We start from the raw sequence: 121896 nt of genomic DNA, 5'->3' as shown, positions 1-121896 counted from the left end.
GGTTACCTAATCGTTAATTACCAACACTAAACAAATAAAGGACTAGAATAGAGTCATACATACATTTGCATGCTGATTGTGGTCTAGCCAGCCTGACAATACTCCCTCAACCTCTTTCAATAAACTATGGCACTGTCAGGCATCCTGAAGGGGCAAAGTACAAGACAATATTTATGTTTGGCAGGGCCAGGCAATCACAGTAGTAGTACCCTCCATCCATCAGCATCTAGACTGCTCATCACTTCTACCCACAGTCAGGGTGAACTTTCCAGGGCCAACCGCTGCTGTTCTGCTCCGCACCCGAGGCAGCAGACGCTGTGGAGATGGACGTCTGGTGCTCTCGACATCTCATTTATTCAATAATTGATGTATTTGTAGCTGCTGAGAGATGTGCGATGTGAGATCTTTGTGTGGTCAAAGAAGTTTACCAAACGTTAGTTGCCACCAGAGAGTGGTGGAAATTAACTAAGTACATTAACTCAAGTACTAAGTACAATTTTGGGTATTTGGTTCTTTACTTGAATATTTCCATTCACTCCTACGTGATACTTCTACTCCACTAGATCTTAGGGGAAGTATTGTACTTTTTACTCCACTACATTTATTTGACAGTAACTGTAACTGTAAACTTAACTGTAACTGTCACTAAAGAGTAGTGTCTGGTGAGGGGATCTCAAAACCCAAAGTAGTTAGATTATGCAATATTTCACCAGAAGATTAGAGAAAAGTTCAGAATATGACTAACAATTTGTGCAGCCAAGCTGTTTGTGATCCTTTGGAGGGGCCCATACCCTAGGTTGGGAACCACTGGACTAAACAACCAAACTGTATGTAAAGTAGTTTACCTACCTGCTAAAACCTAACCTAGCCAAGCTAACCTAAAGCTAAACTAAACCTAAAGCCTAGCCTCACAATGCTTATGTTCCCTAAAGTCAGTCTTGGTGATCAAAACTTGCTACACATACTGGAAGGGCAAAGCCTGGTCAACAGTGTAACAACTACAGTTGATTGCCTGTGCATGTTGGTCACCATGCTCATAATCACAGAAAGCTTTGCAGTGCTTCTTCGCTGGACAAATGCAGCTAATGTTAGCCACCAACGTAAATTCACATATTGATGTAAAACCACGTCTTGCAGTGTATTTCATAAATAAAATCGACATATTACACACCTGTTTAGGAGGAAGAGGCCAATTCAGGATCGGTTTTGAATCCCTTCAAATCCTGCAGTTTTGACTTGTGTTTTCACCTATGCTCTATCAATGACCCTTTTAGCTTTTTTTTGTTCTTTGGTAAATTCTTCTTCTAGCTGCGAAACTTTCCTATATTTACGATATAGAAATAGCCAATCTTCTTGCTGATGGTCTCGTTTGCTTATGTGGGTCGAATAGAGGCATCAGCACTAAATAACACTGTTTCATAACCAGTTAAATACTCCCTGAAGTTGCTTTAAGTACATTTTGCTGATAACTTAAGTAGGTTTTTAAATGAATGAAGGGTTTATACTTTTACATCGTTGTGTTGGTATTTAGTTGAGTAAAAGATCTGAGTACTTCTCCCACCACTGTCACCAGATAATCAGCTGAGGACAGGTGCAGTTCCTTTTGGAAAAAAATAACCTCAAGCAGTTTTCTAGAGTTGACATAATGAGGAATAATAATGGGAACAGTTACTATATACTGTAATGAGAAAGGCAGTAGGGAGACCACTTATCAACAGAAGGACCAGCAAGCTTTATCCCTGCTGAAGTGTCCTTGAACACGACGCCAAATCCCTACCTGTTTTACAGCTGAAACTCCTTGTGAAGGGAGAAAGTGAAAAGAAAATTTCCCCACAATAAAGGATCACATTACATTACAGGGAGGGATAGCTGATGAAGGAGAAGCATGAGGGAAATGTCTTCATCATCAATCCACGTTTCACCACGGTGCTGAAAATACTTGTGCCATTACGGCTGAGAACAGAGCGGAACATTTGCAGACAAAAGGAGGCATGGATAGATAGACAAGGAGGAGGAAGAGATTATCTTACATTTATTATGGTGGAGCTTATTAAAAGGGGGACGTCATTATTTTTATCTGGAGAGTTGAGTGAGAGGGACCTATTCTTAGCTTTTACCCCAATGGCTCGACAAGATAGATCTACAGTTTTATGTGAGCCTGTTTTAGAACCCCAAACCGACCCTGCCAAACTACTGCTTCATCAAACACACACATACGAAATATGTCCTATTTATATTATCATTGGATTGTCAGGTGAATATACGTTTATGGCAGTTATGAAAAAAGAAATAAAAAGAGTTGCAGACCTTTTATTCGTCATTTCACATATTTAGTACCCCAGGCGGCAGAGGGGAATGCTGACGCCACAGAATATAAACTAAGTAAATAAATAAATTTCCCCAAGGGCAACTTTCTCCTCAATATTTTTTATTTGCTTTCTGAGGTTCGACGTATGTGGTCTGGGTTATTATTCCCTGGAGTGGGATGAATAATGTCAGCAATATTCAGCTTTCATATCTGGGAAGATCATAACAAGAGAGCAGACACTAGTCAGGGGATGGGAGAAAGCATTCCTCCATAGAGTTTGTCAACAACAACTCCTCTCCTTGTGGAAGATAATGTGATGACACTGAAACTATAATTATGCAAAATAAAAACTTCACTTTAGGATTTAAATGACAAGAACCAGCTGATATAAGAAAGGTCAGACTTAACTAAACTCATAAACACAGAAACAAGACTAAGAGTCTACAGCTTCGTGAGGCTGCACAGTGGCGCTTTGAGCTAAATGCTAACTTCAGCATGCTAACCAAACCATTGTCCTAACATGCTCACAATGACAATTGTAACATGTTGATGCTAAGCAGGATGCTAAACATAAAGTGAGGCTGAGGCTGATGGGAATGTCATTAGTTTTTCAGGTATTATTGATCATAATTGTCATTGACTCATATATTGGTCATAAACCAAAGTATTGTAACAGTTTGAATTTTTGGCCACCAAAGTTATTACAAATCATCCTGAGGGGAAAATGAATGTATGTGCGAAATTTAATGATAATCCATCCGACAGTTGTTGAGACATTTCACTTAAAACCACAAATGTCAACCTCATGTTGCCCCAAGAGAAAAAGTCAGGGGATCACCAAAGTCATTACGATACCTCCTCAGGGCACCATGAATATCTGCACAAAATTTCATGGCAATCCATCCAACAGTTGATTTCAGTCTGGTCCAAAGTGGTGGACCGACCCGCTGACCGCCATCCCCCTGAGCCATGCTGCTAGCATGGCTAAAAATGCTGAAGATTGGAGTGCCAATCAAAGGCTGTGGTTCCAGCGTTCCAGCAAGGTGAACAGACTGTTTTCAGAGAGTGATTGCCGGTGGGTCTGCCGGCCCAGCTGACCCTCACCTTGTCCAGTAGTGTACACGCCTCTCATACACACGTGCCAAATTTAGCAAGCCCCCCTCTACACAGCTGAAATTACACCAGCCCTCAAACACATAGATTGTGATTCTCATTCAACCCACAAGCCCTTTCTCTGTCTTTCCAATAATGATTTGGGTGTTGAAATTGAAGCCTGAAAGTGCAAACAAAAACTAATGAAGGTTTCTATTTTTGCTCACAACAGAAAATGAGAACAACCCAGTCCAAACTGTTTTAAATACGTCATTGTACTTTAACATTCAGTCTTGAGCGACTCTTATTTACTGTCAGCCATTTCCATATTAGTCGGTAATAACCTTGCCTGTGTGAGAGAGGGATGGGAATGAGCACCAGGCACATTACCATCGTCTGCATCATGTATCAGATGTCCTCTGCTGCGGAGAGGGGGCTGAAAGATAGAGCATAAGAGGAGATTGACTAAAGGAACAAATCCACTTAAAGGCAGATGCAGACATCGGAGAGCTTGAGGGGGTCGGAGCTCTCAGAGTGCAGAGTGAGGGGCTCATGTAACTATCAGGATGGGGGGGAAGGTGGCAAGAAGAGTTTTTTTTGTCCGATAAAGGTGAACATGAGACCCTCCAAAGGGGTCTGCATGGGAGAATTTGAAATGCAGGTTGATGGATAGGTGGTGAAAGGGAGGTCAATAGGACTGCTATGTGTAATATAAAAATAAATTATGATCACAAACAACAATAACAGCAACCCTAAACTGCTACATTTGTGAAAAGCTCAAAGGGGAACAGTTTCAGTATGACAGCATTGCTTGCCTTTTGGTTTTGGTTTCGGGTTGTCTTTTGGGTTGAGTGTGGTCGGAGCTTGATCTTTGCTCCAACACTCAGAAAGGCAAGTTAGAAACACAAACCAAAAGACAAGCAAAGTGACACTCCCCCAGTTTTACACATCAAGATCAGTTTACTAGACATGAGGAGTACCTGTGAAAGTACCTGTGAAAACAGTTGTATAATGTCGACTGATGCTCTAGAGGAGCTTTGTCAAGTCTGAGAGAGTAACCCGAGTGATGTCATCAGGGATATTATGGCTACACATTTTTGCCGGAAAGCCTGTGTTAGAAACTGGGAGCGCAGAGTTTGAAACATGTGGGCTTTTACCAGGCAAAGAGGGTCTGATAGAAAACCAAAACTTTGAGTTACATTGTGGGAAACTCCATCGTTTATGGAGTTTGACCCAAGTTAGGGACTAAAAGTCAAAATATCTCCGCCTCTGATTTTGCATGGCTCTGTGGTCGGTCGGTCAGTCCACCACTTTGATCCAGACTGAAATTTCTCATAACTATTAGTTGGTCTTTTCTTTCACTGTACCATTCCAGCGACACCTTCGCATTGAAGGTCGGAGTTCATCGTTATGGTTACAGCTGTGTGTATAATTCATGCAGTTGTAACGTTGATGACCGCGGCTTGCAGGAGACACTTTGAGTCAGGCCAACTCAGCTGTTAGTAACTCTGTCGGTCTGTGTTACAGATATTGACGCAGGCCTTGTTACAGAATACACACACGACAGCTTTTTGTTTGCGGTCTGGCCAATTTTGATTGCATTATGTATAGCAGGACATCTGATAAGCCTGAGATCACAGCCACTGGACATGGCCTCAAATGGCACTGGACAGTCAAATAGGGAACCTGTGATCTGATACCGGGGATGTCTGCAGGCTTATTCGTGCTGGCTGTGTCTCTCTTTCTTATGCTCCTTTTGCCTCCCTGCCTCACAATATGCAGTTTACTAGTGCTTTTCCTTTTGGACATGAGCTCACATTTTCTCCCTGAGCTCCTGACTGAAGCACACATGGCTTAGCTTACAAAAAAAGGAAGAACAAACAAACACAGAAAATAAACTCATGAATGAACAGTTTGTATGACTGAAGAGTGTAAAGACAAATACAACAATTGGAACCTGAGCTAATTGATAATATACTACTGTAGTAAAAAGAAAAAAACGTGGCCTTTTAAATAGTCTTTCATCAGTGTTTTTAGAGAGGAATATGACCAGATTTTAACATTCACATACTCTAGCTTTATTATCTCTAGGATCACTATGACATATGTTATAACACGCTCTACATTAGGAGATGTTAAGCTACATTAGCAGACATCACCTATTGTGTGCTGTATCACTTTATGTAAGCAATGTTATCTACGGCTCTACATTTGCAGATTACAAGCTGCATCAGTGACTCTTCCACTGTAAGAAGACATTATCAGACATGTCATGTTCACATTATGTTAATATACAATAGCTCATTAGAGGGCAAACTGTACAAAAAGGGACGTGCTCAGGATTTCATCAGAGGGATTTGACTGGAGTTACTATATCAAGTTCATTGGAATTAAAAAATGAATTGTGAGTGGCTACAGACTGTACATCAGCATGACTCAGTCAGCCGATCTATACCAAAGAAAGGATTTTGTAATAGAAAATACATGTTGGAGTTACTCTGACTGTATAGTATAGCATCCTGAAGTATGTTATTATTATTATTTTGTATAGTTTATATAGCTTTGTTTGGTCAAAAATACAAACATGAACATGGAGTGGTTTAACATTCATTCAAGCCAGCTAATCTTAGGTCATAGAAAATTGATTTTGAAGATACAGGTTTCTATTTGTCTCTTAGAAAATAAATCAACAACTATTTAGATAATTGATTAATCGTTCATTTTTCAAGCAAACATTGACAACGTTCGATAGTTCCAGGTTCTGAAATGTGTCTTACATTATAGTTAATTGATTATTTTGGAGTTTTGACCTGTTGGTTGAACAAAACGAGACACTTGATGTTGTCACCTTGGGCTCTAGGATATTGTGATGGGCATGTTTCACTGTTTTCTAATAATCCACAGATTAACAGATGACAAAAATAATTGTTAGCGGCATCCCTAATCTCAGTTTTCACTAGATGCCTTGGGTTTCAACAAAGACTTAATGACAGAGGACTGAAGGAATCCCTGTGATATTGTCTTTTTCTTTTGACTCAAGTTGACAGTTTCGTTCCAGCAGTTCATGAATGCCTTTACTTTATTTGGTCCTGGACCTGCGGTGATGATCAGCAGGAACCTGCCCGTGGGGCCTTTTGAGTTCCCCCGTTACGCGACTCCTCAGCTGATTTCACCAGCTGCCTCTCCAGTGAGCTTTTTGTCTTGACCTTGACTTTCTGTAAGCATGCATGTCCACATCTGTCAGATTGGCTGCCCTCCAGATACTGGTGATGTCTAACTGGCAGATGCCCCAGGAGTTCCAGCTGTGATCGAAATTTTATTGTCTTTGCTCAACAGGAGCTGTCCCTCATCTCTGAAAACTAATGATCCTCTACAGCAGAGCTCACGGTGATCGGACCCCTTATTGTCTAACTGTTCAGGTGGCCTTCCTCATCCACCAGTTACATAGAAGGTTACTGACTGATTACAAGTTGAGAGAGGGGGAAAAAACAAAAAAACAAAACGCTTTAATAGGACTCATGAAGACTCTTAAGTTGAAGGTATAAAGGTCTTGGAGGACATGAGGTGGGAACTGTAGGTTCAAGAGTCAGAGCTACATCTCGCTTTCCAGCCATCCAAGCATGAAATTGAATTTGTCAGTGGATAACTGCTGCCACCTAAAGGTCAGATGGCTACCTATATGTGTGCGTGTAGTAGATGAGGGTGTTTGCAGATTTTATAGAATGATTAACTTGCTACAGTGTAAACCATTTCTCGACCACAATCATGACAAACGCACACATTTACTTCAGTTTCATTTAGAGGAGTACATGCAACCTGGAAGCACCTGGTGGAGAAGTTGCTTCACACTGCAGGACTACCACTGAAGCATGAAATTGAAATTATTGATGGATACATTCTGACACCAAGAGGTCAGAGAGCCACTAGCAACTGCATGTCTACCTGTGGCCATTTGGAAGCTGCATACTCACATGTCCCGTCTAAAACTGTATATCAGTATAAAGGTACCTGCACACACACACACCCACCCACCCACCCACCCACCCACCCACCCACACACACACACACACACACACACACACACACACACACACACACACACACACACACACACACACACACACACACACACACACACACACACACACACACACACACACACACACACACACACACACACACACACACACACACAGTGCTTATAAACAGTAATATATACATTTCTTAATACATACAAAAGAGCACAAAACATTTCACAGATTTTAATCAGTTTAATCACATTGTAAAGTTTTCCGCTGTGTGTGTATAAGCGACACTACCCTCGTAGACAGTCCTCCATAGCTTGCAGCTCCTGTAGTTCATCACAGCGAGGGCCACAGTGAAGGCAGAGGAGTCGTCTGACCTTGGGGATGACAGAGAGGGCCGGGCCTCTGGCACCACTGGGAGAAGGACAGGAGGAAGACACAGAGCTGTTATTTCTACTAATAATGTCAAAATAAGAATAGTAGGACGTATGAGTACAGTTAGTACTAGTTGTACAGTTGCACACTTAACATCAGACAAAAAGCACGCCCTGAAAATGTCATTGTCTGTACCAGTTACTCACCCGTTGAAGTGTAGCTGAGCTAATTTGAAGAGTTGTCGACCCAATTCAATGCTGTTTTCTCCGTACTGGGAGCCAATAGCTACAGCGCTTCGCTCCAGATGGGAGGCTGCGTTGTTCCAGTCACCTACAGGAACAGCAGAAAAGAAACAAACGAGTAAGAGGACTGAACAATCATGACTAAGCAGAGCTAAAGGTCAGAATGAGTTATTTGACACCCCAGGGTTATTTGGTTTCTTGGCTTCAGCTACATATCTGAAATTAAACATGAGACTACTTAGCATTTCAGCTGAATATCACAACATGTGGCCAATCATCACTGTGCCTGTTCAGTAGCTGCTACTCTTCTATTGAATATCAAGTGTCAGGACATTTATTTCTGACCTAAAAATAAGCCTTCCATGGCCACAGTGTTGCTAGGGCCAATCATGTTTACATTTCTTATGTCTGCTGAAAAGCACATAAAGTTAATGCTGTTGCTTGATACTGTTTGTATATATGTGTGTGTTAGAGTATATGCCTGTTACTGAGAAACCACTTAACCCTTTGATGATTTTTTTTTTTTTAATTTTGAGTTGTGATATCTTGTTGAAAAATAATGGCTGATGCTGACTAAGCCTAATAGAATAATAGTCAGTAGAGAAGTCCAAAAATATAAATATATATATAAAAGTGCAGCTTTACCAATTGGTTGAAACTTCCATTAATGGTAGAAGTGGTATTGCTAACAATTTTAGTTTTTTTTTTATTTATTTATTTTTTATAAAAGGACAATATTGCCATGGAACACAAAGTTCTTATGTGGAATTAAAACAGGGCTTTTATTTCACTTCAGCGGAGACAAATCTATGCTGATTGATGGACATCCCTACTGTTTGGTAGAGATCCAGTTTTACCATTAATGGAAATGTGACACCTTTGGGTGGGGTTGTTAGCGAGGACCATTAACCCAGTTTTCATGAACAGAGCACAAACATGACCCGTCCAACTCTTCTAGTGAAGGTAACAGACGACACTCAGAACACCACATGAAACAGTAGAGGTGTATTAACCACATACCTAATATGCAAATACTCATTCGTTATCATTCTCACCCATTGTAGCACAGGCTCTGGCCGTGGCATCTGCCAGCTCCCCCTGTAGTGGGTGTGTCTCTGCAAGGATCAGTCCAGGCTGACACTGGGTCCTTCTCAACAGTCTCAGAGCCTCATCTGAAGAAGGGCCCGAGCAGAAAGATAACATGGAGATGTAACAAAGACCTTCTGAACAAATGACAGTGATACATTACTGTATCTGCATACTGTATCACAACCACCTGGCCTCTCTCTCTCCATGAGGTCCACAGCCTTCTCCAGGTCGACCCTGATCTCCTGCAGCCCGCGGCTCACTTCAGATGAAGACATATGATGACCACAGGATGACTGCGAACATATGAATCCTGTTCCTCTGTCCTCACTGCTTTTCTGAAAATCATATGAAGTGTCTCAAACCTCAAAGATGGAACTGTCAACAGTAGTGCTGTAAATCTTGAAAGACAAACTCATCAATAAGTAAAAATTAATCATGTACAAAAAAAAATCCACCTACTTTGAGAGATCCTTTACACTTCCCACACAGCAGTCCAGACTCGTGTGGACTGCCTCCCGACAACTGCTGTCTGCCCTCTGCACCCTCGTCCTCCTCCTGCTGCTGCAGGGTGCAGGCCTCACACTGACACAGGAAATAGTACTGTTCCTGCAGGAGACGCTGGCGTTCTTGGGTCGCCATCCTACTGCTGTGAGGACCTGAGGGAGGAAGGATAGGGGCTGATGATAGCACAACATCACAAGTTACAAAGGCACAAGATGAAAACTAACAACACAGAAAACTGGAAGCAATGACACACTTATTTCAGTAGAGAGTGCTTTAAATGCTGCATGAGGGCTGTGTGACAGATACAATGAAACACACTTTTAACCAGACACTCCAAAAAGTGATGATGTTTTAGTGATGACTATTGGTGCTGTCAGAGCATATTTACATGCGGAAATATGAAAATATAAACAAAGGTTCTCAGTTCATTTCACTAAAGCAGATCATACAATTTAGAAACTTTACTGGGATGCAGCCTTTAACATAAGGAAAAGATTACATTTAAGCTAGTATTACAAAATACCAAATAATACAGTCTCATATTATCAATATGATAGAGATACATTGGACATATTTTCTTACCATAGCAGTGCAGGATCTCTTGTCCTGGAGTGATAACTTTGGCTGCTCTGACAGTTGCAGTGACCCCGCGGGCTGGGCTTCTGTCCTCAGCTACACTCTCTGCAGACAGATCTGAAACCAGTTCAGAACCATCTGAACTGGTTCCAGTGCTGAACACCAGGCTGGTGTTGGGACAGCAGGAGTGATTCAGAAGACTAAGAGTTGGGAATATTGCCGTAGCAATGCGGATTTCCCGGCTGGATTGCACTGGCGAGTTTGCTGCTCCTGTGAGATGCAAGGACCGTAAAATAAAAAGGTCATTGTGCGACTCAGACACGTTCATGCAATTACTGAAAAAGCAATAATTCTTCTTTAGTGGATTTTACCACAGTTTAAGAGTGGATACAATTACAGTAGAGCTGAATCAATAAGTCAATCACCAGAAAATGAATCAACAACAATTTAAATCGCAGCATGTGCCTCAGAACTGCAACAATTTAGATTTTGCTTTTTAAGCAAAAATGCCCAAAATTCAGTGGTTCTAACTTCTCAAATGTCGTGACGTTGCAAAGTCATAACACTGCATGTCTTCCTCTGAAAATATTTGTTTGAGGGTTTTGAGGACCAACAGAAATTACTTTTATGCCTGTGTCATGCATATTTTTTTCCTACTGATTCACTGAAGCTCTGCATTGATGCAACACTGAGGATTAAGAGGTTAACACAGTTAGGATTCTTTTATTGTGACAAAACTTGAGGCAAGGTGATAACACTCGTGAAATCTGTGTGAGAGTCACCTGTATCTTGCAGCATGAGGATTGCCTGGGCGTTAAACCTCAGCTGCAGGATGTGCCTCAGAACTGCACTTCCCAGCAGCCAAAGCTCCGAGCTCCAACCTGCGATACCTCCCCCCTCCTCATCTGGCGATTGGTTGTTTGCCCCTGAGGGTCTGTTGAGATCCCAAGATGCAGGTGGCGGTCCGGCCTTGCTGAGCTTTAGATAGAGTGTTGCTGCGGTAACCGCACACAGGAAACGCAGCCCAGGGCTGTGGCGATTCAGGTGGTGCAGTAGGTGAAATACGCTCAGGTAAGAGTCTCCGTAGTATGAAGTAAAAGGATCGGGTGAATGACACAGACTGGAATCGCTGGACTCTCTGTTTAGACAGCTTGGGTCCGACTTAATGTGCTTGTCTTTGATTGGATCCCTGGCAATTTGGATGTTTTTTAACCCCGCCTTTAGTGTTACCCTCAGAGCGAGCTGTGACATCACACCCATCACCATCAGATCTGCTCCCAGCGGGCACTCCCAGCAATGATGTTCTTCCCAGGCGTCTCGCTGGCAGGAAATTGAACAGTATTGGCCGTAACTGCACCCCTCGCACGGCACAGGACACAGTGTTTCAGTCAAACACCTGTGACAGCGCCTGTGCTCCATTCCAAACAACAGTCCTTTCTCCGTCTCCTGCCTTCGTCCCTTCCTTTTCACCTCCTCCATCCCTGGTATAAGGACACAGCAGTATGGCCTGTCATTAAGGATCTCCTCCCCAGCTGCTATTCTCTCTGCAGCCACCAGGTGTCGACCTTTCTCCAGGCTGAAGCCAACAGACGTCTGACAACAAATCCGACGCGTGAGAGGTCCAATGGATGCATTTTTTACTCTGTCTGGACCTTCATAATTCTTTGAGGTGGGGTTGTGATGATCCTCTTTTACCTTTTGACCTACAGACAGGTGCTTGAGGCACTGTGTGCGACGGTCCACTAGTTTGTGTAAAAGATGAGAGGGATAGCCGTTCTTCAGAGCTCTGTCAATGTCATCAAGGGATTCCTGAAGAAAAAAAGTAACAGCAGAGTGTGAGCCACAACAAAAATACAAGATTGTGAGCAAAAAATAAAGCTTACTGACATTTTAATAACTTATTGTAGTCAGTATTTTAGCTTTAAGATGTTGAGTCGAGGACTGAGCACGGATGTAAACCTAAACCAGGAGATCCTGACCTGAGAAGGCTGAGAAAAGAATAATAAAGCCATTTCTGTAGGACAATAAACAGTGATTCTTTAACAAGTCCTAAGCTTCACTGACATTTTTAAAAATTAGTAACTGCAGGAGATGATGTTGAACAAAGGATGTGAAGTAGTCAAACTCTTGTTCTGGGTTGTAGGCAGACTGATGTTGTCCCAAAGACAGACTCAAACCACACAGGTTTCTTATGCTTTGGGTAACAAAGTAAGCAGGTTACAAGCTGTTACAACACTAGACTCAGCTGGTGCTTCAAAACCCATACCCAAGTTTTGAGAGTGAGCAATGGTCTTTGTGGCAGAAGTAGCGACAAGAGCTTAATTAAATGAGGTCTATTTAAACTTGAATAACTGATTATCGTGCACATTTCAGATTTCATCCGTAGAGTAATTTAGCCCTACACAAATACTAACAACAGCACCGAATTAGAAATAAATTAGCGAAACAAAGTTGAGTCAAATGTCCGATCAATTAAATGAGGCGTTATAAAAGATGAGCCCCTGGTTCCAGAGGTACATCTATAATGATCTCAGTGATTTGTCATGGGATCCTAGAAAATGTTTCTTCAGTGAAAATGGGCTAAATGCTAGGGATACATGTCCTCTGGATGAAGGCCTGACCACATGTCTGCAGACAGATTGGTGTCTGTCACCCAGTCATATATTACCAAGGTGGCCTGGTGAAGAATGCACTTTACTGTCAATGATGCATGTGAAAAGGTTGAATTTAATGATACAGCAGTTTTTCCATAAATCCTGCAGTGTCATCAAATCATCTGATACTGGTCTAATCAGCATGTGAGAGTACTGTTTGCATAAAATTAAAAAATGATGATAATTTTTCCCTGCAGGATTCTTGCAGTCAAGTGCTGTTCGAACTGATCACACAATGACAACGCAGTCTGCTAAACATCTACAGGCCCATTTTCAGTCCACAAATGAGAAGCAGAACTGGTTTAAACAGGTTTTAATGATGCCACAAGTACAACACTGACTCATTATTTAATTGCTGAAGATGGCGCCAACTCACCTGGTAGCGCTGCAGATGGTAAAGCGCAGCAGAGCGGTTGGCATAGCACAGAGACAGCTGCTCCGAACTTTGGGGAGCAAAACATGTGCCCTGTCATGACAAGAGACAAAGAAGCTGGATGTTGATGCATAATAATTAGGTCTGGGAGGGATGCCATGTTTAAATCATACAGCTTTATAATCTCAAAATATCAAACTTTTTATATTTACAGTGAATTTGATTTCTAACCAGTTTACGGAGATATTATTATATTTTTACAACTTTCATACATCTTTATCTGAGGAATACTGTTACTTTTGTGGTGCATCATAACTAATTTAAATATCATGTTCAGCAATCTTCTACTGATCCCATAACTAAAGAAAAATCTACTAAACAGTAAACACCAACCTAATGAGACAAAAAAAAAAAAAGATAAATTCATTCATAATCAAAAGCATTTTGAATGGAATGGTGGACTTTAACATAATCCAGTGTTTGACTGTCGTGGGTTGAAGTTTCTATTTGCTGGCTCACAGGGAGCATTATTTTCCCTACCTGTGAGTAGTGCAGAGCGGCTGCAGTGTAGTCTCTGTTCTTGAAGCTAGAGTTGCCCTTCTCCCTGCATTTGGCTGCTTGCTCTGTGTCCTTCTGTACAGAGTATCCTGCAGAGATTGACTGCACGAAGTCCAGATCATCTTGGCTATAAAACAGAAACCATTATATATTACAGAGAAACTTTCTCTATGATCAACAACTAAATCAGCGCCACTGTGTTCAACATGTACTCCAGCAGAGAGAAAGTTGGGGTTTATTGTTTATGGACCAGTTCCATGGAAACTTATGTTCACTTTGGCCCAGTCAATATAGTCTTTGCAGCAGTGAGACATGAGAAGAAAATGGGTTCAAGTGGTCCAATTAAAAACAAGGATATGTCCTCTAATGGTTGATCAAAACATTACATTTTAAACAGCTCATGACCCATTTATTTAGATAATAAACGGTGGTCTCAGATTGATCAGATAGAGGCTGGAAACCCACAAGCACTAAACTACAGAAGTAAGCTAAGTCAGCTAAGTCAGCTACTCACGTTGTCAGAGTTAGGCTATATTTAAAAACATCATCTATTTCAAGCAGGGATGTAAAATGTTCCTTTAGCTCGGGGTCGAGTCCAGTCCATTTCTGTGCGACATGATCTTGCCACTGGGGACACGGAAGATCCATCATGAACTACAACGGTACCACATGAGCACTGGAGGACAGTTTGGGGTTTGTTTAGAGTCCGCCTCACGCCAGCTCGCAGCAGTCAGACAACAATTGTTAAACTAGCATGGGTCTAAAGAAAGTTTCAACCAAAACCTTCACAATAAAATGCGTTCTGTCTAAATCTATTGCTGAATAAGGAAAATCAGAGGAATTTTATACTAATGCAACCCATTTAAACCCATTAAAGCCCATATACATAAGTCTAGGGTGGTGTAAGTTCTAAGTGGATCATTCTGATACTCGTGCAAGTGCTGGCTGGACTCCTTTATTTTGAAGGCAGAAATGTGTTACTTCCGGTGTTTGTGTTGCATGACGTAACTTTTTTGCAGATACGAAAATATCGTTTGCCTCACTTCTCTCGCGATAAATACATTTAAGTTAGTGACGCCTGAGAACAGCTAGTCTGCTGGCTTTGTGAACCCCTGTACCCAGGAGACATGAGTGTGAAACTCACCCAGGGGGCAGTTGAAGTAAGCATAAATATTAATATAACTGAATATCTGTTTATTATTTGTCTTGAGGCTGATATTTCGCAAAGTAGCACTACTAGCTGCAGCTGCTAGCACTCTGAGCTAACGAGATGTAGTGTCCCAGCTGCGTCAACAGTAGCATAAACAGTTCAAATTGCTGTTAGTAAAAAAAACAAGCTCAATTGTAAGTTTCTGTGTTTATGTGGTGAGAGGTAATGCAGGTTGGCCTTATGTATTCAAATATGAACGCAGAGCAAAGCATTAGTTATGTGGTGAGACTAAAAATCTTACCATTTGGCTAATTCTTATATAAAATATGTGGGGTCCAGAGAGTTGATGTCCCGTTCTGTTTCATCACAAATAACCTTAACGTTACCTTACCTGCTGGGGGCGGTACAAAATAATTGTCACTTCATTAATCTCCAATTAATGTTAGACTGTAACTTTGCATTAGCAGCATGGTAATGTGATGGGACAGGATGGGGACAGGCAGTAGATAATAACAAATCCATGTGTGTTATTGTCTAGGCCCTGTTCAATGGCTCAGAGGTGCACAATCCAGTGCTGCAGCTGCTGGTAAGTGAATTTAAGGAGTCCACTTGACCAACCTATTGTATTTCTACCAAGTGTGCGACATGGATACAATCCTCCATCACAGTATGTGTGACTTCTCAACGTTTGTGGATGTGGTCTTTTTATATCAGGGCTTCTGGTGGCCTGGTAGTTAAAACCCATACCATATACTGTTACCATTGTTGCCTGTCATTCCCCTCTCTCCCCCCCAATCTTCTGTCTTTATTTGTGCCATCACTATCAAATAAATAAAAGGCAAAATGACAAAAAAGAAAATGAAATATTAGTCTTAGAATTAAAATTAATGTGTGCTCATGTGGTGAAAGATGATTATATGAATGTTATTATTATTGTTAATGTTACATTATTATTTTCCGGTTGAATGAATTCTATTACAATGTCCTGTCCAGTTACTGTCCAGTATCATGATGATCATGAGACTTTAAACTTTTTTTGTTTTGCTTTTTAAAGTTCTTCCTTCCCTGTTTGTTTGTCAGAACATCCGTCAGATCAATAATAGCTCTGGTCCAACCAGGTTCCGGCTCATGATGAGTGACGGTCAGCACTCTTTGTCTTGTGAGTATCTTGCAGTAGCCAGAAAACTCTCAGACTCTGGGTTGGGTTTGCCAAGGTATACATTGGTAATATCATGAATTATAAAGTACAAATGTGGTGCTAAGAAAATTTGCAGCTCTGAATAAAATCAAGTACCAGTGATAGATACATCTGTTGAATCATTTTTGATGTGCATGAATATATGTGTATGTAGCCTTCCTGCTGGCCACACAGTTAAACAATCTGCCAGAAGACAACCTCCTGGTACCAAACTGTGTGTGTAAGGTGACGAAGACCATCACCAACACATTGTCAGATGGCAGGTATGTGCTTTTTACATTTTTGTTTCCTTCCTTCCTTCCTTCCTTCCTTCCTTCCTTCCTTCCTTTCTTCCTTCCTCCCTCTCCCTTCTTTTTATTTGTTTCTTGCTTGTAATCTCCTTTGCCCTTATTTTCACTTTTTCCCAGGCGTGTGGTGATAGTGATGGACATGGAGATATTGCAGTCTGCCGAGGAAATTGGAGGGAAGATTGGAAATCCCACTCCATACAATACAGATGGTATGGTTCTTTTTAAAATGCGCAAGCATCAAGTTAGAAACAATAATAAACAGCTTCTGCAGATCCCTTATGGTGTTTGCTCAACTTGCAGACAAGACACCATCTCCACAGAAGTCTGCCTCAAGTACCTCTGTCCCAGCATCCCCTTCATTTGCTGCAGTGCCTGGACCCTCATATAGAAACAACAGCAGTGAGTGTCATGTCAAAGATTTTGCATATGATTTCATGCTTCTGTTTATATAATTATCTTGTCCTCTCAGTCATTACACATAAATGATGTGGCAATTATTAATGCTATGATAATCATACTTCCTTTTATCAGTTTTTGTCAACCAGGACAAATCCAACAGAATCTCTGAAATATTCTCGCTTGTTGGTCCTTGTTTATCACTTGTCACTCACATGGCAGAAGTAGCTTTTCGTGTTGTTGACTTCTCATTCTCAGCAGCAGTAAATAAAGACAAATCTGATTAGTGGTGAGCAGTATCATATTCTGCAGCAAAGCGGTGATGCATTCTGAGCATTTTCTATCTGAGTTTTCCCAACTGGAGCACAAGGAGCAGCAAGCCTCCACTTGTCTTATGAACATTTTCTACAGCCAACAAATTGGATGACTTTAACTTGTATCTCTCAAGCACATGCTTATTAATTATTGCACTGACGTTCTAGATATAGCAAGAATATACAACAGCTAAACATTTGCGCTCCATGTACAAGTGAGCAGAAAGAGGCTGATGCAGAGTTTGGTATCAGTCTCTGGTCTGTGTTTTTTAAATCAGTAGCACACAGGCAGTATTGACACTTGTACCCACAGTAGTACACAGGCAGTATTGACACTTGTACCCAGGCCACTGCATGCAAGGCGGAGATGTCTGAATATATCATTTTTAAACACAACACAACAAAACAATGCGCCTAGAGGCCGTCAAGCTTCCTGTGCATGGATATTACATGTCATATAGATTAATACTACTTATTTGCTGAGCAGATTACAGCAATCAAATACCTCACGAATATAAACAAGTCCTAATTTGTTCATTAAGCAAAGTTAGACTTACTGAGCATTAGCGCTTTGCTCAACCTGAATACAGTTTTGTCGACTAGAAGTCACAGAATGTATTATTTATTCTGCAGTCATGCAGAAGGAAGTCTTGAAATGAAGTGCTTATAGAGGACCAAACCATGTTTCTGAATAATAATATGAAGTCAGGGAAGCGAGTAGGGATCTCAAGTAAGAACTAATTGAACATCATTTTGTAAAATGTTAGCTTCTCTGTTAGATGATAAATTATTATCTTTACTTTAAACAACCCTCTGCTTCTCAGGGTTCATTCTTTAGTCCCAGATCTCAGCATAACTGTTTTGTTGATTGTTTACACCAGTCATTATGAGGTGTACTGTAGTAAAAATTGAATGGTAGTTTCCCAATAACAGGACATTTTAGGAGTTGGTTAGGTTGTTGTGAGTTATTTTACGCTCGTCTCACCAACAGAGGGAGCCATGTACCTTTTGAGGGAAGGGTGCTGATGAATGATTTGCAGTCCTCTCACTGTTTTTTCTCCTTAATACCGTTGTTCTGAAGCCATAATTTGGGACCAGCAGAGTCTTTGTTGTTCAGTTTCCAATCTCATTTACCATACCACACTTAAACCAGCACTATGGACTGAAAAGTAAATCCTGGTTTTCATAACCTTTTGATATTCATAGCACTTCAGTGTTCAAAGGCTGTGTCTGGGCGTGGGTAAAGAACTAGATGAAACAGGATCATAAGGCACAGGGTGGTTTTCAACCAGTTGAAGGTAGCCACAGGAAGTGCCAAATTAATGGAAGACTGCAGTTCCTTCAGTTTAAGTGCCCTATTTTCATATCACATTGTCCACTTTGATCATATTTACTGCTCAGCTATCAGAGCAGGAAACTATCTAGTTGCCCACTGGCCACAGTGGCTGACGGAGTCCATAACTCTCACCTTTACTACCAACCAGATTTTTATAACAGAATAGGACCTCCCAATGATGGTTGGTTTTCTGCCAAAATGGCTGGTGCTGTGTATCATGCCTAAAGTAGCCTGTGTTTTATTGGATCTTCTTTTATTAGCTTAGCCTTTGTTTCACTCAGTTGCTTTATTCCTCCAACTGCTCTCAGCAACGACATTGATTTTGTTATGTGGCAGAAACATACCCAATAGTCCTCCTCAGTGGAGGATGTAGGCATGTGGGTGGATAATGAGTGCTTGGTATATATTGTGTGTTTGTGCATGTGTCGGTGTGTGTCTGTATGTGTGTGTTGTGACTGAGGGATCTTGTGTGGGCTGATGGCTCCTCCAGTTCATGGCTTCATGAATATTGTGTTGTGGACTGAATCCCCTTGTAGCGATGCACAGACGGAGGGAGAGAGAGAGAGAAAGTCAACTAATTTGAGTCAGCAAAGATGAGGCTCTGCATTAAGTAGTTCATCTTCTCCTTCCTCGTTGTATACTTTGAATCATGTTACCTCAGAGAGCCCGCCAGATACAGAAAACCTGCTGCTCTATTTAATTGTTCTGTTGATGAAATGGTTCTGCATTCCTCTTCAGAGCCAAAAAAAGCTTTATAAAAGTCAGCGTACTTTCTCCTACTAAATGTGGCTAAGTGTTTGATTACTTTTCAATATTTTGTAAATTGCATTTTCAGTACGTCGATAAACTTGTGTGCATTCACAAGATTGCTAAATGCCACAAATGAAGTGTTTCCAATGAGCTGTATGCGATGCAATGACTAGGGAGGCTGCTGTTTTATTTGAGGGTCTTGGTTCAAGCCTCTGTGAAGACTTCACAGTCCTTAAGCGACACACTGAATTCCTTTGTGCTTCCATTTGGCTAAGGTGGCTCCTTTCTTCCCTCACATGCGTCTCTTCCTCGTGTCTTAGCTTCTCCCAGCATGGATGAGAGACGGAAAGAAGAAGGAATTGTATTTACCAAACAGGACATTCTCGCTCACTCTAGCATCATTTTCACGAGACAGCTACGACTCATGATGCACAACAGAAATAAGTGAATTAGAGTTTTAAACAAATCACTTGATGCCTGATGACTGCTGCTCCTGTAGCGATTTTAGATCTATTGCTGCGTGAGAGCATGATTGAAATGACACAAATGGAAAAACAACTTATTATTGAAAGAATAGAACAGACAAGAGGGAGCACTAAATTAAAATCAATAATTTTTCCTTCCCATTTAGGCTCAGGCTGGATAGGACTAATAATAACCGCAACAGTGCAGCTGCTGTTTAGGACCAACATTTTTCCTGAATAAGCCAAGATACACTTGGAGAAGAAAAGTCTTTGGCTGGTGAAGAAAATGCAGTTTTTTTTAATGATTATTTCATGATTTACATTAAAAACACATCCGATATTTTCATTTGCTCACTCTACAGTATTGCAATCATGCAATGATATTAATATTACAATATTTCTGCTGTCTACATCAGTCCGTTCCTTTACTTTCCCATCAGATCAGCTGACCAATCCCTGAACAGATTCCGATTGAAACGGTGTTGCTGTCCGGTAAAAGACTTCCACATAGGATACCTGTGTATCTGTGTTCCTCTCTCCTCGCTCCTTGTCTTCTCAGAGGTGTATTTAAGGATTAGAACATCCTTGATGATGGCAGACCTTGATCAATTTCCAGGTCACGGGCCAGAGGACGGAGGAGCGAGGACGAGAGGAAGTATAATTAGCTGAATGGAAAGCAAACCCTATCAGCTCCAGGCATTCTGTTCTGTAGTGAACCCTGACCTCTGAGATCCTGAGTGGGAGGATGTGGTCAGAGTGCACTTTTCCTCTGGTGTCAGCAGAGTTTGAAGAGACCTTTTCAAATGTTTTAGGCCATTAATATTGTTTGATCATGCCCTGTAAGAAATCAGTCCCAAGTGACATACTGATCTCTTAATAAAAAACTCCATCAACATTTGAGTCATAATACTAATATTCTGAAAAAAGCAGTAGCTGTAGAGTCAAAGGTCATGACACAGTAGTCACAGGCGATTCTGTGTTACCATTTAAATATTCATCAGCAGCTATCCTTGAAATAGACTACCTTCAAACTGCTTCGCAGATGATATTTAAATTCCAAAAAGAGATCTACACTTGCTGAAGTGCAGTTAAAAAAAAAAATTCATTATTCATCACTAACCATTCTCTGCAGGTTTCCTTTGTCCTCACAACTCTTTCCCTCTCTTTCATAAACACACACACACACACACACACACACTTTTACACACTCGCTTTCTCATTCATTTTCTCTATTTACTGCTTTTTTTTGTCTATATATTTCTCTCTTCCTACGGTATCCTCACCACCAGGCCCTCCTCACAAACAGGGGCTGGTGAATACGTTACTGGCATACATATTAGGACTTTGTACTGATCTTAATCACAAAAAATGAGGAGCCTTGATGAACCTCCTTGCCCCTCTTTTTGCTCTGTTCTTCACCCCATCCCCACCTATCATATCCCCTTCTCTTCTTTTGCTATGAGCTCCTTTCCTCTACCACTCCATCCGGATAGCGTGTGTATGAATATTGATGTTAATTACCCCTCGCCTGAAAATAGCTGTTCAATCTGTGATTTCTCCAAAGAATTTGCTCATGACACACACACACACACACACACACACACACACACACACACACACACACACACACACACACACACACACGTCTGTGTGTGTAGAGGAGGGTATCATAGAGGTGAGTGTTTGTTGTGCTCCTGAACATAAGCTTAAATCAGGGGAGTGGTCTCTGTGGAATTGCGTCTTTTTATCCCTGACAATTCTTCCCTCAAATGCTGATACTCAATGTGGCAGATCATTCATGCCAAAATGAGGCATAAAATATATTTTGACAACAGCCAACTATCGAGCCTGAATCACTGCTGATGGGGCTGATGCTACTTTATTGTGGGAGGTGAGCTAACACCTTGTGATTCTGTGGGCTGGTCCAGCCTGTTCAAGTTTGCTGGCATTGTCATTTGTAAAAATAAAACATAAAAGCTGAACAGTTGTTTTACGGGAACTTCTTTAGTAGTTGTGCTGTTTTATTTGTATGTGAGATTTTATATTAGGTCTAAGCTGAGTAAGTACATACCTAACTATGGCAGAAATAATATCAACATGGTAATTCAATTCAACATAGGACAGCATACCATGTTATTAAAAGATTCTCAGCTTGATTAATTACACATTAGGCTTCAGGCGATGATCTAATAATATATGACAAATTCAGCCTTTAGTGGCCAGAGTACATATATAATTTTCTGTTATTTCCTATATTATATAATCATGTTTCCTTTTAAAATAAGCATAATACCCACTGAACTCAATGGCCATGATGCATGAATGTGGTTTAAGACTAGTATCTACAGATTTAAATTTTGTGTCTTGGCCACAAGACTGATATTTTGATTACTAATCCTAATTATTTTGTTTCCTATGACTGAAAGGCACAAGTGCAGTAATTATGAAATTAATAATTGATTGGCAGTCTTACCCAAGAACAAAAACACAGTTTCATTCATTGGCACAAACTGATGTTAACAGGGAATTGAGTAACTCTACAGAGATATCCGTGGGGAGAGTTTCACTTTCTCAGGCATTTTATCATTTTGGCAGCTGATGATCAGATAACTCGACCACCATGTTTTATAATATTTTGTCAGGTTGTTAAATTAAGTTTCTGCTGCCTAATGGCAAACTGATGGTTGCTGTACCAGTTATATATATCAGTATCCGTGAATGAATTTGTCTACATCAACTGCTGTTATTGGTAACTTTGCCATGTACTTACTGAGGTAATAAGTACCCTACAATGCAAGGAACTTTGGAATTCTATTTATGTCATAAATGTGTAGAAATAGACCTAATTCATCCAAACGTTAATTTAAAAGGGAACACATCAAAGTCTGTTTACAGGTCTTGAGGAGGACTATTGCATAGTTGTTTAAAGCCTTTTGTGACTTAAAACTTAAGTACTATATTAAATATTTGGTACACTGACCAGTACTCACACGCGACGCCAACATGTTGACAGTGCTTGTTTTGCTCGACCAACAGTCCAAAACCCCAAAATATTCAATTTACAATGAAATAAAACTGAGAAAAGCAGCAAATGTTTGGTGTTTTATCTTGTTAATTCGGAGTGCTCCTATAAGTATCTCACTTTGTTTCCCAGCAGCCCCTTCTCCTCCCCCAGGCCGTGGAAGAGGTTTTGTGGAAAAGTCGCCCATGAAGGCGTCGCCCATGAAGGCTTCACCCATGAAGGCTTCTCCCATGAAATTTTCACCCATGAAGGCTTCACCCATGAAGGCTTCTCCCATGAAATTTTCACCCATGAAGGCTTCACCCATGAAGGCTTCACCCATGAAGGCTTCTCCCATGAAATTTTCACCCATGAAGGCCACCAACACTTCTCCAGGTTCTTCAACAAAAGTGATTTCTATTGCTCACCTCAACCCCTACCAAAGCAAGTAAGTTCACGTGCGTGTGCTCATGTTTGCATGTGACTGCTTTCATGTATAGTATCTGTAAAAGAATTTTGACTTAAACTCTGTAGTGGATAGTTATAAAGCACTGAACCTGACTTACATGGATTTCCTCCCAAATTCCAGGCAAACTCTGTGCTGTATTCGTTTATGATTTCACTTTATGATTTTTTTCCCCCCTCTGCTCATTCATCAGTTAAACTATTTCCTCTCATCTCATGCTGCCATTTCTGAGTAGCACTTTGGGGCATGTTTGGAAATCTGTATAGCGGTGTATGTGTTTGTGCATGTGTGAGCATTCATTTTTTTCTCCATCAATGCGTGTAGCTATGTGGATTGGTGCCTGTGCATGTTAGCCAGCCCATCTGCATGGAAATGAAATGAAATGAGCGATATTGCCTCCGAAATGGACACTTTAATGGCAGGTACTGCTGGGTCTTTATGGTCCGCTGCTGAGGTTTTGATTCTGTTATTTGGCCTGGTGGGGATTTGGCCAGCCTCGTTTTTTCCCCCTCTTCCTTCCCTCTCACAATTTCTTTACCTCCTTCAGGGCTCCATTTTACTGCTGTTTTTTCGCTTCTTGCTTCTTATCGTTTAATTTGGCTTAAGTCTCTGTCTCTGACCTTAAAGTTGGCCACAAAAAGACAAGAGAACAGTATAGCAAGATGTAGTTGTCCAGATTGGAGTAAAGGTACCCTGTCAACTCTCTCTCCATGTTTGGGCTCTGATAACGTAGCCCTGTTTGAAATTGCAAGCTGTAAAGATAACTGTGCCTCTAGGTGTTGTAATAAACTGATGACTGTTCTAACTTTGAAGTTGGGGAGTACCTACAGTGAGTAAAACAGATGACTTCAGCAGCTGTTCTTCTATATATGGTTGCGTGAAATGAAAAGTGTGTGTGACACAAAGTGTTACATACAGTAGATTATATAGGGATGCTGTGTATGTGCACATGGTCTTTTATGGCCATTTGCATGGCTTTCTCATCCCCTTCTGCTGGTGTTAAGTAATAGCATCTAGAGCAGAATATAATTGGCTTTTGGCTGCCATAAACCTTGGTGTAGCAGTCTTATCCATACTGAGCAGGGAATGGGGTTCACTCTGGGCCAGCAGCTGCTCTCATGATAGGGGATTTAATTGCAGGCAAAGTTATGGTATGAATATCCTCCACTGCACAATTATCAACGCAGTCAAAAAGCTCACTGCTGCATAAACTGCCGAGCTTGGCTGGCTGTTGTTAAAAACAGAACAAGAAGCACATTTTAAATGCATCCAGGAGTTGGCAGATGTACAACACCTAGTTCACTCTTTGAAAAGAAAGTAGCTGGATGTTTTTTTTTTTCTTTCATGGAACTTTAAAAAGACTCAAAAGACACATCAAATTTCCTTGGGAATTGTTCTTTCGTGCAGTTGTGTTTCACGTTGGTGAGTGATGTAAGCTGAGTTGGGATGCTCATTAACAAAAAAGGAAGCTTTTTAAAGTGTCTCTGCAGCATTCCTTTGCTGTTTGTGCTGACCTTTTAGACTGCAGCTCCTTCAGTTAAGTTTCACATAAGTGTGTTGGTCAAAGAAAACTTTCTTGTAACTGTTTTTTTCAACAAAAGATAAAATACGTGTTCTGTATGCATTCACGTAAAATACATCTGTTGATGGAAATAGAATATGAAGAAATGATGGAAGGCATTCATGTAACTTTTTCATGTAAAACATTTGCAAAGTTTAGATTTTAAGATTTTAATGTTTAAGGCCACTATGCTGAAAGTAAATGGATGTTTTTCCCCAAAAATTTTAGCATAAGGTGTGATGAAATTAGTTTTGTTGACATATGTATATTTTGTAAATGGTGATTCATTATTACAAGTGTCTACTCTGTGTGTTTCCCTAGGTGGACTATCAGAGCCCGAGTCACCAACAAGTCCAGTATCCGCACCTGGAGTAACTCTAGAGGAGAGGGCAAGCTCTTCTCCTTTGAGATAGTGGATGAGAGTGTGAGTAGAGGAGTGGAGAGGCCTGAATATCTGTCTGTTATGTGCATGCATTGTCAACATATGTCACACATGGCTGTTTTTTCCCCCTGTTTCATCCGTGAAACGAAATGTTGTTTAATGAAAATGTGCTGGTCACCAGGGAGAAATCAAGATCACAGCCTTCAACAACGAAGTGGACAAGTTTTTCTCTCTAGTGGAGCAAGGCAAGGTGAGCAGATCCCACTCACCCATATCCATCCTCACTTGAAGTGATAAGAGCTTCTTGGAAACTTCACTTAAAATGAAAACTTTTGTACTTACAGCTTATTATGCTGCAAGGAAATGTTTGTGCTCATGTTCCTTTCAAAAGGAGCTTCTAAACTCAGTCACCATTTCATTTCTTTAATTAAGTTGACTGAAGACCCATTTTGATAACAGTAAGACATTATCTGAAGGCTATTAAAAATCAGAAACTACTTGCAGAGTAAGCCTCAGTCTCAGGTATCCATTTTGTGTGCACATAGTGCCTCAAACAAATGTATCATTGGTAAAATAGTTCCTAATAAACCCTTCTGCAAAATCCTCTCATGCATGCAGGACTTCTGGCCAATGAACGAGCTGGAGGTAAGTATTAGAGGATTTTGTGTAAGGGATTTATTAAGCCATATTTTACTGAAATATACAGTATATGTTTGAGAAATATTGAGCATTTGGGTGAATATATGAGGCTGAGAGTGTAAGAGTGTGAGAAAACTTGTCAAATGGTTGTCATTGTATCAGAAATGGCTGCCAGTCTTACAGGTTGTGTTCTCCATGGAGGATGCTTTTATAAAGTTTCTCTTCTTGCATAAGTAATTGATACACAGATTATCATTTTTAGTCTAGCGTCATACAACACTCATATGGTATATGTATGTTGAGAGAGATATGGGTCATTGTAATCACTCCTCTCCACATGGGGAGAAAAAATCCACAGTCTTTTTTCTGTGCTTGCTTTCTGAAGAGTTGGCCTATTAAAGTCAAGGTATCTTCTTCCTGGTAGTCACGTGTAGGTTTATGGATAGTGTTGTGTATCCACCAGGATGTGTCCCTCAGCCGTGGCGTAGTAAGGAGACACTGTGTTGATACACTGAATATTCTATTGAGATTGACTTAAAAAAATCCGAACGTATCTGTCCAGGTTTTCTTACATTTATCATTAAGAATAAACTGGACTTCAAACAGTCAAACACTATTACATATGAATCTTTTTGCCAAACCAGTTGATTTTAAAGAGTCTTGGAGTTAGCATTGGTTAATAGGATCATCTTTCAACCAGAGGGCCCTGATTTAAGACCTTGTGTCAGCAAGCATCTGCTTTACTGTCCTTTAGTAAGAAATGTAATGCCTACAAGCTCCAGCTCCTGTTGCATAACTGACACTAACCTCTGACCTTGCTGGAGGGCTACAAATCAAACTAACTTTTATGCAAGAATTAAAGTATATACAGTAGGATCCATTCAAGATTTAATTCATATTTAAGAATTACTTATTAATACTTGAGGACACGGAGTAAGTGCTGCCCTCAAATGACACTTATGAGTTCACATTTTCCACATGGGAAGTCAAGTACTTTTTTTGCATTCAAGTGGTTAAACTAATAAAACACCATTAATGGACAATGATGAAAGTAAAATGATGGGGTGTCAGATGGGGTATACAGATGCATGATTGCAGACAGCGAGAGATAAACATGCTTTTCCTAGAAATAGAGAGTCAGCGCCAGTCTCAGGGACCAGCTGAAAGGATAATCAACATGCTATTGACAATGCAAGAGAGAAACTTGGTCTTATTTGTGCGTGTTGTTTGTGCTGAAATGGTTGGTACTCAGTCTGAACACCCAGAACATGCCCTTTACATGTTCCCGTATGCCTGTGCAATTACAGACAGGTAGAACACATGTTAAATCTCTTGCTCAACTCAGTCTGGCCCACAGAGCTTAATAACTCAATTAACCCCGGCCATCATTTTGCTAGTCACACTGGCTCAGGTATCAGCCACTGGCAGTGACTCCCAACACAGCCCCAGATCCAATTTGTGCCCTCTGCCCTCCAAAGATAAATAAAGGAATGAATCTGTCTTCCCTTCGTGATCTGAGTATTGACAGAACAGTGAGTGGGTGTGACTGGCTCTGAGCGGCCAGAATGCTTATCACATTAGTTTCATGCTCCTATCTCGGTGTGGGGTAAATCAGAGAGAGACGGAGGACGGAAAGGAAAGAGAGTAAGCCAGAGAGACAAACTCAGAGGCAGAGAGAGGGAGAGTAAATGAAGAAGTGTGCTTTGCATATTGAGTTTAAATTGTGCTGTTTAGCAGACTCGCTCTCAGCTGCTTCTTATTTTCTGGTGAATTAGAGAAGCGATGGGGCTGATATGACACCACATCTTAGTTGGACCTGAAGGTTTTTCCGTTCCTATTAAGAGGTTTTGGTGTAACAGAAGCTGTATTGTAATAATAATTTCCCTTGCAGGATCAATAAAGTGGTCGCCCAATTCGATCAGACATAGTTGCTTCAAATTCACGGGAAATGTCTGATTAGGTCTAATTTTATAATGCTAGTGCACCTTGCTTGCCCATTCTCTGTAGGCATACTACATCTCCAAGGCTACGCTGAAGGCGGCCAACAAACAGTACACCACACTGAAGAACGACTACGAGATGACCCTCCACGCTCATTCATCCATTGTGCCATGTGATGACAGTCAGGACATTCCTGCAGTGCACTGTGACTTTGTTCCCATCGCAGAGCTGGAGAACAAAGACAAGGACGCCATCATTGGTAAGAAAAGAAGTTAGGCTGTATTTGTCGATTTCTACCATTTAACCGATAAGAGAACAACTTAGCAGTGAGTAAGCAGGTAGGGCTTTAGTGCCAAGCCTCACAATGCCAGACTACGTATCACAAGCCCTGTTTTTGCAATCAAGACTTGAAAATATTGATAATCAACTTATCCAGATACATATGTGTCAAACTAATCAGCATTCTGTGGTGAGACAACCACTAAAACAAAGGGTTAAAGATAGAAAATGAAGTGTGATTCGGTAACTGTGTATTTGTTTTGCTCCAAATTCATTCAGATATTGAATTTTGTGAGTAATTAAGGAGACATTTTACTACATTCCTGAATGGCTGCCATGTACAGAACGTCTATTTTGAAAATCAGAAGCGAAGACCAAATAAGAAGAAAAAGGAAAGGGATTCTGTGCACCTATACTCATAGAATCTGGAGTTACGGTACGTAACTAACGTTTGTGCCTATTCATCTTGAAAGAGCAACGGCCATCATATGCGCACAGATGGTACAGAGACGGTACAATACCTGATATTCACCATGTGGAAATGAAACCAGAAAACAACATAAAACCTGCTGCTGTGGGAAGTAAAGACGATGTTTACGCACTGTAACAGTCCGGCAGAGAGCAGAGTAGGAGAGTAAACAGCTCTCCATGCGCCGAGAGGCAAGAGACAAAGCGCACAGTTAAAGCACCACAAATAACAATCACTCTGACAAAACAGAGTGAGTCATAGAAAAATGAGAGACATCCCGCAGATAGAAACGAATGAAAGAGCAGGGGGAGTTAATAGATAATTACAATAGTTAGAATTAGAATTAGAATAAGTTCTCTTTCAAATCAAACATCTTAAAATATGAGTGGAAAGTTTTGATCTTAAAACAGCATTTATTTTAATTTTTATGTTTATTCATTTTAACATTTTTTGACTAGCTGAACCATGTGATGTGATATTCTACTTCTCTTAAGAACAAATATTACTGGGACCACAACAGAAAATTGCAGATGAACGTTTAATATCCAGGAATTCACATTAGAGACTCTACCACTGACTATCTGTGTAACAATTTGACAGCAATATAGCACATAGACCATACACGGTCCAGCCATACGCAAGGTTTCGACCTAATCCTGTGTTATTTTAGTTAATTTCAATATCTTATTTAAACTCCAAATTAACTCCCATATATATGTTATGTTAGTTACTGCCAGTATCAGAGTATTTGGATTATCAGCTGGATCATCTCATCAGTCAACCAAGGCAATTACAAGTTAAAGATATAGATGGCAAAAAACTGGACTGATAGACAAGCACCTGCCAGTCAGTCATGTACCAGGTGTCCTGGAAGAATACATTATGACAGGGTCAGAGGGAAGGTTAATTCAGGCATACAGTAAATAGGAGCGATAAAAAGAGGATAATGCTCATTCCACTGTTTTTATGAAGGTTAGCTGTGGTGCCTGCCCTCTATGCCTGACAGGAATGTCTTATCTCTGCGACAGGTAAATTGGGATGGTCCAAGAGTAGATTGGGGTTGAAATTAGTGATTCAACAGTGTGCTCTTGGCAGTCTGCTCAGTATTACTGAGATGGTAGTTTTTACAGTGATGTCTTTGTTTTTTTTGTTTTAAAAACTGCTCTTGGTCTGTGTGCAAGTTTAAGGGTGAGGACGTAACATTGCATGTTACTTTTAAGGCTCACGTTAATCAATTGTTTTTGTTACTAATGAAGAGGTCTGGGTATACCCAGAGTGTGACACCAAAACAACATTTTTTTTTAAATAACTTTCCGGATATACAAACATGTTTTTCTATAAAACCCTTTGTTTCATTTAACAGAGGCTAAAGTCAAAAGTTAAATTATATCTAACTGCTAGAACCCATACAAGAACTTAAACTTTAATAAGATAGTTTTAAATTGGCACACATTTTGATTTAAATCTGGAACTCAGAGAATAAATAAACAAGATTACAAATCTGACCAGACATCCATTTTGGTGCTTGACAGTTTTTGATACTCACCAAACCCATCAGCATCGGGTGGTTGTGGTCTCTTGTACTGTGATTTCGCATTGCACAACAATGCAGTGCTGTACTGCATAGGGTCAGCAGAGCATACAGCAACTGCTGGATGGCAGCACAAGCAGGGCTATTATTTCTTTTAAGAGTTGGACACGCTATATTAGAGAACAAATTATTAGTCATACAGAAGTGTAAACAACATACTGTAACCCACTGAGTGGAAATTTCACGTAGCTTTACACTCAGAGCAGTACTATTGCATGATTACATTAGTGTAAACTGTGAGCATTGCAAGCCAGCACAGCAACATAATACACAGTTTAGAGATACACTGAGCAGTTTGGTTGTGTTTATGTTGGTCGTAGAGGGGCAACGTTACATGTCCTGTGTGTCATCTGTTGTCTCTCCATTCACTCCCTCTCCACTCCCTCTCTCCCTGCTCCGTTGTTAAATAGGGGATTATAACATGGTAATGAGAACTGTCAGCCTGTTCCTGTGGTGATAATGGAGTTCAGAGGTGGATGACATCGTCTCAATCATAATGGAATTAAGAGGGGCTGAGAGAGCACAGACAGAGAGCAAAGGAGGAACGGGGGAGGAGGGGGGAAGAGGGAGAGTTTAGAAAAAAGGTTAGCAGAGGTAGCAGACAGAAGGATGAAGTTCAGACAATGACTGGTTTGAAAAATCTATAATACTGTCCAGTCATTTTATTTTCCGCATGCGCTCCAGTTCTGACACCATGAGATGATTGACAGAAACTTAACCATCATTGTTAAACCATTTAAAGGAGCCCTGTGGAGTTTTTGGCCACATGTAGTGCTATGGAGCAATGTTTTTACGAATGGGTTTTGTTTGTATCGTGCACACACACACACGAGAATACACAACGCAATATACATATATGCCGCCTGTTTCACGCTATTCCACTGACTGACAGTAACTCGCAAAGAAACTTTGCAATGCACCAACAAAGACGAGGAGGACGAAGACTGCGATCTTGAAAACATGAATGTAAACAATGCAAAATTTAAGAAATTCAAAAATCGCTTTGCAAATGTTTGATTAGTGAGAAAATAAACTCAACACATTTGTCAGGTCCCAAGGATACACACAGTGTGTTTTGGTGAGTAACACTGAATGTAAACATAACTTTGTTTGTTTACAGGAAAACTCCAGAGGGCACTTTAAGTTATTCATTAAGTTAAAATGACAAACCTCTGCTGCTTACAGCTTCTTAAACATGGCTGCTTTTTGTTTCATAAGAAAGAAATGGGTTGTAAGACTAATTTATCAGAAAATAGAGGCACTTTTAAATCATAAATGCTCATCACGTGATGACAATTTACCATTGTCGTTTACATTTTATAGACTGAAGGATCAATTCATTGAATGTAAATTGTACACAGTCTATCTAACCCTATGTAATTGCATTGCAATGCATTAATCCTGTCTTTTTACACTATTTCTTGATTTCATCTTTATTTGTTTCCTTTGTTTTCTGTAACCTTGTGACAATCCTATTTGTTGTACAATAAGCGCTTTAGAAATTGATTTGACTTATTAATTGTTATGATTTAGTGTTTAACATTAGACATGGTAGGCCAGGCTCTTCACCTTCTTAGAGCTCAGAAGCGACTGCTCTTCAGTGCAGTAATCCTAAATGAAGTTTTTAGGCCTTGAGCATGACAGGAAACATGAATGAGGAATGAGTGTGTTTGTTGTGATTTGGAGTGTGGGCCTGGGTGTTAGCCAGCCTGTTATGACATTTATGTCTTTCTGCTGTGACTTGGCAATATCAGAGGGGTGTCAACTCTCTGTAGTGTTGCGTCTTTACTGCTTATGATGTGTTACCACTTCATATTATGTAGAGTATATCCAGGAGGCATTTTTACACTTTACACCATGTAGAGACATTTCAAAAGCCTCTCTTCACATAATGCACTAGTGCTTCCTTTTTCTTGCCTCATTGTGAGCATATTGTGTACCTGCATTCATGAGCTTTCTATACATGGAGATGTAAAATATCTCCCTCTGCCTGTAGATGTAATTGGAGTGTGTAAGAGTGCGGAGGATGTATCCCGTATCACCACTAAGACCGGCAGAGAAGTCTCCAAGAGGGCCCTCAACCTACTAGACTCAACTGGCAAAGTGGTGACAGTCACATTGTGGGGAGAGGAGGTAATAACTATAATCTCTCTCTCTCTCTCTCTCTCTCTCTCTCTCTCTCTCTCTCTCTCCCTCTCCCTCTCTCTCTCTACTTGTCTCTCTCTGTGTCAAGGGATGGATTTGCGGTTGCTACATGTAGCGCAGGCTGTAATTAATAATGTGTTTATGAAGGTGCCCATCCGTGTATGTGTGTATGCGTAACATGTCTCTGTGTGTGCTCTTGCATACAGAATCGTTTGATTGGGTTTTCTGGGCTGTAAAATTTGGATTGGTCAAATCATTCCTGTGACCTTCAGTAGTGTTTTGGACCAGAGTCCCTGATTTGAGACGGAAGGCTAAATAACTCTCGAATGTGCATGAAATGGCACTATTCTTCTCTAAGCTCATTCAATCTGCAAGAGCTAATCCCTCCTCTTTGCCAAAATCCAAAAATGACTTTCAAATTAACTTGTAGGTTGTCCAATTATAAAAGCAAGCTATACCACATATTACTTTCTGGTCTCTCCAGGCTGCACACTGAACATATGAGAAACAATAGCACAACTGCTTTTGCCGTCTCTTGTTCTCCATCCTTCTCTCCTCAATTACTGTCTTTAACAGTTTTTCCTCTCTTCAGGCGGAGAAGTTTGACGGCTCGGGGCAGCCTGTGGTCGCAATCAAAGGAGCTCGCCTGTCTGATTTCGGGGGCAGATCTCTCTCTGCTTTGTTCAGCTCAACAGTCATGGTCAACCCAGACATACCGGAGGCCTTTAGACTGAGGGGCTGGTGAGTCACACTGGTGTGCACGCATACACTTGTTCCACACATTGTGGTCATGCCTGGTATGTACAGCGTGTACAGACATCCAATCACTTTATCACAAGCACCACACAAGACTTGGTGTAAACAGAAAATCACTCTGCAAATGGAGAAAACCGACCCTCTTGTTGCTATAATGCTTATATATGTAAAACAACCTATGACAAATACTCAACACAGGGCACACACACACACACACACACACACACACACACAGATGACATGTGTCAGGAGACTGGTGGCATGTGCCTCCTCAGTCGCAGTGGGATTCTAGACAGGATGTAGACAGGATTGGATGGAGGGAATAAGAAAAGCAGAACACAGATATTTCTAGATTCCAGCTCTCAAGTGATACTGTACGTGCACAGAAAGATGGGGACATGGTGAGCCGCATCAAACTGGATTCTTATTAGCAGTTCCTGTAGAGGGATTTTAAATTACGACTCATTCACTCATTAAGGCTGTTCCCAAGTCTGGCCATGGCTGAAATATAAATGCATGTGTACATATCAGTGCTTCAGTGTTCATATGATTGCCTGTGTGTTACACTGAAAGCTATTCTTAGGCAGAAAATTGCGTCAAACAGTGTGCTCACAGCTTCAAAGTGTGAATACAGTAAATAAAGGGGTGTGTTTTGTTAGTACCTGTGGGCATTATTCTGTTCACTCTTTCAGTCGTTAATGTCTGGTTTATAAATTTGGCTAATTGCTCCATGAACAATAGGTTTGGCCATTTTTGTGTGTGCGTTGCATTAGTTATCACAGTTACGTGTGTGTGTGTGTGTGTGTGTGTGTGTGTGTGTGTGTGTGTGTGTGTGTGTGTGTGTGTGTGTGTGTTAGAGAGGGAGAGGGAGAGAGAGGAGGGGTAGGCTGCATTGCTCCAGCTTTAATCTTGGTCTTATTAGTCTCTGGTCAATACACCATCTCATCCTGACATTCAAAGGGCTAAATAACTAAAAAACGGCGCCTCCTCCTTCCTTTCATTACTCCTTCCATTCTTCTCTAATCCCTGGCTTTTCCCCCTGATCTCTGCTGCTGTTTGGTCCTCTCTGCAGTTTACATGCTGACAGCGGTGAACGAATGACAATGAATGTTATTCAAGGAGCAGACACACGCTGTTTTCCACTCCTTTTTAACATTTAGGTCTGCGCTTTACAAAGACAAAGAGTGTCTGTCTGACTCGAGTTCCTGTGGCGATGTGGTGCTTTGTGGGATTGTTTTGACCAGGCTTGCTTGCATAATTGAGGGAAACTGATGAATTTGGATGATGCCTTGATTAGATTGCTTTGCTCGACTAGAATGCAGAGCAGGAGTCACATTGATGCATTAAGATTTTAAAGGGAATATTAAAAAGGTAGATAAATGATGAGATTGAGCGGGTGGACGAAGAGAGACAGACAAGTTTTCTTTCTTTTTTCCGCAGTGGAGAAACAGTGCATATGGGCAGAAATGTATGCAAATATGAAAAGCTGAAAGCATTCGTCCATGATAGACAGCCATATTTCAGATAAAATAGATTGCAGGATACAGATGCAGTGGTTGTAAATCAGTTAAGGGAGTAAGGGAGTAATTCACTCATGACTGAAGATGGTTTCTTTAGATAATAGCAGATACAGTGCAATGTGTTAGACAGTGCAGTATGTCCTTCACAGGAAAAGTCTATGACACATGTTCATACATGTAAACAAACAAACACACGTGCACTTGCTTCTTCTGGATATTTTTACTGATCACTAATATTAGTGGTATATCTTGTGTCGTTTAATCACATCAGTATTCAGGGATCATTTCTCAAGCACACTCTGTTTGTGACTCTAATTTGACTCAACAAACCCTCCAAATCCATCCATCCATTTTCTTCCGCCTATCCGGGACCAGGTCATGGCTCACTACTCTAAATAATGCATGTTATATTTCATATGTAAGTGTGTTTGTTTTGGTGTACAAGCGTGTTTGCGCATACATTTATTTGCACATATGTGCATGTGTGTTTTTAATGTCCACACTATAGGTATGACCGGGCAGGCTATGCGCTCGACAGCCAATCCCTGACAGAGACAAGGTCAGTGGGCAGCGGAGCAAGGATGAACTGGAAAACACTGAGCGACATTAAGAATGAACAGATGGGACACGGAGAGAAGGTGCAGTGCATACATCTATATATACATACAGTACATAAAGCCTCACACGACCACGTAGCAGGACATTCATCTAAAAAAGAGCTCAGTATCAAACGCACTGACATTCAAAAGAGAATATGAGAAATATAAATCAGTGACAGAAATCTAAAAACTTTAGATTACTTATTTATTATTTATGTTTTTATTATATATGACTATTTATTAATGGAGTTGGAACTCATACTTTATTAATACACTATGAATGGACTTAGTCTTCAAAAAACAGGCTAAAAAAACTAAGGTGTTATGTCTTCATTACACTGAATGTGTTGCATTTACAGTATTTTTGTTTGGTTGCAGATTGATTTAGACACTTGCACGATTCAGCGCTAAAGAACCACTATGAGAACCACAAACAACTGTGACACTATTTTATTTAAATTGTTTTTATATGGCTGTGCAACTTTTGTTTAGATTTTTGAGTTTTCGATTGGTTCACTCGCTCACATTCGAGTCACAGAACGGGATGTACAGTAGATCATGAAGCCACGTGCCAAGTGCAAAAGTCTAAATCTTATTTGTGTTGCAGTTTTAGTTGGGTCTCTGAGCTGGTTCTTTATGAAAACTTTGGCTGGGAGCAGATTTGATTTGTGAGTCAGAAAATCCTTCTCTCACTCGGGCAGCCAGCTACTGTTTGAAGAAGAATGAAAGAAACCGTAGATGACGTAACATCAGCAGAGCTACAGAACAACAGAGTTTGATAGCAGAACATCTTTAGGTGTTGTAAGACAAGCAGAGTAAACTCCAGGTTTTGGTGTCAGAATCAAAGAGTTAGAGCTTCACTGTTTTGCACCAAAGTTGCGCAGTCACACGGAGACAAATCCATCACGTTGACGGACTTTGACGTCAAGAGCGCGACTCTTGGATTTTCTTGATTTCTTGCACTTACCTGCTCTTACTACCTACTCTATCACTATGGCTTCTCTAGCTACACATGCAGTGTAACCCACAGCTGACAGAATTCAACTGTCAAAAGGCATTTGGGAATATTTAGGAAATTCCAAAGTAGAAATTGCATCAGGCACACAGTTAAATGGTGTTGCTTTTTTTTGTTTAGCCATATAGAGATTACACTAAATGCCTCTCATTTAAAACTATCAGAAGATTTTCTGTGAACAGACATGGATTTAGTGATTTTTAAAACTGACCGCTTCTTAGTCTCATTTGAATGTAAGCGTTAAGACAAACACAAATCCACAATCAGTCTTCTATTCATTGTAAATAGAGCAGCTCTAGGCTCTGCCTTGCCATGACTTCATGGATTAGAGTCATGGTTCTCTTGTTTTAGCTGTGGGAGGGAGATAGTGATGCTCACATACCAGCAGTACTGATTGAACCACCGTATGCTGTTGGAGGAGCATGTAAGAACTCTGAAATTGAACCGTGTGCCATTTTAAGAAGTATCATCACACAGAATTATCATGCTTTCGCCTAAAAGTGGCGTGCATGCAAGTGGTATGTGCCACTCATAAACTTTCTGTCGAATTAATTAGGTTTATCTCAGACTAGTCTCCCTAACATTTAATGAGAAGCCACTTAAGAGTAGCTTCAAGATCAATTTTGTTTCTAATAAAAATTTCTAATTATGCGTTGGAGGTGGAGGAAGCCTATAGGGCATAACATTATCAGAAGGACAGTAGCGCGGACAGAGAACTTGGGAGGGTGAGAGATGGGTAGAAAAGCCACTATATGCCACTTACAAACCTGCGTAGAAGGATGGAAGTGAACGAGGCCACAGGAAGTACAAATCTAGCTGCAAGCGGCAATGATCGGGGTCCAAGAGGATTGCGACCATTTGGATGCTTGATGAAGAAGGGATTTGAACTCTTACCCTTTGCATTAAAAGGCAACCACCTGAACCACTCAACTACTGAGCAAATCAGATTACAAGCATGAAAAAGCATGAATAAATTATGAATTGAATGATGTTTACTTGGATTGAATATATACTTTTGTATGATTTCACATATATTTGAGATTTGTCACGTCACAGGAGATTGGGAATTTGAGTTTGGAAATTGACCTTATAGTACACGGTAGGCCAGGAAGCCAAACCAACCTCACAAGCAGAAGACAGAGGAAGGGACGTGACAAAACTTAAAACAGTTTAACTGATGGGGATACCTAACAGTGGATGCAGCTCTATAGGACGTACGCCTGATTTATTGTGATTCTTTGAAGTCTGAAATGTCTAGAAAGTAATGAACATCGAGTCATGACCCTAGATCGTGCAAACCAAATTCCATATGAATCCATGTAGCCAATTACAAGACATAAACATTTTGCATTTGTGGCGCCCCCCAGTAGCAAAGCATCCGAACACATGCACCAAGTTTGGTTACAATCTCTTAAGCCACTATTTATGAGCATTTATGTAAAATTGAACTTAAAGACACAGGTCTAAAAATGTATAATTTCAAAACAGATTGACATATCAAAATTTCCTTGATAATTTTAGATCAGCGAAGTCCGTAGATGATCCTGACAAAGTTTCGGGATAATAGGCCCCAACAGTTTCTGAAGAGTTGTCGAAAATAGGATTTTGAGAAAATTGAGAAAGTCGCGAACTTTGACATTTTTAGAGCAGAGGACTGCTGGAGCAAAGATGCAGATGAATTGAGAGATTAAAATGACGAAAGAATTTTGACTCTGAGCCAAGCTGTTTTCAAGATAATTCGCGTTAGCTAAACTCGATTTTTACAGTGCCACCTTGAGGTCAATTAGAGTCATTTTATGTGCCTGAGTAGTGGGTGGAATCTGCAACCCACCTGCCAATTTTGGTGACTTTTGATCTCACGGTTTTTGCTGCACTAACACTTTTAGCGGCGAAAAATAAGAAACAAGAGAACAAAAACAAAAGGGCTCCAGTAGCTTTGCTGCTGCTTGGACCCCTTTGAAGGGGTTAAGAGTGTCGTGACGATGAGAGAGAAAAGTGACAACGGGTATTGAGAAAAGGATACAGGTAGGAACGGTTAACTGGCAGATGTGGGGAAAGGAGTTGAAAGGTGAGAATGTGTAAATAATTCAAGCTCAGGTGTTTCTTTTTTCCCCCCGTATTCTCTTTGTCTTCTCCTCTTTTCTTTCTCTGCCCTGTGTACCCCCGACCGTTTCTGTAATTGAACGGCTTTAAGGAGGTTGTCTATCACATACTCTGAGGCTGCAGCTTTGGTAATAATAATGGAGTCCAAATCATTAGCTTATAGTTTGAAGGAATCTAATTTGACATTCTACCTGTTTGCCTCCATGTATGTGCGTGACTGTGACTGTGTGTGTGTGTGTGTGTGTGTGTGTGTGTGTGTGTGTGTGTGTGTGTGTGTGTGTGTGTGTGTGTGTGTGTGTGTGTGTGTGTGTGTGTGGTTGTGGATGGATGTAAGTGTACAAGCCATTTCTAATTAATGTAGCAATGTGTGTTGGGGTTTTGGGACAAGCATTAAAGTTGGCATGTGCAGCCACGTCAATTATGTGAAGTAGATTTTCACTTGGTTGCCCTTCCACATACAAATTTTAATTGCATTTAGGTGCCAGAAGGTGACACAGGGATTTGGTGTGATAAGAATGAAAACTATTTTCAGAATATCGGGGGTGTGTATGTGTTTATGTGTGCATGTGTATGAATCTTTAGGTAAGTGTGCGCACATATCTTTGTGCTCATGTGTCTGTGAGTGTTTTTTTGTGTGCAGCGTTAGTCATGCTGCTCTTCTAGGTTCTCCTCAGTGTGCTTAAGGTTAAGACTTTGCCCCAAGGCTTCTGTGTACACGCAGGAATTCAGAGCGAGAGGGAAAAAAACACAGAAGGAGAAGGGGAGAGATGATGACAAATGCAGCGGGATTTATTTGGAGTGGTCTAGTTGTGATGGATACGCTATGGTCTAGATCCTGCTGACCTCTATACTCACATTCTCAGTAGTTGGTGGCATCCGCCAACATCACGAGCCCTCGACAAGCCCCCAAAGTCCTTTTCTCTTCCTGCCACGTCCACCCTCCTACCACCTTCCCCACACATCGCCTTCCCACCTCTCCCGCCTTCCAGCGCACCAATCTGCAAAATGTGATGAGGCAGGCATGCAGGCGGAAACATGGGAGTGATGAGGGGGAGAGGGCTGTTGCTAACGGGAGGAATTCTCCTAATTAAAAAAACTTCCTTAGTAAGTGTTTCGGAGGGGTTCTTGCTGTGTGGCATGGGTACCGGGTAGATGGATGGGTGGACAGATTATGAAGCTGTGAGTCAGTGTTGGCTAGCGGGAAGAAAGTGTCAGAGAGCTCTAAGTCTGACTGACAGTATCTGCAGAGGTCGTGGGGACACAGGACAGCATCAGCCATCTCACAAGGGATGCAGAGAACACAATGGCCTTTTCACATTCAATGCTCTTACTGAACACTTTACAGAAAGTGTGGGTTGTATAACGAAGGAACAGCATTGCTCAGCCAGTGTGTGTGAATTTGGCCAGCGTCCTAGAGAGACTCTTTGATAGACTCATTTAGGCCAACATTAGTAATGAGTCTGGCCCAGCTCTAGCTTGTAGTTGTTGTTTAGAATGCATTTTAAAGCATTTCATTTTAAATTCTGGCTGTAATTCGAACATCTTGTTTCAGGCCTGTTCTCCTGGTCGAAGAAATACCCTCTGGTGAAGCTAAGAAAAAGGATTTTTCCTTGGTTTCTTACATGCGCATATATATCATATTTATTGCTCTGTGCTTGCACACGTGTTTTGTTATATCCATGTGTGTATGTGTGTGTTTGCATGCAGGCGTCTACACGTGTATACTTCCCAATGAGACACAGTTCATCTGCTGTGTGAATTCTTTATATTTATATTTATGGAAATCGAATGCTGTGCTTCTCCACAGGATGAGAGAATAGTCTTTTTCCCCCCCTAGAATTTGCATTTCTTTCCTTTTTAGCTGTTGATTTTAGCAGTGTGAGTTCTCCCGCTTAAGGTGCTAATATCTGTTTAAATTACCGCAACATTGCTGCATTTTAAATTGATTCTGTTTGACTGTGTTCACTTTTAATTTAAATTCATAACTGAAAGAAGTTTAGCTCGTTGTATCTGTACGGCAGATGTGTAAGTTTGGGTCTTTGCATATAACCTTGCATGTTAGTCGTGTGTGTGTGCTGGTGTGTGTGTATATTAGCACAATTTATGTATTAGAGAGGGAGAAAGAGAGATTCGTCTCATCTCGCATCTATTATGCATTGAATTCTCAAACTCCCTCTGCTCTCTTTCTAAACTGTTCCAAGATTGTTTGGAAGTCAAATAGAGATGTGTAAACAGCGTACATCTACCAGCTGGACTGACTTGTTGGCAACAGTTTTACCAGTTTTGCCAAGTTTGATCTGAGTTTATTTTCATTTTATTTAATGTTTCTCTTTTCACCCTAAGCAGCTTATTCTCATTCTTCAAACTGATGAAGGATGTCCTGCCTGCACTAGAAGGAGCACTTTTGCTCCTCCTCGTCGCTTACATTTTTTTTCCCCTCACGTCAGTGTGATGGGCTTTTTATTTTCATGACATTTGCCGTGTGCAGCAAAGTTATGATTTGAAAATACCAATAACAAGAATACAAGAAAAGGCCAAAAGATTACTCATACCATTTGGATGAGAACAGAGCATCCACCGGGGATTATTCCCAGGAGTGGATGTTTCTTTCTAATGTTGCTCTTTTTGACTGTATCCCCGAGCTGTTTATGAGACTGATATCACAACATTGTCATGAACTATTCCTGCACACTTTCTGTACTGATGGTAGCATTATCTTGTTCACAGTACGTATCACCTGAAGCTACAGGGTGTTCATGAATGAATGAGCATGGCCCATACAGTTGTTACGATGCATCTCCGTATGTGGTTGACGACACACTCTGTCGACCTTGTTTTGGTTGGAACTGGGATTCATTAGACCAGACAAGGTTTTTCAGTTATCTCCAGTTTTTTTTACTAATGTTTCTTAGCCCACCGGAAACATTTTTTACTGTATGGTGGGCAGGGGAACCACCCTTAGAGGTAATCTGCTGTTGTACCCCAACAGGAAAGCATTGTGCGCTCTGAAATTGGTCGTCGTACACAACCACTGTTTTGTGATTTTGACTCTTGTGCTGCGGACTTGTGATTACTCATTGTGATCTTATGGCCTGAGCCACCTGGCGTCTTGTTCATCTACCAAGTTGCAGCCTCCTACATAACAAGTGCTTTGATGATGTGTCTCGCTGTACCCCTTTTAAGATTGCTGCTTTTGATAAACTTAGCGATCATCTTTGCGATGCTTGTTCTCCTGGCACACATTTGTTTATATCCGTGTACAGATAGAAAGAGACGATCCGGTTCTTCTGTAAGGGCAGTATTTCTTTTTTGAAATTGAGCCAAAGACGGTATTTTATTTTATTTATTTTTAATAGGAGAATACGTTTTTTAAATGTGCCTTGTTCTAAGCAGAGTTTCAGTGTAAACGGTAAAAGGGCTCTGTCTTCATAAATATTTCTTAAGCTAAGTTCATAATTATCTGTTGTGATAAGTGGATAGTCACATGTGCATCTGGCTGTGTTATTTATAGTGTATAAGTCAGGTGGCCTCACACATACAGCCTGAAATGAGAAGCCGTTTTATGTCTGTACAGTGGCTTGAAGCCTTCATGCAATTTTTTTTTTTCATATTGGAAATGTAACTGAAAAAGTCTTGATAACCCACTTTTACTCAAGTCTGAGACTCCAAAAAAAGAATCAGATGGGTATGGTCTGAAATTTTAATGAAACAAGGCAACTATAATGCTGTCACAAGGACAGCTACAGTTATCTTCCTACTACAAGCGACCACCAACACATTTAAAGGAGAAAGCTGGCAGTTAAACAGGGAGACTAGATGATCCGTAACACTGGCACCTGGACTCTTCCTCTGTCATCACGTCCTTCCTCCTATGGCTGTTGTCCTGTATTCTGTCAATTTACACTGCAGTACAAACGTTTTCTATAATTAAATTATAGTGTTTAAGTTTTTTCCAGTATGTAACTAGATTTCTCCTCAGCACAATATTGTGTAAGGGGGGGCAGCACCTGCAAATTAACTGCAGCCTCTTACACGTTCAAATTGCAGCAGTTCTGATGTGATTTGTTAGTTTTTATTGATTTCACAGTTTTTATATTCCTATAATTAGATTTCGTCCTCTCCCATTTTTGTTCTCTCTTCTCAGGCGGACTATTTCAGCTGCGTGGCAACTGTGCTGTACACTCGTAAGGAGAATTGTCTGTACCAGGCCTGTCCATCTGCAGACTGCAACAAGAAGGTCAACGACCAACAGAACGGACTGTACCGCTGTGAGAAGTGTAACAGAGAGTTCCCCAACTTCAAATACAGACTCCTACTTTCTGTAAGTGCATACTTTGCACATCAGTAATGCTTGTTTGTCATACATGCAGTGCCACTGACTTTGAGGAATACTGTAACTTCAGTGATCGCACATACACACACTCAAATATACACACATGAATAATCTCTCGCCCCTTCATCATCTCTGTCTGTCTGACTCTCAGGCCAACTTAGCAGACTTCGGGGATAACCAGTGGGTGACATGCTTCCAGGAGACAGCTGAGGTCCTGTTAGGTCACAGTGCCGAAACACTGGGACAGCTCAGAGACACAGTGAGACACACTCACACACACTCACGTACAAACGCATAAACACGTATATACTACCACACACAGTTGTCCTCAAACTAGTTTGTTAACAAAATTTACATATTTCCAGGAGGACTTTAACAGACTACTTCCTGGAAACCACTGGCCCTGACTTTGTATTTACCTTGTTTTGTGTGTGTTTTTGTGTGTGTGTTCCTGAGGACGAGGCTGCATTTGATGAAGTCTTTCAGAAAGCCAACTTCACGACTCACATCTTTAAAAACAGAGTCAAGCTGGAGACGTACAACGTAAGTAGCTATGAACGGGAGCACAATGGAATTTGATACAATGCAATGCAATTTAGTTTCCCAGGAAGAAAAGAGCAGAATATAATGACATACGATGGCGCTCGTCATTGTCCTGCAGGCTGAGAGAATATTTTCAGTGATCTCTGCCTTGCGGGAATACTCGACCCTGATTGGGTAGTGCATGTCTGTTACAAACAGCTGTCTTATCGCTGTTCTGAACAAATACACCAGCAGGCATTTTTATTTCTCTCATACACTAATAATGGTTCTGGAAAAAATGGGCTTTCAAAATAACCAGGGTTGCAAATAAGAGGCATTGTTGTAAAAACAGTAAATGGTCTCATTTAGGGTCAATTTCACAATCTCGCCAAAAAGTATTAACCAGCTACAGCATATAGACCTAAGCTGCGGTTGTGTGTGTATTAAAGCAGTGTCTTTCATATGACAGTGACCACATTTCAGTTATGACATTGTAATTGGAAATTGCCGCATTTAAGATTTGTCAACCACACAGGATTCTGTTTTTGTCAGATCAATGTAGCACTTCTTCTGTCAAGTTTTCCGGTGACAAAATATTGTGGTTACAACATGATGAGATGGCAAAGCTTGCAGAGTTTACACATTTAGTATTTTGATTGGCACAAAGTATTTGCTAATCAGCAGCAGCCTTTAGGATGAGCTGGTTGCAGGCTTTCCAAATAGTGAATAGCACAGAGGCGTACAAGGAACTTGCTTGATTTAAAAACTTCACGGTGAATACTACAGAGAAAAAGTATACATTCACTGTTTTACATTAAGCAAGCTCTGTGAATATGTAACAACCAGACTCATCATCAGTTATTATCTTCCACTGAACTGCGGTGCTGAGCACATAAAGCCACAAAACAAGATGCGCAAAATGCAATATAATCATAACACAATGTCAGTCACACAACATAAATCCAAAATCATTTCAATTAGTATCACAGTGACAAGGGAGTTGTTATGTAGCTAGTGCACTTTGGATAACAGAAAACAAATACAGCTGTGAATTCATTTCTCTTAATTAGGCACTAATTAGTATTTAGCTTTTGTCTGTCTAAGCCTAATTAGCTTAATTATTCAGAGGCTAATTTGCTACTGGGGGCACATACCAAGAGTCTGAGTGGAATGATTGAGATGTAGGACGAGTTCTGAACAGTCCTGACCTCAAGGAAACACTCTGCAGAGTTCATAAGCCATTCTTCATAGTCTGGAAAATAATGTAAAAATGTTGATGAGGAATTACACAAAGTCAATGGAAGTATTGCCATTAAGTCTTCATTCACACGGATGCATAGTTCCTGTACCTGCAGTCGAAGTTAACATACTGTGATACTCCCCTTATGAAGTGAAATGAGCTTGGCTGTCAGTTCACAGCAAATGTCAGCATGCCACTGCTACTTACCACCACTAGCAGATGCCGAAGGCTGCAAATTTTATTATAGACCACAATACAGAAGTGTTGGTTAGACCAAACAACATGCTGATGATTTTGCTTTTATTATTATTTATTATTACAGTAGTGGAGCTCAAAATACAGTTTGTCCTCCTGAGAGTCATGGGGTCATTTAAAACTAATGGTTCATCACCTGGTGCACAAATGTTCCACAGCTAATTTCATGGCAAGCTGGACATAAAGTGCGAGACAGACTGACTGACAGTCATCAGCCCACATGTCAAAAAATGGAAATGTAAAATAGAAAATACGTCACCAACGGCTGAGCAGCTTTTTCACGTTCAAAACAACTAACTGAGTGATCACTTCGTTCCCTAAGCATGACTGCAGGTTAGAAATATGACGAGCTTTACACTACCTACACCAGATCAGTTTAACATAACAACCCATTAATGAATTACATAACACGGCACAAAGCACTTGACATTAAAGCGTGTATTGTGCAATGCAGTGAGACACATGCATTCATTTAGCGATGTTACACCACACCCAAATCTACAGCTATAATGGTAAAAATGTAATGTGTTCTAGTTGTCTAAGTAATTTAACAATAATAAAGATAAATGACTTCAGTTAACATTTAAGTTGGAAAAACTTGTGAAAGAAGTGTTGATGACATTTCTCAAGACCGCCATACAGTTAATCAAAACCATGGCTGTAAGTTTCCTGCACCTTTTTTGTTTGTATTGTAGGAAGGTGCGAGAATTGATCCAACTGGAACCATGTAAAATTCAGTATTCCACAAAGTCGAGATAATGAGCTCTGAGCAGATACATACGCTACACAAGGCTTATCAATGCATTTTCAGTGAGTTTATTTTCAGTGGGTGTCAGTTAAAGTTTACTGTTTTTGTTTCAAAGCTCATGATTCAAAAAGACGAGCGCAGAAACGGAGAGAGTCTGTGATTCTCTTGTTCAGTGCGTCTTTCTACCTCAGCCTCAGTTCTTACCCATAGACTTCTGACTGTGACACAAGACAAAAAGATCAGACATCTACTGCAGTGTGTTCATAAAAATAGAACAATGTAATGAAATGTCAGAGCTTAACAAGACTAACGACGTTACAAAATGCGTGCTTTGTCATTTACCAGGACACAGAGAAAGAACAACAGTGCTGAGGATCATATTTAAAGTTAGGGTATAAACGTCTCTTGCATACAAACTCAAGTTTGTATTAATTTAGGGCAGAGCAGGGATGATAAACTACCGATTCTTAGACTTAACAAGCACAATGCATTAAAATCCCCAAAAGTTTTCTCCAACTTCAATCCAACTTTGAATATTAAACCGCAACTGTTACAGAGTTGGTGATTTCAGTGGTGCAGCAGTTTTTGCTGCTTCTTGAGATTTCCAGACTTAATTTTTAAAAACTTGACTGTCTGTGTTGGACTACGTGTTGGACTACAGTTTGAAAGAATTGTTAAAAGTTAAAGTAATCATCATTTTCACGTGTAAGTAACATAAGTGTCTTTCTACTCTATTACTGATGATTCAAGAGATAAGACTTTATTGATTAACAGAAGAAATTCATGTTACAGCAAAACAAGTTTTATAGAGGTAAGAAACAGAGAATTATGTAGATAAATAAAAACAAAACAAAAAAAAGAAATTAGATTTGAGAGCTTTATACACTACATTACAATAGTTATAGGCCATATACATGATTTATCCCACAGATATTGGATTCAGTATGAAATATCCCTACATCATACAAAATATGACATACATCAGTTTTATATTTAATATGTAGTATATATGTTAATATATGATTGAATATATACATTTATAGATATTGTATATAATATATATGTAGGACATACCATCTGTCTGTAATTGGAAGGCAAAAATGTTCAAAGTTTTTACAAACAGCCAGACTTGCTGTGAAAAGAGATGGATAATTGTTTAGATATGGACAAATATTTTCAGTCTCTCCTGGAAGAACTTCAAGTGTTGTACACATGAAAAAAGACCAATGGTGTCTTTTCTCACCTCCGCACCTTTCAGACTGTTGGACATTTTCACGTTTGATAAACACCAGATGTTCCGTTTAGACAGAATACAGTAGGTCGTTACTATAACATGATAGCAACAGTCAAGTGATCTCTGAAAGCACAAAGGACACCACAGCAATTACCACTAATTACCAGTAATGAAAAATAATAATGTCCACTTGATGAGAGCTGCTGACGTTTCTCATGTATTATGGAAACATCTGGTTTGTACCTAAAACAGATAAATGTTCAAATAATCTGAGGAGGATGTAGAGAAAATTGTAGACTGGTTTATAAAAAATATTTAAATAAAATTCCATCTTAAATGTCTGTCATGTTTCATTAAGGCGGAGCCCCACAGAGGCAGGAGAGTGTGCAGTGAATCAGACACTTGTGCTGCAGACTCCAGTGTAGTAGAGGCCCATCTCACTCTGCCACAGGTGGAGTTAATGGAATTCAGATGATGGTGGAGATCAGATTTGGCCTGCAGGATTAGATTTACTGAGCACCGATGAGTGCATTTTGCACATAAACATCTAATTTGCATTTGTTTAAACAACAATCCAAGACAGTTGATGGGCGTAGAATCTGGGAAAGTGTGTGTGATTTCCAACCAATAACTAGATGCAATATATTCTGTCTTGGTGAGTCTTTGAATCTATTCCAGGCTGAATGGTTGTCTTAGTTATGCATGTAGAGGTATATATTGTGTGTTTGTGTGTGTGTGGTCTGCAGGACAGCGTCGAACGCGTGTGTGCATATATCTATGCTTGTGTGTGAGTGCATCTGTCTGTCTGAAGTGAATTAATTGATTTTGTCTCAATGAATACATTAGTGTCAGAGGGGACCTGTTTTTCCTGCCTTATGTTAACAGACAGGCCATTGAGAGCCACACACACACACTTACCACTCTCACTTTGCATCATCAGCAAACCACACTCTTAGCAGGCCTTGTCAATATCACATTCAGGTGTTTTCTCTGTCCCATGTGAAAAGGGGTTGAGAAGATCCTCATATGGCTGAAGGTGAACTCTTCCTGTGTAGATGATGCACAGAAATATTCCAAGAAGCTGCCATTCAAAGCCTAATGAATATGATCGGTATATATTCAGACTAAGTATTTCTGTTACTTCCTTCTCTAACATGTAACCGACAATGAGCACTTGAAGGGGTGGGTGAATAAAGTAACAAAGACACGTAACAGTACAGGAGTCCTGCAGTATAGTGTTGATGAAGCTCATTGTGTTTGGTTTCTACTGAGACAGGAGTGTTACTTCAACTTGACAGGAGGTAGTTTGAAGTGCTGTTAAGAAAACAGGGCTGCTTTATTTTAATCAGTGCTGTTTCTGTAATTTATCTTCCATTTGTAACGTCAAGTTTAGCTTTGGTGACAACTTTTAAATTTGATAACATGAATAGAAAATGATTACGATTTAAAATAAGAGTTTACAGCCATGTTAGCGCCTCTGTGAGCGACATGCTCAAATGTCAGCATGCTAAAGTGCTCACAATAACAATGCTAACATGCTAATGTTTAAAAGGTCAAATGTTTCCATGATCAACAGCTTGGTTTAGTGTGCTAGCTGACAGTTATTTGTTAGCACTAAACACAAATTCATTGCAGCACAGGCTCATGGGAATGTCATTAGTTTTATATAACTGACCTGATGATGGTGCTAGATGAAAAGTGACCCACAAAGTAATCACAATTCATCCTGAGCGGAACATGAGTGTAAGAGATTTCGTGGCAATCCATCCAATAGTTGTCGAGACATTTCTTTCAAAACCACAAATGTGAACCTCATCGTGGCGCCAGAGGAAAACTCAGGGGATCATCAAAGTCAGCTGAGAACCTTGAACGTCCGTACGAACATTTTGTTGCCATCCATCTAGTAGAGATGTGAAAACTTTGACCTGATGATGGTGCCATAGGAATAGTTAAAGGATCAGTAGGATTCATCCTCTGGGGACCAAGTACTTGCAGCTTCATTATTCAAATTTATCAGCGGGGATCCTCCGTTTTATGTAAGTTTATTCTCCAGCATTCTTACAGTATCTCATTAATTCTCTGTGAGGTTGTGGCATCGGTAAGAGAGGTGTGTGTTGTCGGCTGCATGTGTTTGAAGGTGTGTCAACATGTTTTGTCAGTTTGCCAGCATCCAGAAGGTGTGTTGTTTAGTTCTCTCAGGGAAGAGTCGCACCTCACCCCACCATCTGAAACTGAGTTAGAGAGCTGGGGTGAATGTTGGACCACTGAGTAATTGTTTTCTCCAGAAGTGATTGGAATATTAGTCAACGCGCACTTAATTAATAAGCCGTCTTTCTCACAGTACCCCGTCCTTTTGGAAGACCAGTATTTTCAAATAAGTTGTCACCTTTTGTCAAGTGGAAGCTTTGTCTGAACAGCCCCCCATATTGTTTAATTTGCCTGCTATCCTCAGGTAGATGCAAATTGAAAATACTAATAGAAGTGTTGAATCGCATATGAAATAATGAGCCAATGTTAAATGCTCGATGCTGGTTATGCTGGCTGAATTGCTAATTGATTAATGAATTGTCTCTGGATTAATCCTTCTTATAGTGACTGTGATTATAATGGAAATGGGTTTTTGGCTTTGTGTCCACTTCTGCAGTATTTGATAATATTTAATGTGAAATATATCTCGCTGATAGTGGCTGCTACCACAAATTGTTGAGACTGAATGACACTGAGTTGTGTGGCCGTAGCTTTCTTATGCGTATATTACATAAGATTATAGTCTTATAGAAGGCATTATAGTTGTACTTTTTGTCTTTAAAATTCCAACAGTAATGTATAATAAGTCAAACTAGAACACATTTTACCACTTTTTGTCTTGTTGATTTAAGAGAAGATAAATGACATCCTGCTTTTGTTGACTTTTCACATTGTTTGCCCCACAATTTCAATGTGTTCACAGTTCCCTGTTGTATTGCTGCAAGTCTCTGGTCTGTATTTCTGATATTCCAGTCTCTACTCATCATCTGTAACCACATCATTTGTATAAAGTGAGCAAACAGTACTGCGAGATTTCTACATTTCATTGTTTATTTATTATCCGTTTCTAATTACATGAAATTAGGCAACGTTTCTATTAACAACATTTTCTGTTACATTCTCCAACATTTCAAAACAGAAGAACTAAGCAATGCAAATAAAAATAGTAAAAACCCTGTGAAATATGACGTTATGCCCGAGCTAACGAGATGATGGCTCACACTTGCCGGTGAATTTTCCAGGTGTGCAGTCAAAAATAGCGACCGTCAGAGCAAGTGATAGAAGGATTTGTCACTGCAAAAATAGCTCCAAGAAAGGCTGATACAGTCTGAGATTACCAAAAGAACAGAAATTAGGCTGTACGGTAAAACTCTACACAGGTTTTGGGGGATGGATATACGTCGTTGTGCTATAATGCAGTCACATCATATCTATTTGAGCTGACTTTCTCATGCCTGGTATAAATGACAAACAAGACAAGGACTTGCCTGTCAGTGGAGTCAGGCCTATGGGTTTCAGTCTCTCCTCGCATAAGACTACACCAGAACCAGCTTCCACCATTAGCCAACAGGCAGATTTGGGATGTGTTTGCTTCAGTAAACACAATCTATTGTAACACTTGTTACTTCTTGAATGATCGTAGAGGCTAGAAACGTCTCTTTATCAGATGTTGCTGCACTTAACTCTAGATTTTTCTTCCCTCCTCAGGATGAGAGTCGAGTGAAAGTAACCGTAATGGAAGTCCAACCAGTGGACCACAGGGAATACAGCAGGAGACTCCTCAGTGACATCCGCAAATTGGCCAGCTGAACTTGGTCCCAGTCATCCAAACGGCTGCCTGGTCTCTGACTGGTGTCCGACTTTTTCCACCAGCGAGATAACAGCATATCTGACCGAGGCAGCAGAGGGGCGGCCAGTGATTCATCTGACTAAATGGCAGCCAAACAAAAGACTGATATTTAGTTGTTCACTGCCTTCAACAGGCCAATTATGACACACTGGGAATGTGATAGAAATGACTTTTTTAATTTAATGACATTTTAACAAAGAGGTTTGACTGTTTCATTACATACAATTGTGTTTTAGACCTATGTACATTTTTTATGTATGTTATGACATACTAAGATCACAGCGCTTTCTCTTTTTAAACAAGTGATTCATCTCTTTGGTTCGTTAAGAGTTAGATGAGTCAGATTTATTTAATTGTTATTTAGTGTTGGCATTTAAATGTAGACTGTACTCACAGTTTCTACTGCTTGTTAGAATTATTCTTTTGAGTTAAAAAAAAAGTCAAATAAGAAAAGAGTGATTAAAAGACTATAAAGATAAAAACAAGAAGAACTGAAAAAATGTGATATGATAATAAATCATTCTAAGCCATATTGTCCCCACTGGTGTCCCATCAGACCTTCATATTTTGTAAAAGAAGACTTATTTTAATACCACATATAATGCAGATTAACCCTGCAGAAACCCTGTTTAAGAATCATACACATTTCACTGATAAATGAGGCATTTTACTGCTCTTAGATGCACCACACATAGCTGTTTTACATTGCATTTGGAAATCACTTTCAAATTAAGTGTGTGTATCAACATTTCAAAGTATTTTATGTTCCCTGTGAGTATACATTCAGACATGGGGAAGCAAGGACGGTGCTTCAGTGGACTGCCTCTCTACTAAGGTGTGGCTCAAGGGCATGACACTGATTTATGTTGGCAGCCAGCCGCCTGCTCCCCTCACTCCAAGCACCATCAGTACCATCTCCTGCCTGCTGCCTGCCACGCTGTGTGTGGAGGTTTGGGAGATTAAAACACGCACACACTGATCTTTCCATCCCAGTGTCACCTTTACCTTAACTTCTCTTATTATCTCCGCCTTCCCTTTTCTCTTTTGTTCAGAGTGTTCTTAGGCCGCAGCCTCTAATCATCTCTTTTTAATGTCAACACAATCCGACTTAATGCATGAAACGTAGAGGCCTAACATGTACTCATGCAGGCTGCATTTAAAACCCAAAGTGAAAAGTTTAAAAGGAATTATGTGAATGATTAAAGGTTGCCTTTGATTCGTGTGTCACTGATATACAAAGGAAATGGTGCCACACAATTCAAACCACTAACAACTTTTGAGGTTTGCTTCACTCTGAAAGCCTGCCAGTTTTTTAATTTGCTGGCATAAGCAGGTGCAGCGAGTGTAACTCAGTGTTCTGTACAGCAAACCTAAAAGGGAGTGAGTGAGATCAGAAAGTCATTTCTAACTTAAAGCCTTGCTGGTGATTGAGACTTAAGATGGAGACACGTCGGTCTGCAGCCCCAAGGCATTATGGGACAGAGGAGGACGTAGTGAAGAGATTAAGAGAAATACATTTTTTGTATTATCCTTAGAGAACTTTATCTGAATGTGACGTGCTAAGCAGTAGCGCACTGAGTTGCTGGTAAGGTTGTCATATCTTCTTTCTGGGAATGTGGGACCTTCAGTCTGGTGAATATGCAGTTCGTCTCTATCTGCAGAATGTGTGTGAGGCTACAAGGACGGCAAATGGAAATGAGCTGCAGTTATCACGGAGGTCGTAGCCCTGATCACAGTCTATCTGACCGCAGTCTTATCTCAAAACACACTGTAGTTCAGTCAAGCCCGTGTGTGTGTGTGTGTGTGTGTGTGTGTGTGTGTGTGTGTGTGTGTGAGAGAGAGAGAGAGAGAGAGAGACCAACAATCCTGAGAACACCAAGACCTGAAACCATCAGTTTACTCGGCATATTGTGTGGCACTCAAGTAGCATTTGCTTACAATATAAAAGACACTTAAAGGGCCTGCACACCCACACAGGTGTTTTCAGTCACTGGCTGATTAGACCTTCAGTCAGGTGGAAGTTGGGTGGAGCTAAACTGGGAATAACATGATGTCACCAAACTCTATGACCCAATAACAACGATAATGGTGTAAATTGTCCCGCCACAACAGGTGCAACAAAACTAACAGGAGAATGAGGTGTCAATCAAGCACTGTCTGTACACGCCCACACACTCTTAATCAGGCAGCACAGGTGAAAACACCTGCTGTATCGGCAGACTGTGGCCTCAATTTATACTCGCCATCCCACTTGTGGACGTCATGCACCTGAAGCTGTTTGATAACTGCCAAAAATGCCCAAAGAGGAATAATTTTAGCAGTTTAGCGAGCTGGCTAATAACTGCCCATAAACAAACACATGGATGAATTGTATTTATGAATTACCAGCGAGATGAGACGTTTCTTCTTTCTTGCCGGTCCCGCACCCATGCAGATATGTGCTCCCTCATCTACACAGATCATGAGGTGGTTGAACTGATAAAAGATCAGAAAAACAGCTCCTGTGTATGTGTTAAAACCACAGGACCCGTCTCCTCGTCGTTTAAATAAAACAGGGAGAACGACGGCAACTTTCAGCATACCTTCAGTTGCTGTTAACACGGGACGGACACTGTACTCCACACACTGCTTCAGGTATTGATTATAGCCGCTTTAGGAAGACAAAACATACACACACTGAAGTGGATTAACAAAGTATAGAAATAAAAGGGGGGAATACAAAAAAATGTTTTGTAAAATTCAAGTTATCTATAGTTGTCTATAGTGAGAAACTAAAGGCTGCAGTATGACACAACAAAAGTAATGAGAGTAAATGAAGTTGAAGGGATTGTTTCTTTGTTTGAACCAAAAATAAAAGGCTGCAAACTTCAAATATCATGCGCTTGTTTTTATATCTGAAAAGACTCAAACAAATATGTGAACATAAAAGTGCTCCAGGGGGTCAGATTCAAGTTTTGTGGAAGAAGGAAAAAAAACTGTTCAGCCAGCACACAGCATCCCATCAACTATCTACATGTTGTGCTTTGATGTGCATAATTTAAGAGATTCTTGTTTAATCCACAACATGCATCCACTGGCAGGAGGAAGAAATTGAGTTTTCCCCAAAGCTCGGCGAGCTCGTGGGTTTGCCAACTTCATCTCTGCTGGTCTTATGGAACATTTTGATCGACAGTCTGACTGCCTTCACAGTGTTATCAAGGACACTTCACTCTCACAAGGGTATTTATAGGCTCTGTTTTCTGTGCGGTGCATGAATATATGATCTCCTAGTTAAAAAGGGCTCCAGAGGCAGTGGCGCAGGTATTCTCCTGTTTTACATGTTCACAGCTCGGAGCTGTAGTTGCAGATTTCTCGCTCTAACTCTTAACTCTCCTCTCTTGCAGGAGGCCATTCTTTCTTTTGTTCAGCACTCCCGTCTTGCTTCCTTCCACTCTTTACATAAATTACCCAATCCCCCTTCAACGCCCTACTCATTCCATTATTCTCCTCATCTGTCTTTTCCTGTCCTCCTACAGTATCTGTTGTTATTTCATATTGTTTCCACCGGCATCATCATCATTTCTTTCTGAGCTCCTCATCGATTTCTTTCTCCACTCTGCGCTGCCTCTCATCTTCTCCTGCCTTTGTTTCTCTCCTACCCACCACCAGTTAAATAAACCTTCCCTATTGCCCTCTCTCTCTTCATCATAAACATATTTGGCCTGAGGGCATTTATGTACATTTTTTTCTGCTCCACTTGGAAAGCCAGAGGCCACGCTGACACCAAGGCCGGCGTGCACTATGCACGCTCTGTGCCTGTACTCAGGCATGGTTACTCTTCAGAGATGATTTTAAATTGCCCATGATGGATCGTAACTTAAATGGTGAAATTATTGGATTCAGTAATGACATATAATGTTTTAGCCGCACTTTAGCGGTCTGTCTTAGTGGTAGGTACAGTATAACTGGCAGATTCAATGGACATTGGCATGTTTATATATGTGTTGGGGCATTACATTAAATGTCACAGTGGCACAAAGCTTACACTGACACCATTAGATACATCAAGCATTATTATTTGTAAATGCATAATAGGCTGAATACCTACCACAGATATTAATCTATCAGGTTTTATTTGATGTTGATTTATGTGTTCAATTGTTGTATCTTTCTGATGACATTTTGTTTGTGGCCCATTCATCTCAGTGTGTGAATTTGGGGTTAGATATTCATATTATGTTAGATATCACCAGTCTGTCGTGACCAATGAGCTACAGGAGTTATTTTCTAATGAAGCTTTTAGTGATCACACCTGATCATCCCGCAGCTCTGATCCACTTGTGTACAAAATGAAAATTCTTACTATGTTTTGAGTTTGCACCCAAAAAATGGAAAAAACAATATTATTGAAGATCCCCTCCAGACATGTTTTGAGATGTAAATGCGCTGCTTTGAATAATAATTTGAGTCTGAATTTATGTTTTTTCCACTAAAAATCTTACTTTAACTTTTTTTCAAAACATTTACTCTGTCTCCCTGGTTGAAAAAAATCCAGAATTTATGAATACGCAAATATTGTTCTCTTCAAAAATGCTGGACACAAGATGTCTCCTACTTCAGCAACTTGCACGACAGATGAATGCGGAAGCAGCCTTCTCGTGTCAAACTCTGCACATAGATCATTCTGCACAGTGAAGGTCAAACATCCAAGTGACAATAAGCAAGACACATTTTTGAGTGGAGGGGGACTTTGAAAATGTCAACATACACATTAAGATCTTTAGATTTCTTTCTCAGGGGGTGGTAGGTTTTGGATACTATCCTCCCAAATGCAATCCAGACAGCTTCTCAGGGCTTATTAAAGTGACATAAAAATGGATGGTGGTGCTTTATGAGACTGTCCTCCCATGAAAAACTAGAGCATCAGCAAATCCCCAAAGATGATAAGTTTACATTCAAGTGACACAGCCCTCTAGCGGCCGACTCTTTTCTGTCAGCAGAAGGACATGGTTGGGGTGGATGGATGGGTCAACAAAATGTCAGTGTGATTTCTTTTAACGAAGGCTGTATTTGAACCCACCTACTACACGAGCAGTACGTACTGATTCGGCCAAAATGTAGCATGTAGTCTGCAGTATGCAAACAAAAGCAAAATATGCAGTATGCAAAATACCTGGATGTCGTACTGATTCAGAAAAAAAATCTCGAGTACCAGTATCGGACCAGTCTACCTCGCATACCGTGTCCCACAATGCAAAGCGCTGGCGGTGGTTTGCCATTAACGTTACATAAACTTTCACTTATTTCACCTCAGCAGTCTACCAAAATCTGTTCCTGAACAAATTTGAGGTGAGAAATAAGCAACCCAGTTACTGAATCTTCACTCATATTAGATCTACAAGGCCTCATTTAAAAGCTAACCAAACCTTAACCATGAGGGCATGGACCAACAACTGATTTTGTTGTTTCATTTGTGCTTTTTACCTGCACAGTCCCTCACAGAGGCACAGTTACATGGTAAAATACAATCAAGCCTCAGAGATAGGATGAGAACTTGTTGCACTTATGATGTAGGTGAAGAGAGCAGGAGAATCATACATTCAACTGAAACAGAATGACAAAAATGTGTGAATAGCCGGCATTACTCAAAACACTGTATTATATTTTGGTCTTTTGTGGCTACTGTCGACGGACAAATTGGTGTCTCTGGGCTCTGTTCTACAGAATCAGTGGTGCAGAGTGCTGCGCTCACGCTGTGGCAGCTGACTTTTGGACATTTCCTTGCTGGAGGCATGTGGCACAATTGAAGTAGAGTTGGAAACAGGGTGTGATTATGAGAAATATATTATCAGGATGTGGTATGGGCTCGCGTCAGTCATCATCAATCAAATCAGCCTTTTTTTCCCCTTCTTCTGTCTTGTCTGAAGGATTGGTCTCTGCTTCATGGAGCTCAGTCTGTGATACAGAGATCAGCTGGGAATGGATTCACTACAAAAGATTCTCTCAAGAGGAAACTGATGTCCTTGTGTGGGAACTGCAGGACTGCTGTGATTGAATATGTGGCACCTTAAATTAAATTAGCTCAGATAATGCATTAATAACAATAGTTATCCAACGTAAGAAACCGTTAAAGGATATTTGGGAAAACAGAATTAGTGGCTAAAGTTCTGTTTTTTCTTTTTGAGGGGGTCAAGTGTTTTTTGTCAATCATTTGAGTTTCAGTTCTCAAATACCAAAGATCCCCTCCAGTTATATTTTAAAACAAATAAAATATGTTGAATAACAATTAGTTTGATACGATTGTTTGGTTTTTAAGTTTAATAAACTACTTTTATTATTATTAAAAGCAGCTCTATCTCTTTCCATTCATTGAAAACTTTAAATGCTGGATGCAAAATGTCTCCTACTTCACTGAAAAGTCCATTCTCAGTGTGTATTGGACCACGATAGGCATCCAAACTAGCTCTGACATCGCAAAATCATCTCATAGGTACACTGAACTGACATTTAAGGTGAGCACAGAGAAACTTTCACCCTTCAGCAAATGCGTGTGAAAACAGTCTTCTAGGGGATGTTTCTGATAAAGGATTTGAATGGATACAGCAGATTCAACACTGGATTCAATAAAATGCTAATCAACGCCAATCCTGACGTAGCTTTAGAGTAACTTTAGAGTTTAGAACTCTCTGGCTGAAAGTTTCAAGTCTGTTGGTCTGGGTGTGGTTAGAAATGTGCTCTTTGTCCGTCCAGAGACTTGAAGAATCTATGCAAAGGAGCATTAAAGCTGTTCTAGTGGTTATATGTTGTTCTTTCTTCTTTGACCTTAAATTCATCACCCATCGATATGTCCGTGCATTCATTACTTCAACAACAAAATCGGCACAGAACAAAGCCTCTGGTGTGTGGCTGGTGGGTGGCATAAGCACAAATACCTGTAATACTTGACATCCAAATTGCACTGTCTCTCATGATTGCTACTGCCACGGCTATTCATCCACCTCTCCCCGCTTAAGGTACAGTCAAGTTCCCAGTAATTGGACAAGATATCAGTAGGTGGGAAAACAACCCTTGAACAAAATGTCACTTTACTGGCACAAAGTACAAGCTGGCTTTTCTTTGATGGATGTTTCCCTCTGTAATTGTTGAACATTTACATGAAGGAATGGCAAGTCTGCAAAGACGCTGATCTGGACCTTAAACAAACTGCACCTGAGCTAAGCTAAATGACCGTGCTGTGCATTGATGTACAATTCAGTAACACACTGCTTGTTGTTGCAACAAACAAAAAGATATACATTTTTCCAACGAAAAAGAGCACTATCCATCAAACTGATTTATATAAGAGTATGGTTAGGGTCATACTTTTGACAAGCTTTGAAGTGTCATATTAAAAATTACATAAACAATTTGACAACATTCATCTTTTTCCAGAAACCGTGTCTCTGTTACTCGGGATAATCCACAGCACACATTGTCAACAGTTAGAGACTACTTCTTCTCCAGAAAGTAGTTCCTGTGAAAACTGATTATTCATGGTAATAGTAATAATAGTAATAATAACGTTTATTTAATCAGATAATCCCATTGAGACTGAGATCTCATTTTCAAGTGAGACGTGAGGAAACTGGAGGTACCAGTGTCATTTCTCACCTGTCCACCAGGCTCCCTCAGTGCTTTCCCACCTCTGCCCACCTGTTGCTGATTCCCTCATTAGCCCTTGTTGACCTGCTGCCTGCCTCACCAGCTGCACCTCATTTCACCATTAGTGTCTCTGTATATGTATATAGCTGACATTTTGCCTGCTGGCTTTTGTCAGATTGTCCAGGCTGCCTTGTCTGTTTTTTCTTTTTTTTTTTTAGCCACCCACCCACCACAACCTTACTTAGCTGTTTTCTGCATGTATATTTCTACTCTATGGTTTGTTATTGATTTTGAAGTACTCAGTCTCCAATCTGGTTTCTGCATTTGGGTCCTCCGAGCAAAAGAAACTGTCCACAAAGTCCAAACTTTTATTAAAACCCCAGTATCCTCAACGTGGTGGGAGCATGACAACCGTGCTAGATTTTTTGTATTTGTATGTTCATTAATTCCTCATACTGTACTCATCCAGAGGCTCAGTGTTTTCCAGTCTACGTGATGCTGTCTGTCTGTGCAGTTGTAGTTTCTTCAGGATGAGCCGGTAGATAACTGTCTTAAGCCTCTATCTTCCTAACCTCTAATCTGATCTCAGAGAGATCACAGTGATAACTCGCCCTTGTTCGATTTGCTTATCTGCAGGATTAGATACACCTGCCGGGATGGTTGTACTTTTCCATTACCAGGTAGAGCGAGGAAGAGAGGTGTGGGCTTTTACAATGGAGTCTGCACAGATGGCTGTGATTTAGCTGTGACGTTGCCTTGCATGTTGACTTTTAAACTCCTTCAGGCCTCACTTGGTGGTAAAATGCATGCAAAACAAAATGAAATATGTAGTCTTTATTTATCTGCCATTTCTGTCTTTCATTAATTATAACTTTATTAAAGCTGCTCTAATCAATATTTTCATACTAACAATGGCTCAAATGATGATTGGCTCATCTACAGCAATGTTAATTAATATGCGCTATCCCTATTAAACCAATAAATAAAATAAATAAAAGAACCCCCAATGTTCCCTCAGTTTCCCTCAGCTCTTGGGAGCATTTTAGTGTTTTTCAGCTCATTGTTTTGGTTTTATGGCACGCAACTTTACTTGGTTCAGTCGCACTGCTCTCAGCGTTGTCAGCTGTTTTCAGCGAAAAAGCTCTGATAACCGCAGACAGACGATCCAAATAGTGGAGCATTTAGCAGCTGAAGAGCCAGCTATTTCCCTCAGGAGTTAGTGGAGACTGAATAGAGCTAAAAATGAGAGTGAATATTCGCCAGGAACTTTATTTTTCTTGAGGGAAATTGTTGTGCAGCAGTACAAAGTAGGAAAGAGTGCAAATAAAATATCAATAAAAAAGGTGCAAATCCAAAATATACTCATGCCAAAAATATAAACAAGTTAACGGTAAGGATCGTTGTTGGTGAGTACAATTCAAGTCAGGAACAAAGGATCATACAAAATAGAAACCATACACAACAACAACAGCACACAAGCGAAAGCAACATTCCCTAAGAATCCCCCCAAAACAACAAGGAGAAGAAAAAACAGTAATGACAAGCAAACAGGAGGATTATATTAACACTATATTAAATATTTAATAGGTTAAATCATTGCGACCATCAGAGCAGCCTAAAGCCATTTGTTCATATTCAAAATAATAAATACTGAGGCGTCGCCTTGTGTCGTGTTTTAGAGATTTAAAACGATTTATAAACAAACAACTTACCCTTTTGAGTGTGAAAGTTCTTTTTGCCTTTTTGAATTTCTCTTCATCTCTTCAACTCTTCATCAGCGGATGGAGTTTGCAATCGTGAAATGCCACTGAAAGCTTATGATTATGGTGCAGTATTTGCTGATTCTGATTTAAATTAAACAAATCAGCTATATTAGATGGAAGATTGTCTGAAAAGAATCTAATTCAAAAACCAGAACACCGTCTTCACATCCACATACTGTGCATGCAGACATCTCAGTGCACTGTGTTTGTTGGGTGCTTCAGGAGTGGAGGGTGCTACATGGTGACGACAACGATGGTGATTGTATATACAGCTTATGCATAATTCTCATTATGCTAGCATGTGTTTTGTAATGATTTGTTTAGGACTTACATTATCATGCTCTGGAATCAGAGTCAGCAGATGTGGTGATGTTTCTGTCTGCTGCGTTGCTCGCTCCTCTCCATGTTTCCAGCTGAGAGCTAAGTGGAGACACGTCTAATTACCCAGTTTACACCACAAACGTAATTGCACCCCTATGGGAAGTTACATGTTGAGTGTGCAGTACGTACTGAATGTGAGGAAGTGGGCTGGAGGGTGTGTGTGTGGATTTATCACAGGTGCATCAGTGAAGTGTTGTTAGCAGGATCTTCTTCAAGCTTACAGGGCAGGTTAACATTTAATTAAGCATTCAAACACCTTTTAAATTTACCGTTCAAGCAGGATTAATAATAAAAGAGACATTTGAAAAGGTGAACATAATAGAACATGTCCGTCTTGCTATTGAGATTTCAATACCTGGTATCTGACTTAGAATAAAACAATGCGGCTGGAAGCTCATAAATCTCTCTCCCAGAGGGACGTGGCTAATCACAGACGCACCACACGTCTGAAGCGCCATTATTTAGCCAGATTATCAGTGCAGGAGGTAGCGAGCAACAATGCTGCAGACCACATTCCTAAACACACAACCCCGGGAGGTGGTGATTGCTGAACATCTTGCAACCTTGTATTAAATTAGATTTTAAAGAAAAAAAAAGGAGAGAGCTTATATTAAATGGGGGATTGGAGAGTAGAGGCTGTCAGAGTGGAGTTAATGTGTAAAAAATGATCTTTCCTTCCTCCCGCTGTTATATCAACCTGCTCAAAGACATTCTTACACTCACATGTAGTATTGGAGCTCATATATTTGATCCCACACACACACAAAGCCATCCGCTAATCGATCACACTCTCAAAATGCAATTATTGCAGCTCAGTTATACAGTTTTTTTTTGTTTGTTTTTTAATCATCATAGCCTCAAGTCTCCTTTTTGCCTGTTGAAGTGAAGGAAGAGATGACAAACAATAACAGCCCCATCAAAAACTCTATATTGCACATATGGAGTCAAATCGGTCTTTTGTGTTTGAGGGTGCTGAACTGCAGCCGCACCTTTTAAGTCACATTAGAGAGGAGAAGAGAAGAGAGCAATATTTAATTGTCTCTGTAGGGAAATTTGCCTTGGACTCCATGTTGCTACATCCTTTCAGTTACAGCACTCATGTGACAGACGGAACCAACATATTATTAAAAAACTGTTTACGCCAACATATTGCACAACCCAGCACAATGAAGACAGATATCGTGTGTCCTGTCACACAACAAATGTCTCTTCCTTTCTGCACTACCTGCTTCTTTTCTTTGTGCCCTATAAATTGATGTTTGCCCTTCCATCCTGCTGACTGTCTCAGTATTGTTGGAAAATGGAAAAAGCAACTTTGCTGGAGTACACACTTGAGCATCCTTTTAGGAAGTAATTTTACCAAGTGGCCACCACATATGGCTGAGTGTAAAGGCACTTTAAAGGTAAAGGCTGAGGTACAGGGCAGACATCTCTCACCACTAACAGAGTTGTTGACCAACATTTTTATGAGCAGTTCGCCCCCACATTATTTGTATCTCACCACTAAAAGAGGAGAAGACTGCAAGTGGAATGTATCAAAATGCAAGTTTAAAAACATGTTTCGTAAGGTTTGAAATGCATTCGACATATAAGGATACTAATAATGCATTTGGTGAAATACATACATGTTGAAAACCACAGGGCACTTTTTAGTTTTTACTCCAAAAACCACATGTTTAGGGGGCAATTTCACTTCTGTATGTCAATTGTTTTTAATCACATTGAAGTTGAATGCTTAATGACGGGTATGTTTTGTGTGATACTTTGCTTGATTGACTGACATCTCAGGCCATCACGGTCATCCATGGACTCTCCAACTACATTTCAATATGACATTGGCAACACTAACAGACACTTATGTTATGTGCTTACACAAATATCCCTATTTATTACTGGTGACAGATTATACGGAATATTTCCCATGATAAGTTTTCAGGATAAATCTTTCATGTTGGCTAGTATCTTGTGGGCTTGATCCTAAACTCTTTGAAATGTCTGTAGCCTATAAAGTAGATTACACCTACATAATCCTCATTTAATGCACGTGTAGTGATAGTGTGTTGATTCATTGTCATAGTACAATTAAACAATAAGCTGATTAAGCCCTGTGACTGGCTAATGGTCAGTCGTCCATTCTCTTGTCACCTCCTCCTCTTCCAAACGTCTTGGCAGGAGACGAGTGCTTGTGCAGACAAAGGCTGGCGTCTTTCTTTCGATATCTTTTCGTAGGTATTATGGATGCCACTACCCTTGACAAGTGTTGGAGGAAGAAGCTGACCAATGGTGGGCGAGCAGGGCAGGACTAACAGTACACTTCTTGTCTGAAGTTGCATATTTACTGTAACTCGTTCAGCTCAGCCACCACTTCACCTCCATTATACTGGGACAACTTTGCTGCTCTTTCTCACTTTCCATTGATCCCAATGTTCTGTTCTCTTTATAAAACTGCACCTATGCGATACTTACCTCGGGTGTTATCAGTTAGAAAAAAAAGAGCAGCTTATTTATTCTTAAACTCCATTGTCTTGTACCAAGCACTGTTGTAGCTTTTAATATTCTGGGTCAGGGTTTCTTTCTATAATAACTAAATGCAGCAGTCCTCTGTTTAGCCCATGAGCAAGGCACATGGCACAATGTACACTGATATTGAATTCTGTATCAGTCATTTCTTCTGCATAATCCAGCAAACATACCTGGGATTTGAAAGAGTAGAAAGAAATGCAACATTTGCTGTAAACTCAATCAATTTGAAGACAAATTGTTTCTTTTCTTTTAATGAAGAAAATCTATTTATAGCACATATATAAAGTTGAGCATGAAATTGTGGCTGAATATCCCGGCATGTATAGAAACAGGCTGTAAGACTGTGATATCCCCTCTAAGAAAAATGTATTTAGCTTCCTGGGCTCCTGAGCTGCACACTTCATTATGTGAGCTTTTCACACAGCATCATCAATGGAGCCTCACGGCAGTTCAGGTGGGTAAAGAAGTCATTTTATACAGTCACATGTTTCAAACATCCTCCAATTACCTATGCCAGCGACCTATCTCTCTCTCAATAGGCAGTCCGTATAAACATTCAGTCTGCATACAACAACGCTGAGCTCTGCATCCTTTCTGTTACTCCGCTGCCTTTTAGGAATGTAACTCCCTCCACACCTCCCCAGCCTCCTCTGCTATCAGCGTTTGGCTGTAGGTTGTGAATCACAACTGCAGAGCCACACCGCCAAACTGAAATGTGATAAATGGTTAAATCCTCAAAGCGGATGTCCTGACTGAAATGGTTACTTATCATTTCTTAGATATTTCAATGCTTGAGATCTTACAAACTGGATTTTTGGCAGCAACCATCTATATTAATCAAGGCTCAAACACATCAAAAAGTGGCAAAATTTATTTGTTGTTCCATTAAATGAGGTGTCAAAATTGATACTAAACAAGTGAGTGTAGATTTGGATGTGGGCGATAATACGGGCTTTTACCCTTTAACAGCACCCTTTTTAAATTTAGCCTTCTTTGTAATAACATAACCGAGATCCTCTATGGTCGTTTTGTCTTCAGTCTAATTAGAATCGCTCTCTCCTCAGTCCTTTGCCTTCCCATTTATCCTGAACCGTCTGCTAATGAGTTGGGCTTAATCAGGCTTCCATTTCACTTAGAAACCAATGAAATGTTGAGATCATTCTCGAGGAGTTTTTCATTTAAAAGAAAGATTTCTTGCTCTGTCTTTTTTTTTTTTTGAAATACAGCCGTTCTCTTTGCGCCCGCTCAAGAGTCACAGTAGATTACTTTAACACAAAGAACTCTCTTCTCGCAGCGTGTTTCTGGAGCACGGACATAATTGGAGGGAAGGTTATCATACTGTGGAAAGGCAAGCTGAAAGAGGTGTCTCGCAGAGGAATAATAACATATTTCATTATGGATAGTCTTGTAGTTGAGGGGTGTTCAGGGGAATAGTGACTTATTGTGTTGTCTTAGGACTGGAGGAGGACATTGTTCACAAAGGATATTGTTCGTTCCTCCAATCCCTTAGACCACAGTTATGAGGACAAGAAAGCCAGAGGAAAATACATCCTGTGCTGCATTCAGGGGCAGGCTCATACAGTCTAAGGTATAGTAATTGATCAGTGTGGCTGCTAAACGATGGGCTAATTTATGGCTCGGTTATGTTTCCAAATGCGCTGACTCAGAAGGCAACATGTTGTGAGTAGGCTGCTCCGATCAGTGACACACCTCCTTCTGCTAAGTGTGCGTCTGTAAGATAGAGAGAGGTAAGGGATGAGAAACACACATACTGTATTAGCAGAAGAAGCAGTACAGCACTGCCCTGAAAGTGGTTTAAAATTCTGTATTTGTACACAAGACATCTGTCAACTATTAAGTTTTACTGCTCATCTATTTTCAGAAAATGTTAAACCACCAATTTGAAGGATTGGAATGAAAATTTAAATCTAAAATGAACCCATTCAAGGTCTTAATAGCAGTCAACAGCTGAGTTTGAGTCCTCTGTGGGCATTTTTGGATAGTCCAGTGCTGATACTCCACTTAACATCAAGTGATTATGGAGAGTCCGCTGAGTTTCAGGTGATACTCAGAGCAGTTGAGATGTTCAGTGTCTGGGTTACAGTTGAACCTGTGGTTGAGTGTGCCGTTAGATTAAGTGTTAGGGCTACAGGAAAATGTGGAGTCAGATGCAGCGTTTTCATAGTCTAACGCAGTAAATGCAGTAGGTACATTTGCCAGCACGTGTATTTGCTGTGTGACATTACTAGCATGTGTAAATATATATACACTGGAATATAACTAACCCATCATCATTTTGGTTTAGACCATTAATTCATACAAACAACAAACAAAAAAAAATGACAGAAAAAGTAACAAAAAGAAGCAACTTCAGCACAATCAAATCTTCAGACCATCTACAACAAAATTAACAAATAACTGACAAAAACATTTGCTATATGGGCCATTATACCGAATTGGTTCAAATTGCTGTCCCACAATGAAAATCATATTTAAAAAAACAATAAAGTGTTCAGACCTTACATACATACTAATATCATGTTATGATCTATTTAAACACAAGACATAAATTGAGATACCATTAAATTTGATACATAAAAAATTATCTTTTATATGTCACTTTCTATTGGGAGGTGGCTGTCCCAACCTCTGACTCCTAAATTTCAATTCATGAAAATAACATTTAAATGATTTTTGAAATTTTCCTAAATATTTTATTTTAATAGATCTTTTTGATTTCTATTAAAGGGTAGTTGGAATTTTAGATTGATTTTGTAGATTTTTAAAAAATAAAAAAAAATCCTGTCCCAAGTTTTTATGTCACTACCGAAACACAAAGAGTTTCAGCATGTAGGCAAGGCTTGGTTTTAGCCACACCCCCAGAAATTTTACCAAGAAGAGACATTACGTTCCTGTTCATCCATGGCCACATGGTGAGTAGTTAGTTTACAACATTTTTAAGTACATGCCTTCCAAAGTCTAAATATCAGTGTGTGGTTTTATGGACTGTCACTACCAAACACATAATTTCTGCAATGAAATAAGCACTTTTGATTTTAATGCTTAATGTTGTGTTTTTTTTTATCTCTGTACACATGTTCAAAACTGTTTTTGGTAGCCATGTTGTGCCAAGCATTGTTGAGTTATGCTAAAAACTAGCATAAAACATCACTACCGAAACAGTCACTACCGAAACATATAAAAAGGTTTTGGTTGTGACATGATGGTTTCGGTAGTGACAATATGATGTTCATTTTTGATTAAAGTAAGTCTTACATAATATAATACATCTATACATATCTCATAAATAGATAATTCTGATTTAGTTTTTATTTTATTTTATATTTAGGGAGAGATAACACCAAAATGGCAAAAAGTCGAGCAGAGAGACTGAGAGAGTATAGACAAAGAGTAAAGAATGACCCAATGAAATACCAAGAATATTTAAAAAAGGAAAGAGAAAGAAATAAGACACGGAAGGAAGAAGGAAAGCTGAAATCCATAAACGACTTATCAATCAGAGAGCAAAGACATGTCAGAAGAGCATGGAGGAAAAGACAGCTAGACCATAGGATGTCCCTGAAAAAACATAGAGAGATGGAGATGTTTTGCCGAGCTTCCTCACCACCTAGCACCTCTAGCGAAGGAGATCAGACACCAGTGCGTAGCTCTTCAGCACAAAAGAGGGTGAAAAGTGTAAGAACACGCAACTACAGAAAAATACAGAAGTTAAAGATGAAGTTCAAAGAAATGAAGAAGAAGAAGGAAAAATACAGAAAACAATGTCTGAGGTTGAAGTTGAAGTTGACACCAGACCTGTCGAAATGTTCTCCAAGAACAAAGACTCGGAGGGAATTAATGAAGCACAAAGTTCCTGATCATATCAAAAAGACCCTTGTGTTTCATAACACGATTGTGCAACATATTCAGGAAAAATACATGTCCCCTAGCTATAAGGTGAAACATGCACTCAGAAAAGCTGTCTCAACTAAAATGCTCAAGAAATACCGACTTGTTTCCACAGCCAAAAAAGCACTTGGTATCTCCCACAAACAGTTCAACAAGACAGCAGACAACCCAGATGCAAGCTTCACCTATCTATTCTTTTTCATGCTTTCAAAGCAGAGTCTACCTTTAGAGACCAATGTTAGTTGAAGTTGAAAAAAAGAAAAAACGTTTTAATGTAAATTGCACCTCTACTGTATAAGTCACAACAGTACATGTTTTTGGAAATGATAATTGCAATGCTTATTGCACCTTGTTGATTGCAATCTGGGAAGCTGTCTGTTAGAATAAGCTTTTCTTTCTTTCCATTTCTTGTTTATGCTTGTTAAGCAGAGAGTCTGCCTTGAAAGACTTAAGTTTAAGCTAGAAAACTTTATTTTGTTAAATGTTTGTTACAAAAAAATAAAAATTGTTTTGCACATCATTGTTTACAATTTAGGAACTCATCATTTTGAGAAAATAAGCTTTTCTTTCTTTTTATATGCTTGTAAAGCATATAGTCTGCCTTGAGAGAACACTGTTTAAGTTGCAAAACTTAAACAGTTAATTTTAATGATTGCACCTTTTTACTTAAAAATGTCATGCAGTGATGCCCTGCAGTGTTGAAAGCATGGTTTTGTTAAATGGTTTGCCACACAAAAAAATTATTTCATTGATTATTGAACATTATTGTTTGTCATTCCAATAAAAATTTCATCTGGAAGATAAACCATTGTTATTCATTTAATGATGAATAAATAAGTTTCAGTTGTTGTAAGACATGTAAAAAGTTAAAATATAGCAAAAAGAGTTAAGTGATTAGGATGCCACTCTCAAAAAAAGTACGACTGTAACTACAGCAACAGTATGGTCACTACCGAAACAGTGCAGTCACTACCGAAAAAACAGGTGTTCTAACAAAAATAAAATGTATTGAATCATCAACCCAGATTTTATGATAATGATTGGTTAAGTGTATGTGTGCTTTAAGCAATGATGAATTATGGAGTCAATATGATCAACTTTATACATTTTACAAGGAAAGATAGCGTTTAAATTTTGGTACATTTACAAAAAATAAATATTAAATTCTGCTAAAAATTCATTTAAATTAATTTTGATGCAGAAACCATATATATTAATTTTTGAAAATACTCTGTACAGTAGGGAATAGAAAAAAATATGAATAGGTTAATATAATTATTTTTATTCTAATGTAAGTTTGTGTTTCGGTTGTGACAAATTTTAGGAAAGGAAAAATATTTTGGAAAAGTTAGAAAATACAATGTGAAAGTTGACTGTTCAAATACTATATATGTGCCCCTAAGATCTTGTGCAACATAAATATGGTAAAAGTTTTTCCCAAATAACATACAAATTTCACAAAAATTCCAACTCTGAATTTGAACCAATTCGGCAGAATGGCCCATATAATACTGGAGAAATCTGAATAAATGAATATTAAATAAATAATCCATCTTGCCTTCTTTTCCAGGCTTTTGAGATAAATTGGCAAACTCAAACCCATCAAAATTAAACAGCCGCTTCACATTTTTGCTCATCTGTACACAAGAATATTTCAGGGTTTTGTCGAGCCGTTTCACGGAAAATTAACTCTCTTAAATCATCATAATTTGTACAGTACAAAAGGAAATGGGATTCACACAGCTCTTAGCTCACTTTTCCTTCCTAAATATTTTTGAATCGACCAACCTCAATGGGCAGAGGAAGAGTACCAGCTCTCAACTGTGCAACTAGGATCTTTGGCTTGTTCCAATATAGGAATGTAGGATGGCATGTATCCATTTCTCAACACATCATATCACAAAATAATCCATACAATTATCAGTATTAATTTGTGTTTCCTCACAGCCTTCTTATTTACTAATAAGTCCCAACAGAGCAAGACGACACATATGAGAAGAAAGAAAACTGTCTGGAAATATTCTAGGTCGTCTTTTAGTTGGAATGACCGCAGTATCAACTTCAGAAGAATACATCTGCATTGTAACATTAACTTTACATTTTAAAATCAAAATAACCTGCATCTCTCCCCTGTCAGATCAATACAAGCAGGGTCGCTGCACAAAAGTTGGTGATCACCTTAAAGTCAATACAAGCGTTCAGACAATCATGCGGGGAGCTTTGCAGGATTTATTCTGCCATTCAGGACACAGCATCTACAATCCCTGAGAAGTTCATGGAGGGATTCCCCACAGCTGTTTATGCTCAGGTCTATACCCACTACACATGAAATATTATCAATATCCCCTACTCAATTGTCTTTATCCCAGAATTATCTGTTAATAATTAAACAGATCATTAAAATGTCAAAACAGGAAAATTATTTTGTTAACACATCCGCTGTTGTGGCCCTCCATTCATTAGATTTGGCCAGTAAATAAGTAACTAAGTGTCCAGGTCAAGTTCTCACTTGAGATCAACATGTTGATGTGTACTTTTGGGGTTAAACCTCATCTCATACTGACCATACGTCCATATAATTAATTAGATTTAGGTGGAAACGGTTTCATATTGTCACATAGATATCCATATCAGGAGTACAGAGAACTAGTTTAGTTACGTGACTATTTACATGCAATTCACTAGCCTCTCTTTTGCTAGTACAGTAGTTTCCTCACCCTTAAAGTGCTCCTTTGGATCTGCTGGGAGGGAAATGTGGGACATTGTCATTTTTATAATGCCTTATTGTAAACGTCTTTTTTCTACTTTGTATTATATTTCAGATCTCAAGGTGGAATCTTGTTCTTAAGAGGAGTGTGTGTCTGTGTGTCCACAGAGCTGTCCTTGTCAAGCCCAGCAGACAACTGGCTGACAGTGGAGGGTCGTCAGTTCATCTAGATCTGAGCTCCTTGATTATAAAAGCTGGCCCATGTGCTCAGTCCTTCCTTTCTTCCTCCAGCTGACATCCACCCTGCATCGTCTTCTTTTCCTTGTGCACCTTCAACACCTCCACCGCACATAACTCACACATCCATGCTGTCATTGCTGATCTCACACCCGATTGCTTATTTTGTGTTAACTTCTTAGTTTTAATTTATTCTTTATTGAAGTGAATCACTTGCGTGGACGCCCTCCTTGTTTGTGACACTTTATTATCGAAAGAGGAAATTCACTTTGTCAGGTGTGTGAAAACAAACAGTAACAGTGTAAGATATAAATGGATAGTTCCAAATTTAATTTGGTAAAATGCTGTGCCAACTGAAGAGTTTCGATCTAAGTTCTCTCTGGTATTTTATTCCAGATATGTGGTGCATAGACAACGAATGCTGCTTCTCCATGTTCAGTTTTGACTCTGGGTACAAAATAAGCAGACCTGACCCAGACCATCTGAGCAGCCTAGACTGAAATCAATTCTTTGATTGTAAAATACACACAGGAAGCCAGTTTACAGATCTGGGAACTGCAGCGATGTGGTCCTCTTCGTTTTCGTTAGGAATCTATCAGCAGTAGCATCCTGAATCAGCTGCAGTTGTCCGATTGACTTCTTAGAGAGAGCTGTGAAGACACTGTAACTGCAGTCGAGCCTACTAAAGATACAAGCAGGGGCCAGTTTTTCTAAATCCTGCTGAGACACACATTCGTTAATTCTTGATTTCTTCTTAAGGTGGTAAAAGGCAGATGCATTTGTCTTAATGTGGAGTCCAACAGAGCCACAGTTCAACGAAATATCTAGTGTTACAGTGTGTAGTATTACATCTACATACAGTATTAAAACTAACACACTCTGTGTACACAACAGGGTTCCCCTTATATGAGAGATCCTTGATTTCTGTGGGACTGACAAAAATGATTTAGGGTAAAACTGACTTAGAGGACTCATTAGGTTACCCACTTTACAGCCAAAGATTCTCAAGAGATTCTTTGTGTGTGTGTGTGTGTGTGTGTGTGTGTGTGTGTGTGTGTGTGTGTGTGTCCACATTCATAAAATAGAGGGATAATGCAGACCACCAGGCAGAACTAGGACGCACATACAATGTAGGTTAGCATTTATGAGGTAGCAGGGCTATCTGTCTGGGACAATTGTGTGTGCATGTCAGTGTGGATCTATATACAGTATGTGTGTGTGTGTGTGTGTGTGTGTGTAACCTAAAGAGTAATACCTGTGAGGCATGTTTATATGCAAGTGTGTGTGTGTGTGTGTGTGTGTGTGTGTGCGTGCGCGTGCCTGCTACCCAGAAGTCCTCAGAGAGAACATGAAGTTCCCCGGCCTGTGGAGTAAGTTAGTTGTCATCAGTAAATAGCTGCCTGTGTGGTGCTGGGCCACTGGGCAGGCAGAAATAACGAGGAGTGAAGACGGAGCCAGATGGAGCTTCACTTCACACAGCATGCCTCTGCTCGACTTTCTAATGGACAGCGTTTTGTTAAGTGAAAGGAAAACTTGGGTCAGTGTCCTGTCAGTTGCCAAAAATAGAGGAATCTTCATTAGTGTTGAAAATGCTGATCAGGAAATACTGAAGGTCCATGCAAGAGGACGTTACAAAACATGCACATGGTTCAGCATATGGGAACAGTCTGGAGCATTATCAGATCAGCATTATTTTAATCTCAGCAGGTAAAATGATATTGTAGTTAGTGATAGAATTGAATTAATATAGTGAAATCATAAAAGCAAAAGTAAAAAGGCTGAATGGGCTGCGGATTATAATAGTTGTCAGTCCTTTGTACTGTACTAATTTAACTGTTCTTTACTCAGTTTTTTAAAATTATTGCAATTCAATTGAGAAATATTACATCAGTGATCAGACTAGATCATTTCTGACAGAACTTGGTGCTAAATGAACATCTTCACGCGCATGTGGGCATTTTCGGTGTGTTTGTTTTCGTGTCTGGAGCGTTGACATGTGTGTTTGCAGAACAAATGGTTTAGTGGAGTGTACAAGCATGGCCAGCTGTATTTGTCTGCTGTAACCCCCCCCCCCTCCCAATCTGGTATCACCAGAGCACATTGTCTGAGTCACCCAGTGTGTGTGAGACTTAAGCTTGAAGTCATTGTGAATTGTAGGAAATTGTATGAAGAGCAAATGCGTTGTGTTTCTCTGAGCTCTCTTTTAAATTTTGAACAACAGCCACGCAGCAGTCACATAGCATGAAGTGATTGTGGGGAAGCTGGATGTGGTTATTGGATGCTGTAATATGTTGCCTGCAGTGAGGCCAAATATTACATCAGGCTGAAGTGCTTAAACAACAAAGACTGTTAGTGAGAACAACTAGTTTTACTCAGAAAAGAAACATTTTTCATCAAATCCTGAGCAGAGCAAATAGAAAAGTTAAGTTTATTTAGTTGGGCATATCAATGGTTTAAAATGCAGATGGGTTTCTACCTCACAGGGTCTTCATCAGGGTGGAAATGAAAACAGATTGATTACACTTAGTACTCTATATAGACAATATACCGGAAGGTAACATTATTCCATCACATAATGAAAAAAACAAGAACAACACAGCCATCACAATTATATCAAAATATCATAAAAATATGATAATAATAACTATTTTTCTCTCTCCTGAGTCGAAGTCTGTGATTTATGGAATCCAAGGGCACATACAGTAAGTGCCCAAGCGGCCCAGCAGCTTTCTCAACATCTGTTCACATGTCCCTGCAGAGGTAATAAAGGAGGGATACGAGACAAATCATAGAAGACGGCTTCATCCTGTTTGTTGCCTGTTCGTGAGACTGCAGCCTGTGTTCACGTTGCAGAAGGATTTTGAAAACAGACATTTATCCAAAAGACACAAAAAATAAGAAAGAATCCATATCTCCCATGCTTCGGTAAAAGTATGCTTAAACCTGATTTCTTTTTTTGGCCACTTGGGGGCAGCGGGAAAACAACAAACACCACTATGACATATTATCACCTTTTAAGTTGACATTGTGAGCTTGTTGCAAACTATTACCTATTTACATATCATATATCGTCTTCATAATGATACGGAGCATCACACAAAACTTGAACAAATATATTATATTTTATCAACCACAATCAATAACCATCATTTTTGGCCCTCGCTGCCACCTATGGAACGATTAAAGAGACAGCTACAGGTTAGAAATTCAAAATGAGACAATTTATAGTCGAACACAAGACTGCATCATTCCTGCTCGAAATCGTCCATGTTAATGCATTATGTGTTGAAAAAGAAAGAAATTCTATAGTAGTCTTGTTTGTTTCGGTCTACCACTGAACCCTATATAGTATATAGCAACTTCTATTGAGGCCATCACGAGAAGATGCTGAAGCAACTTTGTCACAGCACAACATAGAAAAAGTCTCACTGTGCAACAGGGAGGAGAGGAGGTGCTTTACTTGACAAGGATGAAGAAAGTGATGGATCTCAGAAAGATGCTGCAGAAGAAAAAGATGGGAGGAATCCACACAAAGGGATGAAGAGGGAGTGACAGGGTGACATGGATGTGTGTTGCACCCTCCTCCTTTTCTACTGGTCTTACAGCGATGAAAGTGTCAGCAGCGAAGACAGTTATCTAAGAGGCACAGGAGGAGGGCGAAAAACAGTGGGAGAAGAAGAAGAAGAAGAAGAAGAAGAAGAAGAAGAAGAAGAAGAAGAAATGAGGAGCAAGGGAGAGGAACAGAGCAGAAAGAAAAGGAGAAACCGTGAGGATGAGGTAAGAGTGAGAGGGTGGGAGGAAAGAGAGGAACAGCAGGAGGTATAAACACTTTGAATGTGAATCATAGGCATCTGGCAGGAAAGGAGAGGGAGTGGGGAGGGGAGGGGGGGCTGAGATGTGAGACATAAGGAGAGGTGACAGAGTTGGAGAGTGGGTGAGTGAGACAAAAGTAGACAGAATGATGGAGAAAATGAGAAGCAGGGAGGGTTTGATGGAGGGAACAAACAGCAGCAAGTAAGGCAGGGATGATGAGCAGAGAAAATGGAGTGTAATACACAAAAATCAGCATGGTTATCCTTATGCCCTTCTTCATGGTGTTCTTATTTATTTGGTTAGAGCTTGTAAGGGTGATGGACTTCCCCTGCTTGTGTGTGTGTGTGTGTGTGTGTGTGTGTGTGTGAGTGTGAGAGAGAGAGAGAGAGAGAGAGAGAGAGAGAGAGAGAGAGAGAGAGCAGGAGGGAGGCAGAGAGTGAAAACTGACAAATCTTGTCAACTCGCTGTCCTCCCACATAATCTGCTGACAGCTTTTCTGTCCGGTAAAAAAAATTCAATTCCAAACAGTGAGTGACAATGAGTATTGAATCGCTTTCTTCGGGGGAGTTTTTAAGCAGAGAGTATAAGCGATTCACAGCTTCATTGTGTTTATCATGAACCGGTGAGTTATGGATAGACTCCCTCCGTTTCTGGAGAATTCATTCTTTAGAATCCAGTTGGTCTTTTTTTTTTTGCATACAATGAATAATGTTGGGGCATGTTATGGCAGCTGTGCACGAGCCACATTCAAGCTCATACAAGCATTGATGCCAATGAACACAGGGGAGCCTAAGAGGCTCCCTGCAGGTTCTGCTTCTGATAGCATGCCAGGTTGAATTCAGGTTCAGCTTCATTATAACAACTTCTGATTCTGATTTTGTATAATTAATATCTCTCGAAACCAGTATGACCTGTTCTGTCATGACAATTTGGGTCAATATAGCACCAACGCAATACTGGGTTAACTTTACCGAGTACCCCTGGGTGGGAAACTCATGACAATGGGTTGGTTCAACCCAGTGTCAGTGTTACTTTTACTATTATTTAACTAAAATATAGAATGGTATCTGATTGTTATATTATACTCTATGTGACTCTTTTAAAATGTATATGTAAATAATATGGTTTTTTTTTAAACAAACAATACATTTGTGAAGGTAAAGGCTTGTTGTGTCTAAGGCTGGATCAAAATGAGCATATTTTAGTTTGGTGACTCAATCACTCGGTCAATTTTGACCTAGTCTGACTCACCGGATGTAGGCTGCTGGGATAAGTCTGGCGACTATTTCAGTCCCCTTCCGCTATCTGCACGTTACTGTTTTCAAAGTACCTTTTTCTACGTGAAACAACATCAACAACCCCAGAGCTAGCGGCCTGCACATTGAGAATGGGAAGTTTTGAAGATTTGGATTGTCTGTGGTTTTGACAGGTCCAGTGAGCTCCTCCAGAGCTAAAGTACAGGTAGGCTTCACCTGTAGGACACCGATGACAAAGTTATGTTGGAGCGTTTTTTCCCCCTATCCCACAACGACGATGGGTTGAGCTATACGAGACTAATTTTGACCCAGTGATGTTTAGTTTGCAGATGTCTGCTCTCTGTTATGAGATCAACATCCTCCAAAATACATAATTTGTCATTGCCTTTTAAAAATTACCCGTATGAGAATTTTCCAGATGTGATGTCTCTATCAACACGACATTGTTTGTCAGAGTCTTCAAAACCAATGTAAATCACTCTTACAAAATCAACTCATGTGACTGTGTGACAAAACAACCTCAACTCGTGATCCACTTATTGTCTCAAGGAATAATGAAAAGACAAAATCATCTCAAATCCAGTCGACTGAGAGTTTGTCACGCATACTCATCCCAAGGTCAAGAAGGACCGTCCATGCTCACGATTCATGTGACTGTTGAAATATCTCTCTCAACCCTTTGTTTGATATATTTGGATTTATGCCAGAAGCTTGCTCCATTAAAGTCAAATCTCAAGTGGTTATAGCGTTTACCTCCTTAACTGCTAGAAGGCTAAGAGGAAATCATATAGTGCCTAAGTGATTTTTCCCCACGACTGTTGTATGAGCATTTCTATATTTTGTATCTGCTCTGGTGTGCAAACAAAACCAATAAAGGTTGTTAAAACAAACAACAAAAAAGACTGCTGTGGTTAAGGTTCGGGTTTAGGCATAAAAACTATGGTGAGGGAAAGATTGTGGTCATGGTTAAAAGAAAACAACGATAATTGTTAAAGGAAATGGGATGTAAACTGTTGCAAATGTGTTGTTGACCAGGTTTCGTGGAGGTCACGCTACTTCCTTTGCTCCTGACAAAAAGGGATCATAATTTGCACACAATAAGTCCTTAGGAAAAAGTAAACGTAGGTCATTTTAGGCATTCCAACGACATATAGTCTTTAAGGTTGGAAAAATCATCTTATCCCACACTCTACAATATTCTGTATCAGTTTATTTCAACTCTTCAATGCTAAAATTGAGTGAAATATTCAAACTCCACGTTTTCCAGAATATTTCCAACAAATGAAAGTATTCTAGATGTGCATAATTATATGCTAATTTCCCCCAATTTTCTGCCTGACATATTTGGTATCTTTGGAAACTTCGGGACCTTTGGGTATGCCGCTGCCTCGACCTGGAAAAGAGCACAGAAGGACCAGGAATCTGTCTGAGGTGACTACTCTTGATGAATTCAAGTCAGTTTTTTAAAAAGTGACTTCACCTAACTCTCTCAGTCAAAGCTTTTGTATTCCAATATATTTGCATGTTCACTTGAGAAGCTCAGTTTTCATGGCGTGTTTTTATTGTCTGCATCATATTAATTGTTGATACACTTTTTATTCTGCCCTCTTGGACAAATCTGTCTTAAAAATGTTTTACTCTCAATGAAAATTTTACCTGCTTAAATAAAGGAATAGAAAATGAAGATAAGCATCACTAATAACTGCAGGTGTTGCACACAGAGCTGGTTGTACACTGGAAATATTGTTGAGATATGCAGTATATACTATATATATATATATATATATATATATGTGTGTGTGTGTGTGTGTGTGTGTGTGTGTGTGCCAGGGATGATCTCTCTGATTAGTTCTGTTATGCTTGCTTACATCCACCAGTCCCTGAACTACTTTCTGCTAGTCTACAAGTAAGCTGCCCGCCAAACAAAATTCTTATCTGTAATGATGATAAATACCGTGGCAACCATCCCTGCAAAGGATTTGTCAATAAATACCATGGCAACATGTTGTCAGTGGTATTCCTGCCTTGAGGATTTACATGAATGCTACATCAGCCCCGGTCTCTAAGGACACACTGAGTCGACTTGTGACTTGGAATTGATGATAACCAAATAAAAACTACAGTCTTTGTTGCAACCACCCCCCAATACATACACACACACACACACACACACACACAGTTTAAGGTGTTTGGGACACACACGGCTAAGGCAGGCTCATAAAAAACAGATTAAACCATAATGGATCAGCGAATCTGCAACAAAAGTCAGATAAACAGGTTGAGGTTATGAAGAGGAGAAGAAGATGAGAATGAGAATGACAAGAAGCTCTTTTGTTTCTCCTTCATTTTCAGAGGCCTGCTCCCACCCTGCTTCCTCCCTCCTCCTGACTGTTTGCCTCCCATTGTGTGAACACTGAAATCGTGCACTCGCACACGCAAATAAAGCTCAAGGCACAAGCCACCTACACTTAAGTCATTGTTCTCTCTCTGTCTCTCTCCCTCTATGTGGTTTTAATTTTCCAAAAGCTTAGGCTTGAATTAATAAGGGAAACAGAGAAGCCCTTAATTGAAAGCATTCCTGAGAATATCAACTACTACTCCTGAGGACTGCTCCATTTTCTCCCTCTCAACAACACAATGCCCAATCAAAAACTCCTCTTGCTGCAACACCACACATACTTCTCACCACGTTATATTAGATATAAACTGCACTGGATAATCTTACAATACTGTGGTATTATTTCTGAAATAATGCATCTGATGTGGTTCAAAATGAATACTTGCTCTGATATCTGCGCAGGCACACAGGTATTAAATGTGTCACTCATGTTAGAAAGGAAGTTAGGTCTCCTAATGGTCTCAAACTGTGCTGTGACACTCTGCTGATTGAAAGTAGATTAAATATAACCATGTCTATCTGTACTCAGTCATACACCAGACTACAGTGTGTGATGTGATGAAATATCTGCTTCAAAAGCCACAGACTCTGCAGAAAGTCGATGATGCAACATATGCATGAAAACATGTTTTGGCCCAGAATTTACTCTTGATCACATTTACGTAAGGTACAATACGTTTTTTGATGTTTGATCAAGAGGAGAGAAGTAAGTAGCCTCACAGCCAGTTTGTGGAGCAGCCGATCAAAAATGGAGCGGTGCAGAGTTGAAACCTGCACTCCGGGCTAAGAGGATTACAGCTGAACATCATCCAGCGTCCGCGGCCAGACGAAAGTCATTCTTAACTTTAAGAAGGACAGTCTCAGTATTGTGTGCTCTGACGCCTGATTGGCCCTATTGTACACTGGCCTACTGCACTTTGAGATACTCACAACTCTCCACTGTTAACAGCTGCACCAGTGCTGCTACACTGACTGGGAATGTAAACTTATATTGTCATTCAGTTTATCCCACTCGAATACTGTCTATTTCCTCCGTATTATCTATGAATCTCTGTTGCTATGTGCTCATGTGTCAGATCTGCAATGTTACTAAGATCTGCAGAGGTCATAGTAGAGTTGATCACAGTGGTTTGGTACAGTATTGAATTTGCACTTAGGACTAAGAGGTTTAAAACTGAACATCGCCCCGTGTCTGCTGACTGCAGATTCCTAACTATCGGAGGAGTAGACTCAGTCTCAGACAGTGCAACGTACTGTTTACTTCTGCATCCAGATGATCACTGCACTGGGACAGCCACTTTACAGTGAACATTTTGGGGAAGTTGTTGAGGTCGTTCCAAGTTTATTTTTCCATCCAGCCATTTGGATAAAAGTCACCCTCTGAGTAACCTTAACTAGTTTTCTGTTGAATTTGATTGTATGTTTTTCTTTAAAAAACAGATGGTTTACATAAAATATTGTATTTATTTATCACTGTATAGCAAACAAATAACCCTGTTTCAGAAAAAGCAATTTTCATCTTAATAATGCAATGAAAACATATTTAACAGTCATGTGTATGTCCATGACAGAGTGGACATATCTTATGGGTTATTCCCCGAATATTGACCCATAATTATCTGAAAATATATATGGGAGCCCAGTTAAAATATATTTCTAAAACTTGAGTGTCTATTATGAGAAGACATAAAGGGGATGGGAAAGTAAGATCAAAATAATGTGAGTATTGTGAGGCACTCAATGGTGATATTGACCCTAATAATGTACATTGTTAAAACTGGGGCACTTCCGGTTTAACAGTCGCACTCTTTCGAATTGTAGTTTCAGTGTAAACTAAATGATCAAACCGTTCAACCGCTACGTTTGTTTTGACAGCAGTTGTGCGGCTACATGTGACGGACTGTTTGCTACAACGTTCATCCAGCGCAGCGCTGCAGGAACGCGGTCTATTTAAACTAACTGTGCCGTGCGGACTCTTTCCTCCTCTGCTGCTGCTGCTGCTGCTGTGTGCAAACTCTGTCACAAACACCTGCAGCTCGTGTGGCGTTTTATAAAGACACTCACCTGTAGACAGTCCAGTCATGTGGCTCCAGGATTGTTTCGTGGAGGAAAAGATCCTGCGTGGGTCCACTTCATGCTGCTGCTGGACTCCCTTCATTGAAAGTTGCCACATCAGCTGCAGTATCAGCCTAAAGCAGTGCTGAGATGCAGGGGATCCGGATTCACTTTAGGTAAGAATCTAGTCCCAGAGCTGTGCTGTGTGTGGATTAGAGTCTGACTGACACAATGTTAGCTTCAGATATATCCTCACTGGGGTGTATGTGGGCCAATAAGTAACTGAGATGCCAAAGATTTGTTTGGGATCATTTACTGTGTCGCCATTACATAGTTTGTCCACCAGAGAGCCTGACAAGTGTAACCCTGTAGCTGCCACATCCCTTACTCTCTTGCTGTGGCTTATTTTTGTTTTCATTTGATTGTTGTTTAGTTTGTGATGCTTTCATACTGTTGATTTACAAGTGGTGAAATATTATAATGAAAAGTATGAAAGTTAAGGGCTTATCTGGTTTTGCAGACCAGATATTTTTCTCTGTAGGTTGTTGCTGTTGTTGCTCTTTGGGGATGTAAACTATTGTCTTGCACACAGCAAATTTAGATTATTTCTCTGTATGGCTTCATAGAAAACTGTTGATGTTTTTTCCTCGCACATAGAATAGACAGTCATATTAATATTTTCTCCAAACACACTTCATATTAAGCCAAACATTAGATAACATTTACCTCAACTCTTCACATCATACTTGCACCTTCACTGCTCTTCTTCTATGGTTTATGCAGCTGCTACAGCTGTTAACCTTAAGCTTATTTCCATGTGCCGATGGTCATCTGCTGCTTATCATTGTCTGATCCGAGCCATGAATTTGTGGTTTTTAATATGTTCATGGTAAGTGAATGATTACTGTACGTGCAGTGGATATATCTTAGCCAGCTGCTGCAAATCAGATGGATTGGTGGGTTTGATGAATCCATATTAGTGCCGTAAATCGTATATATATATATATATATATATATATATATATATATATATATATATATATATTCCCTGCTCTGGTTGGAGTTGCTCTTTTGGGGAATAACCTCACCACATGGCGTCCACATACTATCTGGTGTTGGGCTCTGTATCTGATGTGGTTTTGGAGGAAGCTTATCATCACTGTGCAATCTTTGCTGAGCTGAGCTTGTGGCGAATGATGAGATCAGAGCGGAGGCGTCAAATATCAACTCTGTACATAATCTGTATTCACATGATCTAGTCTGTGTGAGTTGTCGGTTTTATTATGCCTTGTATGTGTTGTCTTCTGAGAAGAGCTGCTTATTTATCCAGGTGACTTCAAGCAATTGAGCCTACCCTCAAACTGAGTGACGAGATGTAAAAACACTCCCGCTTTCCCACTCTGAGTAAGCAGGGCAGATGGCTCAATCCCCCAAAACTGAACTTACCCAAGGGAAATTCCTTGTGCATTTGTTGTACATGCCAAGTGCGATGGTTTTATAGGAATGTGAGCTCAGAAGATGGCGCATACTGTAGTTAGTGACAAGATCAAAAATCAGCTTTTTATCATTAAAAAGAGCGTGACTCACTGTCAAAAAGCTGCAAATAATTGATAATATAGAAGGATTTAGGGTGTAGGAATTAAGTTGGGACAGCATCTAGATGACAAGTGGAAGACTAAAAGTGAGGTGCTGTCTCCTCTAGGAATGGTTTCAAGCCACCCAGCACAGCAGAGCACTCAGAAATAATAGATAGGACCCCATTAGAGGGGGAGCTCTGGGTGATGTTCCTAACTTTTTTTCGTCTTTTTTTAGACAAAAAAGTAGGAAAGAAATACAGAAAAAGTCCTTTTTATACTTCTCAGGGAAGGTTTTTTTTTTAGGGGGAGGAGTTTAAGAGTATATGGCATCACACTGAATAACACTCTACAGCTGTGGTGATTCTTGCCATGATGTCGCTTTTCCTTTTCACACCTTGACCTGGGAGGTGGATCGTCTGCACAGGTCACTGGACACAGGACAGCCTTTTTACCCTGACGCTTGACTGGTGTCCGACCTGATTTGAGATCTTGGTGCGTAATAATGTAGGACAGTCGAGCCTTTTCTGTGGAGGTCTAATCAGCCGAACCAACTGAAAACACCTTTTGTGGTGAGGCGGTTGCACTAAGGTCATTGTTCAGGCAAACCAGCTAAGCACGCACAGTCCCTTGTGGGCAGCCCGTGGAGGGTGGATGGGCAAAGCTGTGAGATATGTAACTGGATGTTCACATGCAGCTGCTTCCATTATGTCAGCCAAAATGTGTTCACTTCCATGTGTCCAAGACAAACACTTCCCCCACACTTTACAACCACTGACATACTTCTTTTGACTGAAATTACTATTGGACTGATTGCCAAGACATTTTGTACAGACATTCGTGGTCCCCAGAGGGTGAAATCCTACTGTAGACTCTTTTTAAGGAATGTTTGCTCCAAAATACATTTTGGCCAACTCTTGCTTTGCTTTACTCTCCACAACATTTATTATCTAGGCCCGCAAATACTTTCTAAGCTCCACCCCCGTCCAAGCATGGTTTGTCAGTGCTGTTCAGCTCCCAGACGGAAACCAGCACGGTGACAATAACGCCTGACTACTATCACTTCCCTTCAGATGTGTTTGAATTCATTTAGACATCTGTTTCGAGGTTGTTTGGTTGAGGGTAACAGTGCATTAAAAATGTAGTTAGAAACACAAATATTGTTTCTGAGACAACACAGTGCGGATGCAGAGACTTCACTTATTTAAAACGTTAATCCAGGATGATGAAACATTTAACAAAGCTGCAGCAAGACTCCTAAAACTGATGAAAACACACTGGCACATGTTTGATTCACCATGCATACACAACAGATGATGAAGACATCAGCTGCATAATATTCAAATGTCATTTGTCATATTCCGTTGCGTAAGACTGTGCTGCTAAAAGGTTGAAAATGTCTCCAACTGTGGCTGACTGTGCCCCTTTTTGTTCATATGCACATTAACTTATGTTACCCTTTAAACTGTGATATTTGGATGTGTCAAGTGACAATAATATGTAGACATATTGAATAGAGACGGAGTAAAAGGAGATGTCAACAAATGTAAAAGTGCGAGTGAATGTGAAAGTTTTGACTTGAAACAGACGATCATTAAATCTTTCCGACAGATCAAGTTCATGGCTTCAGTCTTCGTCTGCTCCATTTCGGTTCCACACTTTGACCTTCTTCCTAATTAGAATCAGATATCTGCCTGTAATGAGTGTAATGTAGCCTGATGGAGTTATGGCTGCGAAAAGACGACTGGTGTTAAATGGTGCTTTAAAGGAGAAGGTACTGTAAGGCATGTGAGCTGGAGCGTGATAGATGCAGTGCGCTTGGATGCCGATGGGAACGAAAATCAAATCACGCAGTGGGAATATTCTGCTCGCATTCTTCTTGAGAAACAGTGAACGCACGCCAAACGCATCAGATTTTGGTGGAAACATACATTTGCATTTCACTGAAGGTGTCTTCCATTTCTTAGTTTTCCGCTTGTTTCACGAAATCTCCCACTGTTCTTTCTAGCAGTGCTATATAAATTTATTTTTTCTTTTTTTTTTTTTCACCACTCTCCCTTGCTCTTTTCAGCTTTTCTTTTGCTGAGTCTCAACTCTTCAGGGATTCACACAGAGAAATCAATTTTGCTTGGCCTCTTTGCCTTTGGAAGGGAACATAGGCATATATAAATATTCACATGCGGCTATTTCAGATCCTCAGCTTAGGGACTGAACTAGTGGATGAGCTGTTCTTCTGTTTGATCATGAGGCCTGTATACATGCGTCTCTATGGATGATTTCTCTCTTTCCCTCTGCGTCCCGTTTTCCACAACTCTTTCCTCGCTACCTTGTTTTCTCCCTTTAATTCCTTCCTTAACTTCTCACATTCCCTTGATCGTCCTTAACAGCATCTTTTATCTTTTAATTTCTTCTGCCTCCTATCACCTTCCCTTTCTCAACTTTATTCCTTTCTATTCCTTTGATCGCTCTTTCCTTCTGTCTTTTATCGTTAGTAATTCCCTTCCCTTCCTGTTCTCGTCATCCTTCCTTTCCTCCTCACTTATTACCTTATCGCCTTTGTCCTTAGCCTTTTCCATCTAGTCTTCACTTTCCTATTTTTCTTCCTAACTTATTTCTGCTAATCCTTTCTTCCTAAGTGCCATCCATCTCCCTTCTCATTCCTTCGTCCCTCTTCTTCCTTAATGAGATCCTCTCTTGCTTCATCATTCTTTTTATTGTTGTATCATTAATACTGCTTTCTTTTTATTACTTGTCATTCTTCCTTTCCTTATTACTTTGCTCCTTTTGTTTATTTGTTTCTTCCCTCCTTCCATTCACTCGTCTTTCCTCCCTCAACCTCACCAGCCATTCTCTATTGTTCTCATATATATATGTATATATATATATATATATATATACATATATATACCTTTATTTTAAATACCTTCATAATTAATGTATCCGTGTGACTTCTGTTTTAGAAACTGATTAATATTTAATATTCTCCCTGAACTCATTGAGGCAGAAGCTCCGTGCTCTAATTTCAACGGCACTCTTCATCACAAGTAGTGTCTCTACATGTATGAGCACAAACTGCAGCCGAGCTTCGCTTGGGACACATGCAGCGATCGACCGAACACAACTCGGAGCTGATGCTGCAGCCACCCATATTATGCCCACTTCCTCTCCCCTGGCTGCTGGTCTGTTTGGTACTGATAACTACTTCATGGATTTCTTTCGCAGATATCTCCACCCTCTGCCTTTAAATCCTTGTGCTTTACTCTCTCTGTCTCTCTCTCTCTCCCAATTGTCAGCTTTGTTTTACAAACAGAGCAGTGATACTGTCTCTCAGAGGCACACCTCTTCCCCTGCCCTAGCCGGCTGTCAGGCTGGATCTGCTGTGACAGTGGGCATACTTGGTACACCAGTGTACACGCACATATAGTACACAAACATGCACACACATGGAGCAGTCCTTTGCCTTGTGCAAACACGCATGCATAAATGTGAACACTACTGTGCAAACAATCAAAGTAGATGTAGCACACGCTCTGTTTGACCTCACCTTGGCCTGACACATGACACCTCCCTCGCAGCCTCACGGCTAATACGGCTCGACAGGTGTGTATATCTTTTGAGTTTGTGCGTGTGTGCGTGCGTGCGTGCGTGCGTGCGTGCGTGCGTGCGTGCGTGCGTGCGTGCGTGCGTGCGTGCGTGCGCTTACAGTCATTCTGATGCATATTTTATATGAGGCTGCTGAGTGTATGAGTGAAACTAGGACATGAAGGGTGGGTGTGTTTCTCTCCCAGCAGTAGATGAATGTGTGTACTTATTCCATTACCTTTTTCACTTTTTAACCATTTTTCTTTCCTTTCATTGCCTTATCATTCAGCCTCAGGGCTCATTTTGGAGGTCTGTCTATTAGCCACACACACACACACACACACACACACACACACGCACAGACAGATGTGCATATGTACTAACAAAAGGGAGGCAAACAAACACAGACCACCTCAGCCATTTGAGGACACTTTCTGTTTAATGTTATTTATAAACAGCTTTTGAGTCTGGCATTGTTTGATAACCACATACAAAACATTTGGGTTGCACAAAGGAAGAGAGAAGAGGAAAAGAATAAGAGATAGAGGAGGGGAAGGAGGGAACAACAAGGGTGGAAGAGAAAGGTGGAGAGGGAGGAAGAGAATAAGCAGGGAGGGCGGTGGGGAGGAGGAGGAAGAGGGGAGGGAAAGACAGAGGGATGAATAGGATGGTAGAAAGAATAGAGGAGGAGCAGGAGGGGGACAGTGCAGTGTACCGTTTATCTTGAATGAGTCAGCAAAACAAAAAAATACAGAACTAAAAAAAAAATGAAATAATGATAATAATCATAGTAAATAAAAAATATAGTTCCAGCCCCTAGCTCCCTGTTTATTTTTTCGGGAACTACCGAGACACAACGGCGAGTTTCTCTTTTCTTTCTTTCTTTTTTTTTTTTTTTTTTTGTACAAAAAAAGTCATCCTCACAGGAATAAACACACACAATTTTTTTACATCACCTCTGGGTTTTCACAGCAGCACAAACATGTTCACCAGTAGGGGTCTCTAATCCTACATGTCGGGAGAACGACACCAGTGACGGGCTTCGGTATGTCCCCAACATTTAGATAGATAGACACGAAAAGGCCGGGCTCAGCGGGAGACAAACACAAGCAGGGTGCAAACATGGCCCTGCTCTTGCAGTCCCATCCAAACCACACATTTTTAGGTTTCCAGCTCACCGAACGAATAATTTGTTGTGCTTTTTGTCAGCATTTTAGCTTTTAAGCTAGGTCATCCTTTGCATACAAGGGCGGCTCCTTTTTTAAAATGGAATTCATAACTTGGTAATGCTATAAGAAATAAAGAGACACTTAGCATTACTGGCTAGTTAAGGTACCCGGATGGCCCGTGTGTCATCTGTACAGGTTTTTACCTCTTGTAATCGAGCACTTGAGACTTTGGGGTGAATGACTCTGAAACAGTTCAGGTCTAAAGTCAATACCTAGACAGCATCTGTGGAGCTCTGCTCTGGGATTTGAAAGCCCTGGACTGACAGGAGTTAGTAGTGGGACAGGAAGGCTGTGAAGGTGATCGGGCTTTGTTAGGGGTGTGTGTGCGCTTGAACCGCTCCAGTTCATACAGGGCACCGTTTCCCATGGTCCTCTCTGTCCTTGTTATTTCCTGAAGAAGAAATCCCGAGCCTCAGAAAGGGGCTCTTCTCGGAAGTAGCAGCTTTAAAATCCAACTCTCCAATCAGGGCTTACAGATTGTCAAGTCCATCTGTTTTGGAGCACACTAAACACACCAGAGAGGACAAAGAAAGAAATTCAGTAGCAGTTTGTCTGTCCCTTTGCCCCTTGATGATCGTCACAGATTCTGAACTGCTTTTATTTTCCAGTTTCAGTAATTGCAGGAGATCTATTGCCGTGTTGTGGTGGTCGTCAGTACTCCTCCCTGATTGTAGGGCCTTTTTTTCTGGGTTTGAAACCCTCCCGTGAATATTTGGATTGAATCATCTGCTTGAAGGATATATATTTTTTCCATTAGCCTCCACAGCATTAAAGAGGAAAGTGCATAACAGTTTCTGGGAGTCCGAAGTTTTGTGAGCCAAGCTCACGCCTTTTCCTTGGCCTGCATGAGCTGACCTTTCGGGCTCCTTGAGGCCTCAATTTTGTAGCCAGTGAGGTTGAAGAGCAAATTAACTCACCCCTTACTTATATGGTTTGTCTTCGTTGGCCACTGGCTCTCAATAGGCACTCTTGCTATCTAGTGTCGTTCTACCCGCATGGCTTTAGCGTTTTTTTGTTTTTGTGGACACACACTCATACAAACAGTAACACAGTTACAACTTGTTCGCTCACTCGCTCATTTACACTGACTGTGACTGGTTGGCTCTTAAAATGATAGATTAGTTCTGAATGGCTTTTAAGTTGATGGGTTGCAAGGACAATGAACACCTTTTTAACAGGACTCGTTTGAAGAAATGTCAGTTATATAGATGTGTCACAACTCCAGTGGTGTTTTTTAGTGGAGTTTAGACTGAAAGCCTAAAGGATACGTGCGATGTGCGTTAAAGTAGGTTCAACTTCCTGTGAGACATGTAAGTAAAACCACTGTATTAGTAGATATATAGTGATTATAGTTATTACTTCTGAAACGATGACTCATTTTACTGCCACTTCTTTCACAAGTATTTTGTTTCTGGATCTTAAGGTGCAGTTGAGTGTGCTGTGTGACAGTTATGAATGACTGTGCCTTTGTCTCAGCGTGAGTGACAGATGGAGGGCGCGCCGAGAGAGTACTGTTGTGTCAAGAGGGCTAAACATAGAGACTGAGCCTTGAAGTGTTTTGATCCTTACTGTGTGTAATTCTTGCTATTATTTGAATATTGGCTTGTTATTTTATGTGGCTGTACAGTTTTTATAAGTACATAAATTCAGTGGAGCAACCAGTGCCGCAGAGACAAATGTAAAGTTTTCCTGTTGTTTCCCTTGGTGACATCATCAAAGCGATGGGCTAAATAGTTTTCCCTGACTTCCATGTTTGATTATGACTCGTAGAGTTTCCTGCCTTAATACCGCAGGGATACTTCGACAGTAGATATTTAATAATGTTCTTTATACACAGTCATGTACACACACAGTTATGCACACATGCCTCATTTAAAGAGCCAGGGCAGGGTGGTTCAGGAGAATGAGTCATAAGGTTGCATCACCAGCACAAAAGTGTCCATTTCCTGTCTCAGCGTAGGATCACAAAAACGAGTGACAGCAGCAGAGCTGATGGTAAACAGAAAATATCATCTGCAAGGTGTGATCCTGCTTTATTATTAGCTCTCTGGACCCCACTTGGTGGGCCGACAGAAGTTCTGGGGATGCACTTGTTCTTCCTCCTTGCAGTTGCAGACAGGTCATATTTACCTTCATCTGGAGAATAGTCTTTCTCACCCCCCTCCCGTAGTACCTGCACCTCATTGAGCCCCCCTTTGGCTTTGCGGCCCCGGCGGGTACAGTTTCTGCGGCCTCCCTTGGGTGGCCGTGGCAGGGGCGAGGGTGAAGGCAAGCTGTACTGGTCCCCGTGGGGCAAGTACGGCCGCTGATGGTGGTTGTGATGGTTTCTGTGACGATTCAGGTGGTTCAAAGACTCTCCGTGCTCCATCTCCCCACCCGGGGCACCATGTGCATGACCCTCGCCTGACAAGCAACTGGGCAGCTCCTCTTTCTTCAGTGATTTCAGGTCCTTCCCAGACAGCTCTGGTGGTGAAACACACATCAGAGAGGAGGTGGACCCTCTGAACCTCCGCAGCCAATCCCAAAGCGTCAGGGCCTTGCAGTCACACTCCCAGGGGTTGTCGTTAAGTCGTAGGTACTCCAGGGCTGGCAGTAGAGTCAAGCTGGCACCAGATAACTCCGTCAGGGAGTTGTTAAACAGGTACAGGGTGGTGAGGCGCCGCAGGTCATGGAACGCCTGACGGTCAACCCACTGGATTCGGTTCTGGTGGAGCAGCAGACGGTCTAAGACTCCCAGACCACGGAAAGTGTTCTGACGAAGGCTCCATAGTCGATTGCCATGCAGGAAGAGATGACTGAGGTTCAGCAGGTCGATGAACAGATCGTCCTCCAGGAACTCTAACTGGTTGTCCTGCCAGGATGTAAGGGAAGGAGGAAAGGTAAAACCAGAAGCTTAAAATGGGGTGCAGTCCATTGCAATTTTACATTAATTAGCTGTATTGTGATTTATTTTTCATTGAAAAAACATTCTTATTACTATTGTAACATTGATTTGAGCAATAGTATGCCCTTTTATGGCTTTTAACTCAGTTCCGACATCACAAAAGAAACCAATAACATCACAATATTATACAATTTACAACCCAAAGAATAGGTTTGTCTTTGAGGTCGAGGACTCGATTAAAGGTAAGGGGCCAATGACTAATGGTTGTGGGTGATCTACTCACAACTAGCTGTGGTTTTCCGTATGTGTGACAAGCTTTTGCATCAAACAGTCAAGCTGTAACCTTTACCCTTCTCACTCAGTGTCAATATTAATTGATTTTTCCCGTCAATAATATGGATAGGAGATCCTTTTCATATAGCACAAGCTTTTCTCCTCATAAACCCACCATGTAATTAATTAAATCATACACTCCATCCTGGATTTCAATCTGTGCTGTTTTGACCACAGAAGCTAGACTGTAGGTTGCTTTAGTGTGAGGGCTGCTTTGTAGTATTTTCCCTGCACTCAGGATAACAGCTAGCATTTGATCAGCATCCAATTCATAGGCGGTAAGTGCTGAGCCAGGCTGATGGACAGATTACACCATAATGCGATTGTGGTTGCAGATGCAATATACAGTAGAGATAAAAGGAGGCTGTTATCCATGTACCTGTAGGTAGAGATACTGAAGATTATGGAGGCCCGCAAAGATCCCTGGAGGCAGGCTGATCAGGCCACAGTGGTATAGGTGCAGGGCGTGTAGCCTCCCCAGGCCCAGGAAAGTGTCTGAAGCGATGGCATTCAGGTGCCGGTTGTCCCCAAGGTCGAGCTCCTCCAGGCGGTCAAAGCCGTGGAAGGTGGACGGTTGTATGTAGGAGATGTTGTTGGAGTAAAGCCACAACATGGTGGTGGTGGGCGAGAAGTGTCCGCGAAGCAGCCGCTGGATCTTGTTGTTCTGCAGGAAGACGCGCTCGCTCTGGGCGGGGATGCCCTCGGGCACGGCATGGAAGTTGTGGGCCTGGCAGGAGACGGTGCTAGGTGAAGTGTAGCAGATACAGTGGCGAGGGCAGGGCAGAGAGAGATCCAGGCCACACAGCACCAAGAGTAACTCCACCCCACCATAACCTGGGAGAGGAGAGGAGAGGAGGAGGAAGATGAAACAGAGATACAAAGAGACGGAGGGGGAAGAGAGCGTGAGAGAAAGACAAGCAGAATTAATTGAATTCATACAGCAGAGCTCCTGTTATCAGACGCATCTTAAATGAAAAACTCATTGCTCTCAGTTTACAAGGACAACAATAGGCATGGTTCAGTGCAGACAAATTACAACGCTGACACAAATCTCTTACAAACACACACACACGTACGCACACAAACACTCATGTATTGTTTCGTGAGCCCATTCTGCTCACATATTTTTCAATCATTCCCAAACTGTTTACCCTTAACCTTAACCTTGCCTACTTAAACTGTGTCAAAACCCAAAATCTAAACCCAGGGGAGCATTTTTGTTCATGCTTTGTAAAAACCTTGAAAATTCTGAAGAGGCCCCCTCACCACCACAAACAGACGCATAAAAACTCTGCTCAGGTATACAAACCTTTTGGAGCAGAGTTGTGTGTGGTGTTGTGTTTTTTGTTGTTGTGCGGTAGTATGATTGTCACAGATGTACGCACATATTTATTTTTGTGTTCCTTGGACCAATCTTGATGACACGACACACACACAGACACACACAGCATCCTATCACGCATCACACAGTGTTATATCCTTTGGTTAAAGGCGACAGAAAATCGATGCTACTCCTGCTTACAAGTGAGCACGCACCACACCTGTAATACATTCCCACAATAAGGGAAACCGAGAAAAGGGGATAGAGAGAGGTGGTGGAGGATGAAGCGGGAATCATCTGCAGCATGCCTGTGAAGTGGATATTACTTTTTGTTTTCAAGTCTCACTCTTTTTTTTTTTTCCCCCACCTTGGATCATTCCAGTGTTTGATGTATTGTGGGGGCCGGAGGAGAAAAAAGTGGGTAAAGGAAAAAGATGCTGATCCGGGGGAGTAATTTCTGAACAGAAAAAGGGGGAGAAACGATGCAACACATGTCAGTCAGCACATGATGTTCATTCATGTGCTGACATGTGTCCGTGTGTGTGTGTGTGTGTGTGTGTGACACGGACAGATGTGATGGACAGATGTCAGGTTGACCAGGACACTGCTGCTCTGTAAAGAACAACATGTTCGGAAATGTCAGCGCAGGACAGAGCGGTATTATCCAGTGTGGTACACATGTGTCTGTGCAGCCGTGTACACTTGTGTAACCACGTATGCACAGGTACCATAATGTGTCTGTGCGTCTTTGTTCATATGTCTCTCTATATATGTTCCATTTTATCTGTAGCATATTGTGAGAGCAGTGTGTGTTGTATTTGACAAGGCTGACCTTTTCATCAAAAAAAGAAGACAAACACACACACACACACTCACACAACAGCTGTCGTCACAGCAGCCCATCTTCTATCCTGTTGTACCAACAACAAATCAATACTGTGCAACCCTCTTTAATACTGTATGAATTGAACAATAAATGAAATGTTTATTACTTATTGTAAACATTATTTACAACTTTCTATTATGAGCCAAAATTAGACTTAAGTTTGAAGTCTTCATTATGTTTGGAAGCATGGCTTTATGGATGGCAATGTCTGTCTGTCGGTTAGTTAACCACTTTAGTCCAGACTGAAAAATCTCAACATCTACTGCATAAATTTCCATGACATTTTGTACAGAAATTAATAATTATGCTAACACGCTAAATTAAGATTTAGACATTGATAAACATTATACCTGCTAAACATCAACATGTCATTGTGACATATATTATATATATATATATATATATATATTAGTTAACACTTGTAGTGATATTGTTGACATGTTTAACAACACCATGAATAGATTCTCTCTCTGCTTCTACCATCCAGTCTTTGCAGCTGTATCATACGAAGTGAAATATTTAAATTTGCACTATTACATCAAATGGAGCATCATTTTATACACATTTCCATTCAGCTTGACGAGATCTTTTGATTTAAACAGTTTGCCATTTGACACGTGCTTGTATTGATTGACCCACTGTTGGGTTGGAGGAGGATTGAATAATAAATATTAAGCAATGATCAATTCACATTTATTATTGATGCTAATGCTGTAGAGTTCTTCTGCAGCATGTGCAACCCACTCCCTCCGTCGTCTCCTTTCCTCTCTTTCCCCCCCCCCTCCTCCTCTCACTGTTATGTGTTTCACACTGTTTTTTTCCCTCACAGCCCATCTATAGGTTTGATTGGTCAAATGTTATTGCTGTAACATACAGTGTGTATTCAGTCCCTTGGGGTATCAAAGCTATTTTATCTCCCTGTTCTGTCCTCCTCTGCTTTATCTTTCCATCTGTGTTGCCCTTTGCTTCATGCTTCTCTGGTTCCTTTCTCCAGTACGTTAACACTTCCCTTCCTCCACAGCTTTATTTTCATGTGCTGCTCTGCCCCGCCTGCTGTGTCTGTTAATTAGGTATAAAGCAGCTATTAGCTACTTTTTTTAAGTGAGTGTGGAAGAATGTACTATATGCATGTCCATATGTATCTGTGGCTGAGCTGTATTTTCTCGTCTTGAAAAGAAGCACATCTTGACCTTTTTTGCCTCACGTTTTATTAGATGTTTTGCGCTTATAGATTTATTTGAAACAAATGACATTGACGTGACATTTAGCTCTTAGGTCTTTATGTCTTGGTAAAGTGCGTTCTACATGCGACTACTAGAAGGGGTTCAGTAAATGCAAGTTAAAACCATCACTGCAATTTTCTTTGTTCAAACCTTAACTGCGTCACAAATGACAACTGTGATTTCTCAGCTGTTAGTGTTAAGTTTACAAAGTTAAATGCACCAATGGGGTGCTCCCACTGGTCCCATTATTATTATTTTTTTTTCAGTACAAGTCTGCTTGACATGTACTTGTGATAGTGCTTCTAGCGTTAGTTTGCATTTCCAATTGCTTCTGCTTCTGTTGCCTTCTGTTTACCCCTGCAGTCTTTCATTTTTTCCTTTTTGTATTTTCATCATCGTTGCTTTATATCTGACTTCCTCCTTTCCCCTTTTGCCTCTTTCATTCTTTCCAATTATATCCTCTATCTTTCTGCTATTCATTGTGTGATATAGTGTTTACTTGTGTGTTTGAAAAAATGAGTGTCCCTAGTTGCACATGTATACGTTGTTGAAATGTGTCCAGATGTGTGTACATCTCTGCTCGCTTGCAGATGAACTGTGGGTGTTTAAAGTTTTCAGATTGAGGGATAGAAGTGACGATATTAGAAAGAAAAGCTGCTGACTGCCATATGGCTTTGACACCGGGGGCAGCAAATCTCCCACCAGCATCCAGTCGTTCAAGCATTTTATTTATTTATCATTTGTCTCGTATCACATGGAATTATCTCTTTTAGTAAGGCAGTAAAAGTGAAAAAAAGGTTTACACTTTCAATAGTACAGTATAAACATTTAGATAATGCTTAACCTGTTCTCAGCACCAGCGAGGGAAAACCTCCAATCCTGCATCAACAACAATTCTTTTCAAATGTTGTAAACATGTTTTCAAACATCTTAACTCCAAGTCAGCACATCCTTGGATTTACTACTGTAGATTTTTGACTGCCTTCGGCTGCGCAGCGGTAGCGCAGCCTGGAATACATAAATAGACAACTAATTGCAAATCAGCAATTAGCAGAGGCATCAAGCTGGCATTAAGCCAAGCCTCAAACCTGTAACAACTCCCAGTAAGGAGTGCCAAGGTACATAAAAATCTGTTTCACCAGTAATTCTTCATAACTGCCATAACTTCATACTGCTGTTGAATTAGAAAATGAATCAGGGTAAGTTTCCATTAAAGTGATTGGTGCCTGGTGTGAATCTGAAGAGGTGTAATGTTTTAAAGCTCATTTGATACCGAACGCCTTCTTAAGATTGAAATATTTTTAGTGATTTTTGTCAACCAGGTGCCCTGTTGAACAAAGATGGAGAGCAGTATGTGGGCTGCAGCTTAATTGTCTCATGTTTGCACTAAATCTTTTGCAAATTTTACAACTTGACCATGGGAAATGCAACATCTCTGCTGCTCATCTAACATGTATGAAACACCTTAACAATAACGCTGGACAATTACAGTAAACTCCACAGTCACTACATACATAAACAGTATGTACATTCACACAGTACATAAGTATGTGGACACCCGAACATTACACCCACACAGCATGTAATTGTTGATCATCTCTTTCCATGGGCATTCATTTTCTGCGATGGAGCGCCCCCATAGCTCAGGGTGTCAACAGTGTCCTCGGAGTCCAGCCAGGGACCCTTTGTTTCATCTCTCTCTCCCTCATTTCCTGGCGTCTCTCCACTGTCTGCATAAAGGCTTAAAATTTCCCCCAAAAAACTTTAAATAATAATCCGATGCTACACTATAACAGCCTCCACTCCTTTGGAAAAGCTTCTCACAAGATTTCTGCACCTGGCTGCAGGGATTTGCATTAGTGAGATCAGACACTGATGTCGAGTGATAAGGCTGGGCTCACAGTCGGAGTTCCATTTAATCCCAAAGGTGTTGGATCAGGTTGAGGTCAGAGGTCAGGGCTCCGTGCAGGCCTGGACCAAACTGGGAGAGCCATTTATTTATGGACCTGGCTTTTCTGATACATACCTTCCCCAAACTGTTTTGTTTGGTAGCACACTATTGTCTTAAAGTTGAACTGAAATTAAAATGATTTTTCAGAAATCAGCATAAATATCGTACATTTTTTGGTCAAAATTGTAATTGCCAAAACAATTTCGTGACAGCGCCCCCTACATTAGTGTTCCCCGCAGGGCTGTGAATTTTTGGTTCTGACTGATCATGTGTTTGATTGGTCGAATATCTGGGAACTAAAAATAATTTCTAATATTGCTACAAGTATACGACTCAGCAGGTGTTGAAATATCATGATACTAAAAGTAAAATCTAACGGGAATCAGTGCTAACGTTAGCAAGCTAAACTGACTTGCTTCCACTTTCTGAGTGAAATACAAACGTAATAGCACAGCAGGTCCACCCAAATTTTGTAAAGGGACAGATGTCTTAAATCATTGACAGTACATTTGTTTTCCACAAATGTGACAGAAAAGTGGAAAATTATACACAAGTAGTTTATAATCCCTTATACAAAGATTATGGAGAATACAAATTTCAGTTCAACCTAAAATATCTGTATTGTGTAGCAATAATAACATTTCCCTTATTGGAATTGCAGATTTCCTTATTGGAGAGGGGTGTCCACATACTTTTGGCCGTATCGTGTAATTCTACTCTTAGAAAAATGATAGAGTGCGGGCTACTAAACCACACGGCCGAAGATGTTTTGCTGTTCAAATTCCAGCTTGATTGGATCATAATCACACGGCTGATGATGTCCTTTTGTCCTCTGGGTTAGTATACACGCATGGCTTTCACTTTATACCAGTAATTGTCCATTTCAGCAAGTGATGCCTTTTTAATCAAAACTCTCTCTCTCATTTTCTCCCTTGCTCTCTCAGTCTCTGCGTCCGTTTCCCGCTGGTTGTTTGTCTAAATTCTCATCTTAGCTTCCCCGGTTAGATATTTGCTGAAAGCTTCATCAAGCACAGCCAGGGTTCAATTACAAGAGCCATCTCCCTCTTCTGTCTCTCTCCCATCCCTCCACACCATTCATAATGTGCACAGAAAAAACACACACAGAAAAGAAAAGGAAAAAACAACAACACATAAGCACATACACATGCTGCTTGTCAGGCCATCATCACAACTCCCTCCCAACTACAACTTGGCATCTGGAGGAGACACCTGCCACTCTTTCTGGCAAACACAAGGAAAGTAACAGAGCAGGGAAGGTAAGAGAGGGAGGGAAAGGGAGAGGAGGAGAGCCAGAGAGGGGAGGAATGGGCAATATCATACTCAAAGGGAATGAGGAGCTCTTAAAACATGAAAGCAGAGGCAAGGGGAGAGAGGCACAGCGTGGCGGTGTGGGAGGGAAAGAGCAGAGCGAGTGAGACTGTAGCTAAAAAAAGGATGATGGGGATGACAGGGATCAACTGCGAAGCGTAGACCATTATATAGCTAGGTGTGTAAATGTCTGTCTGCACTGCACAGAACACAACTGTGACTTCTGATGAATTGCCAACTAATCCTATGACCTTCTGTGACGTGAGTCAGACAAACACTTGCAAATTGATTACACATAACACACGCATACTTACTTGCAGAGTGGAAAAAAAACATTTAGTCACACTGAAACACACTGAAACGTATTCTCTTGTGCTTCCAGGTGTGCACACACACACACACACACACACACGTGCACGCAGGCCGCAGGCGCATACACCCACATACAGACACAGATCATCAACCCTAATTAAGCAGCAGTGGCAGGATTTAACCAGAAAAAAAAAAAAAAAAAAGAGGAAAACAGTGAAAAAGGAGCAAAATGAGAATCGAATTTACAAAAATGGCGAAGAGGCAAAGAGTGAGAGAGGGTGCAGGAGGGACGGCGGCTTGCTCAGACGCTCAATATAGATGCTGCTCCTCTCTTGTTGGTGGTTGATTTAGCTTAGCATAATCCCAAAGATCATTTAGCGTTGCTCATTCAAATGGTGATAAATCTCTGGCAGAGTTAATGAGAGATTTAAATGGCGTCATTGCCTCAAAGACACAGCTGAAATATCTCTGCACTATATAATCCTCCCCTCTCATGTAATGTAGTGCATAACCATTACATCCATCTTCATACTGGAGACAAATCAGGTCAATATTGCCGGCTCTGCACCACTGATCCTCTGTGGCCCAAGAATTACAGTTTTGTAGTCTTGAAAGTTTCCACTTCTGTGACACCCCAAACAAAAAAAAATTCAAACAAAGCTCACAAGCAAATCACTTTCTGACGGGGCAGGGTGGCAGTAACAATTGATTTCTTGAAATAGATGTGATGGTAGCTACACCCCTGTCTTGATTCCTGACCCTGTCTGCTTACAAAGCATCATAGAAGCCTTTAGGACATGGCTTGAAGAACAAAAATATTGAAGACCCTAAAAGAGTTTACGCATCCAAATCTACCAGAATCTACTCTTTCAAATGTATTTTGTTTCTATGTTTTGCTCATTGTGGAATTTGGGACAAGCCTTGGAAATGTTACTGTTTTACTTATTCATGAGTAAAGCAGTTAAATGGATGGATGTTTTATCCAATTTACTACAAATCATGTGTATTAGAGCTGAAATGATTCATTGATTAGTCCATTGGCGGACATTAATCAGCAACAATTATGATAATTGATTAATCACTCACTGACTATGGTACGACAGAAACTGGTTCCAGCGGCCTAAATTTGCATAACTGCAGCCTCTTTAACCTCGGGATCTCCAGCACAGCGGTGTTGTCTGCCTTTGTCCAGCAGGGAAGCAAAGTGCTTAAACTTGAAAGAAAAATCGATGTTCATTATCATGAAGCACCTCAAGTGGTACCTCGCCTGTTTAACAAATCTGAGAAAGCCTGCACGAAAGCTATTTTTCAAGGTATCTAGATATCTTATAATTAGTGTCGGTCCTGTGCGGTCTATTCTCCACTGCCTGACACTCGGAGGTCTGATTTTCTGCTGCGGCCCACTCAACCTCTGGCCTGGCGTTGTGACATCTGTTCAGCACACAATATACAGGCCCATTAAAAAACACACACACTCTACTCTGATCAGGGCGATCGCATGTGTGTGGGACTGAGACAGTGAGGGAGACTGTGTGAGAGAGAGAGAGAGAGAGAGAGAGAAAATGCAAAAATAACCTCTACCCTCTTTGCATGCAGTAATTGGGTCATTTGAAAGGCTAAGCTTATCTCAACACTAATCAAGCTCTAATTATACTCAGAAAAACTTTGCCCACCCCTCCCTCCCATACACACACACACACACACACACACACACACACACACACACACACACACACACACACACACACACTCTCCACATGCATAATAAGATGATGCAGGTCACAGCTTTCCCTATTTAACTCCTGCCTATTAGTTGAGGAAAGATGCGAGCAGGAGTACAGGGCTGCAGCTGCTGCTCTCCGACTCGTCCTGTCTCACTGAGACCACGATGACAACCCAAACCGACAGGGTGACGTGTCAATGGGAAACTGGGGCCATGGTCAGACTTCGATAAGGAGGTGTGGCACCTCCTCCTCAGGCATCAAAGACCAATGCATTCAGGCACGCAAGGACACAGGAAGCCGAGACCCATGCACTCCTTAATCGACACAGATGTACACTGTATTTGGAGGAGCATCATCCAGGTGCAAAGAACTGTATTTCAACTGCTCATTTGCATTATCTCGCCACTTTTCTCTTCACTTTTTATGACCATAAGTATTATCTGAGTATCTGAGCTGCTCGTATTGAAAGAGAACCTTGTTTACTGTAAATTTCTGTGATCAGAGTCCTCTTAAAGCAGAAAACACAATGTTTGGGTGCCTGGGAACATAAAATGTGGGTGAAAGTGTTTTGTTGAAAATCAGTAACGATGAGAAGTGCAAACAAGCTTGCAGGCATGAATGCAGATGCAAAGTGACACACATACACACACACACACACACACACACACACACACACACACACTCTAAGACACAGATGTATACCCCCAGTGGAGCAAATACACACCAGTCACAGGAATTTCACAGCTGACTGACCCTGATCTGGCAGAAGGCATCTATGTCTGCTGAGATGCACACATACACACCGTATGAACGTGTGTGTGTGCAGTTTTAATATCTGTGTGTGTGTAGATCCACACTGGTTGCCCTCCTGTGTCTTGCCATCACTGGATCTGAAACGCTCTTTGGCAGATATCCTCAGTGGAGAGCGTCAAGAAATAAGCCCGTCCAACAGGCCAATGAGAAGAGGAAGAGAAAGTGCAGCATGGGGGCGAGCTGGTTCTTCTCTTAATAGCTGTTTGTCCAATTCCCCCAGCACGAGGAAAATCTCTCTTCCTCTTCTTGTGACTAAATCATTCCCTGCTCTCTACTCTACACCGCAGGTATGAATCACCCTTTGTCACCCTCCTCCGCTCTCCTCCCTGTTGTTCGTTTAGTTTCCCATCTGTCTCTATTACAAAAGACTGTTAAAAGTACATCAGGACTTATTATTGCATAAATCTCTCATAGCTATGCCTGTCTGCGCTCTCGCACCTTGTTTCCACAGTATTTGTTTTTGAGGCTCTTGGAGCGAGAAATCTCCGTCATGCTCGGGGATTACACTTGTAAATCAGACACGCACAGATTCAAGAAAAGAGAGGAGAAAAGAGGAAGGAGGCAGAAGGCGAGCGAGATGAAGGGTTGCAAATCCAAATATCTAAAATGACAAGTGAAGTGAGCGATTTCAGCACGGTGACATGTCCGAGGGATCATCTGTCACCGGGCTGTTTTATCGGATAACACGCTGTTACTGCTCACTTGATTTTGACTGAGCCAATCACAGGCAGGCATTGGCCATTTTTCAGACTGATTGGCCAAAACAAGAGCGGGAGATCGGCATCAGGTCTCTCATTAAACGGCCTCCCCATGGAGAATGATTTTAAGCACTATAGAAATGTCAGCACTTGACGCGATCAGTCTCGTTCCAAAATGAGTTATCCAGCAGCTGACGAGACCCACAGCAACAAAATGATTAATGACTTGAGAGTACAACTACATATACAGTATACTGCGGTGGAAAGAAATAGCTGGATCAGCCCCCTCCATCTAAATCCAGAGTGTCAAACTGAACTGTTTTAAATAGCTTTCAACTGACAGCAATTCAACCGTTCTCACAACACCATTAGCATGATATTAGCGTAGCAAAGTGCTACCCCCCCCCTTCGGCCCGCTTTTTTCTAGTTGACATTTTTCACACCGTGCCACTGGAGGGAAAATACATCCAGGTGGAATGACGGAGAAATAGCTGAGAGGAGACATCAGTCAGGAAATATGAGAAGGGCAGTGGAAGGGAGAGGAAGGATGTATGACGGGAGAACAGGAGGAGGTGACACAGCTTTTCTCCATCAGCTAAAGAGAGATGGATGAAGCGAGGAAGAGCAGGTCGGTGAAACTCCCTCAATCAGTCATCGGATTTGGCTAATCTGAAGGTTGCCGGTTAAACTCCGCCATCAGTCATGGTGTTTTGGCTTCTGTGAAGGTTAGAGTCATCTGGAAATGTCTCGTCCTGCTCTTCTTCTGCTTTCTGCGTTGCTGTGCATATCCCCCTGCATTTCCTTTGTGGTTCCTGTAAGGCTATTCTCTGTTTATTTCTCAACTAGCTCTTAGATTTTGATCATGAACCTGTTTGCCCATTTTGGAGGTTCTGTTTTTATATTTAATGAGATACTCCACAGAAAAAGTATAAAACACCGCCTCTAGGATTGGAAAAAGTGGCTCTAAAAAGTTTGTGGCATGCTCCTCCATGGAGGACGGCAGCTGGATTCCAGTGATGACTCAGTCACAGCGTGAAAAATGTATCTGAACATACGAGCATTCACAGAAACCTTTCAAACCTCTCCTGCAGTACAGTCATCTCTGCTGTTGAGATATCTGCTCGCTGCGTTCCAAACAATCCTCACCGTCATTAAATCACTAAATATGATACTTCACTTCGGAGCTACGAGGAATGCAATACAGAAATAGGGCTTTTAACTATGTTGTGAAGAAGCTATGAGTGTTCCTGTTTGAGAGTGTTGCAGCTTCAGTGGCGGTTTATGTATGTAAAGGCGACTGTATGCTTCGAACAAAGTGCTTGCCTGATTGTCGAACGGCGTCTGAAACCCCCTTCCTCCACACCTTTCCGATGTCAGAATTGTCCGACACTTCAACTTTCCCAAACAAACTATCCAACAAGCGTGCCCCACGCCCTGCAGTGATTGGCCAGGTGTACGACGGTGAGAAAGTAGGCAGGGTTTGAACTTCTTTTTGAACTTTTCTTGTGTATAAATGAGTGAAACTTGATTATCAGCTGATAGAGACTCATCCTCATGCCTGCCGCCTTTCTATGTTCTCTTGTTGATCTGAATTGTGACTTGAACTTTGCATTGTAATAGACAACATAAAAATAGCCAAAGGCACATGATATTTCTAAAAATAAACCAACTCGAGATTCGCTCTGTAAATAACTTCTCTGTAGTATAGTGTGAGAGGGATTAAAAGAAACATTCGACTCTTTCTGTGGTGTAAACATAGGAACACATAAACAGCATCGAGAGACGTTGTTAGGGCTGCAGTAGATTGAACGATTAAACGAAACAATTTTTCTCAATTGAATTGATTTGTTTTGCCTCAAAAAGGTCAATGTGAAGGTTCACACACAGGTGAGTTGATGAAGTGGTGAAATGTGTTCAAGACTAAAACAGCAAATGACAAATTAATTTTGGTGAATTGAACTTGGGAATCAACTCCACTGGTGCTTGATTTGAAGTATTTGAAGGGGATGTCTGATGGGGACTCTCATCTTTGACTTTTGAAGGGTCAGAAAAGTACCAGACGTTGTAACGTTTGAGTGTTGTTGATGTTTATTATTTGTTTTTTTCTCATTTTAGATGAACCAGAAAGAGTGGAGCAGAACACTTTTGGTCACATTGTTGGAGCGTCTGAATGGGTGCACACCAGAAAGGATGTGGCGTGGCATCAGCTCGCATCATCCGGGCTGTGCTTGAGGTTTCTTGGCAGTGAATATTCCCACACCCAGCCACCATAATTGAATCACTCCAATCCTCCTTTCATCCTCTTTTTGCTCTCCTCTGTTCATTCACTTCCACTTCCTTCGTCACAGTCTTTCACTCTGTCCTTCCTCTCCAGCCACACTCCCTCTCCCCCTGGCGCCTTCATTGCCATTTTCCATCCATCCACCAGCTGCCCTCGGCCTTTCCCTCCTTTCACGATCTGACTGCCCCCACCCGTTTACACGCCTGTTCCCACTTCCTCAAAACCATTTACTGCCATTCCCTACCTGTCCACCAGATGCCCTCAGCTCTGTTCACCAGACTTCCTCATCCATTTCCCTCATCAGTCACTCACTCACTACATAGACCAGCCAAGATCATTTGTCAGTTCGTCGTAGTTGCTATGTTTCTGTTTTGCCTTGTGCTTTAGAGCTTCTGTCTCCTGGACTTGAACCTGCCTTTCCAATCCGAGTCATGACATCTTGTATTCATTGCTCCAAATTATTATTAAAAAATAAGTTGTTGTTTGTTTGGGGTCTTTTTTTCTGGCCTTATGTCCACATTTTTATGCTCCCTTGTTTACTGTCTCTCTCTACTATTTGATTAATCTTCTTCAGTTGATAGTAGCAGCTCTAAGTTCATTGCCACTATTTGTTTCGGTGGAGAGCAGTTTGAATGAAAACATTTCGCAGAGAGGTCTGTGGATTATCCAGTGTAACTGGGACACTGTTTCTGGAAAGACATGTCACTGTTGAGGTTTTCAGACGTCATTTTTCAGTGCTTTGAACATCACAAAATGTAATTCGATTCACCTCCATTGTACTGGTGTGGCGGCAGAGGTTTCACAGTGAATATATCAAAGCCCCGGCAGATAAAACAAACTATCTGCATAGCTAGATACCCAAGAAGGAGAAAATATCTTGTCTGATTTGGGTGAAACGACTCTTTATGGTAGATTAGGTAGGTGGGTTAGAGTTGACAGGGTTTTGGTCTGCAAGGTTCAGTTTGTCCACATATTGAGTGCTGCCTAAGAGGCTAAACTTAGGGCAAGAAAAGCAGGAGTGTTTTTCAACAAAAGACATCTTCGTGATTCAGGATTTTGAATTAAACAAACGCTTTATTCCAGGCAGCGAGACTCCGCTCTCTCCCTAACCTGAGGCGAGCAACGAATAGAGAAGCGTACCCACAGTTCAGTGTGTCCCTGATCTTTTTTCAGCGCAGGGGCAACGGCGCTCATCACAGCTCCATAAATGTTTTGATTTTCTCCCTCAAGGCCACACACGTCGTACACGAACACGCATGTGAGCCCCCAATGAAAAACACAAAAACATGCATTCACACTCAACACTTGCACACACACAACACTATACCCACATTTATATGCTGAGAAGCTTGCAGGAAGACGCTCACATTTTTGCTTCCACAAACGTGTACTACTTGCATAGTTTCACAAACACATGCCATCCCACGCACACATATTATACATCACACCAAAAACTCTCTTTCTCTCTCTCTCACTCACACTCACACACACACGCGCACACACACACACACACACACACCAGCTGGAAATGAATTATGAATGCATATCCCCGACTCCATCCTCCTTCCCAACTCGCTGTCCGTCCACTCAATCCACCTTCACCTTGGCTACATAATCCTCTCAATTTCTCACCCGTTTTGTACCACCTTCCTCTGACCCCTCTCCCGTCTCTTCCTCCTCCCCCTCTACTCCTCCACCCCCCAAATGTGTCTTTGTATCTGAATTAGGGTTGACCCATGCAGTGTGGCTCTGAATTCTGATGCTTCATTTGTGAAGTGCTGCATTTTAAGGATTCTTTTCTAAAACTGGGCGGTGGGATGTGTGCGAGAGAGGGAATTAGTGAGAACTGATGGGGAGAGTGTGTGTGAAAGGGAGGTTTCTGGTCGACATTTTGTGTGTATCTGAGTCTACATTCAGACTAAACCCAGCTACATTTGAATAAGCTGTCTACAAGTGAAAATGACGTGTGTTTTCACGAGTGTTTTAAGTTTGTTTTTATGCCTGAACATTAGGAAAACTGCTGAATCTCTTTTTGTTCTTTTTGTTTCATCACAGCTGAACTCACGATGTAGTTGTTCACATAAATGCAACCTGTCAACTACCAGGCAACCAGAATTTACTGGGCTACTGCACTAAGACGTCAATCTTTATTTTATGATTGCAAATGAATGACAACGGCTGGGCCATGTAATCAGCTATATTGACATTTATAATGAGTGATCACAGAGAAAGTTAGAGGCGACAGGAAGTTGGCTTTTTAACTTTACTGCCACACAGCCTCTGACCAGGCACCATCATCGTATTTCAAAGCTTCTGTTTCCTTCTACAAACTAAAAGGAGAGACCTGAGTTTTTATATTCAAACATTCATTAACATGCCAAACATTCTTTGGTTTCAGCTTCTCAAATGTGAAGATTTGGTATATATGTCATACATGGTAGTGAACTGAATCCGTTTGGGTTTTAGACTGTTGGTTGGACAAAACAAACAATTTGAACACGTCGCCTTAAACTCTGGGGAATTATAATGGGCATTTCTCACTATTTTCTTACATTTTGTGGAAAAAAAACAATTAATTAGCAATTAATCCAAAATGCAATATATTGTTCCTCGCAGTCCCAGTGTGGAGAAGGCCCACAATGGAGAAGATTTAGCCAGCTTAATGTGGATATATATTTTAGATAAGATAGAACTTCATTTATCCTGAGGGAAATTGTTGTGCAGCAGTTAGAGTCCAAAGTTGGAAACAGTGCAAATATAAAGAGTGCAGATGGTCTTTTATTCAGGCAGTTGTACCACTGCTTTGTGTTGAGACAAATTGAAACACATTCATTTGAGGAGTTTGGCTTATTGCGTTAATAAAAACATGCGTATATTTGGAAAAAAGGTTTCTGGGGGAAAAAAGTATATTTTTTGGTGTTGATACCGAAACTCATGTATCGTTTCAGCACCGGTATCAAACTATACGCAGCCCTACTGAGGAGAATGAGTGAGAAATGACAAGAGAGGAACACAAGCTGATGTAGATATGTGTGTGTGTGTGTGTGTGTGTGTGTGTGTGTGTAAGAGAGAGAGAGACGGAGATGGAAAGAAACAGAAAGCTGGTTGACATTTTCCCTCCAACGAGCAGAGGGCTGGTGGGCAATGCCAGTAACATAAGTCTGTGTGTGCTTATGCATTTTACAAATGCCACTTTCTACTGCCAGCTTATGGCAGCCCTGAAGACAAACACACACACACACACACACACACACACACACACACACACGAATGAACACACACACAGACACATACACGGAGAGGAGGATTGTTACAATTGTTCTCTGCTGCAGGGGCTTGCGTGATGGTAAACTGTCTCACTGCACTGAGGTAAACTGTATGCCAGCACAACACCCCCACCCCTTTATACGCACACAAACACACACTCAAACCCGAATTTTTCTCTCTCTCTGTCTTTATCTCTCTGTTTGTCTGTCTCTCCTTTAATTAGAGCCCATATGCTAGAAGGCCCCCAGCTCTCCATGTGCCCCTTTGAAGTGAAGTAGATTAAAAAAACAAACGTTTGGAAAACCATAAATGAGCATTTGCTGAGCTGAGAATAGGGACACACACACACACACACACACACACACATTCCCAGAAATACATTATATACATTTATTAACATGCATAGACTTGCATGCGTACCGGAAACACTTCTCGGGGCAGACATGAATAAATTCATCATTGTGCAACGAAATGCATAAATACACACACAAACACACGGTCAACATATTCATATTTGATTCAATATTTCATGTGACCTCTGCCTGTTTTTATGAATGTACAGTATAACGCGTGTGCTGAGAGATAGGTAGAAATAGAAAAAACTACTAAGAGTGAGTGACTTGCCAAATGTCCTCTCAAAGAAATCCAACTTATGCTGCATTCAGGAAGAAGCATTCCCTGCTGAATGTAGAGCAGGTTTGGGAAATTGGATTTTGAAGCCATTTTGTCCACTTCTTTAACTCCATAGATTTCTCTGCTCAATGTATTCACTGCACAGGGATTTGTTACCTGTAGTGCACTGCATTATCTCTCTCTCTGGTTGGCCTTCACAAAACATACAGCGATTACACTCTGACTTGTGCGCATAACACTACACACATACACACACGCGCACAAACATCCTGCTGTGTTCAGCTGGTATTTACACCCCATCCCATAAGGCCTTGGGATCGCCCTCACAACATTCGACAATGAAGTAATCAACAGCAGTGCTTCTCAGCGGGGGAGGGGTGAGACAACCACGTACACACATTAAATATTAACAAAACACACAATGTAACCTCATCTTAAAGGAAGACTGCAGCTATTACAACTTTTCAGAAATTTAGTCATAATTTCTATTGCTAATAAAAAATATTATAAATATATAAGTTAATTGTTAAGCCCCGCCCCCCTTAGTTACAGTTGCTATGTCTGTCGAGCCTTCTGTTCTTGCACTGCACATATACTGTTTACAATAACAGCAGAAGATTTACCACCCAAAAATCCACCCAAGTCCCTCCTAAGACCTGGCATCCACATGCGTGGACATCACATTTTGGGTTATACCATAATACTTAATTCTGCTTATATGGAAATTCAAAATTGTCCCCGTATGTGGAACTACATCATGTCAACAGATGATGCTTAGTTTTTATACTTATCAGGTCCCAATAAGCCAAGATAGCAAAGAGAAATTAAGATAGAACTTGGGTCTTAGGAGGTTAAGAAACAAAATAATTTATTTGTAACTTATAATCATTTGTAGCCGACGACAGGAATTTGTCGGCTGAAACTTTCACTAGCAGATTTTACCAGCTATAGCTAGCTATCAGAGGCTAATGGTAACTCTAAAACTCTGTTTCTAAAACAAGTTGTTTAGATAATCTGGCTAAACCTTTGGTAATTTATCTGATTTTCAGACTTCTTTTGTAGCGATGTTGCCCAGATCTCAGCAATCACTTTGTTGAGAACATTATCAAAAACCAATAAAAATGAGGGCCAAAACTTTGAAAAGGAGAAGGAAGTTGCAAAAAAAACCAAAACAGGATTGTCCTTCAAACTCCTGCTGGAAACAAAAAATGATGACAAAGAGCAGACCTGAAAATGTAAATGTAAACTGCCACAAAGCAAACCTCTTGCCTCTGCAAAAAAGAGACCTGGACGACACCCCCGCAACTCAACATTCAAGAGCAACTTTTCTGCAACGTCTCCTGTGATAAGACAAAGTCTGACAGCACTTCAAGAGCAGCGAGGAGAGTGTTTTCTCTTGTTTCTCCTTCTGTCTCCTGAGGTTAAACTATTTGTTTGTTGGGTTTTAGTGGCATCTGGTCTTATGGCCATTACATAACAAAGTTCGACAGGAAGGTGAAAAGGGAGCAGTGGGAAACAACGCTCATGTGTGGGCAAGGTGTGTGCATGCATGTGCCATGTGTTTTGAGTATATGCAGGCATGTTCCTGTGTGTCAGTGATCCTCAAATCCATTTCTGTCCTCCATGTAATTAACTGCAGTCACATGTCGGCTCAGGGCTAAATCACACCCTAATTAGACCGCTAGAATGAAAACTACCTGACAGAATAGAAATCCAGAATGAGAGGATTTGGGGAACTACGGTGCATATATTCAAACTGCCACCGCAGAGCGCTGAATCACACCCGCCTGTTGACAGGACTGACTTCTTCTCTCTCATTTACATGCACACTAGAAACCAGATTACTGTTGGAAATCAGTCTGAGGCGAGAAATCACATAATGTGTTTACATGTACTCAAGTATTTACATGTAGTAATCTGGTAATTTCCTCCCTACTAACCTATTGCACAGGTTTCTGCAGGAATCGGTTTTAATCCTGATTAAACCCTTTTTGTTTTTGACTTTCTAGTTGTTGCACGTGGCCTCTTTTGTTGTTGTGCTGAACTCTGAGACAGACAGTGAGGTGCTACATTTCAGACTTACATATATTTTAAATATGAAACATGACAGGAGCTAATTCTCACCTAAATAATTTGGATGTTTTTGCTGGCTGAATTGGAAAACATTTCCCTGCTCATTTTAAGATGTTTAGGCTATTGTCTGGATATGCAAATGTTTATTCACTGTATTATGGAAAAGAAGCTTTCAATGTTGCGTCGTCTTCTAATGCATAAGGTCTAAAAAACAAATGTAGAGCAGCGTAGGTGCCGACGTACTTCACTTCCTGGGCCAGCGCAGTGTTATTTTACAGCTAAGCATAATGCTTTCCATTAAACCCACTCTGCATATGTCTAACGCCTGTTCTCCAGTGTAAGGTTATACATCCGTAAAATGTAAATTCTTGCTATAATGTGAGCGGTTTAGTCAGATCTTATAGGTCTTTATGTAGCATTATTGTAGGTTGGTATTGTAGGTCCTTAGTCTCTAAGGCAGGGGGGGAAATCTCTGTCACTCTCTGTCACACTGAAAACTACGTGTCTCCAAATTTGGTGAATTTATAATTTTTGAGATAAACAGAAGGATTAAGTGTTTCTTTATTTACTGAGTTCTTCTCTAAAGCTAAATAAAACATTTAAAAAGCGATTGGATTATTTGAAAAAAAGAAACATTGTAACAAATCTGAAAACAGTTTTTTAGCTCATGAAATGTTTTAGAGATACATGGTATTCACAGGATAGCGACAAATGCGTGTTTGTGTGCATGTGCCTGCCATAAATGAATGTTGGTTATGAATATCTGTGCAGAAGTGTGCACATGTGGATAGAAACAGAAAGACAGGGTGAAGCAGACGATGGGTTTCAGATGAGAAATCTAGATGTGTGTGAAGAGGAAAGAAGAGAGTTGTAGAAGAAACAGAGGGAAGACAGACAGGAGACAGATGACGAGAATTATGGCAACCTAAACACGAGATGAGTGAACCTGTAACTTAAAAATCACAAGACCAAATCTGTTACACTTAGCTCTCCCTCAACAGCTATTCAGGTTTCTAAAGCAACATTATCACCGACTCTCTTCTGACCTTCTGAAGCTGTTTTATCACAGCTGCACCGCAGCAAACTGTGTGCTCAGCAGCGGCCAAGTGTGTTCAAATGAATAGCATCTAAGAAGATCACAAAGTTTACAAAAATGTGTGGGTCAGTGGATATTAACAAAAAAGCAAACAAAAAGTAAACATTCCAGTTATAGCGCAAACCAGAAAATATCTATTCCTCAAAATTAGGTACCGCTGGTGGGACAAGTATATTTTTTGTGTACTGCTGTGAACTCACTTAACTTTATTTTAAAGTCAAGCCAAGATCTCAAAGTTTCCAAAGATACAGCATATTAAATCAGACTGAAGTTTGGGGAAATCGCTGTATAAAATAATACTCAAAACATCTAGAATATTTCCATTCGGTGTGATATCTGCTGCCACAAAAACATGGCGTCAAAACCTCAGTGTGCATAAAACTGCAATGAAGTTTTAGAACAAGCAGATACAAAATATATGGGACATTTTGGGTTTGTGGGGATGAAATAATAATTCAAAAACACAATTACAAAGTGCTGTACAATAAGACAATCAGCAATTTTATAAGGTGTGTTTTAAAAGGGATTTAAAACCAGATACAGAGTGTGTTGTCAAGACATGCCAGCAAAAGACTCCATCAACCTTTATTGTTTCATTTTCTTTTTTTGTTTAAATCTTAACATCTTAGCACTTGTGGTCATCATCATCATCATCATCATCTCATATGTTCAGTAAAATGATTTTATCGTACAGACAAATCTACTGTAGGAGCAGTGAAGTTTCTTCTTCACCACAGCTGGTATATAGCTTCTTCTTCTTCTGTTGTGTGCTGTTTCTCTTTGAGATCACAGTCTAATGTATTTGTGATGTGTGTGTGTGTGTGTGTTCTAGGAAGTGCACAGCGTTACACTTTACTGTACGCGGCAGAGCTGCCCTCATCCACATCCCAAAATACTGCATGGTGGGTTTTCTGCCTAGAGACAGACACACACAGAAAGATTGAGTAAGAGAGTAAAGATGAAAGAGGGAGAACAGCACAGCACAAGGCGGGTTGGGCCTCAATGAATAATAGGCAATCTATAATGGATGACAAGTTGACCAAGTTCTTTCTCTCTGTGTCTTTCTCTTTCTCTTTCCGTCTCTCTTTTGCTGTTTTTCCCTCACTTTCTCCTCTTTTCCTCTGTGCTCCTCTCTCACTGTGACACCATGTCACTGCTTTGAGGCACATGTTCTGGAAGAAGACGGCGACTGCCATCCTCCCCTGAGCCTCTTAGCTGCCTTTGGAAGAGAGCCGCTTTACTTTATGGGCTTCTCAAATCTCCTGGAGACGCTCTCTCTTCTCTCTACTTCTCAAAAAAGTCCGATTAGAGGACAAGGGATGTAAAACAGGGAGAGAGGAACGGAGGAGGAGGGGGTGTGAGAAATGACTGGAAAAATGAAGTAAACACTCATAGATTGCCACAAGAATGTAAAACAGGAAACTGTAAATGAGGAGAGACACTCTGGGGTGCAATATTTGGCACCTGTTTATGCTCTCTTCACAGAGAAATGTCATTATCCACCCAACAAATGGATAAATGATGCATTTGAAACACACAGTGAATCATTCAATGAGTAAGAGCTTTAACACAGTTGTAAAAAATCATTTATTATTGCCTCCACTCTTTGCAATAATACAATTCCAATACGACTGCAGGAGCAGACCCTCTGTTGAGTTTCACCGTGTTTTTCTTCAGTTTGTTTATTTCTTCATTCATTCATTGTCAGTCATAAACATTTGCACCTGTTATGAGAAAACAGCGCCGCATGATTTGCCATGCTTGGCAGCAAGCAGGATGTAGACTGGTGCGGCTCCACGTTGTTTTGTCTATAACAGCTGTGTTGGTTGTCCATAAGCTCCTAAGCTGCCTTCCCTACCGCGCCACTCCCAGTGTTGCACAGACCTCCTGTGGCGTTCCTCTGGTAAGTTTATTGTACACATCAAAACAGAGCGATGAGCGTATTACGACATGGAGAGAGCTGAATATAATAGCCAGGCAAACATCTACAGACTGTCTGTGCTTTGTGTCGGTATTTGAGACTGAATCCACCTTGTTGTTGAGACAGAGACGGGAGAGAGGCAGGCAGAGGTGGAAAAGGCTCTTTCTTCATGGATCAGATTTGGGTTTGTTACTGGATAATAATGCCAGAGTTGAACAAACATATTCTGGTAGGGGCCCAGGTCAGTGACGGAGGCAGTGAGAGTAGTAATGCAGTGAAGATAGGAAAGGATTAGATATAGGAGATGATATGGAAAAAGGAGGGTTTAAAAGAAACAGCAGCTGAGGTGATTTCTTTTTCCACCTCAACATCGACTCTCCCATGTTGGTGTAGCAGTTGTGCAGGAGTCAGCTGGGATCCAAATCACACAGCACTCTGGGACCCGCTCAGTTTTTTCCATCACTCCATCTCAGTCCAAAACATTTTCTATATCAATGATTCTCTAAACTGCAGTCATTTTACAGTGAAAAACAAAGATTAGAAACAGTTATTGCCTTATTGTTGTTGTTGCTGTTCTGGTTTTAGTTTGATCCGTCTTCATCCATCTTTCAGCTGTTAACCACATCAAGAGTCTCTCTCTCTTTCTCTCAGTACAGCAAACTCCTGCGAGGACATCAGCTGAAATATTTAACACCGCTCTCCCTGAATCCACACTCAAGTGGCACTGTGTTCGCAGCATTAGCCGCACTCCGACAACAATGTTGATGTTGTCTCTGCTGTATGGCGCTCACTACCCATCACTAATTGGCATCGTTCAAGGTTTCACGAGGTCAAAAAATGTGATTTAAAACGAATTTGACTTTGTTTTCCAATTACTGTGCTGTGGCTGGACAAGCTGAGACCAGGACGCTGCAACAAACATGTGATAACACCCATTGGACACGCGAGGCACATTGAGGCTGAATATATTCCAGTGAAAGCACATGCATGCTTTAGTAAAACGTAAACAAACATTTGAGGCACTTGTCACAGCTGGGGATTGTTGCCGGATGAAAAAATAAGTGGCTATTGAATTGTTTGAATTTTGTTTTTTTCATGCCAAACAACATGGAAATGAAATTTTAACAATTGAGTACTTTGCATGATAGATGTTTCTGGTGACTGACAGGGTATTTTCGCAATCTGTTTAGAAATGGGAGTGTAGGGTTTCTATTTTCATTGTATATTTTTCCATTTACTGTTGCCATACCCCAAAGATGTCTCTCTCTCTCTCTCTCTGTAAAATCCTGCACACCATTAAGTTAATACCAAATCCCTGGCCTACAGATATTTTGTCTTATACTGTAGTACGCCCACTGCTACCCCTGCACAGCCTTATAGGAAAATTCCTTTAAAAAATATCCGCTATAACCCCTAATTAGCTCAGTGGTTTTCTGATGTCGGAAGGTTTCCTCGAGCGACGCAATCACATGCAGAACTGGACTCTAAAAAGACGACCTTTGGTGACCCAAAAGCATCTTACACATGAGTCAGCAGAGACTAAACTGCCCCACAGAGACGTTACTGTAGCTAAAACTAAAAATCAAGCAGATATAATACATATATTAACACAGATAACAGAGATAATTCTCTCTCTCTCTCGCTCTCTCTCTCTCGGCCTTTGTTGGCTCACAGCAGGATGTTGGGCAGAAGCAGCAGTGTCAGTGTATTCCTTCATAAGTAAAAGATCCAAACATACAATTACAGTTCTACTGACTTCACAAGAGGATATATATATATGTGTGTGTGTGTGTGTGTGTGTGTGCATGCACGTATGTGGACGCACTGCAGTTTGACTGACAGCTGAGGTAATTATAGTTCCACTGTGGCAGTAACCTCTGCGTAACCTCTCAGGCTGAGTCCTCGCACCCCGGCACTGATGAACCCCAGCATGGAGGCTAATGCCAAGATGTCCGCTTCCTCGGCTGAAAATATAACTTCTAAATGACTGGAGGAGGAGAGAGGGACAGCGGGAGGAGGGGGGGGAGGGAAGATAAACAAAAGAAAGGTGCACGAGTTGGCCGAGACTGAACTGACCAACGAGGAGGGAAAAGATGATCCAAAGAGAAACGAGTATTAACAGGAAGAACGTTATTTAAGGGGTGGGAAGCAACGTGCTGGTGGATAAGGGTGACAACCGCCGCGTGCTGCTGTGCTAACAGGCACAGGCCCAAAATAAACCCGTAAGAGCGAGCAGAGGTGAGAAGAGGCAACCATTTTTAATAGAGAGTGAGGAGGAGAGGAAGAGTAGAGGGAGGCTGAGGGGAAGAAGAAAATAGTAAGTGACAGGATGGGTATGGTTAAGATTTTAACAGTACTACTACTCTTCTTTCTTTTTGTTATTTTTTAAGAGAAAAGCTGGCTAATGGTTACTTCTAATCATTAACCCATGTTTGTATAATTGAGTTCACTCTGTGTGGGCTCTAGGCTGCAAGCATACATAACATAGCTGGTGGACGGGGGGCGAAGGGCTCGGTGGTCGAAAACTGTGCATTTCTTCATCTGTATGTGACGCACTTTCGCTAGATGTTCCGAAAGATTGCTCGTGTTTCTGCTCTTTATATACAAAAGACTTAACCATTAACCACAGCTGTAGTGGATCAGAATATGCTCAAATGAATGACACTGACAAATGCTGTTGTACTGGCGATAGGGGCACCACATCAGAAAACAAAAGTATGTATTGTTTGGGAAGATAATGACAAACGACCAACTTTGTCGTTACGTTTGGAGGTTTGGAGGACCTGGTTTGTGTCGAAACCTCTTTAATTTAGGGTTGCACAAGTCTCCACAGAAACTAGGACTAGGCTTAAGTTTAAACAGCTTGTATGAGCGGCTGCAGATGTGGATGTCCTCTTTTCCCTTAGTCTCCCCACCTCACCTCTCTCTCTCTCTCTCTCTCTCTGTTCCAGCTTTTCACTAGTTTGATGAAGTAATCATCTTTTCCTGACGTAGCCTTGCTCTCTTCCCCTCCCTTCTCTCCACCTCTTTCCCTCTATCTTCTCCCTCCTCATCCTGAACCCATCTGTGCGTCCCCTCCTCTTCCATCATTCTTTGAATCACTCCCTTCATCTCCTCCCACCTCTCTCTGATGTCTCTTGTCCTTCTGTCATCTTTTCATCTGACTATGCTAAAATAATCTAAAGTAATCTGTGGGTTTAGTCTGTGCAGCAACTGTACTGGAAATGTTAATGTAAAGGATCACAGAGCAGGGGATTATATAAATTAATGTGATGTACAGTAACTGAGCAGCTCAGGGGAGCTCTGTTAGTTAGCTATCTGATATACAGCAGAGTGAAACATGCTCTGCTAAGCCTCATAGGACTCCAGTGATAGATGATAAGTAGAAAGAATTGAATAGAGAAACTTATCTGAGGGTAGAAATAATTTATCACTTCACATTTCATATATTTCTCTTTCCTCTCGCCAAATGTTTTCCAAACTATAAAGTGCTCAGAGAATGTATACCTCTGCCAAGGCTGTGCAATCCTCGAAAATTTTTAATATGCATGACACATAGTCATATATATATATATATATATAGTCATATGTATAGTGATGGGATCCATGCACTAGATGTTTGTCAGTCATTTAAGTAAGTGCAGTTAATGAGAAAATAGTAAAAATGTTCAAAAATGCCATATTGCACAATGTTAAGATCTAGTTTTTGGTTCAGATCTGGAACCAGCTGCTCTACTTCAAAATGATGACTATATATAAAAAAAAACGACTTTCAGTGGTATTGTTTTGTGATGACACATCTTGTTATTGTTGTTCACATTAATGATCCCAAACTATAAAAGGAATAGTTTGACATTTTGGGAGCGTTTGATAAGAAGGTCGATACAAATCTCAATCTTTAAAAAAAAAAAAACTGCCTACCAGCACCTCTAAAGATCACCATTTAACACGTTATATCGATTTGTTTTATCCGTACAAGTTGTTAACCTCCTTTTCGAAGGTAATGATATTGCAGGCTTCGCTCCATCACCGGATCATAGCAGTAACCAATCATCTCTTTTAGAGGAAGAAATCATAACCAGAAATGTTCTCTCTTAAGGTGTCACTGTACAAAGCTGTGACAGTGGTAACATCTTCCATACTGTGTTCAACACGACTGCAGACAGTGTTTAATAATGAACAATCATACTGGAAGAGGAGCAGAGATTGACTGTGCTTTTGGAGGAGGGAAAAAAGATCATCAGCTCATTCCTTGAAAAAGAAATGTCATGCCTCCATGTGCTTTTGGTCTTCTTTGGGTTTATTTTCTAGCGATTGCAATTCCGCTAAAAGAATCACAACATTATTGTGAAATGATCTGAGCGACTAAGTAATGCCTTGACTTGTGTATTCGCTGTGCTGAGGGATAGCGTTGCATTTGAAATGTTACCGCTTGTAGGAAATGAAATGGAATGAACAAGGCGACTAACATGATGACATGATGGACCTGATGCACACAGTCTCCATCTCTGCTTCATATAATTACTTCGGGGAATAGAGTGCAGATATGACTCCATTTCAATTATTTAGATTCAATATCATAACATTGGAGTGTTTGGATGAAAAGAGTTGAGAAATTAGCCTGTGTGTGAGTCTGCATGCACATTAGTATTCCTAAATGCACAAACTGTCTGTGCACCTTTGTGCATCTCCGCAAGTGTCTGAAATAGAGACACCACAGCCTTGTCTCCGTATGACACAGAAACTGCACGACAAGGCTCTCTGAGCTTCTGAGCCAATCAAAATCTCCAGTGAGGGAGCTTGTCCAATCAAAGGAAAGGTGGAATACAAGGTGGAGGAAAAAAAGAACTTGATGCAACGAGAGGAGGTAAGGAACAGAGAGAGAAGGTGTTTGTGCTCTAAAGACAAGAGGCTTAAAGCTAACATATAAAGTTCTCTTTTCTCATTGAAGCATTATAATAATTTAAATACAAACTAGAATTACCGCCCTGTGCTTGTTTGCCTCCGCCAACCAGTCAAGTTGCAGTTTACATCTATGTGTGTCCAGACTACTTGGAAGGAATTGAATAAAAGGTGTATTTTTTGGCTAAATGGAAGTTATCACTATACTAATGATACATATGTATGATTCCAGTGAATATACATTGTTGAACTGATTAATGAAGGATTATCATAGATGTACTGGCTAAACAGGTACACATGTATCTGATAACTACGTAAAGATGGATTCTTATCGAGTATAGCTACACAAAATGTGGTGCTTTTGTTTTCTCATGGCTTTTTTAGATGTGAACCTCTCTATTAACTGTAGGTGAAACTCACTCACTCACAGGATCACGATTAGCTTGGCGCACTGCAATACGTTGTTTGCAGTGACGTGATTCCGATGATGCTCGAAATTCAGAATGAGGCAGGAAGTGAAAAGCAGAATGGAGGAGATGGAGGAAAGCCTGCACTGTGCTCGTTATTGTTTACCCATTGTGTCACCTGTTCAGTGTCTGACCAGCAGTGAAATATGGTCATCAAATGGCCAAAAAAGTGTTTTCTTCCTTTCATCAGTTCAGGTCATCCAAGTGGACGTTTGTGCCAAATTTGAGAAAATTCCATCAAGGCGCTCCTGAGATATCACGTTCACGAGAATGGGATGGGCTGACTAACGACCCGAAAACATAAATAAAAACTGTACCAACAATTTATCACCAATAACTGGAGATAATAATTATAATCTTCAGTGGCCCATCCTTCCATGCTGCGAACTCTGTCTTGTAATTGGCTGTTTCCATGTTGATTGCATTGTTTGTATTGAGCCGTCTGCACTTATTTTCCTGCCTGTCCGTGTGGCAGGAGTTTTAGATGTGTGAATGTGCAATATTATGTGTAAATAAACCATTAACACCACAGAGAATTGCTAAGTTTACTAATTCACATGCGCCGCGTGCAACGGAAGACATTCCACGTTCTCCCTGATAAATAAAAGTATTGATTTGTTGACTGGAAGTCAGCTTTTCATCCCCACAGCAGAGTTCACTGTGTTCAGGTGTCACATGTGAGGTGACGTTTGTCTCCCTCGCTGACAAGTCCACAATAGAAACGCCATACCTGTGTGACTTTCAATAACACCACATGCAGGTCTCTCTCTCTCTCTCTCTCTCTCTCTCTCTCTGTCTCACACACACACACACACACACACACACACACACGCACTGAGGCAGAACTGCTGACAGCAGTCTCTGGATTATCTCTGAGCTTCTCCATCCTTCTTTACGATTCACACAGCCATCGCTCTCTCTCTGTCCATTTCTCCATACTCTTTGTCTCCCCTGCTTATTTTGCATTCGGCCTCCCACATTCATGTTTTGACTTGAATTTTGTTTTTTTTTACATCTTGTATGTGCGTGTCTGTGTGTGGGCACAGTATGTGTGATATAAGATGTACTTCATGGTTTTCAACCAGCTTGCGTCTACTTACTACTACAACTACTATTACTACTACTACTACTACTACTACTACTACTATACTACACATACTTTATGATTGATTTTAACCCCCTCTACATACCACCACACATACAGAAAGCCATATGTGCACTTTTATATATGTATGTTTGAGTATAAAAGACAAATAAATAAAGATGATGATAAATAAGCAAAGAAAATCTGTTTTTCATGACTTGACTTGGAGTGAATCCAAATGTGATGAGAATATCGTCACCATGCAGTGCCAGAACAGTTGAAATATATGTGTCATTGCCATAACTGTCAGGTGCATTAGTCATACTGTTGACGAGGAGCTGGGTATGCACTGGAAAAGACAAACCACTGCAACCAGTGGTTAATGAAGTGTGTTCAGCACACTGGCAATGCTAACCATTATATAGCATGCAGAGGAACAAAGCCACAGGAGGCTATTGATTATCCATTTGACATGCTGCTGAAGCCAGGAGGACAGGAGGAAAATGGGGGACAAGGACAAAAAAAAAAAGCAGAGGGTCTTTCTGACAAATGGAAGACAGACAGACTGACAGAGAGAGAGACAGGAATCAAACACATCAGGCACACGTTTCGATAAAATGATCAGTGTTTGTGCGTGCTCAGGGAAATCAGACACAAGGGAGACATGAAAAACGGACACTCTTGCGAGATGACTGTAATTTTCGTCTCTTGTAATGATTAGTTTGAAGGAGGGTTTACTTTTATTGTGACAAGATTTGCACAGTTTCTAGATGGTTATAACATCAAGGTAATATTAAAAAGGGATTATGCTGGTTGATGAGCAGTTTAGAAGGAGTAGGCATACCCAGCACTATTCATATACTGTAAACACTCTTAATATGCTGCATATATTGTAGGAATGGCCATTTCAGGGGTCGGCTTGTATGCTGTCTCACCAGGAGTTGGATGGGAGGCTGGTGCAGAGGCTGCCAAAAGAGGAGCAACATGCTTTTTGGTAACTCCAAAGTTGTCTTGTTTACATGTTGTGTCCTCTTAGCTGCTAGCCAGCCACTCGTAAGCTAACATTCAGGAATCACACGGCCTTTGTTGGACACTGTTTGAATCCTTCAGCTTCAATCTGAGGACGGGGGCTAAGCTAGTTGTTGTTGGTCATTAAAATACCTCCTGTAGTCTGGCTGCTTATTGAACCACGTGTATGATGCTCTGGATGTCATGTAGGTGTGGTGGCTTTAAAGTTGTTAAACGGCACAACTGATGAAGCTTGGCTGAGTAACACAGTAATGTAATGAGTAGTGCAAATAATTACTTCTGCTGTTGAGTTATTTTATTTTCAACAAGTAATACGTCTTCAATAGTTGATGTGGATTGTTGATAGCCTAATTGGTCCTTGGTGTGAATGTGTGGATCTCTGCAGCTTCCCTGCTGACTGATGATGCTAAATAAAAAAATGCTGGATGTTTGAAGCTGCAGTCAAAAATGTTACTCCTGCATTTTTTTTCCTCAAATTCCTGCCAATGTTGTTACCTTGAGAGTAGACTGACAGACCCCCCATCCTCGCCCACGGATGATTATTACAGCAGTGTTCAGTTTGCTGGCTATTGGCAGAAATCAAGGCACTTCAGAAAATAGTAACGATCAAAGCCAACCTCAGTGTGGCTGTAAGAGTACGCAAAAAGAGCATCACTCCAAAGTCTATACATAACAACGATAATGATCCCTCAGTTCTGTCATTTCAAGGCTACCAATACTCACAGAGGATGATTTTATTTTTTTCTTAAGTAGGACATACCATTAGCTCTTTGTGTGTGTGTGTGTGTGTGTGTGTGTGTATCTCTCTACCACAGCTGGAAACCAGAAAATCAAGACTTTAGTCTGTGATGTTATGCTGATTTACATCCTGGTGCTGCTCAGTTCACAGTTAATCAGGGACTAAATTTGAGCATTCGTGATTGTTTGAATATCATATTCAAATAATTAAAAAAGCATCACAATAATTGGTTCTGAGACGAGGCCGCCAGCAAGGTGTGTAAAAATAACTGAAACGTCTTGCACAGCAGTCATACAAGACTGTTTCAACATGGGACTGAGGGGTGAGAGAATTATATTTTCCCAGCATAATACTGAATATACAAAGGAGAGAAAGTAGAAAGGTGAGCGGGACCCAGCTTTGTTTGTATCACTTGCTCTTCTATCATGTGGACGAGGACGTGGTGATGTATATTCCTGCCAACCGCAGATGACAGTGATGCAAATGTGTAATACTTGCAAGCTACATAATGTCCCTCAGTTTCAGGCTATTCAGCTTGATGTTGGCAGCCGTCAAGCTCCTATTTAATCCTTATCAAACATATTTTCAGTGGTGCCACCGCTGCAGGACCAGTTGATTTGTCACTCCTTCCAGTGTCAAGATGAGGAGTACTGTCAGGTATGTCCTCTGATGAAATATCGTCCAGCATGGGTCTGACATCGTCCAAACTTTGTTGACTTCACGTAACCACACGTTTAGCCTAAACTGGCTCTACCAAAGCACCTGTAGCTCTGAACACTCTCTTAGTTGTTTTATATGGGGGGATGGGATGCAGTTCCAATTTTGTTCCTTCTTCCTACAGAGCAGTGTTCACATTATACTGTTAAATTACACAATTTCTGGGGGCTTTCAGTAATGGCAACATGAACCGTGGACAGCGTCAGGAGAGGGAGGGACAGAGTTGCTGCCTTATATCTAATGTTATGAAAAATAAAAGTCACCACTTTGTGAGAAAAAAACGTGGGATAATTGTTCATTTTTGTTGTTGGAGGTAGCTTCTTGTAATGCTGTGGCTGTTTTGTGTGGTCGGGAGGAGCAGGTTTTCAATTATTGCTTGAACTGGCAGGAGGTGGCAGGGGGCGTAGAGTGGGTAGGAGTAGAGTTTTGCCGCCAACACTGCATGGACCAGCACCAGTTCACAGGCCGGTCGATGCTAATCACCAGTCTATCTGACATCAAGTCAGATACACAATGTACGCGTAGGTACACAAAACAACAGACCAGTGCAGATCTGCACACATTTAGAACTACAGATGACAAGACGTTGAAGTTTAATTTGATTTTAATTATTTCTTAAAATCATTATTTCTTCATGATTTATTAAAAAAACTATAATACATTGCAGCATTAGAAATGCTGTAAGATTATTATATCATAAGAGTTTTTTGAGATGCCAAGCCCCCCGTTTGTAGTGTAGAAGCATTCACAGAGTTTCCGTCTGTAGTTCCCAATCTGCATTTCAGAGTTTAATTTCTGCATTTCATTAAATTTTACCCGACTGTGCTGTTTTGAAGGTGTTGGATGTTGTGATTCTGTGAAGGGAGAGGGGGGGTGAGGCATTAGTGGAAAGATCAGTGGGTTGCCATTGCTAAAACTGTTGTGTTTCTGCCCAACACAGCACAATGTGACACACCATCCATTCCCTCTCAGAATAACTGCTCCCTCAGGGATGAAGTCCCAGCTAAAGTCTTCTTCACACAGGCCTTCCATTATCACAGTCATCGGCTAAAGACCGACATCAATACATACAATTGACCGGTGATGTCAAGGAGTAGATGTGTTACTTCAGGGTCACAGGATCATCTTCATGTTAAATGGTCAGTCTTACAGTCATTCAGGTGTAGAGGTCAGATATATCCGTGTGTGTGTGTATATGTGTGACTGAGTGTGTGTGTGTGTGTGTGTGTGTGTCTAGGCTGATGTGAATGTTGGTGTGCAGGGATCTGTAAAAAGGCGTCAAATAACTGGCTTCATGTTTCACTTCCCAGAAGGCTTTTCTCTGGCTTAGGCAAGGTCGGAGGTTATCGAGGATAGAGAAAAATAGGATTTATTATGGGATGTTTTCTACCTTTAGCGAGGTAGAGACAGAAATTAGAGCAGGATTAAAAACGTCGAACGTGGTGAGAGCAATCCTCAGAAGGGAAGATTATAGCACACGCAGAAACAAATGTAAAACTAAATGAAGCCATCATGAAAGTAGAGAAATTATTGCTGCACTACATATACACACATTCACAAAATACTTGCTTTTACACGTCCGTAAACATCTTGCTGTTCTCATCTCTAATCTGTCATCGTTCTGTTTTTTAACCGTGAGGAGGAATTTCACTCACAATGGCATCAAAAGCTCGCCTCGTCATGTGAGTGCAGTGTGTTACCTGTGCCTTCACCTGCACTAGCTGCAGGTGAAGGCACACAGGAACATACTTAATGCTGTTTGTAAGGTGATTTTTGTTTTGCTGAGGAAAGAAAAATAATTAAAAAGCTTTAATGAAAGGCCATAAGCCTTAAATGCACTAGGATATAATAGTTGACGCATGCGGGTATTAGTGATAAAATATTAGATAATGCTTAATAAATAAACCTGCCTGCCTGCCAACATGGAAAGCTCCCCTTATGACAAAGCAGCAGCTGAGGCACATCATGTCCTGTTTACTGTGCTGCTTGTTCTGTGCGCAGAGATTACTGATGAAGACAAAACGTCACAGATTTGTTCCTTGAAAGCATGCAGGCTGTAAAACTAGTATCATTTCCATATATATGACTGTATAAAGTCATACGTTTACTCCTGCAGGGACTCTCACTAGAACGTATGTGAAAATCATAATGTCAGAAAACCTGTCTTTCGCTCTGAGCTCATAAGATTAAAACTGTGGTAAATGTTAGAGAGTTGAGGTCAAAACTAACAATGCCTGGGAGAACAGGAGATGTTTCTCCACACACACACACACACACACACACACACACACACACACACACTCGCCTAATGAAGCATGGCATTGGTTGTTAGATGGCCATGCAGCAAGGAGGTGAGAGGTGAAGGGAGAAGGAGAGTCACAAGCAAAGGAGGGAGGGGCTGAAGTCTGGATAAATGAGCCAATGGTGAGAAAAGAACAGAAAAAACTGCAAGATGGAGAGCGGGGCATACAGTAAACATGATGTCAAGTAGGTCAGCGTCACAGTGTCACACCCAATGTGCAGGAGCCACATTAACCCAACCTTAGAGCATGACTCTTTATGTACGTACACGTTGGTGGCACATTGCCTTGAGAAAACATGCTAGAATAAGCATTAAAGTAATTACAGCACTCAGCTGTAAAATGTACATAAAGTAACAGCATAATCAAAAGTTTCAACACACACTCAGTGACATGGAAAGAGAATATGATAATTGTGCATCGCTGTGGGGATTTAAGAAACATGTGTTTCTGTAACGGCACTGCTCGACTCTCTGCTCAGCTCCACAGTAAAGAG

At 40.7% G+C, this 121896-nt stretch overlaps 3 protein-coding genes across 5 annotated transcripts; 1 reads left to right on the top strand and 2 right to left on the bottom strand.

Moving 5' to 3' along the window:
- Positions 1 to 7689: 7689 nt before the first annotated feature.
- On the bottom strand, positions 7690 to 14447 carry smyd4 (SET and MYND domain containing 4). The gene is made up of 10 exons (XM_070917946.1): positions 14311 to 14447; positions 13779 to 13923; positions 13242 to 13331; positions 10994 to 12020; positions 10218 to 10481; positions 9591 to 9787; positions 9319 to 9466; positions 9098 to 9214; positions 8007 to 8130; positions 7690 to 7839 (listed from the first exon to the last, which is right to left on the bottom strand). Exons 1-10 carry the CDS (start codon positions 14445 to 14447, stop codon positions 7716 to 7718), a joined length of 2373 nt encoding a protein of 790 aa, XP_070774047.1. The 3' UTR covers positions 7690 to 7715.
- A 411-nt stretch (positions 14448 to 14858) lies between these two features.
- LOC139295161 (replication protein A 70 kDa DNA-binding subunit-like) lies at positions 14859 to 50893 on the top strand. Of its 3 annotated transcripts, none has more exons than XM_070917281.1 (17): positions 14859 to 14956; positions 15485 to 15532; positions 16027 to 16105; positions 16299 to 16407; positions 16552 to 16643; positions 16735 to 16833; positions 22852 to 23143; positions 25044 to 25146; positions 25286 to 25354; positions 27751 to 27943; positions 32020 to 32156; positions 32761 to 32909; positions 34953 to 35082; positions 42306 to 42482; positions 42646 to 42753; positions 42951 to 43037; positions 50229 to 50893. In XM_070917281.1, the coding sequence occupies exons 1-17, from the start codon at positions 14924 to 14926 to the stop codon at positions 50328 to 50330; spliced, it is 2007 nt and encodes a 668-aa protein (XP_070773382.1). In that variant the 5' UTR covers positions 14859 to 14923; the 3' UTR covers positions 50331 to 50893. The 3 variants fall into 3 exon arrangements, with proteins under 3 accessions (XP_070773382.1, XP_070773381.1, XP_070773383.1); XM_070917280.1 differs by having other exon boundaries at positions 22849 to 23143; XM_070917282.1 differs by lacking the exons at positions 14859 to 14956; positions 15485 to 15532; positions 16299 to 16407 and having other exon boundaries at positions 16042 to 16105.
- Positions 50894 to 87368: 36475 nt separating this feature from the next.
- On the bottom strand, positions 87369 to 109437 carry LOC139295450 (reticulon-4 receptor-like 1). The gene is made up of 4 exons (XM_070917644.1): positions 109380 to 109437; positions 109103 to 109156; positions 89014 to 89468; positions 87369 to 88268 (listed from the first exon to the last, which is right to left on the bottom strand). The coding sequence occupies exons 1-4, from the start codon at positions 109435 to 109437 to the stop codon at positions 87369 to 87371; spliced, it is 1467 nt and encodes a 488-aa protein (XP_070773745.1).
- Between the last annotated feature and the right edge of the window lie 12459 nt (positions 109438 to 121896).

Source organism: Enoplosus armatus, chromosome 13, assembly GCF_043641665.1.
Source record: "Enoplosus armatus isolate fEnoArm2 chromosome 13, fEnoArm2.hap1, whole genome shotgun sequence".
In the NCBI taxonomy this organism is placed as follows: domain Eukaryota; kingdom Metazoa; phylum Chordata; class Actinopteri; order Centrarchiformes; family Enoplosidae; genus Enoplosus; species Enoplosus armatus.
The sequence above is the reverse complement of the archived record's forward strand: the minus strand, read 5'-3'. Positions and strand labels throughout refer to the sequence as shown.

What these genes read in the sequence shown, in the direction of transcription:
- smyd4 (XM_070917946.1), bottom strand. Translation starts at nt 14,447, where the DNA reads ATGATGGATCTTCCGTGTCCCCAGTGGCAAGATCATGTCGCACAGAAA. An exon ending in ACCATCTGCAGCGCTACCAG is followed by an intron (nt 12,021 to 13,241) that starts GTGAGTTGGCGC and finishes TTTTTTCTTCAG; the next exon opens with GAATCCCTTGATGACATTGA. An exon ending in CAGAGCCTGTGCTACAATGG is followed by an intron (nt 8,131 to 9,097) that starts GTGAGAATGATA and finishes CTGTTCCTGTAG; the next exon opens with GTGACTGGAACAACGCAGCC.
- LOC139295161 (XM_070917280.1), top strand. Translation starts at nt 14,924, where the DNA reads ATGAGTGTGAAACTCACCCAGGGGGCAGTTGAA. An exon ending in TCACCCAGGGGGCAGTTGAA is followed by an intron (nt 14,957 to 15,484) that starts GTAAGCATAAAT and finishes GTTATTGTCTAG; the next exon opens with GCCCTGTTCAATGGCTCAGA. An exon ending in TCAAGCTGGAGACGTACAAC is followed by an intron (nt 43,038 to 50,228) that starts GTAAGTAGCTAT and finishes TTCCCTCCTCAG; the next exon opens with GATGAGAGTCGAGTGAAAGT.
- LOC139295450 (XM_070917644.1), bottom strand. Translation starts at nt 109,437, where the DNA reads ATGGCAGTCGCCGTCTTCTTCCAGAACATGTGCCTCAAAGCAGTGACA. An exon ending in AGCAGTGACATGGTGTCACA is followed by an intron (nt 109,157 to 109,379) that starts GTGAGAGAGGAG and finishes GTCTGTCTCTAG; the next exon opens with GCAGAAAACCCACCATGCAG. An exon ending in GATGAGGGCAGCTCTGCCGC is followed by an intron (nt 89,469 to 109,102) that starts GTACAGTAAAGT and finishes CTCCTCTCCCAG; the next exon opens with GTTATGGTGGGGTGGAGTTA.